We start from the raw sequence: 127,332 nt of genomic DNA, 5'->3' as shown, positions 1-127,332 counted from the left end.
GCCTATGTGGTGCACCCCTCTGGTTTATACATCCAATGTTTATGTTAGCTAACTGTATCTCGATGTGTTGCTATCAGAGCAAGACGTTAGAGATGGCGCATGACATGCAGTGATGCCTCGTATAAAAAAAAATATATATAAAAAACGCTATTTAAGCACCGAAATGAGGCACCGAAATCCACGTTGTTATTCGATGCAGTTACTACCGTTTGCGTCGGCACCGGTGCCATATTAGAACCGTGTTTCGGTGCCCAACCCTACTCATTTCCCTAATCATATGCAGATTTTTGCAACCCGTTCGATCAAAGTATTATGTTAAATCACGTCAAAAACTGTAGATGATAGATGATAGCCTACACACAAAATTAAATTCTGTCAACTAAACCTCACTTATCAGTGCAGATTTATTTATGGGTGTCCTCATTTATTGTGATGTCCAAATCAGTTGTTTTGGAATCAGTTTGTTTCATGCATGCAGTGTGTGGTTTGGATGAGTCAGACGACGACCAGCTTCCCTATCTTCAGCTTAAAGTTTCTGCCCAAAATTGTATGAAAATCGTCCAATTAGCTGCCAGAATTCTAAACATTCCCTCGGGGGAGACACCCATGAACCCCCAATTTGTGTAGCCTACCCTTACTGAGCCTTAGCCTAGAAATCTAGATGCACCTTAATGTGGGTATGGCTCGTCAGGCTAACTGAGCCTACTATTTCATACCAAATTTCAGCTTGTAGGCTAGTTCATCAACGTTAAGCCTAATTGTCACAGTTTTCACACTTTTTTTCAAAATGGTAATCCACAAGAAAACAAATAACACCAAACCATACATATCTGTAGCCTGTTGGATTGAGTGTTTATGCGCTGTAAACGCTGTGCTCTTTGTAAGAGTAGGCTTGTAGGCATATTACTGCATGTTTGTTATAATCTGTGTGTGAATTTGTATTATAGGATTTGGGTTACAACTCTTTAGCATAGACTGTAGGGCAATTCCACGGAAAATGGACTTTTTGTCACATCCATAACGCCAGTGAATTGCCTTGCCATTTGTATGATGTGAATGAAAACATTCATTTTTTGTGCATTTGTTCTCATGTACATTCTTCAGCCAAAAATAGCAAAGGCTCAAATTTCATGTAATCATTCACATAATACTATACCATCACATTTTATTGGCGTTATGGATGTTACAAAAAACTTAATTTTCCATGGAATTGCCCTGTGCTCAAAATGATGGACATTACAGACTTATCAGAGCATGTATGGTATTTATTTGTGTATTTTGGGAATGTGATGTGCTGTTGACAGTTCTTCTCTCCCAGGGACACTGTCTGGTGTCCTGCGCCGAGGGAAGGGGCCCTGGTCAAATGGACATTATTTTCTTTTTTTCCTCCTTCATCATTATGTATTGTGTCCTCTCTGTGTATTAGCCTATCATTAGGCTGAATCTGATTGTGAGGAGGGAGTACAGAGCTGTTTGGGGATATCAGACAGTCTGGGTCCTTATAGTGTGTAGCTATCAGTATCACTGCTTGACACTACCCTAGTCAAGTCAAGTCAAATCAAGTCAGGTTTATTTATATAGCGCATTTCATACACAGAGGTCATTCAATGTGCTTTACATAAACAAAACTAAACAATAATAACAAATTAAAGCATAGAAAGGCAATATAGTCAAAGAATAGTTAAAAGGTAAAGATCATAATAAAAAGAAAACATAAAACACAAGGTAAAATCATTTAAAAATAAAAAATAATTAGTAAGCAAAAACAAAGACAAAAGTAGTAAAAAAGTAATAAAAGACAAGGTAGTATAATTATCAAGGCAGATTCAGAATTTGTAACTAGGCACAGTTAGCAGAAAGCATCTGAGAACAGTTTGGTCTTAAGTCTAGATTTAAAACTGGCTACAGTTGGGGCCTTTTGATGTCATCCGAAAGTTGGTTCCACAGCTGAGCCGCATAGCAGCTAAAAGCTGCTTCACCATGTTTAGTTCTAACAGTAGGTTTTACTAGCAGGTTTTTCACCTGGGACCTGAGAGGACGAGAAGGTGTGTACTGCTGTAGCATGTCTGACAGGTATTTAGGTCCTGCCCCATTTACTGATTTATAAACAAGCAATAGTGCTTTAAAGTCAATTCTGCGACTTACTGGAAGCCAGTGCAAGGACTTAAGAATTGGAGTAATGTGGTCCGTTCTTTTAGTTTTTGTTAGAATCCTAGCTGCTGCATTTTGTATCACCTGAAGCTGTTTAATAGTCTTTTTAGGAAGGCCTGTGAACAGTCCATTGCAGTAATCAACCCTGCTGGAGATAAATGCATGAATAAGTCATATTTTGACAACAGCCCTCTGAGTTTGGCAATATTTTTGAGGTGGTAAAAGGCTGATTTAGTTATCGCTTTCATGTGGCTGTTGAAATTTAGATCACTGTCAATACACCAAGATTTTTAACTGTATCCTTTGCCTTCAACCCTTTTGTGTCAAGGAGAGTGGCAATCCTAAGCCTTTTTTTCCTTTTTACCAAATATGAAGACATGAAGACATATCTCACGTTATCAATGAGTACAACATTTTAGAAATCGTTTTCTGTGCAAATGGGTTAGCAGGTTAACGGAGATGCAGATCATCTCACTAATTCATTTATTTGTGCAAGCCCATGGTCTGCATTCACTCCAGCGAGATAAGTGAAATAAATGTTTTTAAAGCTGTCATAGCAATAGCCTATTTGCTACGATATAAGCTACCTCTGTTACAATAAGTCGCGACTTTAGCCTAACAGACAACAGCCTAATTTTGAGGTGTTTCAAGGTATCACTGGGTATTAATGCATAGGCCTAAGCTATAGCCTAATTAAGCTAGTAAGCTTTTCTGGAGTGCTTTAAAAAATGTGACTTTACAAGACATATTCCTGTGTGCACACAGCTTCCCTTGCTCTGCAAGTCCGTCTGGCGAAGAGGTCCGTCTGGCGAAGAGGTCCATCTGGCGAAGACGTCATTCAAACCCAAAAAAGGATAAAGTTCCTATGTACAGCCTTCCAGGTGCTGGTGAGGTGCAGTCGTCAATAAATTAAAGGGAAAGTAAAGGATCACCGCACACTGGTGGATTTTCTTTGCTGGTTTATTTTTTAGTGAACGACGCGTTTCGCCAATGCTTCATCAGGTTCACTCTTAATCGTGATTTACAGGATGACCACACCAATTAGTGCAAGATACCACCCAATTAACAATCTGGGCTCCCATATAATCCAGTCTAAAGTCCTCACATCAAAATTCACATACATTACAGAACATCCATAGTCCATACATTAAATTCATTCAGGTCATTCAAACCCATTTTCAATTTTCCTAAATCCAGGCACCAATCACAACCGTTAAGGAGGGCTTTACACGAAGACGATAGAGCATCGACGTTGAAGCTATGTTGATTTGTCATTTCTAAGTCTATTAAGAAGCAAAAAAGGCATGTTTAGATGATGCCCCCAGACCTAGCATTGTAGCTGACTGGGAGTACTGGCCATTAACTGCAGCTACTCCAGTTTGGTAGCGCCGATTTTGGTTGTTTCTTTTTTCCTATCGACAGTACTTGGCGACGTCTAGCGATCAAGATCCATGTAAAAATCGTCCGGATTCCTCCTTTAACTCCCTCTTGAAATGAGGCATCTTCGACGACGTCAAGCTTTGAATGATATCTGGTGCACAAGCTGAAGGAGTGAGGAGAGAGGCCGCATACAAATAGAGGGATGGGATGCACCTTTAGTCTTGTAGAGAGGGAAATGAGGGATGGGATGCACCTTTAGTCTTGTAGAGAGGGAAATGAGGGATGGGATGCACCTTTAGTCTTGTAGAGAGGGAAATGGCAGTGACAAGAGCAAACTCGTTGGGCAAACATGACAGAGTAGCTGTGATGGCATCATGGATTTAGCTGCTTATGAAGCAAAAGAAAATCTTATTTGTTACAAAAACAATGAATTGACTAAAGTTGGGATGGGAAGTCTGACACCGAGGCACCAAGGCTCGTATCACTTCCGCGAAGCAATCTGCTTCGGCACAATGTATCGGGGCGCGTATCAAAGTTGTAAGGTCACGTGACTGATGATGTACGAAGCTCCTGACGTCACTGAAAAGTTTAAATGGGACATTTGACACAGGGGCACCGGTGCTTGTATCAAACCCCTAAAGCGTTACTGGTTCGCTAAACCTTTAAAGTGTCGACACTTTGAGCAATTGCGGAGTCAAATTGTCTCATTGATTTAACACGTCTCAATGGATGCCCCATGTTTTCACAACCCCCACTGTTCACAATGCCCTTTATATGTTTTCTGTTATCTAACACTGCTGTGGTCATCTGCAGCAATTAGCCTACGTTATTTTGCCATTAGTTTTTGCAAAACATCAAATGAAGTCTTAAACACAACCACTATGGAGAAGCATGCAATATCAAATAATGCTAACGCATGGCAATTATGAACATGGCGGGATTTGAACCCCGGTCTCGCGTGCGGTATACGAATGCGCTACCACCCTCCCAAGGTCATTTTGAGATTTTCGTGGAAACATAGCATTATTTAAAACCAAGCACATTACATTTTCAATTCGAATCATTAGAAGCATATCAAAACTATAATGTTTATTCCAATGACTGTAGGCCTAATAGTTTTTACTCACAAGGAAACAGAACACATTGTCTCTCCGCTCTGTTTTACCAGTGTCAGAGAAGGGCCATTTGGTCGGCATGTGGCTTCGTCTGTGATTGTTTAATCGCTAATGAGAGCTGCCGTTACGTCTGCTAACCACCACATGTCACTGTTTTGTATTTGATGCTTTGACACTTCGAAACACTTACGATACAATCAGGAAGAACCTTCCAAAGCCTCGGGGGGCTTCATTCGCCCAACCCAAGACTAAAGTGACCTTTATGAAAAAAAGACATTTTATTCACTAACTCCTAAGCTTATCATTGAACACAGGAGCCTGATAAAAAATGCTCTTTAAAAGAAAAGTGGTCAGATGGATTTAGAGGGTTTTGCATCTGAACTCTTCACATATATATATGGTAACACTTTACTTGACAGTATCAACATAAGAGTGACATGACACTGTTATGACACATGAACTCTAACCTCCAACCCTAATCCTAACCCTAACTCTAACCCTAACCCCTAAACCTAACTCTAACTTGTTATGACAAAAACCGAATTGTGACAAAAACCGACACTATGACAGAAGCGTTGTCATAAATGTCATAAACGTTTAGGACTTGTTTATGACATGTTTATGTTGACAAAAACTTGTAAAGCTTTTAACAAATTTACAAATTCCCCAAGTGAGAAGGAACATTCTGTACTGCAGCATGTACTGTAGATGATTAACCTGAACCACAACTAGAACAAAAATACAAGTAAAACAAAATGATATACACAAAATGATATATCCAACTGTGTGTGATCAGGAATGGATTACTGAACAGGCCTACTGGGCCCAAGGGGCACATTTAGATCTCTTTGTGAAGTCACTACTCGGTTCTCCACCCGTGACATCTGAATATGGGGCCCCTCAGTCAAATAACTTGGGTTATATTATGTGATATGTCTTAGTAGGGCGCCTCAATTATATACCAGAGGGTATGTCATTCACCCCTGATATCGGGCTTACCCCTATGCTCAACTTAGCCCGTTCTCCCCTACTGGGCCCAAGGCCCCAGTATCACGGGGTATGTTATTCACCCCTGATATCGGGCTCCTTACCCAGGGCAGATAAAAGAAAGAAGAATGTCCACTTCGTTTTTGATGATCACTGGGCCAGGATGGACTTCCTCTTTGTTATAGTGACAGGCGTTCATCTGCCACACATCCAGGATGTAAACCCCCACGTCACGGAACACTTCTCGCAGGATTCTATCCAGCTGCAGGGATAGCCAGTCAACGCTACCGAAATTCTGAAAAATTTACATATAAAAATATTGGATGGACATTCAAAATTATTGGATGGACAGCCTACCAGATTAAGTATAGTATAAGTATGTAGGTAAGTGAGGGAAATTTGGTCTCTGCATTCATCCCAATCCGTGAACACACAGTGAGGTGAAGCACACACTAAACCCGGTGCAGTGAGCTGCCTGCTACAACAGCGGCGATCGGGGAGCAGTGAGGGGTTAGGTGCCTTGCCTAAGGGCATTCAGCCGTGCCTACTGGTCGGGGTTCGAATCCAAACTAACCAGTAGACCACGGCTGCCCCCCAGATTACGCCCCTCTGTTCCGTGCACTTGGCCCTAAAGCAATAATGTTGACTGGCTCAGTGTCTGGTAGTCCAACCCATAGATATTAGAAAGCTAGATATCGCATTGACTGTCGAGTTCTATTAGGTGGCATGGTAAACGCGGCCGCCATATTGGTGGGGGCAACACCTTTATTGTCTATGGGCAACACTTGCAGCCAATCACAGACACCTGCCTGATTTCCAGTCAGAGTCACATGCTCCTCCATTGGCCTCCAGTGATTGCTGCCCCCACCAAGATGGCGTTGCTATTTACGTACGTTTTGGAGCCCAATGCGGTATCTAGCTTTCTAATATCTATGGTCCCAGCCACTACAGAGCCAGAACTGTGTACGAACACAGAAAGACAGCTAGAGTGGTGAATTTGACAATGTGTCCGCCGACTGCATCTTTGAGATGAAAGATTCAGATTAAGATCAAATGTCACCTTCCAGAACAGTAATGATGATGTTGAATTTTTGGGATTTTGACTGAGACATTTTCTGGGGTCTAGAGAATGTCTTTCTTACAGTTTTTCTCCAATTGCTAACAGACTAAAGTGACACACAGAGCACAATTATTTAAACTGACACACCTCATCTCTAAACACATGTTCTGCTTTACACACATTTTGCGATTATGGCAAAGCATATTAAAGATGAGAGTGCTTTCCATTATGCCCAACAGTGTGTAGTTGGTTAGACAAATCAGAAAAGTCAGACAAAAATTTGGTAATATGAATTAAGTGTGTGCCTGTGCCATTTGGTGCAAAAGATTGATTTTGATCATGGATCATGGTTTTGGTTGCAGTGCTTCATTTTGCAGGATATATGAGGTATTTTGCAGTTTGGGTGTGTGGTTTTGCGAATTGTGTGTGAATTTTGATAAAACCAGTCTAGTTTGCAAAATTGTGTTTTAGCAGTTGGAAAAAACTGTAATAGAGAATAGAGAATCTTAATGTCTGTCTGACATAAGAAGATTAAGTACACACATGCACAACACATTTTTGAAGACAGTTTTCAGCTGTCTTGAAGATGATGTGCTCTGGGTAGTGAACTGCTCTCTCAGCACTGGCGAGTTCCCTCAGTCGCTGAAAACCGCAATTGTAAAACCTCTCCTAAAAAAAAGCACCCTGGATCCACAAATTCTAAATAACTACTGTCCCATCTCAAACCTCCCTTTTCTTGGTAAAATCCTTGAGAAAGTTGTCTATAAACAGCTATATGACCACTTAAACTTGAACAGCATTTTTGAGAAGCTACAGTCTGGTTTCCGCCCCCACTATAGCACAGAGACAGCCCTACTTAAGGTAGTCAATGATATTAGATTGAACATGGACAACAACCTTCCCTCCATTCTTGTACTACAGTGCTTGATCTGAGCGCTGCCTTTGATACGGTAGACCATGCCTTGCTTCTCAGCAGGCTACAGCATCATGTTGGCCTATCCGGGCCTGTCCTTAATTGGTTCAGGACATATCTTTCTGGCAGAGATTTCAGAGGTTTCCCTTAGTGACCACTCCTCTGCCACCACTACCATCACATGCGGAGTCCCTCAAGGGTCCATTCTCGGGCCAGTTCTATTTAGTCTATACATGCTCCCACTGGGAAACATTATCAGGAGACATGGGATTGACTTCCATAGCTATGCTGACGACACCCAGCTTTACCTCTCTGTCTCCCCCAACGACACCAGCCCTATTGCCAATCTCATTCAGTGTATTAAACGAATGAATACTTGGATGTCTAATAACTTTCTACAACTGAACAAGACAAGACATACGTTTTAGTCATTGGCCCTAAGCCTCAGAGGGAACTTATCAGTAACAATTTAAACACCCTGGCACAGAACATCAAACCCCTTGCCAAAAATCTTGGTGTGCTCCTTGACCCAGATCTGAACTTTGAGTCACATGTAAAGCATGTCACCAGTTGTGCTGTCAGAAATATTTCCAAAGTGCGGCCTCTGCTCACCCAGGCTGACACAGAAAAGCTGGTACATGCTTTTATTACTAGCAAGCTTGATTATTGTAACGCCCTCTTCACTGGCCTATCAAAAAAGAATATTAACAAGCTGCAGTTAATTCAGAATGCAGTAGCACGTGTGCTGACCAAGACCAAAATGAGAGCTCACATTACCCCTATTTTAAAATCCCTTCACTGGCTCCCTGTCAGTTTTAGAATTGATTTTAAGGTTTTACTTTTGGTTTTTAAAGCCCTAAATGGACTTGCGCCTGTCTATCTATCTGACTTGCTCTCACCGTACCTTCCGTCACGGCCACTCAGATCCTCAGACTCCGGCCTCCTAGTTACTCCCAGGGTGAGGACCAATACACATGGGGAGGCAGCCTTCGCTCACTATGGTCCTGCCCTGTGGAACAGCCTGCCAATTGCGCTAAGGATGGTCCAATCAGTTGAACTTTTTAAGAAACATCTTAAGACATACCTTTTTAGCCTTGCTTTCTCTTAAATCCCTGTCCGTTCTGGAATTTTAGGTCTTGATGTGTCTGTTCTATATGCATATGCATGTGTGTATACATCTCTTCATATTTTATGACTTTGCACCTTGATTTTTAGGGCTCGAGCACCGAAGGGCGCAAGGCCCTATTGTTTTTGTAAGGAATTATTAGGGCCAAGCCCTATTGTTTTTGGAAAGATTATTATTATTAGTATTATTATTATTATTAGTATTATTATTATTATTATTAGTTCACCTTTTTGCTATTTTTGAGGTGGTTAATATGGATGAAAAGTCTTGGAATTTGGCACACACATCTGGTATCATAATGGCTACACAGGCATAAAGGCTTGGCCCCGGGCGTGGCCCAGGGACTCAGTAGCGCCCCCTTTGGTGACTGATGCAGTGGTTGGCACATACTTTCAGCTAGACACACCAAATTTGGTAGGTGTGTGTATCTCCCTAAGATGAACAACTTTCGTATGTACAATGCATTAGCCACGCCTAACAGGAAGTGAGGTATTTGGGATTTTGTGCGGACTAAAATGTGATGAATTGTGATGCCAAAAGAGGTGCTTCCCATTGGTAAAAACACATGAAATTTGGCACACACATCAAGAGGTGAATACACAGGGGAAAAGCTTTGGCACTGGGCTTGGCCCAGGAACTCCGTAGCGCCCCCTTATGTCACTGTGACTTGTGGTTGGCATATAGTTTTAGATACACACACCAAATTTGGTGGGTGCATGTAACTCCCAAAAACAATCAACTTTTGCATTAACATGCCATTAGCCACGCCCACAGGAAGTGAGGTAATTGGGATTTTGTGCGTTGTGGACATGACCAATTTTAATGTACTCCTCCTAGACGGTTGATCCGATTTATGTGAAAGTCGGTATACATGATGCCAATATGCTTCTGATTCTAAATTGTGAAGCTTTTTTTGATATGTTGTAATTTGACGAAATGGCCAAACTATGAATTTTAATACCCTTCCACATAAACAATACATGTGTCTTAATTCACCATGGATGGCTTGAAATGTTTTACATTTCACAGGTTATTGAATACCATGGTAATGACAATATTCACAAGCCCATAATCCATATTTCGCACAGCGCCACCCACTGGCAACAAAAAGAATGACAAGAACACTGATGCCACATGATAGATTTGAATGTACTCCTCCTAGACGGTTTGTCAGATTCATGTGAAATTTGGCAAATATGATGGCAAGATGACGCTGATGTTAAATTGTGAAGGGATTTTTGATATGTTGTAATATGTTATGATTATAATTTCTTGCACATAAACAGGAAATGTGTCATTAAGTCAAAGTGCATTGAATGAACAGTCTGAAACTTCTCAGGTTCATAGATATTATGATTATGAGAATAATCAGAAACCCTATTGGCCTGCCTGGCATAGCGCCACCACCTGGCCGAACAGGAAATGTGTCAGAATGGGCAATGCCTTAACTGATTTATTTGAAACCTAGTAGGTATACAATATTGGAAATTATTATTGTGATGATGTGCACATGTCATTCAGATGGCTAGCATAGCGCCACCATCTGGCCAGGCATGAAATGTGCCAGAAATGTTCTATGCTTTGAATGAATGGTCTGAAACTTAACAGGTTAATAGATATTATGATTATGATGATATCCAGACACCCAATGGGCCTGCCTGGCATAGTGCCACCACCCGGCCAAGCAAGAAAATGTGCCAGAAAATAACATGCAACAACAAATAGCACACGCATCAAATATGTACATTACACAAACGCACCGCTGGCCGGGTGCTTTGTTGATTCGAATAAAACAGTTGCGGACCGGAGGTGCTCGGGCCCGCCATTGCCGCTTGCGGCTATATTTTCTAAGTGCTGTTGTTAAGCACCTTGTATTGCTGTTTGCACGAAAGGCGCTTTATAAATAAAACTGAATTGAATTGAATAACCACACACACACATTCACTCACACACACACAAACACACACACACACACACACAGACACACACACACACACACACACACACACACACACACACACACACACACACACACACACCACCACACACACAAGCACATGTAAGTAGTATGTGGTTAAAGAAAGAGACTTGAAATATTCACCCTTAAGCCTGAATTAGCCGTCTTGATGATGACCTTGGTCGCTGGCTCACGTCTCAAGAGGTCCACGACTGCACGGCGGATCTGGGACACCCGGTGGGCAAAGTAGGAGTGTGGGAATAGTTTGAAGTGCGCCCAAATGTTGAAGACGATAACAATGTGTGGGCCACCAGCAATGCCATCGATCTCGTTACTAATGTAGTGCATATCTGCAAACTTAGCCCTGGGGTTGCGTCGGGGGACACCATGCGTGCGGTAGTTCAGGTCGATGTTGTTCCCCAAGTCCACAGCCAAAAAAGGCCCATTGTGGGAGTGTGAATGCATCTCCATGCGCCTGAAACCTGTGAGGGGACAGTGTGATAACATGCTTTAGCGTGATGGACGATTTATGTAATGTTAATAAAGTAGTTCTCTTGAGTTCTGTCTAAAGAGACTAAAGAAAAGGAGCAAGAACCACCCAGAAGACCTGGTGTTGGGTGTTGGTAGTGGATGTTGAAACATGGGAGCACTGAATAAATAAGTGGACTCGACGTCATGGGCAAACAGTAGCTGTAGTAGTATATATGAGTTCTATGAGAACTGCCTTAATGATTTAAATGCAAGATTTTCACCTTTACGAAGCCAATTTGATGGTAAACATGCTTGTAACAGGCGAATCATTCACCTAGCATAGCTATACAGCATAAACATAGCGAGTTCCTAACGAGAAAACCAGCCATGCAACTTCCAAGAGTGGCACCCCGGCAAATCTTGTGAGAATCGTGAAACCTTGCCAGTAGCTCTTTGGAGATAGTTTTTGTCTTTTGTTAATCCTTTACCTCCATAACAAAAGCATTTGCATTGTGTACAGGGGGGATAAGTCATGAGAAGTTTGCTATCACGACTCTAGAGGGAGCTCTGGCCATAAATACCTGAACCTGCATAGTGTGCCTTTAAAGATGATATATGTAGGGTGTTTGGTATAGACCATTGGTTCCCAAAGACTGGGTCGCGACCCACAGGTGGGTCGTGGAAGATTTAATTTGGCTCACCAGCATAGCCTAGTGACAATTTATGTTGTGTAATGCCCCTAGCTTATACCTAATATAGCTTAGGAAAGATAGCAGCTTTCTATTAGGATCTAGTTTGTTAACTACCACAGTCACGAGTTGGGTCGCGATAGTCTGTCATTTTTAAAAAGTGGGTCCCCAGGAAAAAAGTTTGGGAAACACTTGGTATAGACGGTTTAAATAAGACCTAGAAATAGCAACAGAAATTATTTGACATAATAATCAACAAAGTTATCATGCCAGTAACCAGCTAGCTTCAGATCATGCTGTCCTGTAATACCATCTTCTACATCAAGAGGTGCTTTATCAAATACAGTGAAAATCAATGAAGTGCTTTCGGAAACCTTATGGTGTGAATGGATTACTTGAATTTTATAGATTACTATCCATGGTCCCGTTAAGATTTAGAGATGTAAGATTGTGTGTGTGTGTGCGTGTGTGTGTGTGTGTGTGTGTGTGCGTGCATATGATAGATAGATAGATAGATAGATAGATAGATAGATACTCTATTGATCCCCAAGGGGAAATTCAAGGGTCTCAGTAGCATAGAGACATCACACACAACATGCACTTACAGCAGAAATGGTAAACATAAGTATAAGTATAAACATATAACTAAACTCCACTGTACAATAAAGACAGTAGAAGATAAGAAAGATAAGAAAACGAACAAAACTAAATACTAAATAAACTATATAAATTAAATTAAGAAAGTCCAATGTGCTTGAGGGTGATCAAGCATAAGACGCTTGTAGTGACAGGGCCGGGACTGGTAAGGTGCTAAAGGGAGTGAGGGCCAGATGTACTAACGCTTTTGCGCCCATTTCAGGCGTATTTGTTTCGCAATGTGCGTGTAAAATCATTGCGAGGTATGTACAAACAGGCCGCAATGATGTAAAAGCGCAAACTGCCTGTCGCGGGAGCTGAAAGTGGCAGATTGCGATTGTCATGTCATGCATATGCATTCATGGGAGGATCCAGGGGAAAGTGGGAGTTTAGCGTAAAAAGATGGGAGGGGAAGAGTAAAGAGCGCCTAGTTATGTATTCCGCGGTATGTACAAAGACTGCTCCTGAAAGCGCACGTCTATTCTGCGCCTAAATACTTCCGCCTTGTAAAAGCAGGTGTTAATCCACATTGCAGTTCAATGCGTCAATAAGAGAACCTTTCAAAGACAACATAATCGCTATTTAGAACACCAGTTTTTGTGGTGAAAGTATTTGTACTACCAAAAACAACCTTAACTTTCGTTGGCCTTTCGCATGTCTTACTTTCACGTCATTCACTTAAACTTTCCTACTTGCTAGATTTGACCAATCTTCCATAGCCTACGTGCACAAGTAGTTTGAGTATTCATTATCTCTCTGCTTGTTGACATCTTATCATGTATGGTATTATTTCATGATCGCTAAACGTTTGATTCTTTTTAATGTTGTCATCAGTTAACTTCATTCAACTGCGCTTGTAGGCGCTGCCATTCAGTTGTGGACGTTCGTAATTTGCGTTTATGGGCGGAGAAGGGCAGAGAAAGGCGCAGTTTACACTAAGGATTGAACGATTGATAAATATGACGGAAACTTGGATCTGACAGCGCTCGCAATCTGCGGTGTGTCCATGGCGCTGATAACGCTACGTTCGCAAATGTACGTACATCTGGCCCTGAGTGTCATGGTGAAGGTGCAAACAGTAGTCCAACCATAGTCCTTAGTTATGTGTGCATGGCAAGGTGCTCAATAGAGTGAGTGTCATGGTGAAGGTGCAAAAAGTAGTCCAACAGTAGTAGTAGTCCATCAGTGCAACAGTGCAAGAGTATGGTCTAGAGACCAGCATAAATAATATGGACAAATATGTGTGTGTGTGTGTGTGTGTGTGTGTGTGTGCGTGTGCGCGTGTGCGTGTGCGCGCGCGCATGAGGGCAACTTCGAAGCATCTTACTTGGTACGGAATTGATGATGAAGTTGTACCACTGTAAGAGAGTGGAGTCTCCCATCATGTAGATGTGTTTGTCCTTCAAACACTGAGTTTTGTCATTGGCAGCGTTGAAATGACGGGTGGCACACACAAATGACGTCCAAACGTCATTCATGTAGAATCCTGCTGGGATCGGTGTGGGCATTCCAGGTTTACATTTCTCTCTCTGTCCTAAAGGTGAGACAGTATGATGAGTGGAGGTAGGATTTATCTGGGTCCTCCTGCAGATAGCTGGGTCTCCTCCCACTCACTCACATGCTCTCATAATGCTGTCATAATGCTCCCACTCACTCGCATGCTCTCATAATGCTCTCATAATGCTCCCACTCACTCATAATGCTGTCATAATGCTCCCACTCACTCGCATGCTCTCATAATGCTCTCATAATGCTCCCACTCACTCACATGCTCTCATAATGCTCCCACTCACTCGCATGCTCTCATAATGCTCCCACTCACTCACATGCTCTCATAATGCTCCCACTCACTCACATGCTCTCATAATGCTCTCATAATGCTCCCACTCACTCACATGCTCTCATAATGCTCTCATAATGCTCATAACTGTAGATAGTGCTTAAATGACATTTAGCATCTGTCAAATCACTACATTACATTGAGTAAAATACTTGGATGTGAAAAAGGATGTGAAAGAAAGACAGTGGTTGTGTAGGTGTTCGTATGAGTGCATACTGTGTGTGTGTGTGTGTGTGTGTGTGGCTTGCAACTGTGTGTGTATGTGTGTGTGTGTGTGTGTGTGTGGCTTGCAACTGTGTGTGTATGTGTGTGTGTGTGTGTATGGCTTGACACTGATACACACAGATCCAAAGCAAAAACATACCAATAGTTGAATTAGAGGCAAGGACTCTAATTACTCGTGAATCACCCTTGATCCAACGCTCCACATATTGTCTGAGGAAACATAAAGTGGCATGGCATGTTTGAGTCCACGTGAACATTTGTATCCATTCTAAACGCAACCACCATCTGAACACCGCAGCTCTCCAGAACCTTCCACTTGGTTTAAGCATGTGCATGTGTGCGTTTGCTTTTGTATATGTGTGCTTCTCTGTGTGTGTGTTTTTGCTTGTGAGTGTGTGTGTGTGTGTGTGTGTGGGTGTGTGGGGGGGGGGGGAGGTGTGCGTGTGTCTGCTTACCTGCATGTATGTGTGTTTTATGTGTCTGTGCGTGTGTGTGAGTTAGAAAAAAGTTAGAAAAACCTATAGCATTCGTTTAGGCTATTTAGCATGTTGTCAATGCAGGACAGACTGTTGGCTGAGTAAAAAAAATAATAATACTTCTGTCGGTCTGTCCGAGACACTTAAGCCTGTATTATGTAGCCTAAATATATCCAAAATATAGCCATTGCCGTAAGGTTAAATTATGTGTAGACTACCCTATGGTGAAGTTATAATCAGACTTCAAGCAGTGCAGAGCAGATTCAGCAGTTGGGAATAGGTTGGAAATGACCAACTGGAAATGACCACCTGATGCTCATTCTGGTGTAGGCTAATCAAATATATTTAAATTAGACTCTTAAAGTTGCCTATATGAGTAGGAAAAAAGCAAACAGGCCATCACCGTTTTTTTTTTTTTAGGGGGGAGTGTTGCTCTGTTGGGTTCTATCATGACTACTAGTTTATGCAGGGTAGAGACTACTATCTACCGGATGGGGGGGGGGCACACAAACCTTCACCTTGGACTCCCAATTTGCTAAATCCGCCACTGCGTGTGTGAGTGAATGGGTCACATTTAATTCACAATTAATTTGGCACTTATTAACCCCGTGTGTTCCCTAAACTAAAGTTGCCTTCTATTCACACGTTTTAAGTGTATTACAGCGCACACAAGAAGCAGACAGCCAAGTTAGCACAAATACAAAAATCGATTTTAGACCCAACTTTAGAATAGGGAACATATTCTGCATTACAAAGACTTAATTATGAGTTATTTGTACACTATTAGCACTTGTGGTTTAGTGATTATTTTGAAAAGAGCATCTTTGATAAGTATTATTAGGGGTGAATATCTGTTCTTGTGGTACTACCACCTTACAAGCCCCATACTGGCCATGCATATTTAGGTCATAATTCATATGCAACAACTTATGACTATGAATAAGGGGTAATTAGGAGCCTACATAGGGGAAATTCTTAATTAAGGGTCTAGTAAGGGTAGAATAAGGTCTTGCAGAATAAGGTATTAATTAGTGACTTATAATGACTAACAAATGGCTAGTATGCTATTAATAGACATGTTAGTAAGCAGCTAATTAATGGTGAATATGTGTGTCTTAACTCATTGAGTGCCAAAATGCGTTGAGTGCCAAAAACGTAATATTACGTTTTTAGCTTTTTTTTTAAAAATTACGAAGCTTAGACACTCTAACACACCTTATATGTGATTTTGGGAACTCTGTGATGAATGGAAATGAAATATAATACGATCGAAAACTCATGAAAATGCACAATCTGGACATTTTATCATAACTCGGTTGCCGCTTTGGGTCGAATCAGTGACGCATGCACGTCAGGTCAAAACCAGGCCATTTCCGTGGGTCTATCACTAAGTGGCAGTCTCGCCAGGTCTCGCTGATCACTTCCCGGAAAGTTTACACAAGTAAGTAACAGGCAACACTTCATATTTCATGAGACGTTATATCTCCATTTCTAGAAAAAAAACAGCGATTTTGATGAAAACTAGCCAAAGCTAGGACAAAGCTCCCGAAAACAGCTTGGCATTCAATGAGTAAAAGTGTTACCACATAAATGTGCATAATTAATGAATCCTATTTCATTAAGAAACAAACTTCTGTTCCTTACTCGTTCATGATTGCCTTTTCAAGGTCTGTCCAGTGATTCACGTAATACGGACCCATACCATGGTACACCAGGGTATTGCATGGCAGAGTCGGGGGTTTACGGCAGAGCCACGTCAGCTTTGCCTTTAAATCTGGGTATTCACAGCAGCAGGGCTCCTCGCCTGGCAGTGCCACCCCTTCCCATTTGACATTGCAGGCCGCCCTCTCCTCCACTATAGCACCCTGAGAGTTCTTGCCCACAAAGTAGCCATAGTAGATGTTACGGTCAGGGTCTGTTTCCCGGTGTCGCTTGATGATCTGCACAGCCTCACTGGAGTGAACCAGAAGGACCGCCACCGATGCCTCCCCCACCCACGGTAGGGTAAACCGGGCCAAGTAGGTGCCATTGTGATGATCCAGTACCTCTCCAAACACACTAGCCTACCATGCAGGGAAAAGAGGAAATATTTAGCAAACATTCATTGAACAGATCTTTTTTCAGACTGGAGTCACCTATAGTTCAGTATAGATTAACATTTTAATATGTGTGTGTTTTCCCTGGATATATAGAACCATGACCACATACCATGGCCATGCTCTACCAGTTGAATTAAAGGCTTAAATTGTGCCAGAGCACACTCTAGGACGTTAGGCTCCTTCAACTGCCCATTGGTGCCAAATAATTAAATATTTAGGCAATTAAATGTATATTCGCATGTGGGGTACCAATAGCATACAATGCTTTTAACACCTCTGGCAACAACACCAGACACCAGGATGCTTGTCTCTGCTGATCCATGCAATGTACAGCCGGGTGTAAACACCCACATATGCTATCCCCACAGGATACAAATAACAGTTGACTATTGACATTGTGGGTGCAAACAGCATCTGCCGCAATCGAATGCATTGAAACACATATGAGAACTGTTTAGATTAAGTCCCCTCTGGTCACACACATGCTCCAGGAGTGTCCCTTAGAGGTGCTATGTGGACTTGTTTTGTTTAAAACATCCAAAAACAACATGACAAGATTTTTTTGATCATATCCACTGAAACCGGCACTATGCTCTGACAGAACAACATAAATCAGCCGGTTTTAGAAAAAACCCGCACTTCTACCTCCAACTAGAGCTTTCAAATTTGTTTTGCAAAAATCCACAACTCCCAGTTATTCTGGTCCAATCAGAGCAAGGCTGTGTGAGATCTGACTGTCAATCACAGTCTGGTGCAGTCTGGTGTGCACTGACGAGCACAAACTCAATGAGAGGGTGCTCGGTGGTAGTGGGGGAGGGGCATGTCTGTCAGACTTGCCAACTGCAGCTTTAAAATAGGGTCTATCACAGCCACCGCACCTGCAGAAGTTGCATTCTGCTCCCTATGTGGAGTGGCTGGCATAGAAGTCGCTCCCCTCAGACGTCTTCATCTGAGGGCAGAGCTGCATGATTCAGACCTGTTGACTTCACTGGGTTTTCAAGTGGGCACCCCACTTCAGCGATGTTTTGTCAACTAGCCCACGACACCTCAATAAGGGCTGCAACTAGCCCACGACACCTCAATAAGGGCTTGACAGCAGAACCAGCGTCTTGGCACTGCCTGGATCTATATAGCCCTATAGAGCGAAAGCTTTTGGGGACAGACAGCCACCTCCTGAGGAAGCTGTTGATTTTCCTTTCCAAAGCCTCCACTGTTGTCAAGGGGATCTCGTACACAAGCAGTGGCCACAGGAGCCATGGAAGGATGCCGTGTTGGTAGCCCCATACCTTGTGCTTGCCGGGCAGGCCACTTCTCTCCGGGGCTTTCAGCCATTCTTCTGCTTGGTTGCGCATCCCTTTCACGCTTGCTTTGTCCGTCAGGTCGGCTCTGTACCACCTTTCTAAGCCCTTTACCGGCTTCTCTGTGACTGTTGGGATGATGTCCTCACCGATCTTAAACCAGAAGCGGTCCTGGACACGGCCCCGATTCAGGACTACACTGCAAAAAATGATATCTTACCAAGTGTTATAATTCAATCCACTTTACTTACTCCACTGGCAGACAAATTTACTTGTTTTTATGTCTTAGTTTAAGAAGATTTTGACTTGTTTTAAGTCAAATAATCTTACAAGAGAGCTCAAAGTAAGTATCTTTTTACTAAAAACAATACTAACTAGATTTTTATATCTAAATATAAGATTATAACACTTGGTAAGATATCATTTTTTGCAGTGAAGCTTCTCAATTTCGAGGGTTTGAACTCGATCCTAGCTGCTGTGGTGAGCTCTACCAAATCTTCCAATATCCATCTTCCCTCCGGGACCGACCTTGCTGTAATTGTCAAGTTGTTCATAAAGGCCCTGACTGGGACCTGTTGGATGCCACTTGACAGAACAGCTCCCCGTCTGGGCTTCTCCAGTGACTTGACGAGGAGGTTTATCGCCGCTGCGAACAAAATCATGGAGATTGTACATCCGGTCATGATTCTGACCTCCAATCTCTGCCAGTTGGTAGTGAAGTCACCAGAGGTGAAGCGCATGTTGAAGTACCCAAAGTAGTTCTTGAAGAGCACATAGCTGCTTAGGGGCATGGTAGGCTTTGAGTGTGTGGTCGACTAATTTATGCGGCACTGAGCCATAGGCATTCGTTAAACCACAGGACTGCTAGATCTCCCTGGTTCCTCTTAGCGTCCTCATGATCTTGGAGATGACACTGTTGTGTTCGATGCAACCGGGAACTCCTGGTACTCCGCCCTTCTGTACTGAAGTGTCAATGTACTTGTTGTTGATCAAGAACTGGCTCAGCCTCTTCACCAAAATTCTAAAGAACATCTTCCCCTCAACATTGAACAGCGAGATTGTGTGGAAATCTTTCAAGCTGGAAGAGTCCTCCTGCTTGGGGATGAAGCAGCCCTCGGCAATAAGAAATGTGTCTGGCAGATGGTTCTTCCTCCACAGTACCTTAAGTAGCCTCCAAAGACGTTTCCTCAGCCCCTCACAGTTCTTGTAAACTCTTTACGGAATTCCATTCGGCCCCGGTGCAGATCTTCCCCTGTATGGCCATTGGGATGAAGTCATTGACTTCCTGCCATCTGGGCTCTCCGTCATCAAAGGAGATCGTCAGCTCCTCTTGGTTGCACAGCTTTCCTTCCAGGTTGAGTTCTTCCTCTCGCCTTGGGTCACTGTGCACCTTTTACGGAAGTGCTCTTCTGCCTCCTCCTTCGGGGCCTTTAGCACTCCTGATCTTTTGACTCTAAGGAGCCCTGACAGGTACTTGACCCTCTCCTTTTCCCGCCTCCTTCCATCCCTTCACTGGCACTAGGCTCGCTGCAAGGTCTTTATGCGTTTCCTCACGTTATCGCGCATCAAGTTAAGGGCAGGTTTTTGGTCTTCTGGAGCCTGCCGAAAAACCTTCTTCAATCTTCTCAAGTCGCCTCTGAGTTTTGCAATTTTCCTTGAGCGCCTGTTCTCTCCAGCATGCTACAGGCCTTTGGTCTGTGCTCTGCTCCCATGCTCCAGATGATAGTGGGCATTGCCTTCATCTTCCTACCAATGTAACCAGCGAGGATAGATTCCAAGACTTGGTCTACTTCCCTGTTGAAAGACTCCCAGTCCCAGTCCCTGGCTACTTCTGTTGGCCACAACACTAGCTTTTCCTTGTTTCCTCTCCCTCAATGGCCCAAACTTGCTGACTTGTTTCCTAGCTTGCCTCTCTTGATGTTGCTGGTTGTCTGATACGTTGTTGGTACTTGAAAGAATGCTGACGTCTTTGTTGTGTGTTTGGAGATTCTGGGTACTATGGTTAGACACCTGACCCTGCCTCTCCTCCGTCTAATCCGGTTGCCCTGTGCATTGCACACTACTGTGTCGTAAACAGCCCATCCTACTCTAACAACTTAAATTTGTATTTTGTATTGTATTGTATCAGTTTTTATCGCAACAAAACTGTGAAAGACGTGGGTCATTGTTTTTTAATAAAGAAAAAACATCTGAGAGCCTAATGAATTATATACAGTATCCTTTTACAGAACAACTCTTAGAAATCAATCATCTAGTCAGTTTACAACATTTTTAAATTGTACAAGTTTATTCATTGAAACAATCCCAGGACAAGAAATGTATGTTGTATGTATGTAAGTATGTAAAATGTCCCTGAGTTTTATGGGTGTAATTACCTTTAATTTGGCTGAATAAACCTTTACTTTGAAGAAATCGCCTCCATAGGTTTTTGGCCTTCCAGTTAAGTCCTTGGCAACAATGGTGACATGGAGCTCCTCTCCCACAGAGTAACTGTCCTTAAAGTTATTAATAACAAAGGTGGTGTGGTCCGGACTGGTGCTCATGTTTACAGTGGTAATCTCCTGGTCCGGTCCACCCCATTGAACGGCTCTCTGTATCTGGTCCCACTCCTCCGGGCTTAAGTCCAGGTCCTCTAGGATTTTGAGCGTTTGTGTTTTGTTAACAAGTATGCTGACTCTGTCCTTGTGCTGCGGCAGGAGAGACTCACGGCTTTTAGTGTCTCCAATATTGTATGACCACCACATCACCTGAGAAGAGATAAACAAATGAACAAAAATATAACCATAGTCATACAACCCATGTCTGCTATCCTGTAACCAGGGTTTCCGTTGTCCGGTAATTGCCGGACATTGGCTGAAAAAATCTCTCCAGTCAAATTGTTTGATTGAAATTCTAATAATCCTGTCCCCCTAACACAATCTGATGAGGATAAGCCTAAAATGTATGCCTATACTAAAGCAAGAATACGTCCTTTGGCTATGTTTTAAAGATGCTCTACTGTTTGAAAGTTATTAAACAACACGCATATGCTGCATTTCAAATAGGAAGCGCACGCTTAAAACGCCTGTTAAACAACTAACGAATGAGGGAGACGGTTCAAACATGGCCTGGCACAGGCAGACTAGCCTTAAAAGCTTTTTTCAGAGGCCAGACGCATGGATGATGGTAAATCAATAACGCCTGAAGCCTCAGATGTCCGGTCAGCTTCACCACCACCAGAGAAAAAGCCGAAGTGTCGGGCATATCTGTCAGAATCAGTGACGTTGGAAGTGGAGGTGCGAGGGTGCGGCCGCACTAAGACACTTGTCATTTTCCGTGTAGACAGACCCATGGCTACACTGGACATGCAACTGTCTTCTGTTCCCAGAGCATGCTCTCAATAAAGTATCTATCTATCTATCCATCTATCTATCTATCTATGATGTGTGTGCGCATCTGAGCAAGTGAAACTGTTGAACCACTGGAGATAACGTGGATTGCAGCAACAACATCGCCTATTTAAAACAACGAACAAAGCAGATTGTCCATGAAAACAGCATAGAGACTGGCTAGATCTTTAAATTGACACTAGTTAAAGTTAAGCTAATGAACATTTTGTATTCTATATGGCCTGATTATGTCATTCTTTAAGCTACATAGCCTGTCTCCAGTTTTCCTCAACTTGACTAATTAAGAAGCGATAATAGGATATTTGACCGGCATATCATCAAAACGTCCGTAAGATTAAACCATTTTTTTCAAGCGGAAACTGTAACATAGCATTATGTAGGATGGTCACCATAATTTGGATCAAGTGTTTTGGATTTTGGAATAAGTATACACTACTTATTGAAATATTGTGTCACATCTTGCAATGCTTGCTCGTGTGCTCACAGTTTACTTAATGTATTATTTTTCAGGGTACTCATAAAGGGAAATTATGTATCACACCAAATGCACCACATGGGTTTTCACACTACTACTAGTTGGGTGCTCCCCAACAGAGATTCCTTCTATGGTGTTGTGCCCCACTGAGATTGCCACCACATAGAGCTTAAATGTGGATGCTGCTCTCCCAGCAGCCTTGAGACCAAATAGGAAGTCCAAGGTCACCGAAATGCGGCAGGAAGATGAAGACTCTTAGCCTACAAATCTAGACGCACCCTAGCGGCGGCAAATTAATTTGCTCAGCCTGTACGTCTAGTATCGAACCATAGGGATTTCTATTGGCTTAGCACCATGGATGTTCTCCAATCACAGCGCTCTATTTTGTTAGAGAGTCTTAAGGCGGGCTTAACAGGATAACGACAGTCCTGCGACTGTGAACAACAAGGAAGGTGGCTATGGCGAACGAAGAGCGGTTGTTTGAATCGGCGTTGGCGTCAACTTTGGAGGAGTTGGACTTTTCTTTGAAAGTTGAGCAACACAATGCACTTAAGTCATTACTTTCGTTTTGCCGACCTGATACGGATATGGTCGTAGCGCTGGCCTATTGCATGCCTAGGCAGTTTGAAAGACAATTCTCTGCCCACCCCTTGGATTAAGCGAGGTGAATGGTTCGATGCCAGACTATACATCTCAATGGTATAGGATGGCCCCGCCAGCCTAGAAGACTGCCTGTTGGACACACGTGAGGCGAAATCTGGCGATGTTTCACATAGATCTCTTCTCGAGGTCACCGAGTAATGTCGGCACAAAAAAAAAATGAAAACAATCAGTTTAACTCTTAGCTCGAGTTGCTACAGCCAGCAACTAATGCAGCCAGGCAGCTACAGCGCTACACTCTGGGGGCATGTAAATGGGAGCTCACGGATATGTCCCCAGAGTGCAGTGCTGTAGTTGACATAAGACAGAAAAGTTGTGTCTGTTACATCAATCAGTGTTTAAACTTTCTACATTTCCACACATTGGTGGATGAAAAAATGCATGTAATTGCTATTTTCAGCTCAATAGTCAGTAGTTAAACTGGTCAAGGAAGGATCTAGTTATTATGGAATTGATATGAAAACCAGCAGTGAAATGAGCACAAAGAACACAAACTGTGCTTTATAAAATCGGGGAACAGAGAACCCTGGGAACATAGGACCCTCTAAAGGTTAGACATGCTAACAGCACACAATGGGAGTCAATGGGCGAAATCACTAGCAGTCAGGGCTGTAGTACTCAAGTCCGGTCTTGGACTCGAGACCAGACTCGACACCTTTTTTTATGGTCTCGGACTTGTCATGGACTCGCTAATATTTGGACGCAGAGTTGTCTTGGTCTCAACCACTGGTCTTGCCAAATGTTCCACTTGGTGTTGACCGGCGCGGACTGGCAATCTGTACGTTCGGAAAAAGTCCAGAACGCCTGTCGACTGCCTGGCTCAGTGGCTCATCATCAGCCACATAGGGCTACTGTCTCTCCACATAAATATGCAGGCTTAATCAAAGCTATCAGTATGTCTATGCTACCAGTTGTCATATTGTCATCCAAAAAAGTAAACATTTGCGATATCGCGTTTTCAATGACACAGGCAAGATGATGCAGCCTTTATAGTTTCCCCCTCTCTATGGTTCATTCATAAGGTTCAGAAAAATAGCCTTGCGCCATAGGCGCTGGTTTATGTTTCCGTCGGTGGGTGCTCAAACAATTAAATGCCCGATACCAACGCCCATGTGTATTGCCATACGGTTTTTAAGTAGTAAGTAATGTATGCACTTCAACACTTTAGGAAATCAACAGCGGCCAACACACAAAACGCCAATACAGTTTGCGGGAGTCCATGGGCGTCACCGCCCATTCTTAAATGCTGTTAAGCAAAGGCTTAATTTTTGTGCACTTTCAGTCACCTACACTACGGCTAAATCACGCATGATCCGTCGTTTGACTCCTGAACAGTTTACGTAACTCAGAAGGTTAATTGCGTTAACCCAAACTAAAAGGAAAAACACTTCGCTTTGTTTTTATAAACAGAAATTATATTTCGTGTTGACATCACGCTGTTAAAAAAACGAGATATAGCCTATCCATCCAGAAGCGCGCATTAGCCGACAGTAAGTGGAGGCAGTGGTTCTCAAACTTTGCCATATCCTACACTGGTGTAAAAGGCGTGTATGGTATCATATTTTTTGTAAAGGTCTGACAGGGATATTCTTAGGCCTATGAATGGTGTGCCTTCTCACAAAAGCATAGTCACAGTCAGATTATCTGTCAATATTGGGCTTTGAAAGTAAGGGATATTTGCTCAGTAATAGTAGGCTACATTTTGTAACATTTATAGAGAAACCGAGGGGAAGTTAAAGGAGAATTCCGGTGTGATATTGACCTAAAGTGTGTTGAAACATGATACCGAGTGTGAACGTATGTCTCATAGCTCACCTCGGCTTGTACCCTGCACTCAGAAATCTGGCGCTAGTTAGCCAATGCTACCAACACAGTGTTTCGTTGTGGTGCCTCGGGCATCGGCCTAGCCATGCAAATAAACCACTGTTTTACACCATTTACAAGGCTCAAAGTAGCTCCATACTTCATTGGTAGACTTCTGAGGGCCTTGACATTTAAAACGAGACATGGAGAACTTTGAAAAAGCACTGGTAGTTTATTTACAAGACGATTTATACAGACAGTACCTTAAGGAATTTTACCGTTCGACGCCATCTTGAATTTAGTCCGCGATAAATTCGAGCGACGAATCTGAAACGAACAGGTATGATAAGGGATCAGATTCCAAAAATAATTCAGTGGAAATGCATGGATTCAGTTGCTTCCAGTAGCAGCAACTGGAATCCATGCAATTTTACAGAATTATTTCAAACTCTGTAGGTGGCAAAGTAGAAAAAGCTGGTGGGCCGATTGGCCTACATACTTCTGCCATCTGGTTTCCACTGGATTTTTTGATTGTCGGTGCCGTTAAAGTAGTAAACGATTATTAATGCTAACCGGGAGCTAGTTCTGATGTATGCGGGCGGAGGAGGGCGTTAGATCTCGCCCACAACCAGTCACAACCTAACGTGATGGTCATTTTAATTTTCATGGTCATTTTTGACATACAAAGCTTTTTCATTATGCAGAGTCGAAGTAGGCAAAATATCTATACAAACTGGCAACTGCTGACCAGGCTTTCAAATGCGGATTTTACTGTGTGAAATCATTAGCTGTTAGGATATATTACCCAGGATACTGTCACAGCTAAACCTACAGTAGCTTCTGTAATCTTTCAACCAAAGTTAGGGAGTCATGTTGAATAAGGGTGTGCCTCACGGGCAGTCGCATAGGCTATGGACCCTTTCAAGAGAGTTCCATTATCAGCATCATAGTTGGCCCCACAAGGCTTCCTTTTTAACATTCCATATGTTATCTTAATGCAGAGGAAGTAGATTGGGGCCCGAATAGATTGTTCAAGCATTGTTTTTGTTTTTATTGTTGAAAAGGTCTATAGCACAGAATAGAAATCACCATCACTGACTTAATTGGGCTACCAATCTTGCAGTCATAATAAACAATGGATCGAGACATTTTCCTTTTCCTATATTCTGTTTATGTAGGCTAAGGTATTTGTGAATGTAGCCTGCACATTTGCACAATGCAAATAAATAAAAGATAAACTATGGTGCATTTCCATACTCATAGAAATGAACATTTCGAGACACCAGATATCTCTTCTATGATCTGATGCCAGAAAGATTTTCTTTGACTTGTTAGTTTTTTGAACATTTATTTTATCTAATGACATAGCAAACATGATTAATTTAATCCACATATCCTTGCACTTGCGAAAACTATTTTTCACTAGCCTAAAACCGTGAGACTGAAAGTTAATTGCGTTCACGTTCTACTCAAAGTGACATGCACTCAGTGACGGACTGGGATTAAAAAACGGCCCTGGCATTTTCACCAACCAGCGGCCCACGGGGGGCAGCGTGCATGTGCCCGCAACACACAGATATAACTTCACATGCACGGACATAACACGTTTGTAGCCCCATTGGTGATGAATTCTAACTTTACAATGCACAACTCCATTGAAATATGAAAATGAAAAAAGAATAGCCTAGAATAGGCTACATGGATTTCTATGCAACGTCACGAAAACATGTGTGCGCAAGAGGCAGAAAGCACCATAGAACAGCATAGAGCAGTGCTCTCCATGAAAAGAGTTTCTGTGCTGAAAACTGCACCAATTCGAAATCACGATGGTTAGAGAATGTTCAATATGTTCAATATCCCTAAAGGAATGCATGTCTTCGCCAAAAATGACAAAATACGATGTTATGCAAATGAACGGCAAACTCTGAAATATATCCTGAAATGAGATGTTATTATCATTGAGACAACAGGGGACCAGGGGTATATAAAAAAATCTGATTGTAGCTTACAGCAGCTGACTATTTAAGTCAAGTTTATAACGTTGTGGCACCAAAGCGTCTTCTGCCCCGGGCTGCACGCGAATGTAGGGCTAGTTTTGTTGGTAAACAGGAAACCCATCCAGACGGCCGCTCCACAAACCTGTCTTAATTAACGTCGTGCAGTTAACAAGGTGGGAAGGAGCTTGCTCTTCTCCGCCAACCCTGTCTATCGTCATCAGCATCCAAGTTCATTATAGGACCTCTTTCTCTGTCGCCATCATAAAGGCCTCCAAATTATCCTGTGACAATTGTGTCCTTAGGCGATTCTTGATGAATTTAAGAGTGGAAAAACTCTGTTTGCATGCCACTTGAGTACATGACAGTGTTAGTAGGAATTCATTTGCTAACCATATATAGTTGAAGGCAGAGGTTTAACTGCTGGAGAAGGAAATAGCAACAGATTGCACAATTCTTGCAGGTAGCACATTTCTTGCTCACCAGGTTTATTTCTGTATCTTCCTATATCTCCATTAGCATCATCAAAGTCCGGCGCTTTGACTGTATACTTTCGTTTAGAGGAGACTTTTCAGGCTGTCCCAGCTGGCGTGGCGAGATGTGTCAATTCCGACTGTAGATTTTCAACCGTAGCACCTTCACTGAATTTAAGCAGACATTCTCTTATGTTTGAAGTGCATTTGGGGGCAGTTTATTAGCTTTTATAAAGGGGAAAATTCCAGATCAAGGCATGCTAGATCGGCAATTCCCGTGCTGAAGGAAGTAGACGATTCGGTTTTGAAATTCCCAAAAATAATTCAGTGGAAATGCATGGATTCAGTTGCTTCCAGTAGCAGCAACTGGAATCCATGCAATTTTACAGAATTATTTTTCAAACTCTGTAGGTGGCAAAGTAGAAAAAGCTGGTGGGCCCGATTGGCCTACATACTTCTGCCATCTGGTTTCCACTGGATTTTTGATTGTCGGTGCCGTTAAAGTAGTAAACGATTATTAATGCTAACCGAGCTAGTTCTGATGTATGTATGCGGGCGGAGGAGGGCGTTAGATCTCGCCCCACAACCAGTCACAACCCTAACGTGATGGTCATTTTAATTTTCATGGTCATTTTTTTTTTGATACAAAGCTTTTCATTATGCAGAGTCAAGTAGGCAAAATATCTATACAAACTGGCAACTGCTGACCAGGCTTTCAAATGCGGATTTTACTGTGTGAAATCATTAGCTGTTAGGATATATTACCCAGGATACTGTCACAGCTAAACCTACAGTAGCTTCTGTAATCTTTCAACCAAAGTTAGGGAGTCATGTTGAATAAGGGTGTGCCTCACGGGCAGTCGCATAGGCTATGGACCCTTTCAAGAGAGTTCCATTATCAGCATCATAGTTGGCCCCACAAGGCTTCCTTTTTAACATTCCATATGTTATCTTAATGCAGAGGAAGTAGATTGGGGCCCGAATAGATTGTTCAAGCATTGTTTTTGTTTTTATTGTTGAAAAGGTCTATAGCACAGAATAGAAATCACCATCACTGACTTAATTGGGCTACCAATCTTGCAGTCGCAATAAACAATGGATCCGAGACATTTTCCTTTTCCTATATTCTGTTTATGTAGGCTAAGGTATTTGTGAATGTAGCCTGCACATTTGCACAATGCAAATAAATAAAAGATAAACTATGGTGCATTTCCATACTCATAGAAATGAACATTTCGAGACACCAGATATCTCTTCTATGATCTGATGCCAGAAAGATTTTCTTTGACTTGTTAGTTTTTTGAACATTTATTTTATCTAATGACATAGCAAACATGATTAATTTAATCCACATATCCTTGCACTTGCGAAAACTATTTTTCACTAGCCTAAAACCGTGAGACTGAAAGTTAATTGCGTTCACGTTCTACTCAAAGTGACATGCACTCAGTGACGGACTGGGATTAAAAAACGGCCCTGGCATTTTCACCAACCAGCGGCCCACACGGGGACGCGCGTGCATGTGCCCGCAACACACAGATATAACTTCACATGCACGGACATAACACGTTTGTAGCCCCATTGGTGATGAATTCTAACTTTACAATGCACAACTCCATTGAAATATGAAAATGAAAAAAGAATAGCCTAGAATAGGCTACATGGATTTCTATGCAACGTCACGAAAACATGTGTGCTCAAGAGGCAGAAAAGCACCATAGAACAGCATAGAGCAGTGCTCTCCATGAAAAAGAGTTTCTGTGCTGAAAACTGCACCAATTCAAATCAATGATGGTTAGAGAATGTTCAATATGTTCAATATCCCTAAAGGAATGCATGTCTTCGCCAAAATGACAAAATAATGGCGTTATGCAAATGAACGGCAAACTCTGAAATATATCCTGAAATGAGATGTTATTATCATTGAGACAACAGGGGACCAGGGGTATATAAAAAAATCTGATTGTAGCTTACAGCAGCTGACTATTTAAGTCAAGTTTATAACGTTGTGGCACCAAGCGTCTTCTGCCCCACGGCTGCACGCGAATGTAGGGCTAGTTTTGTTGGTAAACAGGAAACCCATCGGAGCAGCCGCTCCACAAACCTGTCTTAATTAACGTCGTGCAGTTAACAAGGTGGGAAGGAGCTTGCTCTTCTCCGCAACCCTGTCTATCACGTCATCAGCATCCAAGTTCATTATAGGACCTCTTTCTCTGTCGCCATCATAAAGGCCTCCAAATTATCCTGTGACAATTGTGTCCTTAGGCGATTCTTGATGAATTTAAGAGTGGAAAAACTCTGTTTGCATGCCACTTGAGTACATGACAGTGTTAGTAGGAATTCATTTGCTAACCATATATAGTTGAAGGCAGAGGTTTAACTGCTGGAGAAGGAAATAGCAACAGATTGCACAATTCTTGCAGGTAGCACATTTCTTGCTCACCAGGTTTATTTCTGTATCTTCCTATATCTCCGTGGCATCATCAAAGTCCGACGCTTTGACTGTATACTCGTTTAGAGGAGACTTTTTCAGGCTGTCCCAGCGCGTGGCGAGATGTGTCAATTCCGACTGTAGATTTTCAACCGTAGCACCTTCACTGAATTTAAGCAGACATTCTCTTATGTTTTGAGGGAAGTGCATTTGGGGCAGTTTATTAGCTTTTATAAGGGGAAAATTCCGAGGATCAAGGCATGCTAGATCGGCAATTCCCCGTGCTGAAGGAAGTAGACGCATTCGGTTTTGAAATTCCCAAAAAATAATTCAGTGGAAATGCATGGATTCCAGTTTCTTCCAGTAGCAGCAACTGGAATCCATGCATTTCCACTGAATTATTTTTGGAATCTGATCCCTTATCATACCTGTTCATTCTTACTCGTCGCCGACTTATCGTGACTAAATTCAAGATGGCTGCAAACGCTAAACTTCGTTGAAGATACTGTCTGCATAAATCGCCTTGTAAGTAAACTACCAGTGCTTTTTCAAAGTTCTCAATGTCTCGCTTTTAAAATGTCAGGGCCCTCGAAGTCTACCAATGAAGTGTGGAGATACATTGAGCCTCGTAAATGGTGTAAAACAGTGATTTATTTGCATGGTTAGGCCGATGCGAGAAGCACCACCATTGAAAAGCAGTTGGTAGCATCGACTAACTAGCGCCAGATTTTGGAGTGCAGGGGACAAGCCGAGATGGGCTATGAGACACACGTTCACACTCGGTATCATGTTTCAATACACTTCAATCACACCGGAATTCTCCTTTAACCTGACTCTCGCCAGATGAATTTCGTTCTGCCGAGCTCCACTCATCCATCTGGGATCAATCCATTGGAGTGGTGCTTCAGAAGGCTGGGCCTTATTAAAAAATCCTTGCATAAGATTGGATAAGCCACTTGTCCGTCATCTATTGACGTGCTACTTCAACCACTCACATCGAAGCCAACTCCCGCCCTGCGTCCTGATTGGCTCTACCATACAATCTCGATGGATGTGAGTGGAGCTAGGCGGCACGAAATTCATCTGGCGAGAGTCAGGTTATTAGGCTATACCTTTGATATCAAATCTACATGGGCAACACATTTCAGGACTATTCCAACATGATAAATAATTTACTTTACATTTCCATTAGGCCCTATGACAGTGAGAACCCTTAATCAATGGTAAATAGGTAAGGTACAGTATTTTAAGAAGAACCTTGTTAAAACAAAAAAATCTGTCAACTTACCGCAATAAACAGAAGTCCAAATAACATCACATACCAGAATTGACAATACCGGCCAACTGAAACAACAAATGTAGGTGAGTTCATCTTCATGTTTAAAGGAACCATATATAAGATTGTGGCCAAAACTGGTACTGCAACCACTTTCAAAACACTGTAGAGCGGTGTATCCCCTCCCACTCCCCCTGACTCGAGGTTGCCAACCCGGATGCCGAAACACTACTGACCTTATGATTAGTAGATAGGTGGAGGGTGGCCCATCAGGCCAAAACACAACATGACATGACAAAACACAACATCAACATCAGTTGAGGGCTGCAACTTCACTTTTTAAATGACAATATCCTGGCCGTACTAGTTAATTCCAGATCAGGCGCGTCGTTAGACCTGGGCATTCGGGGCTATAGCCCCGGATTCTCTGGGGATAGCCCCGGATCTATGGGCCGTCAACAACAACAACAAAAACTCTAATCGTGAATGAAATAAATAGCCCCGTAGAAGAGACTTTTGTGTTTTGTGTCCATTGTGTGCATTAACAGCAGCGCAAGAAAATCTGACGTGATCTGGGCAGGTTTAGAATCATTTGTTGCAAAATGTTACAATTTCAAGTACCTTCTCTACGCTATTACGCATTGCTTCTTCAGAAGCACGAAACAGCAGAAGGACAAATGGATATTAGAAGTTTCTTTAGAAAAAAAAAAAAGGGCAGAGCAGGGACAAGAAGTGGAAACTCACAGTGCGTCATCATCTCCCGCAACCCGGGAGGACATTTCGATCAGCTCAGGTTCGTGAAACGCAGCCCTCAAAGACAACGTTGATCAATGCTGGTCTGATGTTACTAGCTAGCAGGCTACCACTGCACCTCACTAACTTGAAGGACACTTTGTTTGAATAACTAGAAAGAGACACTAACTTACGTTTGGTTCTGTAGAATGGAATCACATTCTTCACCACCAACAAAAAATTGTTTTCCATGACAGTAGGCCTGTCGCCAGTCTTTTTTTACCACAGGTTAGCAGTGCAGACTTATTCATTCACTGACGTTGGTATAATTCCAAGAAACGGTCGAATGTGACCTTCAGCAGCGAGTTGAGCGGACCAAGCGGCAAAAGTTGAGCAGAGTTGAATGAATGAGGAGCGAGCGGTTTTCACAGACGGACTTTGGCCATTTCCCTTCACCAATCCAGTAATTGTGTCCAATATTATACTTTCAGTGATCATTTGAAATACATCGCGGTAATAAACAAGACTGCAGTTTCAATATATCGTGATTTACTATTGAATCATGGTCACATGTGCAGTAAATATGGTAAACCTGACCTCGTTTGAGGGGGCTTCCAAGCAATGCATGCTGGGCTTGATTTTGACAGAATGGAACTTTTTCTTTGGGCAAAAGTTCGTGATACACAACCCAAATGCATTGCTTTCAAGGCACCCATACTGTAGCCCATTAATTGAAGGTGATGACGTCCAAATGTTTATCCCGAGACGAACGCTCACACCTGTGCACTTGACAGAGGTGCATGACTATGTTTATTCTACAGGCTATTTTAATGTCATATTTTGGTTGTTGTATGTGGTGCACTTTGGCAGAAGAGACGTTCTCCTCACTAAACATCAAAATATTCGGAATGCCGTGACGTGAGTCATTACGATTGGCCTTCCTTTTCATTCTCAAAGTAGGTTAAAATGTCATGTTCATCAGCCCGATTTTCAAAATCTCTCGGGGGAGAAACCCCCGAATCCCCGGACAAAAAGGACTCTAACTTCTGGGCTGTAGCACTGAATGTTTTCAATAGCTACGCCCCTGTTCCATATTCCTGCGGAAACTCAGGCGAGCAAGTGCTCCACCAGCCATCATGACCACATTATAAATATTTGTTTTTTTTTTTGGGGGGGGGGGGCAAACCTACGCCCTTGACCGAAACTATCACAGAATCATCATCAATGACTGAGGTCATTTCATGTTTACATCCATATGAGCTTGTGTTAAACAAAATAAATAACAAGAAATATGAAGGTAAATATACTGCTCAAAAAAATTAAGGGAACACTTACCGTTTTCCACAATTGTTAAAACACATTTTTTGAAACCTTCCACCCTTTTCTCCATTCTCAAATTACATTCACAGAATGTCTGACAGTTCTTGTTCAATAAAACACTCGCCTCAAAAGTTTTACTTGTGCTCAGAACCAAACAGACAATATCCTGGCCGTACTACTGTTGTCAGTGATATAAGTATTTGAAATGAACATGATTTTTTAATGTCTAGTGACATATCAGGGCCATTTTATGATTAATTGAAATACATTTGTTAAAGGGGTAAATGGATCGTCCAGCGACAGCAACTGTCAAAGCAACGACGCCAACATTCTATGAGAAACATTTTAATCTGAGATCGGAACGTGATTATTACATCATCCGGAACTTTTTTTGTTCATGACAGTTCCTTTAAAATATGTGGAATTCATAAGAAAAAGATCTGTGGCTGATTAAACCTGACAATTTGTTTAATCTGTGCCTAACCATCATATCACTTCACTGCATAGGCTACATGTAAATGCAGACCAAATAATGAGTTTTGCCTTTTGTCCAAGCAACTTGCCTAATAATGTCATCAATAAACAAATAACTAGCCTACATTAAAATCAACAATTAAATAAAAATATTAGTTATAGGCAAAATAGAAATTATGACAATAACCATAAACATAAATCACAACTCTGCAAGAAATAGTGAATAAGAAACAAGATAAACAGATGGGAGATAAACAACCATAAATAAATAAATATAAATGGGATAAGCCAACACAACATACTGTATAGGCTACTCACGTCTCAAAAGTTTGCACATCAGTGAATTGTGGATATTTAGATCCATTTGATTATGTGCCATTGCTTTACACAGTGGCATAAAATTCTGCCCTGTTTGCTGTAGCTCAATCTTAGGCAGTGGCCTTTTTTACAAATTACATTGCCTATGATTGTTAGACTGGTTATGCAGTTGGACCAGCTGGTTGGACCAGCTAACCGGTTATACAGGGTTCCCGCGGATCCTTAAAAAGTCTTCAATACAACTTTCGGTTTTTAAGGCCTAAAAAGTCTTAAACTGTCTGGGATGTCTTGAATTTTCGAAAGGGAGGTATTAAATTTGCGTATAGGACCGCCAGCGAGAGAAATGTCTCCATCAGGTTTCGTGTATTTAAAAAAGCAATTGTAGGCTATAAGTGAGGCTACGGGGAAGTGTAGTGGTTGCAGAGTGAAGATGTTTTTTCACGGGTGTGGTTAACAGTGGCGGTTCTAGACCAAAATCACCAGGGGTCCCGAGGTGGGTCCAGTGTGTTTTTAAGGGGGCACATTTATAACCATATACTGTATAACGGCAAAACGGGTCATTAGTTTATTTTTTACGTTTTATTTTATATTATATATATACAGTTATTTTTCACAGCATGACATTACACTATCTCTTTAAATTACATGGTCATTATATCACTGTAGTAACAAGGAAAAAAAGAAAGAAAAAAAGATTCACAATGGTCTCAAAATCTTTTCAAAATCAAACTGTCATCATCTTACTCTAGTAAGGAATATAAGTAAATGTAAAGAATAGACAGAAAAAAATAATTCTTAAAATCTCAAAGACTTTTCAAAATCAAAATCAACCGTCCTCATCTTACTCTAGTAAGAAATAGAAAGAAATGAAAAAGAGTAGACAGAAAAAAGAAATTAACATGCTGTGAGTGCTCTCAAAATCTCATAAAGCATTTGCATGTGCACTTGGCTGAAACACTACAACAAGATTCTGCGATTGTGACTCCTTGAGAAACTGTCTACAAATGCATCAAGGTGTAAAGCCTTGGAACTTCTGGATTCAATGCTGAGCACCCCAAGATTGCTCAGACGCTCCTCACTAATGGTAGACCGGGGGTAGGTCTTCACTAGTTTCAAGGTGGAAAAACTCCTCTCACAAGAGGCGGAACTCACTGGGAGTGCTACAGCTATTTTGCATAGTCTAAAGAGCTCAAAAAATACTTCTTTATATGGCTCAGTGAAACGTGTCAGTGCTACTGTGTCTGATGGCTTCTCAATCACACCAACCTGTACTTTTCTTTTCAAAAGTCTCTTAAATTGATGCAGCTCATGGCCCAGATCCTCAATATTAGCACCATATAAACGGCCAAAGTCAAACAAAGTGGTGTCTCTTAAAAAAGGCATCACTCTTGGGATTGAGAGATCGGCTACTACACATCAGCTCTATCCAGGGGTGATTGTCATACCAGCTGGCTTGGAAGCTGCGCCTCCTGCCCCCCATTAGAGTGAGATCTTGAATGAGTTTTGATGTTTCGACTAGTCACAATTACGTTACAGATATCTTGAATGACAATTCCAACCAAAGATTCTAGAACAGAGCTCTGTTCTAGAATCTTTGATTCCAACTATCCAAAATGTAATTGCGACTAGTCAGAAAGACGTTGTTGATATCTACAATGTTAATTCCAGATCAGGCGCGTCGTTAGACCTGGGCATTCGGGGCTATAGCCCCGGATTCTCTGGGGATAGCCCCGGATCTATGGGCCGTCAACAACAACAACAAAAACTCTAATCGTGAATGAAATAAATAGCCCCGTAGAAGAGACTTTTGTGTTTTGTGTCCATTGTGTGCATTAACAGCAGCGCAAGAAAATCTGACGTGATCTGGGCAGGTTTAGAATCATTTGTTGCAAAATGTTACAATTTCAAGTACCTTCTCTACGCTATTACGCATTGCTTCTTCAGAAGCACGAAACAGCAGAAGGACAAATGGATATTAGAAGTTTCTTTAGAAAAAAAAAGGGCAGAGCAGGGACAAGAAGTGGAAACTCACAGTGCGTCATCATCTCCCGCAACCCGGGAGGACATTTCGATCAGCTCAGGTTCGTGAAACGCAGCCCTCAAAGACAACGTTGATCAATGCTGGTCTGATGTTACTAGCTAGCAGGCTACCACTGCACCTCACTAACTTGAAGGACACTTTGTTTGAATAACTAGAAAGAGACACTAACTTACGTTTGGTTCTGTAGAATGGAATCACATTCTTCACCACCAACAAAAAATTGTTTTCCATGACAGTAGGCCTGTCGCCAGTCTTTTTTTACCACAGGTTAGCAGTGCAGACTTATTCATTCACTGACGTTGGTATAATTCCAAGAAACGGTCGAATGTGACCTTCAGCAGCGAGTTGAGCGGACCAAGCGGCAAAAGTTGAGCAGAGTTGAATGAATGAGGAGCGAGCGGTTTTCACAGACGGACTTTGGCCATTTCCCTTCACCAATCCAGTAATTGTGTCCAATATTATACTTTCAGTGATCATTTGAAATACATCGCGGTAATAAACAAGACTGCAGTTTCAATATATCGTGATTTACTATTGAATCATGGTCACATGTGCAGTAAATATGGTAAACCTGACCTCGTTTGAGGGGGGCTTCCAAGCAATGCATGCTGGGCTTGATTTTGACAGAATGGAACTTTTTCTTTGGGCAAAAGTTCGTGATACACAACCCAAATGCATTGCTTTCAAGGCACCCATACTGTAGCCCATTAATTGAAGGTGATGACGTCCAAATGTTTATCCCGAGACGAACGCTCACACCTGTGCACTTGACAGAGGTGCATGACTATGTTTATTCTACAGGCTATTTTAATGTCATATTTTGGTTGTTGTATGTGGTGCACTTTGGCAGAAGAGACGTTCTCCTCACTAAACATCAAAATATTCGGAATGCCGTGACGTGAGTCATTACGATTGGCCTTCCTTTTCATTCTCAAAGTAGGTTAAAATGTCATGTTCATCAGCCCGATTTTCAAAATCTCTCGGGGAGAAACCCCGAATCCCCGGACAAAAGGACTCTAACTTCTGGGCTGTAGCACTGAATGTTTTCAATAGCTACGCCCTGTTCCATATTCCTGCGGAAACTCAGGCGAGCAAGTGCTCCACCAGCCATCATGACCACATTATAAATATTTGTTTTTTTTTTTTTGGGGGCAAACCTACGCCCTTGACCGAAACTATCACAGAATCATCATCAATGACTGAGGTCATTTCATGTTTACATCCATATGAGCTTGTGTTAAACAAAATAAATAACAAGAAATATGAAGGTAAATATACTGCTCAAAAAAAATTAAGGGAACACTTACCGTTTTCCACAATTGTTAAAACACATTTTTTGAAACCTTCCACCCTTTTCTCCATTCTCAAATTACATTCACAGAATGTCTGACAGTTCTTGTTCAATAAAACACTCGCCTCAAAAGTTTTACTTGTGCTCAGAACCAAACAGACAATATCCTGGCCGTACTACTGTTGTCAGTGATATAAGTATTTGAAATGAACATGATTTTTTAATGTCTAGTGACATATCAGGGCCATTTTATGATTAATTGAAATACATTTGTTAAAGGGGTAAATGGATCGTCCAGCGACAGCAACTGTCAAAGCAACGACGCCAACATTCTATGAGAAACATTTTAATCTGAGATCGGAACGTGATTATTACATCATCCGAACTTTTTTTGTTCATGACAGTTCCTTTAAAATATGTGGAATTCATAAGAAAAAGATCTGTGGCTGATTAAACCTGACAATTTGTTTAATCTGTGCCTAACCATCATATCACTTCACTGCATAGGCTACATGTAAATGCAGACCAAATAATGAGTTTTGCCTTTTGTCCAAGCAACTTGCCTAATAATGTCATCAATAAACAAATAACTAGCCTACATTAAAATCAACAATTAAATACAAATATTAGTTATAGGCAAAATAGAAATTATGACAATAACCATAAACATAAATCACAACTCTGCAAGAAATAGTGAATAAGAAACAAGATAAACAGATGGGAGATAAACAACCATAAATAAATAAATATAAATGGGATAAGCCAACACAACATACTGTATAGGCTACTCACGTCTCAAAAGTTTGCACATCAGTGAATTGTGGATATTTAGATCCATTTGATTATGTGCCATTGCTTTACACAGTGGCATAAAATTCTGCCCTGTTTGCTGTAGCTCAATCTTAGGCAGTGGCCTTTTTTACAAATTACATTGCCTATGATTGTTAGACTGGTTATGCAGTTGGACCAGCTGGTTGGACCAGCTAACCGGTTATACAGGGTTCCCGCGGATCCTTAAAAAGTCTTCAATACAACTTTCGGTTTTTAAGGCCTAAAAAGTCTTAAACTGTCTGGGATGTCTTGAATTTTCGAAAGGGAGGTATTAAATTTGCGTATAGGACCGCCAGCGAGAGAAATGTCTCCATCAGGTTTCGTGTATTTAAAAAGCAATTGTAGGCTATAAGTGAGGCTACGGGGGAAGTGTAGTGGTTGCAGAGTGAAGATGTTTTTCACGGGTGTGGTTAACAGTGGCGGTTCTAGACCAAAATCACCAGGGGGTCCGAGGTGGGTCCAGTGTGTTTTTAAGGGGGGCACATTTATAACCATATACTGTATAACGGCAAAACGGGTCATTAGTTTATTTTTTACGTTTTATTTTATATTATATATATACAGTTATTTTTCACAGCATGACATTACACTATCTCTTTAAATTACATGGTCATTATATCACTGTAGTAACAAGGAAAAAAAGAAAGAAAAAGATTCACAATGGTCTCAAAATCTTTTCAAAATCAAACTGTCATCATCTTACTCTAGTAAGGAATATAAGTAAATGTAAAGAATAGACAGAAAAAAATAATTCTTAAAATCTCAAAGACTTTTCAAAATCAAAATCAACCGTCCTCATCTTACTCTAGTAAGAAATAGAAAGAAATGAAAAAGAGTAGACAGAAAAAAGAAATTAACATGCTGTGAGTGCTCTCAAAATCTCATAAAGCATTTGCATGTGCACTTGGCTGAAACACTACAACAAGATTCTGCGATTGTGACTCCTTGAGAAACTGTCTACAAATGCATCAAGGTGTAAAGCCTTGGAACTTCTGGATTCAATGCTGAGCACCCCAAGATTGCTCAGACGCTCCTCACTAATGGTAGACCGGGGGTAGGTCTTCACTAGTTTCAAGGTGGAAAAACTCCTCTCACAAGAGGCGGAACTCACTGGGAGTGCTACAGCTATTTTGCATAGTCTAAAGAGCTCAAAAAATACTTCTTTATATGGCTCAGTGAAACGTGTCAGTGCTACTGTGTCTGATGGCTTCTCAATCACACCAACCTGTACTTTTCTTTTCAAAAGTCTCTTAAATTGATGCAGCTCATGGCCCAGATCCTCAATATTAGCACCATATAAACGGCCAAAGTCAAACAAAGTGGTGTCTCTTAAAAAAGGCATCACTCTTGGGATTGAGAGATCGGCTACTACACATCAGCTCTATCCAGGGGTGATTGTCATACCAGCTGGCTTGGAAGCTGCGCCTCCTGCCCCCCATTAGAGTGAGATCTTGAATGAGTTTTGATGTTTCGACTAGTCACAATTACGTTACAGATATCTTGAATGACAATTCCAACCAAAGATTCTAGAACAGAGCTCTGTTCTAGAATCTTTGATTCCAACTATCCAAAATGTAATTGCGACTAGTCAGAAAGACGTTGTTGATATCTACAATGTTAATTCCAGATCAGGCGCGTCGTTAGACCTGGGCATTCGGGGCTATAGCCCCGGATTCTCTGGGGATAGCCCCGGATCTATGGGCCGTCAACAACAACAACAAAAACTCTAATCGTGAATGAAATAAATAGCCCCGTAGAAGAGACTTTTGTGTTTTGTGTCCATTGTGTGCATTAACAGCAGCGCAAGAAAATCTGACGTGATCTGGGCAGGTTTAGAATCATTTGTTGCAAAATGTTACAATTTCAAGTACCTTCTCTACGCTATTACGCATTGCTTCTTCAGAAGCACGAAACAGCAGAAGGACAAATGGATATTAGAAGTTTCTTTAGAAAAAAAAAAGGGCAGAGCAGGGACAAGAAGTGGAAACTCACAGTGCGTCATCATCTCCCGCAACCCGGGAGGACATTTCGATCAGCTCAGGTTCGTGAAACGCAGCCCTCAAAGACAACGTTGATCAATGCTGGTCTGATGTTACTAGCTAGCAGGCTACCACTGCACCTCACTAACTTGAAGGACACTTTGTTTGAATAACTAGAAAGAGACACTAACTTACGTTTGGTTCTGCAGAATGGAATCACATTCTTCACCACCAACAAAAAATTGTTTTCCATGACAGTAGGCCTGTCGCCAGTCTTTTTTTACCACAGGTTAGCAGTGCAGACTTATTCATTCACTGACGTTGGTATAATTCCAAGAAACGGTCGAATGTGACCTTCAGCAGCGAGTTGAGCGGACCAAGCGGCAAAAGTTGAGCAGAGTTGAATGAATGAGGAGCGAGCGGTTTTCACAGACGGACTTTGGCCATTTCCTTCACCAATCCAGTAATTGTGTCCAATATTATACTTTCAGTGATCATTTGAAATACATCGCGGTAATAAACAAGACTGCAGTTTCAATATATCGTGATTTACTATTGAATCATGGTCACTTGCAGTAAATATGGTAAACCTTTTGCTTGGGGCTTCCAAGCAATGCATGCTGGGCTTGATTTTGACAGAATGGAACTTTTTCTTTGGGCAAAAGTTCGTGATACACAACCCAAATGCATTGCTTTCAAGGCACCCATACTGTAGCCCATTAATTGAAGGTGATGACGTCCAAATGTTTATCCCGAGACGAACGCTCACACCTGTGCACTTGACAGAGGTGCATGACTATGTTTATTCTACAGGCTATTTTAATGTCATATTTTGGTTGTTGTATGTGGTGCACTTTGGCAGAAGAGACGTTCTCCTCACTAAACATCAAAATATTCGGAATGCCGTGACGTGAGTCATTACGATTGGCCTTCCTTTTCATTCTCAAAGTAGGTTAAAATGTCATGTTCATCAGCCCGATTTTCAAAATCTCTCGGGGGAGAAACCCCCGAATCCCCGGACAAAAAGGACTCTAACTTCTGGGCTGTAGCACTGAATGTTTTCAATAGCTACGCCCCTGTTCCATATTCCTGCGGAAACTCAGCCGAGCAAGTGCTCCACCAGCCATCATGACCACATTCTACCGAGGCACCATTGAGAGCATCCTCTCCAGCTGTATCGCTGTGTGGGGCGGAAGCTGCACTGAATACAACAGGAAAGCCCTGCAGCGCATAGTGAACACAGCTGGAAGGATCATTGGTGCTTCACTCCCCTCCCTGAAGGACATTTACACCACCCACCTCACCCGCAAGGCGACCAAAATTGTGAGTGATGCAAGTCACCCCGCTCACAATCTGTTTGATCTACTGCCCTCTGGGAAGAGGTACAGAAGCCTGCGCTCCCCGCACTACCAGACTCACTAACAGCTTCATACACCAAGCTGTAAGGATGCTGAACTCTCCTCCTCCTCCCCCCCTCCACCCTCAGCTACATAACATCCTGGACATTGGACCCACAATGGCCGCCTGCACTACTCCACTTGCACACTTGAACACTGCACACTTGTACACTTTACAACTTGGTGTTGTTGTCCTGAAAACACAACACTTCTGCTGCTCTTACATAACTTGCACCACTATGCCACTTTCTTTATTACTTAGGTCAAACAGAACTACCCAAGCCTTTTATTGGCCTGACTTTTGCACTAGTATTTTATTGACTGTCTATCCACAATTTCAACCAAATTTTGCTGCTCTTATTTTTTTTTCATTATTATATGTGCCCTCTTATTTACTTATTTACTTACTTTTTTTGTTTTACTTGAATGTTATGTTTGTCTGTGGACTTAAATTGGTAAAATATGTCTTGTCTTCACCGTGGGATAGTGAGAAACGTAATTTCGATCTCTTTGTATGTCTGGAACATGTGAAGAAATTGACAATAAAGCTGACTTTGACTTTGACTTTTTGACTTTGATAGTCAAACTTAGCGGGTAAATGTTAAAATCGCTTGCCATATAGCCTAAACTGGAAGCTACCGAAACCATGGGCGTAGATTTGCGTGGGGTCCGAAGGACGTGTCCACACCAATATCAAATAATGACTGAAATGTCCCCACCAATATTCAGGTTGAAACGGGGAAAAAGCGCCTCATGCGGTACACAAAAGGTTAAATCATTTCCCACTTCAGTACCGCCACCCAAAATACGTCTTTGAGACAGATCTATTTTTTGATTGGCTTAGCTCCCTGTAGACTATAATGCTGTCGATTAGAAGTGTTTGGCACACTTGGCTGCAAAGATCTTAGCTCTATAATCGGCTGTGGAGGACATCAGAAGTTATTTCAAGAAACAAAGTGTTGCCCTAAGTCATAATATTATGCGCTAGTTATGAATGCCAGAAAATTCGTTTTTTGGTAGGCTACACATTTAGTTGACAGTGCTATATGTGTATAGCCTATTAAATGGACGTTGGAATCAACCAAATACCAGCTATTCAGCTATATTGCGCTAGCAGATTTGTGTACTATGACAATGGTTACTAAGGAAAGGAAATGCATGCGTTTAACCAGCAATGCAATGTTTGCTAAAATGAATGAAAATGGCACGAGGATGTCAGTGAAAACAAATGCATTTATATGGGCTTGACGTGCTGGAGATAGAACATGAATGCAAAACAGATGACAGAAAAAGCAACCCAGCCGCTCCCTTTATCAGACAGCGGTGGTGTGGCAGGGTCACAGCAGCAGGTGAACTTGAATAAGGACATGGTGTTTTTTTTAGTGTTAGCTAGTTATAGGCTAGTTATAGACCTAGTGAATACTACTGGTCTTCGAGATTTGAGTCGTGCTATGTCACTGCTCATGACATCAATATTTTATTTATAAAGTGACAGAGGAACGCGGCCAGGTTGTTGCTCAGATAGGGGAGATTCGGGGCTACAGGTACATTTGACATGGTGTTTTGACTAAATGTTTTACTGTAGGTAATGCATCATACAAAGTTAAAGTCAGGCACGCATCATATATATATATATATATATATATTTGTTTTTTTTTTTTGCAAACCTACGCCCTTGACCGAAACTATCACAGAATCATCATCAATGACTGAGGTCATTTCATGTTTACATCCATATGAGCTTGTGTTAAACAAAATAAATAACAAGAAATATGAAGGTAAATATACTGCTCAAAAAAATTAAGGGAACACTTACCGTTTTCCACAATTGTTAAAACACATTTTTTGAAACCTTCCACCCTTTTCTCCATTCTCAAATTACATTCACAGAATGTCTGACAGTTCTTGTTCAATAAAACACTCGCCTCAAAAGTTTTACTTGTGCTCAGAACCAAACAGACAATATCCTGGCCGTACTACTGTTGTCAGTGATATAAGTATTTGAAATGAACATGATTTTTTAATGTCTAGTGACATATCAGGGCCATTTTATGATTAATTGAAATACATTTGTTAAAGGGGTAAATGGATCGTCCAGCGACAGCAACTGTCAAAGCAACGACGCCAACATTCTATGAGAAACATTTTAATCTGAGATCGGAACGTGATTATTACATCATCCGAACTTTTTTTTGTTCATGACAGTTCCTTTAAAATATGTGGAATTCATAAGAAAAGATCTGTGGCTGATTAAACCTGACAATTTGTTTAATCTGTGCCTAACCATCATATCACTTCACTGCATAGGCTACATGTAAATGCAGACCAAATAATGAGTTTTGCCTTTTGTCCAAGCAACTTGCCTAATAATGTCATCAATAAACAAATAACTAGCCTACATTAAAATCAACAATTAAATAAAAATATTAGTTATAGGCAAAATAGAAATTATGACAATAACCATAAACATAAATCACAACTCTGCAAGAAATAGTGAATAAGAAACAAGATAAACAGATGGGAGATAAACAACCATAAATAAATAAATATAAATGGGATAAGCCAACACAACATACTGTATAGGCTACTCACGTCTCAAAAGTTTGCACATCAGTGAATTGTGGATATTTAGATCCATTTGATTATGTGCCATTGCTTTACACAGTGGCATAAAATTCTGCCCTGTTTGCTGTAGCTCAATCTTAGGCAGTGGCCTTTTTTACAAATTACATTGCCTATGCTTGTTAGACTGGTTATGCAGTTGGACCAGCTGGTTGGACCAGCTAACCGATTATACAGGGTTCCCGCGGATCCTTAAAAAGTCTTCAATACAACTTTCGGTTTTTAAGGCCTAAAAAGTCTTAAACTGTCTGGGATGTCTTGAATTTTCGAAAGGGAGGTATTCAATTTGCGTATAGGACCGCCAGCGAGAGAAATGTCTCCATCAGGTTTCGTGTATTTAAAAAGCAATTGTAGGCTATAAGTGAGGCTACGGGGGAAGTGTAGTGGTTGCAGAGTGAAGATGTTTTTCACGGGTGTGGTTAACAGTGGCGGTTCTAGACCAAAATCACCAGGGGGTCCGAGGTGGGTCCAGTGTGTTTTTAAGGGGGGCACATTTATAACCATATACTGTATAACGGCAAAACGGGTCATTAGTTTATTTTTTACGTTTTATTTTATATTATATATATACAGTTATTTTTCACAGCATGACATTACACTATCTCTTTAAATTACATGGTCATTATATCACTGTAGTAACAAGGAAAAATAGAAAGAAAAAGATTCACAATGGTCTCAAAATCTTTTCAAAATCAAACTGTCATCATCTTACTCTAGTAAGGAATATAAGTAAATGTAAAGAATAGACAGAAAAAATTAATTCTTGAAATCTCAAAGACTTTTCAAAATCAAAATCAACCGTCCTCATCTTACTCTAGTAAGAAATAGAAAGAAATGAAAAAGAGTAGACAGAAAAAAGAAATTCACATGCTGTGAGTGCTCTCAAAATCTCATAAAGCATTTGCATGTGCACTTGGCTGAAACACTACAACAAGATTCTGCGATTGTGACTCCTTGAGAAACTGTCTACAAATGCATCAAGGTGTAAAGCCTTGGACCTTCTGGATTCAATGCTGAGCACCCCAAGATTGCTCAGACGCTCCTCACTAATGGTAGACCGGGGGTAGGTCTTCACTAGTTTCAAGATGGAAAAACTCCTCTCACAAGAGGCGGAACTCACTGGGAGTGCTACAGCTATTTTGCATAGTCTAAAGAGCTCAAAAAATACTTCTTTATATGGCTCAGTGAAACGTGTCAGTGCTACTGTGTCTGATGGCTTCTCAATAACACCAACCTGTACTTTTCTTTTCAAAAGTCTCTTAAATTGATGCAGCTCATGGCCCAGATCCTCAATATTAGCACCATATAAACGGCCAAAGTCAAACAAAGTGGTGTCTCTTAAAAAAGGCATCACTCTTGGGATTGAGAGATCGGCTACTGCACATCAGCTCTATCCAGGGGTGATTGTCATACCAGCTGGCTTGGAAGCTGCGCCTCCTGCCCCCCATTAGTGTGGTGGGAAAGGTCTTGAGATGTGGCTGCACTGGAGTGTCATTCATGCACTTGCTGATATCTGGAGAAAGATGAATTCAGTTAATATGAGAGTGAAACTGAGGACAACATTAATGTATCATTATTAATGTATCTAGTTTACTTAATTATTATTTACAATTAGAGTTTACCCTTTACATGGACAGAGTATAAATTGTAATTAGGCCTACACTGCTTACAGACAGACACTACACTGTGCACACACAAAACATCACAAACCTGATGGTGCTGTAGGCCTACTTGACATGCATGGTGAATCTGGTTGTCCTCAATGACTCATTCTGTCCCTCAATCTGATTCTGAATGTCTTCCTCCTCACTTTCAGGCTGCCTTTCAGATGCCTCACTTTCCAACTCTCCAACCTCCATGTCTGGCTCTCTATAACTTCCTCTCTCTCCTCCTGCTCCTCAGCTCTCTCATGCTCTTCTTCATCTCCCTCACTCTCTCTATTTTGGTTTTTGCCTACAGGTGCAAAAGAGGACATAATGTCCTTCTTGCTCCTTTTCATGATGATAGCCTAGCCTACTAAAAAGAAAACGGAGAGGATTGTAACCTCTATGTCTCGCAAAGCATTGGCATTTTGCATTTCACAAATAAGCTAAATACTGTAAGCTACTCTCAGTTATTTCATACATTTCACAAATGAATATTAAGTTACATATTGCTGCTCAACGAACTTTTAAGAAAGATGAAGGTTCTTAGTGAACATGACTGACATAGGCTAGGCTGACTTCACTGGCTTTGCTTATTCACAAACATAACAAGAGCAACATGCGTGATTGAGCGTAATAAAAATATTGCAGTGAGGAATAACAGTAAAACACAAATCTGTGCAAACAATGACATTACGAAATTAATCGTTTTCCTTACCTTCTCTGCTTTGCAGGTTAGTCCGTTCAGGGCTCCAGCTTCCTGTCAGAAGCAAAGTTCACAATTCGCGCCGCTGCTGGTCTCTTCAGCAAAGATTGTTAAGGCGGAGCAAGATATTTCATCAGGAGCCACTTCCGGGAACCCAGATCGCACGAGGGGGGGTCATAATCCCCCTTTATGCAGAGCAAAGGCAGCGACTGCTCCATTGAAGTCTATGGGCATAGCTCAGAATTTTACCACATATGTTAAGGTCTTGGTTCTATAGAGTTAGGAATGTGAATTTCGGGCACGTTTTCATGATCCTCAAAACCTTCTGAACATTTCAGGTACATTTTTAGCATTTTTGAGCATTCAAGTCTGGAGAAAATCGACTTTATATCAGGTGTGCGCCGGTTATTTATGCCGCTGCTGTTGGCCGGTTGCAACGTACGCTCATCAATACGTCATCGACACGCCTCTTTATGCAGACAGGATTCGATCCCCATTTCACGCCCATAGACATGAACTACGACAAAGTATCTTGCTCCGCCTTAACAATCTTTGTCTTCAGGTTGCAGATAACAGCGTGTGTAGCGCGTTAATGAGTCCGTCTAGAAACACGTCGCGTAGGCTACTCGCGTTAGTTCCGTTCTTCAAACGAGCGCATGTCGCGGTAAGAAATTAATCGTTTAAATCATTGGCTGATCGGTGCAGGGGCCATAACAGGGGCCAAGAGCAATTTTACAGGGGCACCGGCCCACCCTGGCCCCCGTCTAGAACCGCCAATGGTGGATAAAGGTGTGAAAACGGTAATAATACAGTAGGCTATGAACAAATATGCCTGACGTTTTCGTGCAGAGGCCTGAGGGATACGCAGGTAGCCTACGTGAGCGGGAGAAAGAGTTGGTAAGCCAGCAATAGGTTGGCCATACGTTCGAATTTAGGCCAGACATGGATTTTAAAAGCCCTGTCTGGCGTCCGGCGCAGTCTCAAACCGGACGCTCATTTGTCCTCCTTTTGGGAGTTGCGCTGGGCATCTAGAATAGGCCTGTCAAACTCGATTCCTTTTAAGGATCCGGGTTTTTCTGAGTCACTCACTAAACTGATCCGGGTTGAACGAGTCACTTGAGTCACTTGAGTCAGTATTGCTAAATCGCAAAGAAATTCAGTCCTATGTTCAAGCAGTGCAGTGGGGTGCTTCATTTCGTTAAGTGCCTTCTCATGTTGGATGTGGATCCTCCATGATTGAAACCAGGTTTTTGCAGTAGGCCTACTTGCATTTAGCCTTTAGAGTTTTGCTCTCCTGGTCAAAGTGCATCCACACATTGTTCATCTTTTTGGTGCTCATGTTCAGAAACTTTGATCTTATTGACAGAGAGGGTAGCCTATATTATAATAATTAATTATTTGTTGTTGTTTTGTTAACAATAGAAAAGTTTTCCTAAGTCTAATGCTACTCTGCTATAATGTTTATTACCACTACTATATACTAATAGTAGGCTACTAGGAATCTATTCTAATAAGTATTATAGGCTGCTAATACTAGGCAACTAATATTATTATTAATCATAGCTATACTGTTAGGTAGCCTAATATAATATAATATAATATAATATAATATAATATAATATAATATAATATAATATAATATAAAATAGCCTAATATAATAGCATCAAAACCTCCACCCACTCACGGGAAAGAAAGCAGTTTGAGCCAGACTGTTTATTTATTGTCTTAACCTAGCCTAAGCAATTGACTTTCAATGTAGACATAGAAACATAGAAATGCCCTGCAGTGAATAAATTATTATTATTGTTATTATTATTATTTTTATTATTATTACTACTACTACTACTACTACTACTACTATTCTCATTAGGCCTATTATTATGACATTAGGCCTATTATTAGAAACTAGGCTACTCGCCGCCTACAGATCCACTCATGACAATGTAGCCGGCTGATTCGACTGACTCGCACTCATAACAACATAACGTAACTGGTCCGCCCGCTGATCCAAATGACCCAGGTAGGCTAGCCTACTCAAGCAACTCCATACAGAGCTTGCAATGTTTCGACTGTCTTCGCGACCTAATTGCATTTTAAAGTAGGCTATGCGTGCAGAATATATGTTATTTCAGGCGGAAAGCATGGCTTTTGTTGTGGATTTTCTTTTAACCTTGACGAGGAGTTACTCGCCTCCTCTAAAGATCCACTCATGACAACGTAGCCGGCTGATTCGGCTGACTCGCACTCATAACAACAACGTAACCGCCCCGCCTGGCTGATCCAACTGACTCCAGGTAGGCTAGCCTACTCTTCATACAGAGCTTGCAATGTTTCGGACTGTCTTTCGCGACCCAATTGCATTTTATAGTAGGCTATGCGTGCAGAACATATGTTATTTCAGAAGTGAAAGCATGGCTTTTGTTGTGGATTTGTTTTTCACCTTGACGAGGAGTTACTTCGCTGCTCTAAAGATCCACTCATGACAACGTAGCCGGCTGATTCGCTGACCCGCACTCATAACAACGTGAACCGCCCGCCCGGGCTGATTCGACTGACCCGGTAGATACTCAAGCAGCTCCATGAGCGTGCAGTTCGACTGTCTGTACGACCTAATTGCATTTTAATATGCTACATCTACACACCAAATCTAATTATGTCTAGGCTACATGCAGAACATTGAATGTTATTTCAGAAGTGAAAGAATGGCTTTTGTTGTGGAATTGCTTTTCACCTCGAGGAGGAGCTACTCGCCTCGTGATCCACTCATGACAACGTGAGCGGCTGATTCAACTGACTCAGACTCAACGTAGCCTAACCGGCCGGGTTGATCCGACTAACCCGGATTGCTACTCAGGCGCTCCAATCTGAGTCCCATGGTCTGCGAGTCTGCAATGTTTCCGGCTCTGCGGGAAGTTAACCAGTTATCTCGGACTGCCTGCTCACTCAGTCGCTTGAGTTGATTTGTGGAGTTGTGGTTGCCTACGAAATTGTTATATTTTTGGCAGCTACGATGGCTAGGGCTAAGAGGTTAGCTAATGTTGCAAGAGGTTTGTGTGTGGCGCTGTTTATCGTTTTAGATTGAATTGTAGTAGGACTCAACTGATCCGAGTTAATGATACTAGAGACTCAGAGACTCGCGACTCATGGGTTAATTTAAAGACACGGGTGAAAATTCCGAGTGAGTCACGACTCAAACACCTTTAATCTAGAATCTTTGCTCGGACGCAGCAACGTTTCACAAACTATGGACGCGAAGACTGCTGGTCAAATTATGCGCAGTGCTTCTGTCACTCGTCTGATAATTTGCTGCGCAATTTATGAAGGAACCACGGACTGACATAAAAAGAAGACAAACGTTTTCGCAGTCAGGAGGAAATAGCCTACTGTACATGTTAAGTTGATCTTTCCAGCGTGTGTTGCTGGCCTAGCCTAGGGAAGAAAATATCTGTCTAAGTTATAATAGGCTACCTGTAATATCTGTCAGCAGCGTTCTTGCTAGCGTTTCCCAGTAGGCCTAGCCTACTTCGCAAAAGTTGTGAAATATAACCGCATATTTTTTGAATGTCGGCGACTGGCTACATAAAAAAACGTGCGTTCATAATACGTGCGTGTTTGAGATGAAACCAGCAGTTTTCAGCAGGATCATGCCAGGAGGACCTCTTAATTTTAAAACAAGTCAATGGTTTTACAATGTTTCAGTCAACACTCTAAAAACGAATTGGTTAAAAAAACGACTAATATTGTTGGTTAGGCATATTCATTGTAATTATTAAACCAATACATTAGTTATTCATTAACCAAAATCATTAGTTAAGCAAACATTGGTTAATTTAACTAAGACACATAGGCTATCCATTAACCAATCTCATTTGTTCATGGATTTTTTGTCTCAACAACCAATTTAATTGGTCAGCACTCACTTTAAGAAAATTAAATAACTAATATTATTGTTTAAGCAGCTATCTGTTAATTTAACCAAGAGTTATCGGTTTAGATTGAATGTACCATATCCAGGGTTTCCGCGGGGTCTTTGAAGTCTAACATTTAAAATATAAAATAGGCCTAGCCTATATTTGTGAAGCTTCAGGAGTTTTGCCTACACTTTACCTTTGTTAGGCTATATTGAAATTATTACAGAATTTTCTTGATTAGGGTAAGGACCCCTCTGTGAAAGTAGGCTATAGGCCTATAGGTCCTGCATGGCTGCCATTTCTTAGCATGTTAAAGTGGAGGATTTGATATTAAAATAGCCTACATTTATTTAGGTCTTAAATTGGCAGATGCACCAGTGCAGTGCATTTAGATAGATAGATAGATAGATAGAGACTTTATTGATCCCCAGGGGAAATTCAAAATCTCAGCAGCATACAGACAACACAAACACATTCTTTGACAGCAGAAAGAGTAATTAAAGTATATAATATAAAAACACAACTAAGCAATAAGGACAGTAGAAGATAAAGAATATGCTAAATATACAAAAATACAAATTATACTAACTAACACTTAAATACAATATATAAAAATATACTAAAATACAAATTACTAAAATACAAATTACAAAAATACAAATTATACTAACTAACACTTAATCTAAATCAATTCTAAAAACAGTATCCACATAGTGGTGATTAATCAATCAGAGGCGCTTGCAATGACTGAGGCAGGGACTGAGACTGTGATTCTCTGTGCATAGTAAGGTATGGTAAGGTGCTCTAAGGTGCTCTGTGTGAATGAGTGTCATGGTGGTAGTGCAATGGTGATAGTGGTCATGGTGATAGTGCAAATGAGTAAGTCCAACAGTGCAACAATGCAGAAATAAAGTAAAGTAAAAGTCTATATATCTATATATTTAACTATTTAAGAAATGTATAAGTGTGGCCACAGTTCGGCTGTGGCATGGAGGGTTATGCATATGTGCTAATGTGCTAATATAGCACGCAAACAGTGAGGCATAAAGACAATAGTACAAGTGGCTAGTGGACAGACAGTACCAAACATGGAGGGGGTGAAGAGGCAGACAGACTATGCAGAGAAGTCTATCTCTCCTCTTCCCTTAAGTGAGGCATTGAACAGTTCAATGGCCCTGGGGACAAATGACTTTCTCAGTCTGTCAGTTGTGCAAGGCAGTGAGCGAAGTCTCCAGCTGATCAGGCTCTTCTGCTTAACAATAGTGTTATGGAGTGGGTGACACTCATTGTCCAAGATGTTGATCAGTTTGTTCAGGGTCCTTTTGTCAGATATTGAAGTGATGCACTCCAGTTCAGCTCCCACTACAGAGCCAGCTTTCCTTACCAGCCTGTCAATTCGCCCCGCATCCTTCTTCCTTGTGCTTCCTCCCCAGCATACTACTGCATAGAAGAGGACGCTGGCAACAACAGACTGCTAGAACATCCTGAGGAGCTTACTGCACACATTGAAGGACCGCAGCCTCCTCAGGAAGTACAGCCTGCTCTGCCCTTTCTTGTAGAGTGCATCAGTGTTGGCTGACCAGTCCAGTTTATTGTCCAGGTGGAGACCCAGATACTTGTAGGTGCTAACCACCTCCACATTGACCCCATCAATGTGGACTGGTAGCAGAGTGGGCTTAGACCTGCGGAAATCCACCACCATCTCCTTGGTCTTTGAAGTGTTAAGTTGAAGATGATTGAGTTTGCACCATTGCACAAAGTCCTCCACCAGGCTCCTGTATCCTGCCCGTTCCTGATACACCCCACAATTGCAGTATCATCAGAAAACTTCTGCATGTGGCATGACTCGGTGTTGTAGCAGAAGTCAGATGTGTACAGGGTGAACAGGACTGGAGAGAGCACAGTTCCCTGTGGCGCTCCGGTGCTGTAGATCACAGTGTCAGAGAGACAGTTCTTCAGTCTGACGAACTGTGGTCGCTCGGTCAGGTAATCTGTAATCCAGGTTACCAGGTGAGCATCCACACCCATCTGCAAGAGCTTGTCTCCCAATCTGAGGGGCTGGATGGTGTTAAAAGCACTTGAGAAATCAAAGAACATGATTCTCACAGCACTTTTCCCCTTGTCCAGGTGGGAATGTGTCCTGTGTAGAAGATAAGTGATGGCATCGTCCACGCCCACTTTCTCCTGGTATGCAAACTGTAACGGGTCTAGTGCATGGCGTACCTGGTCTGAGCATGCCTAAGACCAATCGCTCCATTGTCTTCATCACATGTGATGTAAGAGCGACAGGTCTGTAGTCATTAAGCTCACTAGGGTGTGGCTTCTTAGGGACAGGGGTAAGATGATGTCTTACCCCATGATGTCTTACCCCATAATGGAAGGCCATTCCAATGATAGGGTGCAAGGATGGCAAATGAATGCTCTTTAACCGGCTCCTTTTGCCAGCAAGAGGGCGTGCCAGTGTATATGGGCTAATAAGCTCCATTGAATAATGTGGTTCAAGTCCATTTAAGGCCTTAAAAGTTAAACCGAAAAAAGTAGAACCGTAAAATCAGCTCTGGCTTCTACTGGTGTAGAAATATTAATGCAAGTGCTGGTTAAATGTCTTAGGTTTAGTCAATATTCTTGCTACAAATGGCAAGGCAGCATGTCTTGGTGATACAGTAGCCTTGAAGTTAATCTAAAATTTTAGATAAGGGTCAAAAATGGCTCCAAAGTTTTTGGAGAAGCTTCTATATGTGGTTGGTCTCACAACTAATGACTCTGTTGTGTTAGCATTTAACAATAGACAAGTTTATACCCATCCTTTTATTCCATTTCTGATAGATAGATAGATGCATAGGTGCATCATACCAATATATCCAGTTCTCACATTTCTCGTCTTACATCTTTACTTTGGTTCAGGAAAGATATGTTAATTAATGATCAACTACAAGCCATTTTATGATCCATACAAAAATCTTAACCAAGAACTTTGCTCTAGGTTCATACTCTCACTTTCTCACTCTGATCGACAGCAACCAGATTAAAGGTAAAGACATCTACGCATTTTCAATGAATCTTGGAACATGAATTTCAATAATGCACATGGTCAATATTAGCAGTTGGTATAGCATATTGAGTGATAGTAGTTAGTTAGTGCAAAGGGTGATACTGTTGGATAGTACATAAAAAAAACAATATAGGTCAATTGAACTGTTTTTCTGTTCATTTCTCATAAAATTGCGACAATATATTTTCATCACCTTATTAATTGAGTAGGCTACTCTTGTATAACATCATGTGATTTTAAAAAGTTCCTATTGCTATTGGGCTTTTCTGAAGTATGAATGACGTGCTTATTTCCTTGTGGCAGACCTTTATGTTAGAGCCCGTGATGCAAAAGAGAATCTAGCCACCTGCTAAAGGTGAGATTTTTAGTGTTACAAATCTACACATTTGTAAATATCTTTTCATTAAAAGTTTTCTGCTGCCATCCTGGCAAACTTTTAGTAAGCTATATCAGATTGTCTGTAATTTTAAAAATAATGTATTATCTTTTACATTTTAAAATGATTAACTATTTGAAAGATGCTCACATATTTCTTATGTTTTTAAAAGATCTGCTGGGAATTGTGATGGCAGCCAGTGCACCATTTCCCCGTAAGTGGATCTCCTCCTGTTCTTACATTGTAATGGATTAATCCATATCAGAAAACGTTCCCCAAATTATTCCCCAGTATTCCCCAAATCCTCTCTTTGTCCAGCTTTAACAACTTTCTGTTTCATGTTCAGATACCAGAAATCATTTAATTTCCAGGTTTGATTATTCAGTCTGGTGCAATGATTTCTGTGGATACCAGACTGGAACCTTGTTCAAAGTCTCTCTCTCTCTCTCTCTCTCTCTCAGCATATGCCCATTATCTCCCTGTGGTCAGACTTGTCCTGCTGGGGTCTGTAGATGAAGGGAAGAGGTCCGCTGGAAACACCATCCTGGGAAGAGAGGAGTTTAGCTCTCAGAAAACTGCTGAATGTGTGACAAAACATGGATGGGTGGGACCAAGACAGGTCGCTGTTATTAACACACCAGGCTGGGGCAGAGAGCAGCGTCTTTCTCAAACCCCTGTGAATGTTAGACAGCAGCTTTTGCAGAGTGTGTTTCCTCCAGGAGCCCATGCTCTCATCTTGGTCATACGTGCAGACAGGAAGTTCACAGAGTCCAACAGGGTAGCACTGCAAGATCATATGGAGCTTCTTGGGGAGAGGGTGTGGAATCACACCATTGTGCTGTTCACCTGTGGGGACTGGCTGGGTGACACCCCGATTGAGCAGTTCATTCATAGTGAAGGTATGCCTCTCCAGTGGGTTGTGGAGAAAAGTAGCTATAAGTATTACTGCATCAATAATAGCGACAGAGCAGATACCACCCAGGTCACAAGGCTGCTTGAGCTGATAGAGATAATGGTGGCAGGAAACCAAGGCCATTTTGAACTTGACAAAGAGACACATGACAGAGAGACAGAGAGAGTACAAGCTCAAGAACAAGCGATACGAGAGATGCAACAGAAGGCTGAGCAAATGAGGATGAAATGGGGCGCTCAACCACGACCCTAGAGAAAAGTGACTTAAAGAAATACTCTATACTATTTAGAGTTGTTAATTGCATTGGTTTTGCTATTTTGCATTAAAATGTAATTATTATATTTTTTTTATCGAGAGTGGTCTAGCAGAGCCCCCCTGCCTGAATCTGACTAGCTAAGAGTAAGACCCAAATCAAGAGGACACTCAATTTCATATGGAAGCCACACAAGTAGAAAGTATTAGAACTATCAGCTGTACAACAAACTCTTCAACAATCTGTAAATCTATAGTGTGCAGCATCTAGTGGAGAAATTACTGAATTGTAACCAACTGAATGCCACTCCATTTCCATGCCAAACAGGCGGGGGGTAGATGGCTGAAATGGCTCATGTTTTACATGTTCTGTGTGTATGATTTTTTGTTTTGTTTTGTTTTAGTATTTGTTTGATTTCTGAATTTGTTGAATGCCAAAACTTTGTAACCCAGCTTCAGTAGGCCTATACCTTACTGCTGTAATTTGTCACAGTGTGAAATGACGATATACAGTAAATAACAAATGTTATACTTTCAAATGTAACCAATAACATTAAAATAATACATTTACTTTTATTTCCCTGGTTTCCCTTTAATTGTGATCAACATGCAATTACACTAGTTCAACAAGATTTTATACCTCAATAAAGTGGTCAATAAAGTTTCTATTACGTTTAATTACACATTTATAAGATTATTGATATGTATCATGAATCAACATAGAGACTTTATAGCTTTCTAATACGTTATTTTAATGTTACTATTCTGTCACATATTCAGACAGTGTACAATAGCCTAAATTCTCTATTTTGATCCATACTATATACTAGTAACCTTAGATCAAGACCAACTAGTTTCTCATGGGATTTACTAATAAATTACCTGTTGAGTAAGAATAAGAAACTGCTCAAAAAGACCTATTAAATGTGTAATGATGCTTAATACAGATCTTGTTAAGCACATATACATACATCATACATACAGTACTCTGCTTGCAATAGTAAGTCCCTGCCCCCCCCATACACAGCACATTATTTCATCAGGAAGCTTCTCCAACACACATCCCCAACATACTTACAGCACACTGACACACACCAAGACCCCTGGCAGTTGGGTTAGCCCCTTGAGCCGTGGATCTGCCCAAGGTTTCTTCCTTGGTAAGGGCACATTAATGCACAAATAGGCTGACACCAGACATAATTTTACTGCATTTCTTACTTCCAGTAACTATATGCATATGACAATAAACTTCCTTGTATCCTTGTATCCTTGTATACACGTAGGGTGTAGGGTGAATCAGGTAAATTGGGACATCAGGTAAAATGTGACAAACAAAATTTTAAATACTAGCAGCCAATCACTAATCATGTTATTACATGGTAACCACAAATGCCCTTTATAAGAACCAATCATTTTGATGGGTTTGAGATAACAAGGATGGGCGGGGCTACAATAAAAAAAAAAAAACACTGGACCCAGTCACCTGACATGTTGATTTTGTTTTGATAGTAATAAGGGTACTGCACCTACATTGATGATATAACACAAAACTTGCATGATGTTATATTTTAAAAACTTATATTATAAAAAATCTTTTAACAATACTACTTTTTTATGGGATAGGATTTTTATTGACGATTTTTTATGCATCAGGTAAATTGGGACAAACGATCAGCTAAAATGGGACATTTGACATGTTTCTAAGCCACTGTGAGCCATAAAATCATGAGGAACTGTACTACCTTGTGCAACACTATAAAATATCTTATAGATCATATTTTGTCAGCTAAAGATTTTTGAAGATGATGCGATGATTGTCACAATAGTCCAAAAAGAACCATGTTTATGTAGCCGTTAGCATGTATGTCCCTCTCTCAATGTCCTTTTTAACCATCACTGACTGATTTTGTCTTGACAACCTGAAAACCTGACCTGCTGTCTCATTTTACTTGAACATGTTATCAGAGTGAGGAAGTGTTAATGGTGAACAGGTGTTCCCTGAAAGTGTCACCAAATATACAGTACATTAAACGTTTTTTGTACACCAGCATATGGTCTTTAGAGCCATGCATTGTACTGTATCATGATATCATGTAAGGCTATCATTATCAATATCAATAGGATATGCCACTACACACCATGGACAATACGATATGGCACAGCCATAATGGAAAGAGGTCATGATTACGTTTCGGACAGACAAAAGCACATGTTATGCAGTGAATGATAGAACATTCAAGCTCATCTTGAATCTGTGTAACATGGAATTGTGCAACAACATGGACTTTACATTTCTAAAATGGTCTACGACTGCCATTAAAATAATCCATAAAGCATTCACCATATCCCAAATTCACAAACATGAACCACAGAGTTAATATTTAACAGATATGTGACACGTGATCAGTTGTCACACAAGTGTCCGTGGTGCATTTGCTCGCACTTTCAATTCCTGAAATGGAGTAGCAGCAGCAGCAATAATAAAGGTAAGTTAATAGTTAATAGGTTCCTTTTGCAACATTTTATTCGTGTACTGTTCAGTTCAGTAACTCAACGCTCCTAAAACTTAGTCCTTTAATATGAGCTGGTTGTGCATTTCCCTTATTCGTATGTGGAGTACCGCTGTGAGTCACTTTATTCAACTAATATCACTCATTCCATAATGTTCTCAATCAGATTGAAGGCCTATGCAGTACCTTCATTGTGCTTTCGTCCCTTCTGTCAACTGTTCCAATTCACGGTTGATCATAGCACAGCAAGACCCACAACAGGCTCTTATCTGAGCCTCAAGACTTTGCCCAGGGCTTGTGGTCCTTATGAGTCACATGTTGCCTCTATAAAGGTTAAGCACTGGTGGAATCTGAATTCACAACTATACATGTTACAACTATTGCTTGAATCACTTTTCTTGTTTATGGTAAATTTACATCAAGATACTATGTTCTCGCGGGAGCACAATTTGAATTTGCTCAGCGAGTCACTCTGGCAATGAGTAATGATGCTCATTACTAATGTCCCTTGTATCGTGAGGCACCAATCACATTGACGTGTGATATAGGTGGGCCCGAGGAAAGCTAAACAGATGGCGACAGCGCTGCAACATCGGAAAGTCCGGAATCAGTCAATAAACATTGGTCGTAGTGCTATCCAATTGCGTGCAGTGAGATTTTCAAATACATGCTTGGTGCCGCCCCTCGAGTTGGGCCATGACATTTAGTTTTACCTTAATCTTTCCAGTCTGGATTTCAAGGCTAGTGGTAGACCCTAGAAGCAACATCTCATTTGGCCATATTGCAGTGTTCATAATCATTTCACATCGAGAGGTCTACAAGGTTTTATTGTGCATTTTTATTTAATGGGAAGATAACTTATTGTGCTTTTTCCAGTTGGACATACAGGTTAACATTCAACCCATTGCTCCTACTTTAAACGTCAGAATTGATGGCTACCTGTTCAAAACGTCGATCTGGTGGTAAGTGGAAATATGTTTACAACATAACATTTTTGTTTTGTTTTGTTGTTTGATTAACTGATTGCCAAGTGAACTGGGGAAACTAAATATATCTCAGCATCACACTCAGAACTACTGTACATGGACAGCACATGTCCTATATCAACATCAGCATCACATTTAGAACTACTGTGCATGGACAGCACATGTCCTATATCAACATCACACTCAGAACTACTGAGCATGGATAGCACATGTCCTATATCAACATCACACTCAGAACTACTGAGCATGGACAGCACATGTCCTATATCAACATCAGCATCACATTTAGAACTATTGTGCATGGACAGCACATGTCCTATATCAACATCACACTCAGAACTACTGTGCATGGACAGCACATGTCCTATATCAACATCACACTCAAAACTACTGTGCATGGACAGCACATGTCCTATATCAAGTTTTCATGCTGTATATCATTTTTCAGTTAATCCAAAATAGTTCATCTTTCTTCCCCTCTCAAAAACTCCCTCTGTTTTTACAGAAGACACTCAAACTCTTCCAGAGGTTAGGATTGTGATGCTGGGCTTTCGAGATGCAGGGAAGAGTTCAGCAGGAAACACCATTCTGCAGGGAGACATGTTTGACCATCGCAAAACTGTTGAGAGTGTGAAAAGACGGGGAAAAATTGCTGGAAAACACGTCACTGTTATTAACACTCCAGGCTGGGGAAGGGAGCAGCTGCTTAAAGACAGCCCTGAGCTCATTAAAGAAAACATTATACTGAGCATGGCTCTGTGTCCCCCTGGTCCACACACTGTTCTCATAGTCATCCGCGTCGATGTAAAACTTACAGAAACAAACAGAAGGGCCATGCAAGAACACGTTGAGCTCCTTGGTGAACGTGTATGGAGTCACAGTATGGTGCTGTTCACCTGTGGTGACTGGCTTGGAGACACTTGCATTGAGAAATACATTGAGAGTGAAGGGAAGGTCATGGAATGGCTCGTGGAGAAATGTGGAAACAGGTACCATGTTCTCAATAATGTTAACAAGGAGGACACATCTCAGGTTTTAGAACTTCTGGAAAAGGTTGAGGAGATGGTGAGAAGGAACAATGGGCAACAGTATGAAATAGACCGAAGGCGACTGGTAGAAATAGAACAGAGAAAGAGATCTTATGAAGAAAAAGCAAAAAAAAGAATGATGAAAGTTGAGCAATATAAGGATAAGCTGAATTGCCCAAAAGATGTTGGAATATTTCACAAGCCGAAGGAAGGTGCTATCGCAGATGTGACAGGAGCTCCTAGTCTAGATCTTGCTACGGAAGTGCCAGTTCCACAGCTTGGAGCAGACACTGAAATCTCCGCACTGGCTGTCACTGAAGGAACCGCAGCTAGAACTCCAACCTCTGATAATCCTGAGACAGAACATACCAGAACCTCTGAATCTGTTTCCACTGACAGAAAAGATGCTGTTGGACCTTCACTCACTTCCACTGACGAAGAAAATGTTGCTACATCACCCACACCCACTTCTAAAACCAGAGGAGCAGTCATCAGAACTTGTGTTGCTTCCAATGATGACAGGGATAGCACCGGATGTTCTGAAGTTCCCCTGGTCCCTACCAGGCAGTCTCGCAACCGAAGGCTCCCAGCAAGATATCAGAATTATCATATGTCTTGACATGAATAATGTGTCATAATGATGGCCAATGGTTTGCTTTGCCAAAGCATTTTTGTAACCAGACAGAGCTCTTCATTTAATAGTTTTTTTTTTTTACTTATCCTTTGTTTAACCAGGGTAACCACATTGAGAATGGTTTATTGAGTGTTTTTTTATGTAGATATGTGTATGGACGTTGTCAGCATGAGCAGGGAAAAAAGATGCAGTTACAGCTGCATTCAACGGAATCAGACCTGGCTACATGAACTCGTTAGAGCCTGTGAATAAACATACAAGGATACAAGGAGGTGTATTTATCACATACATAGAAATACTAGCGTAAAGCTTGTAGTGAAATTTCGCTTTGGTGTTCAGCTTTTTTTGTGCGAGTGTAAAGAAAGAAATATTTAATAAATAGCAAGAGATAAAGAGTATAACATGCAGTGTGTGTACAGTCCATGGCCAAGTGAGTAAAAAGTGTAAGTGCAGTTTATTTAGTCTTGTGTGTTCAGGATACGGATGGCTTGAGAAAAGAAGCTCCTCCTCAGTCTCTCTGTAACATTGAGCTGTTGAGGTAATTGGAGGCCTTGGATCAGGGGGAGAAATCTCTTCACTGGCCATAGCTATAAGCAATTTTCATATGTACATTTTCCTTTTTTTATTTTTATATACTGTGTCCAAATGTCTTTTGTCTTTTACTTATAGTTTTTTAATTATTATTATTTTATGTTTATTTTATGTAAACATTGTGTTGGGATCTCATTGTCAATGTGTCAGTGTGTTAATCTAGTACAAATGCACATATCTTACCACCATAAATCTAAATGGATACAGGTACACAGGTCCTCATTTCTTGACAGGGTGTTCTGCAGAAAAGGCATAGGCTATAACTTCCCCCTTGTGCTGTTTTCTTTTCCGATTCTTTCACACCATGACGTTGACGGTTTATCATAGCACATAGGCTTCTAGGCTATATCAATAATCCTGACTCTGACCCTGACCCTTATAGTAGGCTAGTGGTGTCTCATTTCCAAGGGGAATATTTTCACCCTTATACCCAGGGAGCAAAAGGGGTTTTACAGACATGGAATGTTGTAAAGGGTTGTGACCCATAAATTATGTCTATAGGACCTTCAAAGATGGACCACAACCTGGTCAACTCACTACTGGAAACCTACAGTACAGGGAGGATTAAACAATGCAACCCCTGCTGCTTTTAGCCCTTCAGAAGGGGAGTTACGGAACATTGTAACGGAATATTCTATTCCGCAACAATGTAAGATTGTAAAATTCCATGTTGAATTCAATGAACCCAGATCCTTGTAGATGGCTCTGAATGAACCCATGAAAATTCAAAAAATGCGCTTAAAATATTATAATTCTAAAACGTTCTATGGTAATCAGCCACATTTATTTTCCACCTCATGGAATTGGAAACCTTGGTCCTCAAAAAACAGACAATGAAAATATGTTTTATCAGATGAACACATATAACCTATTTGAACTAGTTTCACTTACCACATAGCAATTATGGCCCATTACACATCATAAGCATTTCATTCAAAGTGACCGTAGCCTATCCGATGTCCAGTTTCACTAGCCTAACTGATAAAAGAGGTCACGGTTGAGATCTGTTAGCCTAATTGGTGTTTTATGGTTCTGGTATAGGTTTTGTTTTCATATTTATTTCATTTAATACAATGTCTATTAATTGCACAAGTCATTGTCTGTTTTACAAAGTCACAAGTTTACACAAGTCATTTTCTGTTTAAGAGTTAAAAAAGAGACAGCTCTTCCATTTTGTCATGGAAGTGGGAGATTCAACGGATTAGTCAATTCTCTCTTTCATACAGTAACATAAATTGGAAAATATAGGTGCATGAAGCCTAAATTAGAACATGCCAGTGTGCAGGAGTGCACCAGAATGTATCATCACGTATTCTAAAACACACATAAATACACTACATCAATTAGGCAACAGTATTTCCAACCACAGCCTATCTACAGAGTTTTGATAGGCCTACATAGGAGGATTTGTTCGTCCGCTTTGACAGTTTGATCTTTGTAGCCCAAACTGCCACCTTGTTTCATATGCATTGAAATACTATATTATAGTAAACTTGTGTTTCTTGCAAACAGCACTCACTGATGTACTTATTCTTACTGTACTCTTTTAAATTGTCCTTTAAAACTTGCTTTAGAACTTAAACTTTTTATCATGTTGTTAGTCGCTTTGGTTAAAAATGCTAGCCTAGAAATCTAGACGCACCCTATAGCGGCATTACATTTGCTGCCAGGGCTATAAAAATGCGTCAGCCAAATGTAATGTAATGTAATGATTCTACTGCTCCCTTACTTAGAGATTTATGTATATTTAGTGTTTTGTTTTTCTTATCTTCTACTGTCTCTATTGTGGAGTTTGGTTATATGTTTATACTTATATTTACCATCTCTGCTGTAAGTGCATGTTGTGTGTAATGTCTGTATGCTACTGAGACCTTGAATTTCCCCGTGGGGATCAATAAAGTATCTATCTATCTACTGTATCTATCTATCTATCTATCTACTGTATCTATCTATCTACTGTATATCTATCTATCTATCTATCTATCTATCTACTGTATCTATCTATCTATCTATCTACTGTATCTATCTATCTACTGTATCTATCTATCTACTGTATCTATCTATCTATCTATCTACTGTATCTATCTATCTATCTGTATCTATCTATCTATCTATCTATCTACTGTATCTATCTATCTATCTATCTATCTATCTATCTATCTATCTATCTGTATCTATCTATCTATCTACTGTATCTATCTATCTACTGTATCTATCTATCTATCTATCTACTGTATCTATCTATCTACTGTATCTATCTATCTATCTATCTATCTACTGTATCTATCTATCTACTGTATCTATCTATCTACTGTATCTATCTATCTATCTATCTATCTACTGTCTATCTATCTATCTACTGTATCTATCTATCTATCTATCTATCTATCTATCTATCTATCTATCTACTGTATCTATCTATCTACTGTATCTATCTATCTATCTATCTATCTACTGTATCTATCTATCTACTGTATCTATCTATCTACTGTATCTATCTATCTATCTATCTACTGTATCTATCTATCTACTGTATCTATCTATCTACTGTATCTATCTATCTAGATCCGTTGGTATTCATCTCCAACTGTTTTGTTGTTGTGCCCCTTCCCTGTTAACTTCTGCAAACAGTCCCAGATTTGGTTATTATTTCCCTTTGCTTCATCCAAGATGTATACAAAAAGGTCTGATTTAACTGTTCTGATATCCTTTGTTACCCTGTTTCTTAAAGAGGTGAAAGTATGTCTATGAGTCAATGACAACTAAAGTCCTAAGGGCATTATCCCTTTCCTTCATTAGTCTCCTAATGTCACTATAATCCAGGAAAGGGCATATTTGTTGTTAGGCTTTAGTTTAGTTTTGTTCAGAAATTGTTTTGTTGTATTTTTGGATTATTGTGGACATAAGTCATGTGGGTCTGCATCTGCATTTGTACCAGATATTAGATCACTCCAGTTGATGCTCTTAATAGCATTATCAAATTCATCTACTTTTCATCACTTTTGGGTATTCTAAACTGGCAAGACTTTATGTTAGGGCGTAGAGTCGTTTTTTCTGAGCTTTTTTCTGGCTATAAGGGTTAGGTTGTGGTCAGACAGACCTGTAACCAAGTTGAAGGATTTAGTCACCCTCTCAGGTTTATTACTAAATACCAGGTCTATTTGGGTTTTTGAAGAGTTGGTTATTCAACTGCGTTTCTGATCATCAAAAGAGGGCCCAAAAACACACACACATGCAGGCAAGCAGGCGCACACACACACACATACACACACAGACACACTCTTAAATTTCCCCTTGGGGATCAATAAAGTATCTATCTATCTCTATCTACATACACACACAGACACACTCTTGAATTTCCCCTTGGGGATCAATAAAGTATCTATCTATCTATCAGATAAATACACATACACACACACACACACACACACACACGCACACACACACACAAGCACACATACACAATAACAAACACACTATGCACACACTCATTTACATTGCTTACACAAGCGTAGGGGATGGACTGGAGTAGGAGATGAAGACAAATTGACAAGCATGATTTATTTTTGCGGAGAGAATGTACAGGACTACATCTATTTCATATTAATTTTTATACATCTATTTATTTTATATTCATTTTGTGTTTTTCAGTTTTCACACATGTACTCTGATTAGTAATACAGACACGAAATGTTTTTGTACATGCAACAATTATTTTACATAGCTGCAAATATTTATGAACATCTTTTCACAAGCTCAAAATAATGGTCCTAAATTGACTCGATGTCTATTCCAAACGCTCTAGAATCTTTGGTTAGCACTTGGCAGAAGCAGAGTGGCGTCAAGGCAAGTCGTCAAGGTGATACCATTTGCTACTCACTCAATTGAACAGTAGAGGACGCAGTTGTGCACTCTTTGTGATTTGCACTGGTCTCCTGTATCACTTGCTAGCTGGGCACCCGGCTAGTCAACATTTTTTTCTCCCAATACTTTCATCCATGATGGCGGAGGATAGCGAATCTGCAGCCAGCCAGCAGAGCTTGGAATTAGATGACCAGGACACATGCGGGATTGACGGAGACAATGAGGAGGAAAATGAACATATGCAAGGGTAAGTTTAGTAAGAACATCCTGCAGAGAACATCACGAGCAGCTTGTGGAGCTTCTGACAGGCAGCCACACGGGGATGCGACCAGGCGGTGCATGCGGGCAGTGTAACAACAATCATGGCTAGCTAGCTAAGTCGGCTATGCAATCCTTTCAGTGTACTAGCTAACCAGTCTCTAATTAGCTAACGTTACTATGCTTGCTTCCTTGGTTTATGTAAAGTACATAAAGGCATCAATACTGTCTAGACTGCAAGCTGGTTGGTTAGCGACGCATCCCTAAAACGCGAGGCAGCGTTAGCTAGCCTAACTGACCACATCTGAATGAAAGGATGAAATTGTGTTAGTTAGCTAGCTGGCATAGCTAACTGCTTAGGTCCATTGCATGCTCTGCAATAATTCTTAGTGCTTGTCACGATGGTGCATTTGTAGTAGCGGCGCAGTAGTAAAATGAGCATTTTGTTTTGAATCATTGATGTAGACAAAGGTTATTTATGACCATCGTTAAATTACGGTAATCAGTGCAATCTGCCGGTGACTTAGCAAACAAAGCATCATAGAGCTAACATCAACCAACGTTAGTTTCAATGAGGCTAACGGAAATGACAGTCTCCGTTAAAGCATTGCTTGTCGTCAGGCAGACCAGTGCTGTTCTGTGGTTTTGCATCCCTAAAGCTTGCCACACAACCATGGGTTTAACAATACGCCACACACACGTGTCTAAAGTATCATATTTTACTGCTGTTTGACCTGTCACGGTATGAATTATTAACATTATGCGTGTCGTGTTGCCGTGCAGGTTTAGCAGATTGCTACCTTATCAGATTAATGTTATATCCCCACATTATCAGGGGATTGATTACTTTGCCATCGGAAACTTGTTTAACGTTAAATGTTTGGTCAGATCTGCACACACTCAAATTTTAAATATATTTAAAATGTGTTGCTCAACCTTTGGTTCATAATTTATTGTTTGAAGAACATGAGTTGAATGTGATAATTTTAAAGACAAGTGCTAGTCTCTCAAATGGCTGTGCTCTCTTAGTCTTCTGGTCTCCGATTGATTGTGTGTGTGTGTGTGTGTGTGTGTGTGTGTGTGTGTGTGTGTCTTCCACGCTCCTGTCAGGAGCCCTGGGGGCGACCTGGGAGCCAAAAAGAAGAAGAAGAAACAGAAGAGAAAGAAAGAGAAACCCAGCTCAGGAGGAGCTAAGTCAGATTCTGCGTCCGACTCACAAGAGATCAAGGTGAAAAAGACAGTCACATTGGTTTTACTGTTGTTTTGATAGGATTCTGAAATCGTGTGTTGACAGTACAGGACATCTAGATTGTACTTTTTCCTCTGTTGAAGCCTAGAGAAAAAACATGAGGGCAATTCCACAGAAAATTGACTTTTTGTCACATCCATAACGCCAGTGAAATGCCTTGGCATTTGTATGATGTGAATGATAATTCATTTTTTGTGCATTTTTCTCATTTACATTCTAAAAAAATAGCAAATGCTCCAATTTCATGTAATCATTCACATCATACCATACCATCACATTTTATTGGCGTTATGGATGTTACAAAAAATGTAATTTTCCATGGAATTGCCCATTTACAGAATAGATAAACACTCCCTCCCTAGTGCCTTGTTACCATAGTTGCAAAGCACACAAAGGCACAAGAAGTGATACAAGATCAAATATTCATCATCAACATCAAAGCTTCTGAAAATGTTAGAGGGTAATGAGCCTAACTACCTCTCATCCTCTCCTCAGCAGAACCCAGCCATCCCCATGCAGAAGCTGCAGGATATCCAGAGGGCCATGGAGCTGTTGAGCACCTGCCAAGGCCCAGCCAAGAACATTGACGAGGCCAGCAAGCACAAGTACCAGTTCTGGGACACACAACCTGTTCCTAAACTCAGTGAGTGGCCCTCTGCCCCCTAGTCATTAGTTCTGAACCCCACGCTCCCAAAAAAAACCCACTGCCTAGTATCTAGCATGCAAGGGCTTAAATGTATTAAGATTACTGCTTTGTAGGTAAGAGTGGGCACTTTGGCCATTGCTTTCTATGCTGTGAGAAACTCAATCTGCTGATGTGTAGAAGCCGTTTCCAAAACTTAGTTCTGATGCCTAAAGTTGCATTGCATTGAGTTACAGGCTTTTCTTAGTGCTTTACCTCATTTGTGCAAGAAAAGGGTAGAAAAGGCTTCAGACAGGCGGTGGAAGATCTTGGGTGAGTTTTATGGTGGAAACGTAGCTGTGGAGTTAACTTTATAGGTCTTAATCCACAACCCATTAAGGGTAGGTCTCTAATCCCACATTTTGTGTGCTCTTTTTCCTTGCTATGCCTCTTGGCCCCTTAGATAGGGGCTCCAGGCCTCTTGCCTACTACCCTCAGGGGTGCACCTAGACCTCCGGCAAAGCATTCTCTATGGACCCCTATAGCGGATGATGTCACTTTAAAAACTCATAACTGTAAAATCGCCTATACAGTTAGGCTCATAAGTTTTTGAACCCATGCTACAGTTGACTAAAAAGAGGAATATAAAATAATCTTTTGGAAATTGATCTTGGAGCTATTCATATTCATTACTGTTTTGAATTAGTGTATTAACCACAAAGCAATGTTCAAAGTAAAATAAATCTTAGTTGCCGCAATGATACTGTCATCGCTGTCATCATAGGTAGGCGGTCTATTACCTAATGTAGTGAACCCAACTTCACCATGCTAGATTTTCAGTAGGTTATGGTTAGTTTCATAGATCTGATCTGATCTCTTATTGGCTACAGGTTCTGTATAAAATTTCATTGTCACTTTTTTTTCCCATTTCTTCCCTCTGTCCTGCTTTCTGGCCACCTGCTTTGTGTTGAACTTCGAAGACAAAAAGAGAATTAAGCAAGGTAGACACCTGAATGTCATCTGATAGTGCCGTAGTTTCAATATTTGATCTATTACTATTTGCTTATGAAGCCTATTTGCCATTTGGGAATAGTTACTTAGCTCTGAATATGAAATATTAGCCTATGTGTGTTCACGGATGTCTTCTTAAAAATTACTAGGCTAAATCATGACACCATTTAAAGAATTGTAGTTGTGCAATCAATTGTTTCCTCTTCTTTCTTGGAAGTGAGGATGAGACTGCTTTGTCATTAAACTGACTTTTGCTATAGCCTATTATGAGAAGATGCTTTGAAGACGACCTTGATGTTCTTGGTTTATGGATTGATAAGTACGTCGGTTACTACAATTTGTTCTTTCCTCCACCACATAAGCAGTAACAGGACATTTTTCCCCTAAAGAAATTCAGCATATCCTAAGTGTCTACAAAACGACACTCACTCGATCAGTGTCAGTCAGGGACAAACAAATCAGGGTGGGCCCAGGGGAGGCCGCACCCTCTGCACCCACGGTAGGTCCACTTACCTCTAGCCTGCTTTCCACTATAAAGACCCTACATATTTCAACATACAACATACATGACGCCTTAACCCCTTGAACCCTAACAGTACAACCCTAATTTTGAGTTGTCTGTGGTCAAAGGATGTAGGCGCAGCGTTGAGCGCATTTTGGCCTTTAAGCTGATTTGAGAGGAGCAGTGTGACGAGAAAGGCCACACCTTGCTGCAACCCTTTGTCACGTCCATTTTGTCCTGTCTCAGCCATTTCAGTCTAGTTGTAACTGCATGTTCAGTGATATTTAAAAAAAACTGGATATATTTGTCCTCTTGAGTACCACCTTAACTGGGTCCTTGACCAGCTGTGTTGTTTGGCAATGTTTATCAGCCATGTTGTTTGGGCACTTGTGCATCCTATCAGAACTGTAGGAACCAGTCATGTGATTGCTCAGCAACATTGCTCCAAATGCTACCCCCATGTGTCAACATAACCTTTGCAGCACTTTCTAAAATGGATAGTTCCGGTCCTTAATTATGATTGGCTGAATCACGTTCGATGCCTTTGTACAAATCATCACAACACCACACCTTGACCGCATTTCGTTCTATGTTGCTGCGCTACCACAACTTGATACAGAAGTTAAAGTTGCTGCGTTTCGTTCTATGTTGCTGCGCTACCACAACTTGATACAGAAGTTAAAGTTGCTGCGTTTCGTTCTATGTTGCTGCGCTACCACAACTTGATACAGAAGTTAAAGTTGCTGCGTTTCGTTCTATGTTGCTGCGCTACCACAACTTGATACAGAAGTTAGAGTTGCTGCGTTTCGACATTGCTTGGCAACCATTCTGATAGAGATGAATAAATTGTTACATTTCTCATTGGTGTGCCTTTATTTTATGAAATCTTGCCAGATAAATGTTGTAACTGTTTTAGTTAGCACCTAACTAGGGGTGCACCAATAGAACAGCCAACATTGGCCTTGCTGACTGATATTGGCTATCAGCAAATTTATGACATTTACTGATGGCAGTGGATAATATTGGCAATATTTGTTTCCACTCTACTAAATGGTATATTAATTAACAATTAAACTAAACTGACAAAGAAAAAAAATATCTGTATCGGTCAAAATGTTACACATCAGTATAGGACCAGAATTTCAGAATCGGTACATCCCTACACCTAACTGAATAGCGTCTGTGCTTTGTGGCGTGTTCGCAGATGAGGTGGTGACGACCCACGGGCCCATCGAGCCAGACAAGGAGAACATCCGGCAGGAGCCGTACTCCCTCCCGCAAGGCTTCATGTGGGATACACTGGACCTCAGCAATAGTGAAGTGGTGAGAGAGTGGGAGGGCAAGGGGGTTGATTCCCTCACAGGATCAAGAGTATATATACTTATATACTAGTTGAATCAGCCTGAAGCTCTATTCACATATATGGCTCATCATCTCAAACGTTGAGATTATTTTACTTTGTTGAGTGATATTTCACGTCACCAGTGGTTATTTCACCATGGTTACATTAACGTTACACGGTCTTTTGTTGCCAGTCGCTTGCAGTCTGTAGGGCTTGAAATAGCAGCTTGTTTTTCCCCCCAGTGTAATGCTGCAAGATTTTGTGCAGCAGCCTTTGACATTTCTACAAGACATGAATCACACTTAGGGAGGGCTTTAGGGTTTGAGAAGTCAGCACATTTTAAATCCGAAATACCAAATGTAGATAAAGGCTTGAATATCAGCTAGACTTTTAGTTATGGAATACAGTTGAGTAACACTATACTTCGTTTGATAGTTTGTCGAGACTTAACTGAATCATCTGTAAAAATTCAACTTCATTATGTAGGATTGTTGTTGAACAATCACCTTACCCGAAACAACCACAACCATAAATTGTAGTCAACAGATAGTTTGTTGATAATCTGCACATCTGTAGATAGTTTGTGGGTGGGTTATCCAAATAATGTGTGACGCACAGCTGATTCTGTATAGCCCATGAGTTTACCTCCTTGATCCTATAGCTTTCTGTGGAATTAAGTCTATGGTTATTGGCTATGCACCTCCAAGATGCAATCCATTCGAAGGGTTAGCAAACCAAAGTGAATTTGAAGAGATGACACCAGACTAACTAGTCACATACAGTTTTGCAAGGAATGCCTCTTGAGAAGGATGATTATCTTAGTAACCCCCTCTTTGTCTCTCTCCTCAGCTGAAGGAGTTATATACCTTGCTGAATGAGAACTATGTGGAGGACGATGATAACATGTTCCGATTTGACTACTCCCCTAACTTTTTGAAATGGTAAGAACGCCTTCATGGTAAATTAATCCACCCTCCGAAATATGATTGATGGGAGGACTCATAGATCTATGGGGAGGACTGACTGATGTCTGTATTAGCCTATCCATGCAACTAGTGTTGAGCAGTACTTTAAATATATCCAAAATGTCCTCTTTCCTTTTTGTTGTGTGCATGTCAATGTTGTCAGCCTTCCCTCAGTCCCTTAATCTCTACCTTCCACTCTACTCTCGCTATTGTTTCTGACACACCTTGGAAAATTGTAGATACCCGTCTTAATGCAAGTCATTATTCCTCACCACAGTCTGCCCCAATTAGTGAAGCTATTAATAGACCATCAGGTTTATATTTGGTAACATACCTGATGCGCTTAAAATGTGCATGTCTGTGTTTCCTTATATGGCTTTGTCTCTTGTTTGAAGCCTTTTGTTTGGCCTCACTGGATTGTCTAGCCCAGCAGTGAGAGGAGAGGAGAAGTGATTGGACGAGATTTGACCGCTGCCAAAACCAGTTTTCTCTGCGTTTGTCACTTTGTCTTTCCTGCGTCCTTCTCACTTACTGCTTGCTCTCTTGCCTTGATTCAGTTGATTGTTGTACTTGACTCGTTCCTGTGTTTTTGGTCCAGTTATATTCACCCTTCCCCGTCTGTCAACTCGATTATTCTCTCTCTCTCTCTCTCTCTCTCTCTCTCTCTCAGGGCATTGAGGCCCCCTGGTTGGCTCTCTCAGTGGCACTGCGGGGTGAGGGTCTCCTCCAATAAAAAGCTGGTTGGTTTCATCAGTGCCATCCCTGCTGATATCCATATCTACGACACGTGAGTGTACACATCCATACACATAAGACCACTCACATTAAATTATTATTTCAAGGACCCAGCGCAAAATGAACCTGGCGCCATCTTGGGAAAACAGTCATGTGACAATTCAGCTCACGTTGCACGACATTGGACTGGAGCAACGCGAGCTGAACTGTCTCGTGACTGTTTTCCCAAGATGGCGCCCGCTTGTATACGTGAACGGTACTGTTTCTAAACTATCTTTAGTTCTCAATGCTTCGGTTTACATGTAGGGCCCCTCATTATACTACAGTGGAAGTGTTGTGCTATTTTGAGCTTTTTTAGTGGTATAGAAATAGCGATTTCTTTTTACTTTGCATGTGCCCCGAAGACTAGCGTTAAACGCTAATTAGCGTTTTGTGGTAAAACTGGTCACGTTCGATTAGCATGAAAACATATCCCAGAGAACGGACAAACTCGGTACACATGTGTTATTAACCCTTAGGTTCATTTTGCGCCGGAATTGTCCTTTAAATTGAAATTCCTCTCTCTCTATCTCTTACGCCTTGTGTCTTTTGTCTCAGGTTAAAGAGGATGGTGGAGATCAATTTTTTGTGTGTGCATAAAAAGTTGCGCTCGAAGCGAGTAGCTCCAGTGCTGATCCGTGAGATCACACGACGGGTGAACCTGGAGGGAATATTCCAGGCCGTGTACACGGCTGGTGTTGTTTTGCCCAAACCCGTTTCCACCTGCAGGTGAAGTTTCCCTCCCACTAACCATTTCATACCAAACACATTCTTTTGCACATACCTGCAAACTCTTAGAAAGACATGCTCATTGGTATTCCGTCTGTAGACTAAGCATGAAACTTAGACGGGACTTGTTTAGGGCTAAGCCATGGGTTATTTTATTTAAGGATAAATGGAACCATTGAGAAAATAGAACACAGTTAGATGAGAATGTGTGACTATGTTACCATTCTCACTGTTAAGTGAGTAGTTGAGTCGGTTGAGGTGATTTGCTTGACTCAACGTGCCCACTCAGAAAATTACTATTTATAGAAATGACATTTGTATAATTTTACAACAATGTGTGTGTGTGTTGTAGATACTGGCATCGTTCTCTGAACCCCAGGAAGCTGGTGGAGGTGAAGTTCTCTCACCTTAGCAGAAACATGACGTTACAGAGAACCATGAAGCTCTACAGACTACCAGATGTGAGTACACACACAAAACTGAACACAGTGGATCACCCACACCAATGAGACACACACACACAGTACTGGGCTGCCTGTCATTACACCCACAACTTCAACGACATCCCATTCAGAATCCATAGGTATTACAAAGGAGTTGGCCTCTTCTTTGCAGCTATCACAGCTTCTACTCATCTAGGAAGGATTTCCACAAGATATTTCAGAATATTCATTCAGAAGAGTGTTTGCGCGGTCAGGCACTGATGTCAGACAAGAAGGCCTGACTCACAATCTCTCTTCTAGTTTATCCCAAAGGGTCTCACGCTCCCCATCATCTTCTCACTGCCTTCTCTCTCTCTCTTTCTCTCTCTCTCTCTCTCTCCAGAGCACGCGCACGCCTGGTCTGAGGCGCATGGTGGAGGCAGACGTGACTCAGGTGACCGCCCTTCTGCAGAAGCACCTGAGCCAGTTCCACCTGAGGCCAGTCATGCAGGAGGAGGAGGTGACCCACTGGTTCTTACCGCAGGAGAATATTATCGACACATTCGTGGTGGAGGTAAACCTACAGATACAGACAGCAGAATCTCAGGGTGGGGGGTGTAAAATCTGACATTCCAATCCCACATTCTTACTTCATGTTCTTTAGAAAGTGTAAATGAGAATGGAGACATTTGGCCTGTATGTATAGTATTTTCTATAATCAGACCGCGGCCTTTCCATAATGCTTTTTTGAGTAAAGGCTTCCTGACCAGACTTGACCCACTTCAAAAAAGTAGCCACCACCAGACTTGACCTATACCTGAAGTGTAGAGTTCTTTTACTGTCATATCAAAACCGTGTGTAGTCAAAAACAATCTCTCACGCATGCAATGTATGTGTGCATGTCTAGATGATTCCTTTTCGCTGTTTTTCGCCCAGAGTCCTGATGGAGTTTTGACAGACTTCACCAGTTTCTACACCCTCCCCTCGACAGTGATGCACCACCCCCAGCACAAGAGTCTCAAGGCAGCCTACTCTTTCTACAACGTCCACACACAGACTCCCCTCATCGACCTGATGAACGATGCCCTCATATTGGCCAAACTGGTAAGCCACGCTGGCAATGTAGACACAACAGTGATGAATAAACATGTTGAGCACACTTTTATCTTAAAGGGGAACTATGCAGGTTTTTTAGCTTCATTTACCTTAACTGAACAGCGAAGTCATTGGAATGGCTATTTGACTATAGTGCAGATATCAGGCCTACCCTTGCATTATCAGTATCATTAGTTTATACATTGTGCAGTAGGTCTAAGCCTCTATGCTTATGGGTAACCTCACTTATGAGCTCCATTACTTTTGACATCAGATCCTGCTTATGCTTGCTCCCCATCAGCAGCTGGATAAAGTTCAGTGATGGAATTTAAAGAGAAAATCGATTTATTTATTTTTTTGCCCAGCCCTACAATAGGGTCTTGAAGAGGTTGCATCTGTGTGTAATATTTTCTTGACGTGCAACAAGAGTACACATCCTGCTGTTGCGGTAATGCCATAATATTAAGAGACCACACTGATATAGTAACATAATCAATAATGTTAAGCGCTCCAGGAACTCATTTGTATTTCCTGTTCCTGTTGAGTAGAAAGGCTTTGATGTGTTCAATGCTCTGGATCTGATGGAGAACAAGACTTTTCTGGAGAAGCTCAAGTTTGGCATTGGAGACGGCAACCTGCAGTATTATCTCTTCAACTGGAAGTGCCCCCCAATGGAGCCAGAGAAGGTGGGGTGCTTATGCATTGTGACCATTGAATTTAGTCTACTGGTAATGGTCAGTTCCTTTACTATATGTCTAGCATCAGACCACAAAGTGCATAATTGGCAAGAACTTGGTGAAATGGCATTGATGGGAAGTAGATTGCTTAGTCTGTTTATGCTGATGAAGTCCTTATTATACATTAACAGAGAACCTTCCTGGAATTCAGCAATTAAACAGAACATGTGAACCCAAAGTGCCATTAAAATTATTGATTAGCATTAACAGTGTCGTTTGCATTGAGCATCATGTCCGCCCACTGTAACATTCAAGTGTATTTTTCTTGCTCAATAGTGTTTCAAACCTACACCGTCAACTTCAAGGCAGCGCTGCGACTTCAAGGCACCTAACCCTTGCCTAATCCTAGTGCCTTCAATGCAGCGCTGCCTGGAAGACGACGATGGGGGCTTTAAACACCAAACACCATTTTTCTTCAGAAGTCTGTTGCTGTTTGGTGGTTATGAAAACTTACATCTGCCGTCTTGGTCTCATCAGGTCGGACTGGTTCTACAGTAAGACGACACCCTGAGGGCCCGTACCGCGTCTCCATCTGACCTTGAGCCTGAGGGTAGTCCTCAGGAGGAAAACTTAAATCAAAACAAAAAAGATGACAAGAAACTCAGACCTGTCAAAGCCGAACGATAAGACTTTAAGCTGCTCTTGCGATCATCACCTGAGGATGCTCCTTCTCCTCCTCTTTATCCTGAATGTGAATGGCACCATCCATGAAAAAGTGGCTCATACGAAAACAAGATATCTCTCCATCCTGACTATACACAGTACCAACTTTTAACTCCTATCAACTGTGCACAAACACACACACACCTTCCATTCAACGTGTTTTCATGCTTACTATCAAATAATACAGTGGTCTACCTGCATACACAAATCATAGGAGGGAGTTGTGTATGACATTGTTGAGAAATGTTTTATTTTGTTTGTATGTTTGTTTCATTATTTTGTACAGTTAAGGTGCATCTGTATTTGACAAAAGCGAACATTTAAAACTCTGTACATTTACTGGCAGATATTTATTATCCGTTGTGTTCTGTGTGACGGGAGGGGAAAGGTTACAATCCCAAAGTTAGTTTTTGTGATGTTTTCTTTTCTCCAAGCAGAGCCTCTGTTGGTGCAGCTTAACTGTGAGTTTGCATTGGGAAGAGGAACTTCTGGGGGGTGGAAGGGTAACATAGGTATTTTCAAGGAAGAATGTATTTTGCATTTTTGAAGCACAACCTAAACATAAATGAACAGAATGATCTGTGGTGCATTGTTTTTTTATTTTGTTTTTTTAATGTAATTTTGCTGTGCAAGTTTGGAGTGTTTGAGTTGTGAGGAGACAATATTCTAGACCTGTTTAAATTATGGCTGCATAATTTAGCAGGGGAAGCTTGCAGGTAGATTATCCTCACCACAAACAATATTCCTGACAATGCTGATAGTATTTTCTGTTTAAGTTATAGTATGTTTTAATTAAGTTCCTGACAGTATTTGTCTTTTTTATTTTAAAATAAAAGCAAGAACAAGGAAAAAAAGAGATGTTTATAAAGGTACCCACTTGTTCTGATACCATCAATATGGTGAAGAGAATTCAGCACGTGGTACAGCCATTCTCTATCACAGAAACAGTGATTGTTTTAAAAAAGCCAACACATTGTGAATTCTTACCTTTCATTTGAAAAAAAAAAAAAATCATAAATGGCCTGGGTGACCAAAAAAAGCATGGTTTATGACCGATTTAGTCAATGAAAAATTACAACTTTTGCATTGCCAAAGGGTCTCTCAACATGACTTGCTTTAAAAGTAGTTTCTGGTGATTTTGTTCTCCTTTTTTTCAGTGAAATTGAGCAGTGTTAAACGTATACAATCCAACCAGATGACCTATGAAATTGTCTGTGCGGTACTGTTGTTGTAATATCTTGCAATATAAGCACCTTGCGGACGTCTTACTGCTCTGGGATGCTCTTCTGAAGCCTGGTTGTATGCGCATGCACGTGAGCCATGTTTGTACGTGTTGTGGTACGAATGCCCGGAAATTGGAGCCGCTTTGACAACACCCAAAGTACTTGCCTTATTTTAGAGGTTTTTTCTTTTTTTAAATATAAAATGTGTAGTTTTGAAATGCTCAGCTTTCTCTTTCTGAAAACAATATTTTTAATGAGCTCCATCGCAAATTGTTTAAGAAATTGATAAATTACCAGCACCATGAGTACATGACGATCATCCAACTATGGGAATTATTTTAATTATAGTACACAGTGGATTATACCAGCATGGATTTGACTGAATAAATTCATCCAAATGAGACTAATTACATGGTTTGTGACTTCTTCAGTTGTCTTCAGTTAGGCTGTAGAAGCATATGTTTGTTACCAAAACAACAGTTATAGTCCTCTGTTGAAGTTCATCACTTCAATTTATTTTTCTTTGGTTTGCGAATTTTTGAGGGATTTGGAACAATCCTCTTTACTTTCAGAGGTTGTAAACAAGAGGATGAGGGGGTTGTGGTGCCAGGAGTCTCTTCAAGTTTGCGTTTCTGTCCTCTCGCCTGTTCCCTCTCCTCCGATTTCTCCTCTTGATGACCCTCCTCGGAGCCCACTGCCTGTCCTGCAAGTGAGGGTACCCAAGCAACGTCTAGTGATGGCACTTTCGGCACTATGGCTGCTACGGTGTCGGTGAACGCTGGTGTTTCACGCTTGAACCCAAGAGCCAGGAGGCATTTGAGCCCCATGATGCCTGCCAGGTTCTCGCTCAGTCTTGGCACCTGGCAGGCTGGCACCAAACGGGTTTTACTCAATGGGATTAGGTGCTGTGTCATGTGTCTGGGTTTGACCGAGTTGCACACAAGCACGAGAGACAGCTCGTTCCTCTCCAGGCCCTTGGTGACCTCATTTATGCCAATAGCTAGTTGCTTCCTTGCGGCAATGTCTGTCCAGCCTTGCTCTGAGGTTTGAACAGGCTGAACATCAATTTTTTGCTGTGATGGTTCCTTGGCTTCCTCCAGTTTCTTTGGCTTCTTTCTCTTCCCCCACATTCGAAAGGCCTTCACCTCTCTCTTTTGGAGACCAATCTCTGAGATTCTATCTTTCAAGGTATTGAGGATGAAATGCATCTGGTCACTGTTCAGAGGAGTCCAGTGATAATCAAATGGGTTATTGAGGGAGGTCTTCACAGGAATTGGTTTCTTTTTTGATTTCTTGCCTGATTTTATTTGTGTTGCCATTCTTGTACAACTTTTTGCTGAAAAAAAACAAAGAAATTACGTGAGACAGTTTCTAACAATTCAACGCTAGCCTCGGTGGTTCGTTATGTTTACATACTGTGGCTGAGACAGGTGGCCTGGGATATAAATGCTAATCAATATTAATTGTTACTAGTAAAACGAGTTAATAATCAAATCAACTTGGTCTAAAAGTGCATTAGTCAGCCATGTCCACGGTTAACATAGCTAATCCATCTAAACTCCTAGTAAATGTTACTTGTCATCATGTCATATGTTTTTTTTTTGTTGTTGTTCAGATCATTAATATAGAGCCCATTAAAACCGTTTAATCACTAAAAGCAGACTCGCTAGATGTGCACTTAGATAAGTCACTTACCAGATCAACATGTAGTTAGTGTGTGCAGAGCCCGTCTCTCTGGTGTGTGTTAGGGCGCCGCCATGTTGTTTTACATTCACACTTTATTCCTTCCCCCTGGAACAACTGGCAGTGGACAAGGGTTCCTACCAGTGTTCAGCAGACTGTCTAACGGTCCTGACAGAAATACAGTTACTTCTCTATGATAACTGTTATAGTCTTGGAGTGGACAACAACCATTTGATTGCTCTTTAATTTTCAAGTCTAATGGTAGAAAAGTGTGAAATATATTAAGCACAACTACAAAACGGCAGCTAACTACGGCGAAGGGTGACGTTAAAGCCAACGTTAACGTTATCTTACTGTAAATGTAGCCTACTGTTAAACGTTAACGTTAGTTAACTATCGCTAGCATGATAGATAGATAGATATCACGCCGTGTTTTGCATTGACAGTAAAACTGTAAATTACAAGTATACAGTCACGACAAGGTACAGTCTACTGTCCTATTACACACGTAAGATGTATGGTGTAGCCGCAGACGGGTTCTGCTGTAGCCCAGAAAGTGTTTGCAGTGAGCGAGCTACTTTTGTACCAGTTGACGGTTTACACTCCAGTCCTGCGTGCAAAGCTGAATAGTAATTAGACATTCTCTGACCCTAGCCTCATTACAGAACAGATTGAATGGCTGCAAGTTGCAACTGCCCATTGGACTTCTGCCAACCAATCAGCTTTCACTTTCCACCCCTGCAGTGCTCGGAGGCCTGGTTTAGTATTATCGTGAGCCTTTATTCATCTGCAGAGGTATCCTGTGGAGTGGTCGTGAGAAGAGCCAACCGAACGAAAAACGGAGGAAAATGTCTTTGCAGGTAACGCTATAACTCCTTTACGCTGACCAACTGCATTGGATGATGTCTTGGTCAAAGCTATCTGTGTCAGAACTCTGTGGCCTATTTATGTACTGTAGTAATATTTCAGTTAGCCTACGTACAGGCCTATGTCAGTGGGTAGGGAGAATATAAATAATTGAAAGCTGAACCAGCAGTACATATGCCTACAAATTTTGAACAAGGGAGCATCACTTGCAGCGTTTTGTCGGCAAAAATGAAAGAAATTGGCTGTAAGTTTTCGTTAAATAATTTCAGATATTCCTTTCTTCCCTTTTTTATTTTTTTTTTGTTAGAAACAGTTGCTTAACAAAGACTTTGGCCGTCACGGGCATTGCACGCGCATTTCTTAGTTACACCGGCCAAAGTTGTTGAGCAACTGATCGGACTGAATTATAAATTGCCCAGATTATGTGTGAGTGTGAGAGCATAGCGTATTCACACAACTCTTAAGCACATTGTGGGGAAATATAATAGTACATGTACAGTTGCATCACACAATAGGCCTACAGAATGACTGGGAAGATTAGAAATTAATCTCCTCCACAACATGCCATAAACTCAGATATTTGCTCTCCAGATTGTCTGCTAAAACAAACACATAGGCATAGCATATAATTTAGTAAAACTAATGATCATAATTATAACAATACAAATAATACTAGTGGATCACTGTGAAGTAGATTTCTGCATTCAACTTGGCACCATCACACCAACATCTGTAAAGATATGCCTGTTTTTCATAGAATGTCACGTATGTAGGCTACTTTATAAGGTAGGCCTACCCATATTTTATCATTAGGACTGTGTTATAGTGTCATGTGTAATATTTATCAGGACATATGATGCTTCAGTTCATAAATGGTGAATAACTTGTTTTTCCTGCAGGCAGAATTTGAGCAGCACGCGGAGGATGTGAAGAAGGTGAAGAGCAGGCCCACTGATCAGGAGCTCTTGGACATGTATGGCTATTACAAGCAAGCCACCGTTGGGGACGTAAACATCGGTAACTAGTGTCCCAGTCCTTAAATGATAGACCTTTCACACACAGCATACTAAGATCTCCCTAAGCATCCCATTCTCTCCTCAGACAGACCTGGGATGTTGGATATGAAGGGGAAGGCCAAATGGGATGCATGGAATTCCAGGAAAGGTAATACTAGTTCAGATTCAGTATTTTAATATAAAATGAGTACAGCACCTTAATTCTTGTTTTTTGTTTTGTTTTGTTTTTTTGTCAGTTTCAAAGTTCATGTTATGGACTATCTGTCATTAGAATGCTTTGGCAGTGAAGAATTGTTGCTGTGCAATTAACCACACTTATCAGCACTCAAGCTATGCTTCATTACTATTTCAGGTATGTCTAAAGAGGATGCCATGACCGCCTACATCGCCTTGGCCAAGGAGATCATTGCCAAATATGGCATGTGATGACAGAAACCTGAGTGAAATTTAGAATTGAGAAAAGCAATAGAAAATACATGCATTTATTAACTATTCAAGTTTTTATTTGTAGTGTTGCATTAACCCTAACTTCATTTGTCATTTTACTTTTAATTCTTGCACATAATTACTTCTGATCATTTAAGTCATGCACATTTTGTTTATGTAACTGGTTGACTGATTTATTTAATAAATTCTATTCATTTAGAAACTTTCTGTGTTGTGCATGATGATTTGAGTTAGAAAAGCAATCATTATGTTATCCAGTCTGATAAAATTGTTTATTGAAAAATGAAACCATACTGAATATATTTCTTGGTTTATTGTTTCATTTGAAACTTGCAAGCAAACATAGTCCACTACGTGACATGTTTTTGGGGTAGTTCAGTAAACAAATGTAAAAGAACCAATTTAATCTGTCATACTTTGTAGCAATAGACCCTGTTATGCATCACTGTATGTAGTGCACAGCACAATAGCTTGGCCTTGCTGTGGTGGTCACAGATTCACAAACACAAGCACCCTTTGTCCTCATTAGGCAAGACTAACAGGGAATATGCAAGATGAACTCAGCTGGGGAAGCTACATTGGTGGAACGGTGGTACAGAATTGTAATCAACAGTCTTGCATTGAGTATTTCACTGCTGCATTGAGGTTATTTACGGGTGTCAAAGGCATAGCTCATCCCTCCTTAATGTCCCAGTTATTATTATGGGCATGACTCATGGTATTTGGCAGACACTTTTGTTCAAAGCATCTTACAGTGTATGAACACTGCATAAGTTAAAAAAAATAGTTTCAAAAAAAGTTGAAAGGCCTACATTAAGCATAATAGTAATAATGATAACAACAATATCACAATGAAAATAATGAGTTCTCATGAACAAAGACCATTAACATACACACCAAGGTGCAAGGTGAACAGATGACTCTTTAAAAAACTTCTTGAAAGTTCCAAAACTATCACAAGAACACAGAACACTAGACAACTAATTACACCACAGAGGAGAGGTCTTGATAGTGACCTTTTAGTGTTAATGGATGGAACTGCAGTGGGGATGTAGAGATCATATTCAAATAGCAGGTGCAGATCCAGTAAGTGTCCTACAAACCAAAGTGAGAGATTTGAATTTTATTCTGGAAAGCCAATGGAGAGCAACTACGCGAGGAGTTGTGTGTCTTCTTTGGCTGATTAAAGTCGACCAGACGTATTATTAATCTTGCCTTGAGAACTCATGCAAAATAGAGCAGAGAACTTTTCTAATACAACAATAGGGCTGAATGAGGGCAGTCCATAAGGTTAGGTATGATATCTAAAAGTCTAACCACCAGATAGTAGCCTAATTAACGCAACGGGCAAGTTACCCCAAGAGCAAGACATTGACATGAGTGAACAACAATTAATATGCTGGGTCTCTAAAAAGGGGGATTTTCATTCTGCCAAAGAGCTACTATGACTGCTGTCCACAGTGTGCACATGCGCAGTGTCAGATCTTCCGGATTCTATCGAGTTGGACTGTAAACTGGGGGAAAGGTAACCGGAGGCTGCCCCGGGAGTGACTGTTTGTGCGACCACAGCTCACTTGACCTGCATGACAAATCAGTCTACAAACAGCAGTAAAGGACAACGTGAACAAGTCTGCTTTAAGACAGCAGGCAACGTTGAACTACAGAGGTGAGCTTGCATCTTTTGTTCGGTAACGTTATTTCTTTCTCTGCTAGAAGCTATTATAGATAACGTTAGTCGAGTCTAGTCTGACCTATTTTTTGTAAAAGGGAAATGAAAGTGTTATATTTAATAAGGTGTTTTTATTTCGCATGTTTAAACAGTTGACACACACACGTTAATTTAGACTACTTTGCATCTTGTGAATGGTTAAAGAATTGACGACGTTGTTGCTGGAGGAGCTGCAGTAGTCGACTAGTCTTCAGTTGGTAAACAATGACGTTGTTGCAAAGTAAAAGTTAGCCTAATCTAATCTAAGGGAATAAGATAGCATTGTACTTTGCCATTGCTCACTTCTCATCGCCCAGTTTAATCCCTCAAAGAAACGTTCACTCTTAACTCATAATTTTTCCCTTTTTGACAGGTTACAGGATGGACAACCAAGTGTTCGAATCGACGGCTGAACAGACGTTTCAGTATCAGAGCACCCTGCCTCCGCTCCCAGTGCCTTCGCTGGAAGGAACGCTCAGCAAATACTTGGAATCAGGTAGGTAGTGGGACAGGTTGCCAGGTTGTAATCGACAGCTCTACCTGATGTGTTTTCAACTTCTTTACTGACAGACTAGGTTTGATTTCTCACTGAAAATAAGTGTGAACAAGTAATTGGCGTCCCGCTGAGATCATTAAAACTGTGTGATGATCGTATTTTTTTGTCACTCTTCAATGTTTTAGTGAGACCTTTCACAACTGAAGAAGAGTTCAAAAACACTGCAGCCATAGTGAAGCAGTTTGGTGATGGTGTCGGACATGACCTACATCAAAGACTGCTTCAAAGAGCCAAGAGTCGGAGGAACTGGGTAACGTAACCGTAACCATAGGAAATGTCCTTTCCAGGTCTGGCTAGTTGTCTGGTCAGGTACTGGAAAATGTATAGGTTTTATCAATTCAGCTAACAGATTAGATAATAATTCACAAAAGACTCGGCATCTGAGCCTTATGTAACTTCTGTACGTTTGCACTGTGGCAGATAGAGATAAGATGATTTGTTTTATCACTACCATAGCCCTTCAGCGCTTAGTTTAGATTACTCACTCGCCTACCGATTAGTGTGAACTTAACCACAGCCTTTTGTTGCCTACACCTTTTTATTGCTTCAGTGTGGAGTCTTGTTTTAACGGTGGTATTTGGGCTTAGCGCACGTCTGCCTCCCTCACTCTTACCTCCTACCCACAGCTGGAAGACTGGTGGCTGAGTGCGGCATACCTGGAGGTCCGCATGCCCTCTCAGCTCAATGTGAACTTCGGGGGTCCGGCGCCTTACCTGGAGCACTGCTGGCCACCCTGTGAAGGCAAACAACTGGAGCGGACCAGCATCAGCGTCTGGCACAACCTGCAGTACTGGGACCTCATCCGCACGTAAGGAGGTGTCAGAGTGCCCTTTAGTGGGCTGCGCTTTGAATTGTAGACAGACAGACAGACAGACAGACAGACAGATAGAAATTGATCTTTTCAGAAATTCATCTTGCACTATACAGTTTGTCAGATAGACAGACAAAAAGGAAAGGACCACTAAACCTAACCCTCCCATAACCCCACACAAAAACAATACACAACACCAAGTTTTGGTTAGGTACTGACAGACAGACAACACCAAGTTTTGGTTAGGTACTGTACTCATAGAAAAGTCATTCTGCAGGCAACTCACCCACATCAGGGGCCTAACATGCCTTGCTAATGCCCCTGCAGGCAACTCACCCACATCAGGGGCCTAACATGCCTTGCTAATGCCCCTGCAGGCAACTCACCCACATCAGGGGCCTAACATGCCTTGCTAATGCCCCTGCAGGCAACTCACCCACATCAGGGGCCTAACATGCCTTGCTAATGCCCCTGCAGGCAACTCACCCACATCAGGGGCCTAACATGCCTTGCTAATGCCCCTGCAGGCAACTCACCCACATCAGGGGCCTAACATGCCTTGCTAATGCCCCTGCAGGCAACTCACCCACATCAGGGGCCTAACATGCCTTGCTAATGCCCCTGCAGGCAACTCACCCACATCAGGGGCCTAACATGCCTTGCTGAATGTCCAGTAGACCGCGTGTGTGGGACTGCCCCTCTAGGGGCTCTAATGCGTCTTTGCTAATGCCCCTGCAGGCAACCACCCATCAGGGGCCTAACGCACGCTAATGCCCCTGCAGGCAACTCACCCACATCAGGGGCCTAACATGCCTTGCTAATGCCCCTGCAGGCACCTGGCCCACATCAGGGGCCTAACATGCCTTGCTAATGCCCCTGCAGGCAACTCACCCACATCAGGGGCCTAACATGCCTTGCTAATGCCCCTGCAGGCAACTCACCCACATCAGGGGCCTAACATGCCTTGCTAATGCCCCTGCAGGCAACTCACCCACATCAGGGGCCTAACATGCCTTGCTAATGCCCCTGCAGGCAACTCACCCACATCAGGGGCCTAAGCGTGCCTTGCTAATGCCCCTGCAGATCAGCTCACCCACATCAGGGGCCTAACATGCCTTGCTAATGCCCCTGCAGGCAACTCACCCACATCAGGGGCCTAACATGCCTTGCTAATGCCCCTGCAGGCAACTCACCCACATCAGGGGCCTAACATGCCTTGCTAATGCCCCTGCAGGCAACTCACCCACATCAGGGGCCTAACATGCCTTGCTAATGCCCCTGCAGGCAACTCACCCACATCAGGGGCCTAACATGCCTTGCTAATGCCCCTGCAGGCAACTCACCCACATCAGGGGCCTAACATGCCTTGCTAATGCCCCTGCAGGCAACTCACCCACATCAGGGGCCTAACATGCCTTGCTAATGCCCCTGCAGGCAACTCACCCACATCAGGGGCCTAACATGCCTTGCTAATGCCCCTGCAGGCAACTCACCCACATCAGGGGCCTAACATGCCTTGCTAATGCCCCTGCAGGCAACTCACCCACATCAGGGGCCTAACATGCCTTGCTAATGCCCCTGCAGGCAACTCACCCACATCAGGGGCCTAACATGCCTTGCTAATGCCCCTGCAGGCAACTCACCCACATCAGGGGCCTAACATGCCTTGCTAATGCCCCTGCAGGCAACTCACCCACATCAGGGGCCTAACATGCCTTGCTAATGCCCCTGCAGGCAACTCACCCACATCAGGGGCCTAACATGCCTTGCTAATGCCCCTGCAGGCAACTCACCCACATCAGGGGCCTAACGTGCCTTGCTAATGCCCCTGCAGGCAACTCACCCACATCAGGGGCCTAACGTGCCTTGCTAATGCCCCTGCAGGCAACTCACCCACATCAGGGGCCTAACGTGCCTCGCTAATGCCCCTGCAGGCAACTCACCCACATCAGGGGCCTAACATGCCTTGCTAATGCCCCTGCAGGCAACTCACCCACATCAGGGGCCTAACATGCCTTGCTAATGCCCCTGCAGGCAACTCACCCACATCAGGGGCCTAACATGCCTTGCTAATGCCCCTGCAGGCAACTCACCCACATCAGGGGCCTAACGTGCCTTGCTAATGCCCCTGCAGGCAACTCACCCACATCAGGGGCCTAACGTGCCTCGCTAATGCCCCTGCAGGCAACTCACCCACATCAGGGGCCTAACATGCCTTGCTAATGCCCCTGCAGGCAACTCACCCACATCAGGGGCCTAACATGCCTTGCTCTCAGGGGCCTAACGCCTTGCTAATGCCCCTGCAGGCAACTCACCCACATCAGGGGCCCCTAACGTGCCTCGCTAATGCCCCTGCAGGCAACTCACCCACATCAGGGGCCTAACATGCCTTGCTAATGCCCCTGCAGGCAACTCACCCACATCAGGCAGTGCTGCGACGGAGAGCCATCCGGTGAGGGGGTGTCTGCCCTCACCACCGAGGAGAGGACCCGCTGGGCCAAGGTAAGAGCCAATCACAGCCTCCACCACCGCAGAGTCTCTGGTCAGTCAGGCCGATCCAGTAACACCCGGGCTACACCGGGTCCGCAGCTCCGTTTGCGCCACATAAAAATAGTTTTAGAATTCTGGTCTGATTTGTTTGAACGTACGCACCGCTATCACATCTGGTGTAGCCAGTTCCCGTGGTTATTGTGGAAGCTAACTGTTGCAGCAGACGCAAGCGAAACGCTTCAGTTACGTGTCCAGTGTAGCCTTCCTGTAAGCCTCTCGTCTTAATCCCGTGAGATGACCACGGTAGGTTTGTCCTCCCCTCCGGTGAGACGGCTACTGCGATGCTTATCCTATCAGAGCTATAGGCCTGTCCTCACCCAAGCAGACCTTTAGAACAACGTTGGTAAACACAGCTGGGGTTTTGTTACACTCATCCTATTAGAACACGATGGCCGCTGATATCCTATTAGAGCACAGGGGCCACAGATCCGTACCAGCAAAGTGTTGTAAACTCTGTCCAAGCTAGACTATTAGACTTTTCATTCATTCATTCATTCATTTGGAATGCCAGCAGCAAAATGGCCATTGGAGACACAAGTGCCTCAAGAGAGCTATTCTGAGGCACTGATTCCAGTGGGTCTTAAATAGAGGTCAAAGTTTGTGGTCTCAGACAGTTTTTTTGTTGTTATTGCAAAGACATAATCCATAAATGATTAAAATGTAAGGGATAATGTATAGAACGCCGGTCATTATCGGGAAATAAGTCCCAACAGGGTGAACCGGACCCCGACGCGCAGCGGAGGTGTCTTGTTCCGCCCTTAAGGGACAACAAAGCAAAACCCATTTTCCTTGACAGCGGCCTGTTGTTGAGAAATAGCAGAGCACCGAGCGTTGGGAGGGCCCATTGAAGTGAATGGAGCATTCTTCAGCTTTATGAAGAGCCGTGTAATAAGTAAATGTAATCATTCAGGCCATGATTGCTATTTTCACTATGTCGTCCCTGCTCTCTTATAGACGAGGGAGCACCTGGTGTCACTGGACCCGGCCAATGAGAGCATCCTAGAGATCATTCAGAGCAGTCTGTTCGTTGTGTCCTTGGACGACAGCAAGCCTTATGCTACACCAGAGAACTATTCACCGGTAATACAAACACACACACACACACACACACACACACACACACACACACACACACACACACTCAAAGAGGCCGACTACCAGCTACATACAGATTCTATAAAACCATACTATATACCAAAACACACATACATACATATCTTTACCATATACAGCGGGGAAAATAAGTATTGAACGCGTCAACATTTTTCTCAGTAAAGATATTTCTGATGGGGCTATCGACTTGAAATTTGAAATTTTTACCAGATGTCAGTAACAACCCAAGTAATCCACACACACAAAGATATGAAAACAAATAAGTCCATAAATTAAGTTGTGTGTAATAAAGTGAAATGACACAGGGAAAAAGTATTGAACACACTTGCTGAAATGTATTTAATACTTAGTAGAAAACCCTTTGTTGGTAATGACTGTATGAAGAAACTAGTCTACAACATTAGTCAGCTGTGATTTTTGCCCATTCTTCCACACAAACGGTCTTCAAATCTTGAAGGTTCCGGGGGCTTCTTCTATGAACTCTGATCTTCAGTTCTTTTCCAGAGATTTTCAATTGGATTCAAGTCTGGTGATTGACTGGGCCATTCTAACAGCTTGATTGTCTTTCTCTGAAACCAATTGAGAGTTTGCTTGGCTGTGTGTTTGGGATTGTTGTCTTGCCAGTGCCAGACGCTGAAAAACAGCCCCATACCATGATGCTCCCACCTCCAAACTTCACTGTTGGTATGGTGTTTTTAGGATGATGTGCAGTGCCATTTCTCCTCCAAACATGGTTTATGCTATGACAGCCAAAGAGTTCAATTTTGGTCTCATCTGACCAGATTATATTCTTCCAGTATGTTATTGCCTTATCCAGATGTTGTGCAGCAAACTTTAAGCGAGCTTCCACATGACTTTTCTTGAGCAGTGGTGTCTTGCGTGGTGAGCGTGCATAGAGGCCATGACGGTTGAGTGCATTACTAATGGTTTTCTTTGAAACAACTGTACCTGCATCTTCCAGGTCTTTCTGAAGATCTCCGCGAGTGGTCCTTGTTTCTTCCACAACTCTTCTAATTATTCTACGGACTCCTCTGTCAGAAATCTTGTGAGGAGCACCTGGTCGTGGTTAATGGTGAAATGATGATCTTTCCACTTCCGGATAATGGCCCCAACAGTGCTCATTGGAACTTTCACAAGTTTAGATATGCGTCTGTAACCAATGCCATCCGTATGTTTTTCTACAATAAGCTTGTGAAGGTCTTGGGACAGCTCTTTGCTTTTACCCATCATGAAATGCTTCTTGGGTGACACCTTGGTCATGAGAAACCTTTTTATAGGCCATCAATTAGGACTAATCCAGCTGATATTAATTTGCACTGATAGGGGGGCAGGATTGTTTCCTAAATATGGACAGATTTTAGCTGGTTTATTGGCTTCCCATGCCTTTTTACACCCCTTTTTCTTCATGTGTTCAATACTTTATTCCTGTGTCATTTCACTTTATTACACACAACCTAATTTATGGACTCATTTGTTTTGATATCTTTGTGTGTGTGTATTACTTGGGTTGCTACTGACATCTGGGGAAAATTTCAAGCCAATAGCCCCATCAGAAATATATTGACTGAGAAAAATGTTAACACGTTCAATACTAATTTTCCCCGCTGTATATGATTGCACTCGTGCTATTTTTCAGTCTCTCACCTTCCCCTTATCTCTGCTGCTAATAACAGGTTGAAGTATATGGATTTGTATGTGTGGTTTGTAGGTCAGTTATTTAGAGGTTTTGGCTCCAGATCTTGCTGTTATTTATAGATCAGAGTCTGTCTTCATTGCCTGCACACACATACTCATACAAACACGAGAATGCAACCCACAGAGACAGATACTGTTGTATAGTATAGTAAGTATATATACTCTTTTGATCCCGTGAGGGAAATTTGGTCTCTGCATTTATCCTAATCCGTGAATTAGTGAAACACACTCCGCACACAGTGAACACACAGTGAGGTGAAGCACACACTAATCCCGGCGCAATGAGCTGCCTGCATCAACAGCGGCGCTCGGGGAGCAGTGAGGGGTTAGGTGCCTTGCTCAAGGGCACTTCAGCCGTGCCTACCGGTCGGGGTTCGAACCGGCAACCCTCCGGTCACAAGTCCGAAGCGCCAACCAGTAGGCCACAGCTGCCCCCCTGTTTCTTGAGGTTAAGGATGTGTTTGTGTCTTTAAAATCTCTCTTCAGTATAGTTTGGACTCATAAATACCTTCTGTTGCCCACTCTCCTCCTTCTGTTGCCCACTCTCCTCCTTCTGTTGCCCACTCTCCTCCTCCTTCTGTTGCCCACTCTCCTCCTTCTGTTGCCCACTCTCCTCCTTCTGTTGCCCACTCTCCTCCTCCTTCTCTTTCCCCTCCCACCTTCCACTTCTCCACCTTTTCTTTCTTTCTGTCTGTCTGTCTGTTTGTCTTTCTTTCTTTCTTCCTTTGTCTAACCCCCCCAGATAACGTTGCAGGCCCTGGTTGGTGACCCCACCATCCGCTGGGGTGATAAATCCTACAACTACCTCAGCTTTGCTGACGGCACGTTCGGCTCCAACTGTGACGTGAGTTCCCTGGCCTTCAACATCACATAATGCGTTCGGGCTGCTACTCCAAGTATGCTGAGCCTACTCTGTGATTTTGAATTGGTGTGAAAATTCCAACAGCACCCCGCATTTAACATCAGTTTCATAGTGTTGTACTCTGAAGGAGCATTCTTGGGCTACTACAAGCATAGATATGGAAACCTACGGGTTTGGGCAAGAGACGGATTGGCAGAAAGCAATGTCACTTAAACTGTATATAGCACAACATAAATTAGTCGCTATTATTGAGCCATTGGACTTTTACAAAATGGGCATGGTTTGGGCACTGCACTAAAATGACAAATTATAGTAAAGATGGATCAACTGCCATACCATCCCGAAGTACTTGTTGCCTTGGTAATATGTTGATTTTGATAGAAGTGCCTTTGTGTGTTGGTCAGCACGCTCCCTATGACGCCATGATCCTCATCTCCCTCTGCTACTATGTGGACCAGAAGCTGAAAGCCTGCAATGGCAAATGGAAGGTATGGACTAACGACATGAGAATGGGCTTTTACAGTAATCACATGAGCGGCCTTGAGTCAGTTTGTATTTTGCATGGTTTTCATTCTCTATCTCTCTCTCTCTCTCTCTCTCTCTCACACTCACTCTCTCTCTCACACTCACTCTCACACTCACTCTCTCTCTCTGGATCTCTCTCTCTCTCTCTGTATCTCTTTCTATCTCTCTCTCTCTTTCTCTTTCTCTGTATCTCTATCTCCCTCTCTCTATCTCTCTCTCTCTCTGTATCTCTATCTCCCTCTCTCTATCTCTCTCTCTCTCTCTCTCTCTCTCTCAGGGCTCGGAGGTCGTTCGTCAGCTGCCACTCCCTGAGGAGCTTGTTTTCACTGTAGATGACCGCATCAGAAGAGACATCAGTCTGGCCAAAGATCAGTACTACAAAACAGTAAGTCCTGCCACCCAGCTCATCCCTACGCGGACTTCCATTGTTTGATCTGCTGTGACTGGAGTGGTTAAGGCTAACCTGACACTGTGTGTGTGTGTGTGTGTGTGTGTGTGTGTGTGTGTGTGTGTGTGTGTGTGTGTGTGTGTGTGTGTGTGTGTGTGTGTGTGTGTGTGTGTGTGCGCGCGCGCGCACTACAGACTCAAGATCTGCAGGTTGTGACGTATGCGTTCACCTCATTTGGCAAAGCGGCCATCAAGAAGAGGAAACTCCATCCAGACACATTTGTGCAGCTGGCCCTACAGCTGGCTTACTACAGACTCCACCACAAGTAAGGGCCAGTCCACCTGCTCTCTCTGTCTATCTCCATCCTGAATTATTGGATAATGGGAAGGTCGAACCGTTAGCATAGATGCTAAAAGTCTGCTTCATATCTTGGATCACATTTGAGTGAATATGGAGTATTGTGTATATATACTCTTTTGATGCCGTGAGGGAAATTTGGTCTCTGCGTTTATCCCAATCCGTGAATTAGTGAAACACACTCCGCACACAGTGAACACACAGTGAGGTGAAGCACACTAATCCCGACGCAGTGAGCTGCCTGCAACAACAGCGGCGCTCGTGGAGCAGTGAGGGGTTAGGTGCCTTGCTCAAGGGCACTTCAGCCGTTCCCACTGGTCGGGGCTCGAACCGGCAACCCTCCGGTTACAGGTCCGGAGTGCTAACCAGTGGGCCACGGCAGTGCAGTGTGTTCTCTGTCTGACCTCTGTGGGCCTTTGGTGTTCAGGGTCGGGAGTTGCTATGAGACGGCCACCACGCGGAGGTTCTACCATGGTCGCACGGAGACCATGAGGCCGTGCACCACTGAGGCTCAGAGCTGGTGTAGGATCATGCTGGACCCTACAGCAAGTGTAAGTGACTTACACTCACACACACACATGCTGCACACACACACATACACACACATGCTACACACACACACACACACACACACACACACATGCTGCACACACACACACGCTGCACACACACACACACACACACACACACATACACACACATGTTGCACACACACACATACACACACATGCTACACACACATGCTGCACACACAAACACGCACACACACACACACACACACACACACACACACACACACACACACACACACACACACACACACATACGCAAGCTAAAGGCCATGGGTCCATTGGACACCAGGACAGGTGTACGTAACATGCAAGCGCAGTAGCACAGTCCGCCATTACTGTAAGCTGTGAAGGATCACGCAGGGTCAGGTGACCACATGCAGACAGCGAGGATGCATAATGCCCTCTGACACACGCACGCACGCACGCACACGCATGCACACACACATGCAGACAGCGAGGATGGATAATGCCCTCTGACACACGCACGCACGCACGCACACACACATGCAGACAGCGAGGATGCATAATGCCCTCTGACGCACGCACGCACGCACGCACACACACATGCAGACAGCAAGGATGCATAATGCCCTCTGACACACGCATGCATGCACGCACGCACGCACGCATGCACACACACATGCAGACAGCGAAGATGCATAATGCCCTCTGACACACACACACACACACACACATGCTACACACACACACTCACACGGACAGTGAGGATGCATAATGTCCTCTGACCGTGAGCTTTGTGTTCTCAGGCAGAAACAAAGAGAACAGCACTGCAGAAAGCGGCTAACAAGCACAACAAACTCATGAACGAGGCCCAGAATGGAAAGGGTATGGATACATGCATGGAGGGATGGATGGATACATGCATGGAGGGATGGATGGATACATGCATGGAGGGATGGATGGAGGGATATATGGATATATGGATGGATGGGTGGATGCCATGCCTCTGGGAATGTGGCAGTTTAGTTCTGCTCCCAGTAAACACATTGTGTCATTACATGGCTGTTGTTGTTTGTGGGATGGAGGTACTCATGTCTGATGCTGTTGTTGTTTGTGGGATGGAGGTACTCATGTCTGATGCTGTTGTTGTTTGTGGGATGGAGGTACTCATGTCTGATGCTGTTGTTGTTTGTGGGATGGAGGTACTCATGTCTGATGCTTGGTTGTGGGGTTGGGACAGGTATTGATAGACACCTGCTCGGCCTGAGCCTGATCGCCAAGGAGGAGGGACTTCCTGTTCCAGAGTTGTTCACTGATCCTGTCTTTGCAAAGAGGTGAGCAAGTATAAGCATACTCTTTTTGATCCCGTGAGGGAAATTTGGTCTCTGCATTTATCCCAATCCGTGAATTAGTGAAACGCACTCAGCACTCAGTGAACAGAAGCACACATTAATCCCGCCGCAGTGAGCTGCCTACAACAACAGCGGTGCTCGGGGAGCAGTAAGGGGTTAGGTGCCTTGCTCAAGGGCACTTCAGCCGTGCCTACTGGTCAGGGTTCGATCCGGCAACCCTCCGGTTACAAGTCCGAAGCGCTAACCAGTAGGCCACGGCTGCCCAACAACATAGCAACATAGTGTTTGTGTTTGTTTTTCCATGACCTGCTTTCACATTAATAGATTCTTCACCATTGTGTGTGTGTGTGTGTGTGTAAGTGTGTGAGAGAAAGTGATTTTGATTGTGTTTAACACATACGTGCTTCACTCTGCCTTCTCTCCCAACTCCTTGGGATAAGGAATGTCTCTCGTAGTGATGCTGATCGTATTTAACACATACATTTTTCTCCATGTCTCTTGTAGTGATGCTGATTATATTTAACACATACATTTTACTCCATGTCTCTTGTAGTGATGTTGATTGTATTTAACACATACATTTTACTCCATGTCTCTTGTAGTGATGCTGATCGTATTTAACACATACATTTTACTCCATGTCTCTTGTAGTGATGCTGATCGTATTTAACACATACATTTTACTCCATGTCTCTTGTAGCGGAGGGGGCGGAAACTTCACTCTGTCCACCAGTCTGGTGGGTTACACCACAGTGCTCGGGGCAGTGGCTCCCATGGTGCACCATGGCTATGGATTCTTCTACCGCATCCGGGACGATAGGTACATATTTTTAATAAAATAGTGAATGAATGAATGTTTGAATAATTGAGACAAAAACTGAAACTGATGAGAGTGAGAAGAAATAGGTGTTCTTTTTGCATCAGTAATACTGATGTACAGGTTGGCTATGTGCCAGTCAACTAATTCACCTCACTTCTCTAGTAAGCATGTTGGAAGTTGAGAATGAACTACAGCCATTGAACATGTAGGTAAAACCTCAGGTACATGATGACCATTCAGTGCCTTATCCAAACGCCTGCATGTGTCTGTGTGTCAGGTTGGTGGCGTCATGCAGCGCTTGGAAGTCCTGTGCCGAGACGAACGCCGAGGCTTTCTTCCACAGCTTCTCCACCTCCCTCCACGAGATGCTCGCACTCACCACCCTGTCTCAGCTCTAGAGCGCCCCCAAGTGGTGGAGGTCTCCTACTCCACATGCAAGTTACACCAGTCAGCCTTCACCTTTTCTGTACACAAACATTACAACATGTGTTTGATAACATAGAAGTGTAACCAGGTAGGGTACATAGTGACATAGCATAATTTTTGTGCTTAAAACATCAGATTGTAGTTGAAACGGAGAGGAATTTGACACCAAGCTCCTGTTTGTTTTCATGCCGTCCCCTCCCCTCCCCTCCTCTATGTCTGGTGCAATGCAATGCAACGTTAAAGCTTTCACTCGGCCAAAGCAGACAAATCTTTAAGTGCTGCTTATTTGGTACAGGACTCCGTATGCTGCAGGTAAACCATGCAAGCGTTCACCTGGGCCTTCTAGTTGGCTGCATGCAGTGCAGCGCCACCTTTTGGTAATTTCAGTAAATGCACACATCAATGCAATATGTATCGGTAAGCTATTGGCACATAACTCACTACCAACAGAATGAAAGGAGAATGTATTCCTCTGTGTTGTTTTCACAATTTCTTTTGCACTTAACTACTGTTCAATTATTTGTCTTCCAAAGCATGATTTATTTTTATGTAGAGATATTTTGTATAATTGCTTTGATTTTTAATGTTACGTTACTTACACTTTGAAGCATTGATTCATTTAATCTAGTCTTTCAACCATGTAAAACATGAATGTCAAGGGCTATTTGCATGATATTTTCAGCTGGTATCTTCCCAGTCTTCCCTCCAGCCCTCGGCCCTGTGGGCATTTTCACTTCGCAAAACAAGGAATGACTATGATAGGCATGGGATCAGCAGGCCAGTCCACAACAAGTTGTTTACAACGTCAACATGCATTCAGCTGAGCTGTATGTGATGTGGGGGGCTGGTGGTTCAGAAGAGGTTTTGTAGGAGCAGGCAGTGTTAGCAGACTTGTGTCAGTGTTAATGAATGAATGACTGACTGAATGAATGACTGAATTGACCCCCCTAATTTAAGCATAATAAATATGCATTTTAATGTAGATCTATTTCAATGATTACACTGCTAAGACTAAGTAGGATTAAACGTGGTTGTGGATGTAATGTTTATGGGAGACTGTTTTGATTTTAGATCTACAGGCCCTGACTTGTAAAGAATGGAATATAGAAATGAAAGATGATTTCTAAGAATCTGTGACCCTGGTGCATATGAATTCATAATGCCTGTCTAATTAAATAGGCATGCTGTGTTTGAATGTTTGATAATGCACATGGTTTTACTAAACAACATTCTTCCATATTTATTTGGAAGGAGTATGGAAAACAAACCAGATTGACTGAATTTATCATGTCTTGATTATGTCTGGAGTGAGGGGTTGGTTATGTCTGTGTTTTCACATATAGGCTACACAAAATCCCTGCTCCTAACTGGTCCTCATTTTTTAGATTAATACTTAAAACTCCAATTGTGCTATTTAAAATACAACCCCAAAACAGAAAAAGGTGGGACATTGCGTAAATTGCAAATAAAAACAGAATGTCATAATATACAAGTCTTGTAAACCTATATTTAGCAGCAAAAAGGACAACATATCAAATGTCGAAAATGAAAATTTGGACTATTTCATGGAAAGTATATGTTAATTTTGAATTTGATGCCAGCAATATGTTTAAAAAAAAAATTGGGACGGGAGCATTTTTACCACTGTGCTGCTTCACCTCTTCCTTTAACACAATTCTGTAAATGTTTAGGAACTGAGGAGACCATTTGCTAGAGTTTTGAGTATGAAATGTTGTCCCATTACTCCCCGATACAGGATTTCAGTTGCTCAACAGTATGGGGTATTCTTAGTCATGCTTTTCATTCCATTATGCACCTAATTTGACAAATCTGGACTGCAGACAGGCCATATTAGCACCTGGACTCTTCCTCTATGGAGAAATACCATTTAAATATGTGCAGAATTTATTTTGGCATGTTTTCCTGAAATATTCAAGGTCGTCTGTGAAAAAGACATTGCCTGGATGCCATATATGTTGCTTAAAACCTGTATACATCATTCAGAATTGATTGTGCTTTGCTAAATGTGCAAGATGCCCATGCTGTAGGCATTAATGGTCCTCCACACTGTCATAGATGTTGGGTTTCGAACTGAGCACTAAAACAAGTTGGACAGGTTGGATACTTGAATAGGCCCTCTCCTCTTTAGCCCAGATGAGTCCATGATTTCCAAAATGAATGGCAAACATTGATTGGTCTAACCACAGGACCTTTTTAAATCTCAGTCCTCAGTCCATTTTAAATAAGCTCAGGCCCAGATAAGAGGGTGGTATTTTCTGTATCAATACAATTTTAGCTGTTACATTTTGGCTGCAGTTTTTGAATTGAGTATCAAACTGGGCACATAGACAATGGTTATCAGAGGTTTTCCTGAGCCCCACAATGACAGGTCTGGTGTTGACGCAATGCCATCTGAGGTCCAAAAGACCATGGCCATCCAATTTGTTTTTCAGCTATTTCCCCTGTTTGCAAAGATTTCTCTGGATTCTCGGAATGTTTTAATAATATTATGTCCTGTAGATGATGAACTTCCTAAATACGTCATGTTAAGAAGCATTAAAATGACATTGTTTCATCATTTGTGCACACAGGTTTACACAGAGTGATGAATACCCCTACATCTTTACTTCTAAGAGACCCTGCCTCTCTGGGATGCTCAATGGTGTTGCCAGTTCACTAATTAGTTGTAAAACATTCTTCCTTTTGTTTTCTTTACCATTACACAACTTTTCCAGCATTTTGTTACCCCCGTCCCAACTTTTTTTTAAACATGTTGCATATTTTCCATGAAATAGTCAAATTTGTCATTTTCAACATTTGATATGTTGTCTCTGTCCTTTTTGCAACTAAATATGAGTTTAAGAGATTTGCAGATTATTACATTCTGTTTTTATTCACATTTTACACAACATCCCAACTTTTTCTGTTTTGGGGTTGTAGTTGTCACCTATAACTAGACAGTTCTCATCAAGGGCCAAGTACAATTGTCTCACTTAAAACGTCTCAAATGTCAAGTCATTTAATTTATAATTTATGTATTCATTTATTTATCTTGATTTATGACATCATTCTAATCATTCCATTCAATATAGCTTTTGGCCAGAGCCTTATAGATAGATCTATCTATAAGGCTCTGGCTTTGGCGAAGTCTTTTACTTTATTCCAGAATTAGATCTTTGTTGCCGGAACATATTTGTCCTGTATATTTTTCATAATTATGACTTCATTAGTGGCATTTCACAGTAAATGTTTTAGTTTCTCTCCAGTGCACAACCCAAAGTAAAAGTAATGGAAAAACATTTATTTGAAATTGCAACAGTAAACAGCATATAAAATGTGTATATCAGTGCACAGTAAACAGCATATAAAATATGTATATCAGTGCACCTACTGCAGCTAACAGCCTGTAGACTGTGGATCAGCATTGATTATCCATGAAAAAGCACAAAGTGTAAAATTCTTAATTGTTCTTCCACAACGTGTGTTGTGTCATTGGTCCGGATCAGCTAAGGCATACTACTGGAGAATGGAATAACACCCTTGTGAGATGTATAGACCTGTATACACACAAAGTTACAGGAACTTGTACTAAAAAATAAAAGGCCTATTCACACTAAGAGCGATAACGATAACTAACCATAACGATAAAAGCATTCACACTGAACGATAAACAAAATCTCCTTGTGTTAATGAATGTGATGGTTAAAATTCGATGGGTTCTGATTGGCTATTAGCTTCTTATCGTTCTGAAAATCGCTCTGAAAGTGATCACCAACGATATCATTCTTCATGTCGTTATCGTTATAGTTTATGTGTGAATGTCGTCATTCATATTAATGAGAACGATATTTATAGTTATCGTCACCGTTCTTGGTGTGAATGGGCCTTAAATCTCCCTTTTAACTTGAGGATATTATAATCATTGTCTTTGGTAAAGCCTGTCATCACAACATCAAAGAAAAGATTAATCATACAAAAAAAGGCACAATTAACATTATATGTAGTAATCCAAAGTCATAGTTACAGTATGATGCTTGATTTGGGTTTTTGGTACAGTACTGCAGACTACAGTGATCTACTGCTATCTCTTCAGCCGCTCAGTAGTTGGAATGGCATATGCACAGACTCTGTCAGTATGTCAGGTGGAATGGCATATGCACAGACTCTGTCTTCAGTGGGTTTTGGAGATAGCTGCTCTTTGCTTCCCTGGAAGTGCTTTGGTCACGGTTCAGCATGGTCTGGCGTAGAAACAGTTCAGAGATGAAAGATGCCTCTAAACGTTTCCACACAGCATGCTCTTTTGCAGACATTTTGTTTTTCTTTAAATGTACAATAACTCATCTGAGATGTTGTGAGAGCGTGCGTGTGACGTTTATGGCACTTGTTGGAAGGGAAACGCACACACACACACACACACACACACACTCACAGCCGTCCGCTTTCCTCTGGCGCTCCTCAATGCGGCTGTCCCATCTGGGAGGTTACCAGCGTGTAGTAGACGCCTTGCTTGCTGAGCAGCTGCTGGTGAGTGCCCTGCTCCACCACCACGCCGTTCTGGAACACGGCGATTACGTCGGCGTTCTGGACGGTGGAGAGGCGGTGCGCCACCACGATGCACGTGCGGCCCTCGCGGGCCTTGTCCAGCGCCTCCTGGACTATCTGCTCACACACACACACACACACACAAGTGGAGGGATGAGAGGTGTGTGAATGAATGTACTGACAAATATGTTGGGAGGTGAAGTATTATTAAATGTATTATGAAATTGTGTAGAAGGGGAATTTATTTATGTAAAAAAAATATGTGGAGAATATGGACTGGAGAGTTATGTGTCAGCATATAGTATAATTAACACAAATGTAAATAGAGTACTGGATAGCGCACTGGTAATAGAGGGTGTATCTAAGAGTGTGAAATTGTGTTTTTTTTATTGATACTGCGTTGCGTTACAGAGCTACGTACGTCTATTTTCATCTGTAATCCTGTACAGTATGGGTGTGTGTGTGTGGGTCTGTGTGTGTGTGCGCGTGCATGTGCAGTGCGCGTGTGTGTGTGTGTGTGCCTAGCCTACCTGCTCGCTCTCCGTGTCCAGTGCAGAGGTGGCCTCGTCCAGGAGCAGTAGTTTGGGGTTGCGCAGTATCGCCCTGGCGATGGCGATCCGCTGCTTCTGCCCCCCCGACAGCTGCGTTCCCTTGTCCCCCGCCTGGGTCTGGTACTTCTGTTACCATGGCAACACACAACAAGACACCCTCATCAGCATTCTTTGTCACATACCAGACATTAAATCCTATATTTTCCAGGTGCATGTGTGTGTGTGTGTACCTGTGGCAGCCCCTCTATGAAGGAGTGTATGTTGGCAGCCTTGGCGGCTTGTTCGATCTCTTCTTGCGTGACCTCACGACTGTTGTCGCCATAGGCGATGTTCTCCGCCAGGCTGCAGTCGAACAGGATTGGCTCCTGGGACACGATGCCCATCTGAGCACGCAGCCAGTGGATGTTCAGCTGACGGGAGTCATTCTTGTCTAACTTCTGCAAAGAGGGAAACGGACACACACACACACACACGCTGTCTGCACTGTCAACAACCCTGCTGACCACTCTCCTGCCGCACCATCGGCTCTGTGTGTGTGTGTGTGGGAGCGGAAACGGGTTTGTAAACAACAGCCGTCTAAGTCTACACGGGCCAGTAAAACTCCAAGGATACTTTGCTATGTCTGTCACACTCCCTTTACTGCTGCACATCATAGTTGTTCCACCTGATAAATGTAAAATTCTAAGCAGTTCCGCAAGACTACATGACTGTCATGTACATGCATTTGTGTATGCATCTGAGTAAATACAATATGCAAAGTTTGAAGGACAATAATTATTTCAATTTCAAAAAAGCACTTTCTTACCTTCTCAATGAATAACATTTCTAAGTGACCCCCCGACCCTTTAATGTTTGGTGGTTTGGTGTGTGTGTGTGCGTGCGTGCGTGCGTGCACGCGCTCACTCACTCACCACAGAGCCGTGCGTGGGGTCGTAGAAGCGCGCGTGTGTGCGTGCGCATGCACTCACTCACCACAGAGCCGTGTGTGTGTGTGTGTGTGTGTGCGCACTCACTCACCACAGAGCCGTGTGTGGGGTCGTAGAAGCGTTCCAGCAGCTGGATGGTGGTGCTCTTGCCGCAGCCGCTGCTGCCCACCAGGGCGATGGTCTGGCCCTTCCGCGCGCGCAGACACAGCCCCTTCAGCACCGTTACGTCAGGCCGCGAGGGGTAGTGGAAGTGCACGTTCTCGAAGTTCACGTTCCCCTCAAACTTGTCCTACAAGGACCAGTGGAGAAGGAGAGTGGACACGCTAAGCAACAGGTGTATGGTGGCTAGTCGTGTGGGCAGAGACAGTTCAATATGTACAGTATATTCTGAGTATAGTATTTGGGTGTTCAGCATTCCAATCAATTTTTGTAGTACAGTGTAGTAAATATCTCGTAAAATAGCCAATAAATACATATTTGCAGTCTTCATTCATTTACACTATTTTTTGTTTTCCAAAATAAATGTTCCAAATGTTCTCTCAGTGCAGTTTAGGGATCTGAGTCAGCTATGATAAGGCACTTTCTGGTCTTCTCAGTGCTCTTTCCTTTCTAGTTTGACCACTAGAGGGCTGTAGCTGTTTTCATCTTGGCATGGTTTTACACACAACTGTAGTAGAATTTCTTGTATGTCACTGACATGTACGGTAGGTTTTCAAAAAATATTAATGCTGAAAATAATTAAAATGTTTTCTGTGATTTACAACCACAGCTAAATTGAAGGGCTAAATGTAGTTGGCTATGGTATATTATTCCATTATTGAATTGTTAATTCATTGTTGTATCATAAAAGTCAAAAAGTCTTGACAAGTGTGTATGTGTCTGTGTGTGTATTTTAGAGAGAGAGAGACAGAGAGAGAGAGTGTGTGTGGGTGTGTGCGTGCTGTACCGGTTGTTCCCCCTCCTCTGAAGAATTGTCGATGGCAGGCACCTTATCGACAAGCATCTTGATGTGCGAGGCGGACATTTTGGCTTTGGCATAGTTGGGCGTGAAAGAGTTGGCCTCTCCTACTGCCATGGCCCCATATATCACTGCTGAGATGACCCTGGGGATGGAGAGAGTATATCATGAGACAGCTGAGATGACCCTGGGGATGGAGAGAGTATTTCATGAGACAGCTGAGATGACCCTGGGGATGGAGAGAGTATATCATGAGACAGCTGAGATGACCCTGGGGATGGAGAGAGTATTTCATGAGACAGCTGAGATGACCCTGGGGATGGAGAGAGTATTTCATGAGACAGCTGAGATGACCCTGGGGATGGAGAGAGTATTTCATGAGACAGCTGAGATGACCCTGGGGATGGAGAGAGTATATCATGAGACAGCTGAGATGACCCTGGGGATGGAGAGAGTATATCATGAGACAGCTGAGATGACCCTGGGGATGGAGAGAGTATTTCATGAGACAGCTGAGATGACCCTGGGGATGGAGAGAGTATATCATGAGACAGACAAAACAAAAGGTCCAGCAAGACCAAGCAGGACAATGGACAGCTAAGACGGACAGAGCACTGAAGTCACTTTATTTTTCAATTTCAACATTTTTAAAAAGACATTGATGGTAGTTTTGGTGTTTCTGGTGGCTGTTTTGGTGGTAGTTTGGTGGTATAGTTTTGAATGATGGTTGTTTTTTATATTTTTTTAAGAAGTTGATGGTAATTTTGTACCACAGGTACAAGTATGAATTCTCATTTAAAGAAACACAAAGTCAAATGACAATGACTAAATGACAAATAACTCGTATCTCTCTCTCATGGCCAATACACCTTCGAGATCCCTCTGTCTGCATCTCAGCGTCTCCAGATGGGCCACACTTAGCCTCCTCAGTGCTACACATTATCCCACGCCAACAGCTCTACAGATGGCATCCATCAGAGCAAGGGCAGAGTCATTTAGCCATCCTTCAAGCCCGGGAACATTAGCTCCCTACTGTCGGCTAATTCCAGATAAGAGGGTGGAGAGTAGTTAGTCGCCATGCGTACGAGCGTCACCTCACCTCTGTCACCAACTGACTGCTGAGGGTGTACAGTAAGGTTATGGCTCTCACTCACCTGGAAGATAATTATCTCTATGGCTACCTAGCTTTCCCTGTTGTCATACTGAACAGCACGACCAGCAGTTGTCACAACGACACCTGCCCCAAGAGCCTTGATGGACTGGCATGACCTATAGCATCCTTTCTTTGTCTAATTATTAAACAGTCTCCCTGGTAACATCTGACCTTTGCTCTGCTCATACTTCACATTCCCGCCTAGTGTGAGACTAGGACGTGGAGTACCTGTGTGTGTGTGTGTGTGTGTGTGTGTGTGTGTGTGTGTGGGTGCGTGCATGTGAGTGTGAGAGCATGTGTGTGTGTGTGTGCGTGCATGTGTGAGTGTGCGTGAGACCATGTGTGTGTGTGAGTGTGTGAGCGCGTGTGTGTGTGTGAGCGTATGCATGCACGTGTGCGGGTATTTGTATCACAATATTTGTCAATTAGATATTTTTCCCGAATCGCTCCGCCCCAACTCTGACGCTAAGATTAACGAAAATAAAGAAAAGATTCTTTATTTATTTTTTTCTGTGTTTAAAGGTGCAGTCAGGGACTTTGCAAGTTGTGTTAGTTCGTGTTTATGTTTATGTTTACATTCATTAGTAGATGCTTTTATGCAAAAAAAACATCCATTATATTTTAACCAAGGACCAAAGTAACACACCGGAGAGGTACTGTAGCTCCCCCCTCCAGTATTCCCAGAGAAGATCCACACAGGGTTTCATTTTTGTTTGGGGGACAGGCTGCGCCTACTTTCTTTGTTTCCAGTTTTCGGAGCCTGGGCTGGGCCTACAGAGGCCAGGTTTTTTTACAGTGTCATTATGGGATGGGCAGCTAGCGGCCGTGATGAGGTGATTGCTGAATTTGACACAAAATGTTATGGGCTTCAAATCGTGGACCATGGACCATGATGCAACACTCTTTAGTGGCTCTTCTGTTCAGCAGGCTTACCACACTGGAAAACCTCTCACTTGACCTGACGTGACCTGACCAGGCCTCAGCCTGACCCCTGAATAACACACACTGTGTGGTCACTTACAAGAAGACGTCTTCAAAGGTCATCTGGTTCTGTTCGATGAGCCAGGCACCAAATCTGAAGCAGCCAGCATAGGCAAAGTAGATCATGGCCTGGGAGAAGGAGAAGGTGAAGCCAAAGACATGGGCCTTCTTCACAGAGTTCCTGAGGCAGGACAGAGAGAGACAGACAGACAGAGAGAGAGAGAGTTAATTCATACCTGAAGGATGATCAGATAATAAAATTTGTCATCAAGGTATCAACTTTTCAATGTGAACTTTATTCTACTCATTGTTACATATGGAAACCCTTGAGGATCCACTTTAAACATTATTCAATGATGTTATGGCATGATTTGCAGTGTTCCTTGGATACCCACTTGTATGGAACGATAAGGTTCTCCTGGTAGTGTGCCTCAAATGTCTCTTCTCGCGTTAGCGACACCACTGTACGGATGTTCTCTATGGCCTCAGTGGCAATCTGTAAGGCAGAATAGATATAGGTATACTTAAGCACACTATGTGGATATTTGATTTAGTTTATTTAGTATATTTAGTATTTATTATTTTAGTATTTTTTATCTTCTACTGCCTCTATTGTGCAGTGGAGTTTTTCATATTTTATTTTACTTCTTCTGCTGTAAGTGCGTGTGTGATGTCTATGCTACTGAGACCTTGAATTTCTCCTTGGGGATCAATAAAGTGTGTCTGTGTCTGTGTCTGTCTGTCTGTCTATCTATATATCTAATAGTATTGCATGAGTGTTCTTATATGATATGTCCTTCAGCACCAATACACTGTCTCCATAAAAAGTGTGCAGATTCCTGTGTTATCTATGTGGAAAACTTAAGCACAACATAGACTGTTCTTTTTATGACCAGATAAGAGAATATGACTGTGTAGTAATGTCAGATGACCTCAAACTGGTAAACTGGGGCTCTGGATGCCCTCATCGTCCCTCAGACTGAATGTACTGACAGTGATTTCAAAGTCACAGTAACCAAAAAAATAGTTGGTATTGCGTTCTACAAATGAATAAAAACTCTTGTGTGTACTATTCTACTGTATGTCTCACCTTGCCAGCCTTCTCGAGCTCTTTCTTGTCCTTGGTCGCATGGCCTCCCAGCATCTGCATCTGGACCGCCCCAGCAATAGCCATGATGGGCACTACAGTGAGGATGAGGAGGGTGAGCTGCCAGCCGTAGACGAAGGAGATGATGATGGAGGTGCCCAGGTTGGCGACGTTCTGAGCCAGCGTTGCTAGGCGCAGCCCTGTAGCCTGTCCGTCAAGAGATTATTTTTTTAGACAACAACAACAACATGATCTTCAGTTCCATGTGATGAAGGGGATGCTGCAGATGTAAAGAGCAACAGCAAAGAACATACAGCACAAGAACGTTGATGACAATCAGTAATATGCTAGACAACACAAACAGAACAGGGATATATTACAAATGATTGAACGATCTGTCATGTGTTTATTGCCATTGTGATATGATTTCCCATGGCACACGGCTAGCGTAGACCAGTGCTAATGGAAAAGCTGTGATTTCCAGAGCCCCTGCTGCATCATATCATATCCACACAGGACTACTGAGACACGCAGGGCGCCAGACACCAACAGGCTCTTCATCATTTCTCTACCTTCACAATTTCGTCGCCGTTTAAAAAAAAAAAAAAAACATAGTCCAGTATTTCTTTTGAAATTGAAATGAAGTTGTATGTACTGGACTATGTTTTTTTTTTTAAACGGCTAATTTAAAATTGTGAATTTCAGAATAACTTGGCAATCAACTCCTACGGACTTTCCCCTAAAGATGGCAGCAAAGATGGCAACATTTCCGGAAAGGTACTGGCTTGATGAAATTCATTCTGGACTCTCTATCCGACCACATAAAGACCTCGGGATACTTCGGTTTGGCTTTAGGGACCCTCTACTCACTACCACGTAAGTGTAATGTTGTTTGGAACTGTAGAAGAGGTATAAAAATAGCGTTTTGTAGCGGCGAAATAATATGCCCTTCTCACTTCCACGCTAATGAGTTTTGACTAAAAACGGTAAAATCGAACTTTCTCAAAACACATCCGAATGACATGATTTTGATGTCAACTCAACGTATGTACTCCCAATCATCCGTAAATTGATCTAAAGTGCATTTTATTCCGGATAATTCCTTTAATGACCTCAACCTGTCACTCCAGGGGAGAATGACGACTGTCTTTAAACTGGCAGATAAAGTCGCTGAATTTAAAGACCGGGGTGTATTTGATATGTTCCAAACAGTAGTGGGGGTTTTGGGAGAGACTGAGGCAGGGCCCTTTCTCTCGCAGCTGGTGCTTGATCACCTTGTTGCGCTTTCAAATGAGTTTGAGCGTTACTTCCCATCCTCCAAAGATCCACGGCAAACCAATGAGTGGGTCCGCAACCCATTTGTCAATATTGAATAGTCCTAACTTGTCAGCGCAGGAGGAAGAGCAGTTGATCGAAATTGCAAATGACGGTGGTCTTAAGAGTGTGTATAAGGAAACCTCTCTGGCAGGTTTTTGGATCAAAACCAAAGCAGAATATCCCGAGATAGCCGTAAAAGCGCTGAAAACGTTGCTACCATTTCCCACCACGTATCTATGCGAGGCCGGGTTTCGGCATTGACTGCAACTAAGACCAAATTGCGCAATCGACTGGACATTTCAAACACACTGAGGGTGTCACTGTCTTCCATCACCCCCAGATGGAACCTTTTTGTTGCAGGGAAACAAGCACAGGGCTCCCACTGATTATATTCGTAATGCACATTTAGTTCCCATGTTTTGTTCCCATATTTTGTTAAGCATGTTCACACTTATAGATGTAGCTTCAAGTTGTTCAATATTCATAGTCCAATTGTTCAATTTTCACTTTATCAAGTTCACGTTTTTCACATGTTTAAGAGATCGTTACCTTCACTGTTCATACATAACTGGAGCTAGTTCTTCTGCGCATGCACCACACATATGGAACATGGAACCCCGACCCCCCCACCCCCCCCCGCCGGTCCATGAAAAAAAATAGGAAACAAACCGGTCCATGGTACATAAAAGGTTGGGGACCCCTGGCATAGTCAATAATGCGGCCTGTAGATCTAGCCAATGAAAAACATATCAAGTTCACAGAGACTAGCTCATCAGGGCTTTTCTAACAGTAGGTGCCTGTTTGGTGGGCTAAAGCACTTTAGTAGGGATCCAAACGACACCATAGAACACATTCAACTACTCCACACACTGTACTCACAGACATACACTCAGTACCAGAAATATTAACTTACACCCTGGACTTGAGCCGCATCTGTTGCCAGCCTGGTGGTCAAAGCACCCACGCTGTTTTTCGAGTCATCATACCAGCCCAAATCCTAGACACACAGACACACACACACACACACACAGAAAAACGTCAAGCTTAATCAAACCACACAGATACAACATCAATATACATACTCACAAAAGTCTTCCACACAATGTTCCCACACACAATGTGGTCAGCAAATTAGTTACTGTAATTTAGTAATTAGTTAATTTCACTTTTATTTGAAATCATTCAGTCTGTGAATGTGCCTTTATCAGAGGTTACTCATTGCCAGTCTTAAAAAAAAGTTGCCAGTTGCCAGTCTTAAAAAAAAAAAAAAAAGGCTATCCGCTGCAATCAGCCATGACCTCTATTCACATCCCGATGGGACTGGTCATATAAAGTGTACAGTGACAAAGCTATTATTGTGATAGTTTTGGGAAACGCCAGGGCTATCACACACCCTCAAATAATCATCTCTTTCTACCAATGCTCGGCCCACCTGTCTCATCATGGCTTTGAAGGCACTCAGTCTCAATCTCATGGTGAGGATCTCTCCAGCTTTACCAAAGCAGAATCCCTGTGGTAGACAAACGAAACACACACTTACATTTTTCTCTCCCACTCACAGTCACAGGATTTTGAGCAGGCCTGGAAGGTGTTATGTAACTATTTGTGGCTAAGGTTAACACACTTAAGTCTTTTTATGTTTAGTGTGCTTTGGATCATTCATGGCCATTTGCTTTTGTCAGTTGGTCAAGCACTGTGCTGCACATTCTTTGTTTCTGTGGTCAGAGGGCAGTCTCTGGCCGTGCGGCTTGATGTCTGAGTGAAACATTGACAAACTAGTGGGTTTTATAGCAGGCCAGTGATAAGAGTCTGGCAGCTGTAACTGTCAGGGGGGGGGGCATCATGGAGCATCTCACATGCAGCTCTCTTCAGCGCAGTGGCCTCACGTGGACTCTGTGGAGGTACTACTCCACTAGCTGCCTCACAGAGTTCACTGTATCTCATTACTGTTTCTCAGCCCAGAATAAACGTACACACACACACACACACACACACACACACACACACACAAATATACTCTGTAGTGAGTGTGTGTGTTACTCAGCAAGTAAATATTTTGTGTACAGCAAGAATGGTTTGTATAAATACTGTACATGGGTGAAGGGTGTGTTTATGTGAACTGTGTGGTTTATATATTGATAAACTTTAGGGTGGATTATAATCCATTCATCCATTCAATATATTACAGTAAGAAAACAATATAGCAGTTCAGACTAAGGAAGACCTGCATACAATAAAACGTATTGTAGCTCTTTGAAGAATGTGGTGTGTGTACCTGCAGAAACAGTGTGATGAACGACACAACTCCAATGGCAGCAAACAGCAGAGAGTAGAGATCTGCCTTCTGTCTCACAATCGCTGTGTCAGGCTCAGCAAACACCTGGGAGACAGACAGATACACAGCCAAAGGAACAGGCAGGCAGACAGACAGACAGGCAGACAGATACACAGGCAGACAGACAGACAGACAGACAGATACACAGGCAGGCAGACAGACAGACAGACAGATACACAGGCAGACAGGCAGACAGACAGATACACAGGCAGACAGACAGACAGATACACAGGCAGATAGACAGACAGATACACAGGCAGGCAGTCAGACAGATACACAGACAGACAGACAGACAGAGCAGAAGTGGGTACAAATGGGAGTGATGAGAGGGGGGAGAAATATGAAACATTTATTAGTCCCACTCCCACAGTCATAATTATGGTAACTGATTTGAACAACGCTTACAACTTTATTGATTTGACTGATAGAAATCAAATGATTGAAAATTACTGACTACACTTTCATACACTACACAGCACAGTGTTGATATGAGACAAACTAGCAGCATGTGAGGACAGTACAGGAAATGAGCATGACCATTACAAGATTAGACAGAGGACTGGTCTTTTGTGTGTGTGTGTGTGTGTGTGTGTGTGTGTGTGTGTGTGTGTGTGTGTGTGTGTGTGTGTGTGTGTGTGTGTGTGTGTGTGTGTGTGTGTATGTGGATGTGTGTATGTGTGTGTGTGTGTATGTGGATGTGTGTGTATGTGTGTGTGTGTGTGTGTGTGTGTGTGTGGATGTGTGTATGTGTGTCTGTGTGTGTGTGTGTGTGTGTGTGTATGTGTATGTGTGTGTGTGTGTGTGTGTGTGTGTGTGTGTGTGTGTGTGTGTGTGTGTGTGTGTGTTTGTCACCACGTACAGCAATGATTTTGGAGAAGATGACAGCAAAGGCAGGCTGCAGGCCTCCGTTGATGATGGCACAGCAGACCCCCACTACCATGTACGGCCATTCCGGAGAATTCCACTTCAGTATCTGGAAGAAGCTCATCTCTGGCACTTTCTCCTCCGCCTGCTCGATAAGACGACACACACACACACAGAGAGAGAGAGAGAGAGAGAGAGAAAGAGAGAATGGAGTGAGATGGAGAGGAGATAAACAAAACATAGAGAGAGCATGGAGTGACATGGAGAAGAGAGAAACTCACACACACACACACAGAGAGAGAGAGAGAGAGAGAGAGAGGAGAGAGAGAATGGAGACGAGAGAAACTCACTAGCTAAAAGGAAGCTGTAGGTTCACTGGTGTAACCCACTTCCAGTGAATAATGCTAAGCTAGGCTAACGGTGTCAGACTGGTTATGTATCGTCTAATCTAACACTGTGGTACACTGCAAAAAAGCTAATTCCCAAATATCCGGCGTATTCAAAGCCCCATTCATATGCCGATTCGCTTGTCACCTCAAAAGTTTTAATCATTTTAACTTTGTTGGGTGACATTTTGTATCACCAGTGGTTCTTTCACCTGATAAGCCTGAAATACATTAGTTTTTCTCAGATCAGAATGGTAATTCTCAAAACTGTTTGTCCATATGTCCATATCATCTTTTCACTTGTGCACATAATTGAAGCAGTTTCTCCCCATCTTGAACAAATAGCAATGCTTTAGTACATCCATGCAACTGATTTTGGACAATGTCTGCTGTTTTTCTTTTATTTTCAATGGTTAATCTCATGTTGGTCAAAATGCACTATACTGGTTCCCTGCTGAATAGTCCTACCCCATAAAACAAATTAGGCTTATTTCATCGCTTGTGTCATTACATGCAAATGTGTTGAGTGGTCATAACTAGTTGTCATAGTCTGTCTAGCATATATAAATGCATGTGATCTGGCAGACAGGAACGTCCGGATGTATAGAAAGATGTACAGCGGTGCACAGCTCTGACCAAGGGGTCATATCGGCCATTTTTCATGTGCACAATAATATTTAAAGCCTTTGTTTTCTTTACTGTCACAATGTCTGTCAACAGAAAAAAACATATCCACTGTCTTACAATTAACTCCTTCCACACACAATAATGTGTAACTTTGTAGTTTTGAAATAGAAAATAGTGCTGCCTTGCGCATTGTTCATTAGAAAATACTGTCATATTACTGTAATTTATAAATGTGACCTGGCAGACTGGTACGTCAGGATGTATAAAAAGATGTATTCATTAGAAAATACTTACTGAGTAAACTGTCATATTAACAAGTCAAAATAGTTTGACTGTCTTGACATAAACGATGGTATCATGACTTGTCATTTTGATTGCACTGACCATTTCATTGGCATAAATATTTGCTTTTGAGGCATACACTAAGGATTTTGAGCAAGATACACACTTTTGCAGGTTATCCACTATACGGTGCAGTTTGTTTTGAAAAATGTACTACCGGTTGTGCAAATGTGCATTATGATTCAAGGAATGCATCAAAGTGACTGAGAATAATATTACATTGCCTCTTGTTGAGGTCTGAATGTGGATTTAGAGACACAATCTGCTGAGTGACTAGAATATAATTAAGAGGAAAGTGAGACGGCACACACCAAGAGAGTAAGACGGAGATCCAGAGAGCAGGACAGAAGAGTGAATCAGCCATAGAGAAGAGAAAATGAGTAAGGGAGACAGAGAGCAGAGTGGAAGAGAGAGAGAGAGAGAAAAAGAGAAAGATGAGACAAAATGATGTGAGATGGAGAGAGTGAGCGAGAGACAGAACGGACGGTAAGAAATGAGAAATTAAAGGGCAGCTTGGAGAATCTGGCACCAAAATCAAACAAGGAAATAGAACAGCAAGTGGGATTTAAAGAAGATAGCGAAGCGATAAGAGGAGAGAACAGTCACGACACGTACGATAGAAAGACAGCTAAACAGATGGAGAGAAAGTAAATGGAGTTAAAAAGGCTGGGTCTGACGGAGTTAAAGCGGATGACAAATGTAGAAGCGATTGGTGCGCATTAGACAGCTGACGTAAGGGCTAATGGGTTGTGCTTTCATCTCAGGTCCATTTTCAATGTTTGCTTGTGCGTATGTGTGGGAACATGTCATTTGTTTTACATTTGTGTCTGTCTGCTTAGGTGCATGTGCGTATGTTTTCTTTTTGCCGTTGTTGAACTATTTCTGTATGTGCATGTCTGCGCATGTGTCCTCACCTCGGTTTCCTTGTCGTCGGCCTGTGGGTCTTTGTCTGACTGGACGAAGGAGCCGGATTTGGACTCCTGCCTGAAGAGGGAGTTCTCACTCATGGAGCTGACGGAGGGACTCTTGCCGTCCTTCACCTCCACCTCCTGCTCATCGGACCCCTCAACACTCTTGAAAGTCTGACAGAGAGCAGAAAAACACACTTCACTTTGAGACTTTCATTTGATTTAGTTTCTTTTTTAGTATATTTAGTATTTAGTTTTTTTTTATCTTCTACTGTCTCTATTGTGCAGTGGAGTTTTTTATATTTATATACTTATATTACTTTTTCTGCTGTAAGTGCATGTTGTGTGTGATGTCTGTATGCTACTGAGACCTTGAATTTCCCCTTGGGGATCAATAAAGTATCTATCTATCTATCTATCTATCTATCTATCTATCTATCTGAGAAATTCCTAAAATGTCCGCTCTCCAAGATGGCCGCCGGCTTTGGCGTTAAATCAGGCCATAAGGTGGACCAAGGTCCACTCCAAAGGCAACAATCAGGAATCATACAGTTTCATGACAATGAATCTCATCTACATTAAATATACACAATGTACAGTGGCATTTGACTGGCATCCATGAGGTGTGTCGTGTGCTGTGTGTTGTGTTGTGTTGTGCTGTGTGGTGCGCTGTTTACCTGCATGGTCACCAGCGTGTGGTAAACTCCTTGCTTGTCCATCAGCTCCGCGTGAGTGCCCTGCTCCACAATCTGTCCCTTGTGGACCCCGGCGATCACGTCAGCGTTACGGATGGTGGAGAGACGGTGAGCCACCACAATGGTGGTGCGGCCTTGTCTTACCTGAGCACGGACAACACACACACACACGCACGCATACACACACACACACGCACACGCATACGCACACGCATACGCACACACATGCACACATACACACACACATGCACGCACACATACACGCACACGCACGCACGCACACGCACAGACACACACACACACACACACACAATGTAACAAGGCCCAGTAATGGTACCAATTTCTCTGAGGCACTCAAAGCCATAATGCCATCAACAGTGGCTGAAGCATCCATGTGATGAGCATTTTGCTGTAACAGATCTAATGGAAGCAGGGTGTGTGTGTGTGTGTGTGTGTGGAAAGCAGGCTGGACTTACTTTGTCCAGGGCAGCCTGTACGATTTTTTCGCTCTCAGCATCAAGGGCCGACGTCGCCTCGTCCAGCAGGAGGATCTTGGGATTGCGCACGAGCGCTCGAGCGATGGCAATCCTCTGCTTCTGGCCGCCACTCATCTGAGTGCCTCGATCTCCGACCAGCGTCTCAAATTTCTACAGGTGTCAGAGACAAAGGACTAAGCTCAGCTGAGCAGCTATCATGTTACAGCTGATTCTTGATTCCCCTGCAACAACATCATCTCTTCTCTCATGGTGATCAAAGGCGGCTTCAGCCAACTGCTTACTGATACAGTAATAGCACAAGCACAACATTCAGCACTACAGATGCCCTGAAATACCCAATTTAATTGGCTCAATATGTTTATACAAAACACTGGAAGTTCAATAAATAATATCATGGGATCATTTTCATGAAAAGGGTGCTCAATGTCCAGTCATTCACATCATTTAAGTCATTTGATATGTTCATATCAAAATTCAGATTTATTTACATGCCTCATATTTACATGTCTTATATTTGTTTTCTATCTGATCTATGGATGGGATGGGTGCTTACATCAGGCAGTTTCATGATGAAATCGTAGGCGTTAGCCTCGCGGGTGGCCTGCTCGATCTCTTCTTGCGTGACGTCCTCTCGTCCATAGCGGATGTTTTCAGCGATAGAGGTGGCAAACAGCACGGGTTCCTGGCTCACCACGCCTATCAGGCTACGTAAGTAGCGAACATTCAGTGAACGGATGTCATGGCCATCGATGCTCACCTAGAGGGGTAATAACCATCAATTTTGCATGAGGTAGTGTAGAATTGCACATAATTGTCCAAACGGCATTTACTGTAAGCAATCAGAAAAAAATGTAAGAGCAGCTAATCCTCTGCATTGCAGGCAACCAAATGTCTAATGCCCTTTGGACATCTACCCGGATTCAGTACAAATCAATGAAAATAAGATTATGCATGAAAGGCAACAAGACAGACAATTAAGAGCAAGGAAAAAAGGACATGAAATATTTAAAATGTCCTACAAATTCAATTAATTGGGATTGAATTGCTATATAAATTGTTTTGTACGTGTGTGTGTGTATGTGTTGGGGGGGGGGGGTTGTGAGTGTGTGTTAGTCTGCGTGTGTGTGTGTTGGGGGGGGTTGAGCGTGTGTGTGTGTGGGTATGTGTATGTGTGTGTGTCTGCGTTGTTGAGGGTTGAGTGTGTGTGTGTATGTGTATATGTGTGTGTGTGTGTGTGTGTGTGTATGTGTGAGTGTGTGTGGGTATGTGTATGTGTGTGTGTGTGCGTGTGTCCATGCATTAATGAACACAGCAGCAGGCACACGTGGACAGGGCTACTCACCGATCCTTCCTGAGGGTCATAGAAGCGCTGCAGCAGCTGCACTGTGGTGCTCTTGCCACAGCCACTGCTGCCCACCAGGGCCATCGTCTGACCACTGCTGACCTTCAGGCTCATGTTGTTGAGCACCTGCATGAAGACACACACACACACACACGCACACACTCACACACACACACACACACACACACACACACAGACACAGACACACACACACACACACACACACACGACACACATACACACACACACACACACACACACACACACACACACACACACACACACCCAGACAGACACACATACACACACACATGCACTTTGTTACACTCAGTGCTTTCTTGCTTTTAAAAGCAGAGTTCAAGTTCAAGATCAAAGCTCAGAGAGTAAGGACATAGATCAAACTCACTTTGACATCCGTTCGTGACGGGTAGGTGAAGTGGATGTTCTTAAACTCAATGTTGCCTTTGATATGGTCTGGCTTGTGACCCGCGTTTGAGTAGCTGTTGATGTTGGGTTTCTGCAAGCACATGAAGTGAATGAGCAGGCCGAACGACAAATATGTCCGAAAAAATAACATTTATTTTCTTTGCAGAAAAGAAATACTTTGTTTGTGCTAGTTGGTGTATTTTGGTTGGTTGGAGTATTTTCCTGAGTTAACCCTCCATCAAAAACAGTGCATGTGATACATGACAGTGTGTGAGTGTTAGTTGGTTCGTTTGTTTATCTATGCACGGGGGTATGTGCAGACATGAAACTGACCCTAACCCTAAGTGCTACAGGGGAGAGAAACCAGACCACAAGCATACATGAGGATACACACACCTACAGTACACACATATACAGTGCAAACACACAGCCTTAATGGTCTTCCCATGACCTGCCTTCAAACTAATAGATTTTTCACTATTGTTAATGTGGGCTACATGTGTGTGTGTTTGAGTGTGTGTGTGTGTGTGTGTGTGTGTGTGTGGTGGTGGTGTGTGTGTGTGTGTGTGTGTGTGCGCGTGGAGTGTGTGTGTGTGTGTGTGCGCGTGCATGCATGCATGAGTACGTGCGTGTCTGTGTGTGTGTGTGTTGTTACGTCCTGCAATGCATCTATTTCTCCTGTTCTGTATCACCGTGTCTTGTCTCTATTCTAGGCCTGGTCCTGTGTGCTTAATTGATGGGATGTGCCGGCGCACGAGGCGTGTCCCAGCCTGATGCATAAAGAGGGCCTGGTTATGGAGCGCGAGGCGAGTCCTGACGGCATAAGAGGGCCTGGTTATGGAGCGCGAGGCGAGTCCTGACGGCATAAGAGGGCCTGGTTATGGGGAGCTGCGAGGCTCCTGACAGTCCCGACGGCATAAGAGGGCCTGGTTATGGGGAGGCGAACCTGACGCATAAGAGGGCCTGGTTATGGGAGGCGAACCTGACGCATAAGAGGGCCTGGCATAAGAGGGCCTGGTTATGGGGAGGCGAGTCCCGAGTCCTGGTTATGGGGAGGCGAAGTCCTGCGCATAAGAGGGCCTGGTTATGGGGGAGGCGAGTCCTGACGGCATAAGAGGGCCTGGTTATGGGGAGGCGAAGTCCTGGACGCATAAGAGGGCCTGGTTATGGGGGAGGCGAGACATAAGAGGGCCTGGTTATGGGGGCCGCGTCTGTCCTGAGCATAAGAGGGCCTGGTTATGGGGAGGCGAGTCCTGATGCATAAGAGGGCCTGGTTATGGGGAGAAAGCGAGTCCTGGCCCGGCATGGAGCCTGGTTATGAGGAGGACGCATAAGAGGGCCTGGTTATGGGGAGGCGAGTCCTGACGCATAAGAGGGCCTGGTTATGGGGAGGCGAGTCCTGACGCATAAGAGGGCCTGGTTATGGGGAGGCGAGTCCTGACGCATAAGAGGGCCTGGTTATGGGGAGGCGAGTCCTGACGCATAAGAGGGCCTGGTTATGGGGAGGCGAGTCCTGACGCATAAGAGGGCCTGGTTATGGGGAGGCGAGTCCTGACGCATAAGAGGGCCTGGTTATGGGGAGGCGAGTCCTGACGGCATAAGAGGGCCTGGTTATGGGGAGGCGAGTCCTGACGCATAAGAGGGCCTGGTTATGGGGAGGCGAGTCCTGACGGCATAAGAGGGCCTGGTTATGGGGAGGCGAGTCCTGACGCATAAGAGGGCCTGGTTATGGGGAGGCGAGTCCTGACGCATAAGAGGGCCTGGTTATGGGGAGGCGAGTCCTGACGCATAAGAGGGCCTGGTTATGGGGAGGCGAGTCCTGACGCATAAGAGGGCCTGGTTATGGGGAGGCGAGTCCTGACGCATAAGAGGGCCTGGTTATGGGGAGGCGAGTCCTGACGCATAAGAGGGCCTGGTTATGGGGAGGCGAGTCCTGACGCATAAGAGGGCCTGGTTATGGGGAGGCGAGTCCTGACGGCATAAGAGGGCCTGGTTATGGGGAGGCGAGTCCTGACGCATAAGAGGGCCTGGTTATGGGGAGGCGAGTCCTGACGGCATAAGAGGGCCTGGTTATGGGGAGGCGAGTCCTGGCGGCATAAGAGGGCCTGGTTATGGGGAGGCGAGTCCTGACGGCATAAGAGGGCCTGGTTATGGGGAGGCGAGTCCTGACGGCATAAGAGGGCCTGGTTATGGGGAGGCGAGTCCTGACGGCATAAGAGGGCCTGGTTATGGGGAGGCGAGTCCTGACGGCATAAGAGGGCCTGGTTATGGGGAGGCGAGTCCTGACGGCATAAGAGGGCCTGGTTATGGGGAGGGCGCGGAGGAGAGAGCGACTTGCTTCGTGTTCGATTTGTTTCTCTAAGTTGAATATCGTTTATGTAAACCTTTGCGTTATGCAATAAACCCACATTTGGACATTTGTTTGTCACCCTCTCTCCTGCTCTTTTGGTACTATTTGAGCCAGTAGTAACAGTGTGTGTGTGTGTGCGTGCGTTCATGCATGAGTACGTGCGTGTCTGTGTGTGTGTGTGTGCATGCATGAGTATGTGTGTGTCTGTGTGTGTGTGTGTGTGTGCGTGTGAGTGTGTGTGTGTGTGTGTGTGTGTGTGCATGCATGAGTATGTGTGTGTCTGTGTGTGTGTGTGTGTGTGTGTGTGTGTCGCTTGGCTGCACCTGAGAAGGGGCCAGAGATTCTCTATTCATTAGTGCACAGCGGGACGCACCTCAGATCTCTGAGCTCCACACAGACACAACCTCGCACAATCACAGGAAGACAGAGGTTTATTTTTTTGAGGAACTTGCTATTTTTGCATCTTGTGTGTGTGTTTGAGTGTGTGTGTGTGTGTGTGTGTGTGTGTGTGGTGTGGTGCGGGTTGTGTGTGTGTGTGTGTGTGTGTGCAGGAGTGGGTGTGTGTGGTGTGTGGTGCTTGGGGCATGCATGCATGAGCACGCGGCGCGTGTCTGTGTGTGTGTGTGTTGTTACCCTCCTGCAATGCATCTATTTCTCCTGTTCTGTATCACCGTGTCTTGTCTCTATTCTAGGCCTGGTCCTTGTGTGCTTAATTGATGGGATGTGCCGCCATCTATAAGCGGTCCCAGCCTGATGCATAAAGAGGGCCTGGTTATGGAGCCGAGAGCGAGTCCCGACATAAGAGGGCCTGGTTATGGAGCAAGAGGGCCTAAGGTGGTATGGAGCCGAGGCCGAGTCCTGACCTGCATAAGAGGGCCTGGTTATGGAGCGTGCGAGGCTTAGTCCCGACTGCATAAAGAGGGCCTGGTTATGGGGGGGAGGCTAGTCCTGATGGCATAAGAGGGGCCTGGTTATGGGGATGAGAGGCCAGTCCTGACGGCATAAGAGGGCCTGGTTATGGGGGAGGCGGTCCCAGTCCTGGACGGCATAAGAGGGCCTGGTTATGGGAGCGGAGGCTTAGTCCTGACGGGCATAAGAGGGCCTGGTTATGGGAGGCTGAGTCCTGACGGCATAAGAGGGCCTGGCGGGGGGGGGGAGGCGAGTCCCGGGACGGCATAAGAGGGCCTGGTTATGGGGAGGCTTAGTCCTGACGGCATAAGAGGGCCTGGTTATGGGAGGCCAAGGGAGAGAGCCGACTTGCTTCTGTGTTGATTTGTTTCTCTGTTGAATATCGTTTATGTAAACCTTTGCGTTATGCAATAAACCCACATTTGGACATTTGTTTGTCACCCTCTCTCCTGCTCTTTTGGTACCATTTTGAGCCAGTAGAACAGTGTGTGTGTGTGTGTCGCATGCATGCATGAGCACGCGATGTTGTCTGTGTGTGTGTGTGTGTGTGTGTGTGTGTGTGTGTGCATGCATGAGTATGTGTGTGTCTGTGTGTGTGTCTGTGTGTGTGTGTGTGTGTGTGTGTGTGTGTGTGTCGCTTGGCTGCACCTGAGAAGGGGCCAGAGATTCTCTATTCATTAGTGCACAGCGGGACGCACCTCAGATCTCTGAGCTCCACACAGACACAACCTCGCACAATCACAGGAAGACAGAGGTTTATTTTTTTGAGGAACTTGCTATTTTTGCATCTTTTTCCTGAGGACAGGAGTTACCTCAAAGGTTGTGCGTCCATGCATGTGTCAATGTGTGTGTGTTTGTGTATGTGTGTTTGTGTGTGAGTGTGTGTGTGTATGCATGTCTGCGACTGATTAATGTTTATTTGGTTAAAGAGGTCTAAATTAAGCCTGGATTTCTCTGTGTGAATATGTATTTGTATATGTACGTTTGAGAGAGAGACACAGAGAGAGAGAGAGACAGAGAGAAGTGTGTGTGTGTGTATGTGTGTATTTGTGGGTGTGTGTGTGTGTGTTTGTGTGTGTGGCGTGCGTGTGTGTGTGTGTGTGTGTGTGTGTGTGTGTGTGTGTGTGTGTGTGTGTGTGTGTGTGCGTATGTGTGTGTGTGTGTGCGTGTGTGTGTGTGTGTATGTGTGTGTGTGTGTGTGTGTGTGTGTGTGTGTGTGTGTGTGCATGTGTGTGTGTGAGTGTGTGTGTGTGTGTGTGTATGTGTGTGTGTGTGTGTGTGTGTGTGTGTGTGTGTGTGTGTGTGTGTGTGTGCACTGCACGCGTGTGTGTGTTTGCGTATGTGTGTGTGTGTTTTTGTTCCTGTTCTCAGCCTACCCCCTGAGGGACTGGTCGGGCGGGGGGAAGCCTTTCTACTTCCAGCGGCCTCTCCTCCCAGCTTCAGCACTAAGCGAGGAAGCTAACAAAGACAGACGCTCACACCCTGAGCTCCTACAAAATGCCTCATTCACTCCAGAAGGAGTCCCTGATACTGGACCAGAAGGAGTCCCTGATACTGGACCAGAAGGAGTCCCTGATACTGGACCAGAAGGTTAAGATTAAGAAAAATAACAAACTAATTTGCTCCCCAGCTTACCCCATCTCACCCTTTAGTTTAGGTTCATGAGTTAAAAAATAATTAGCATGGCCCAGCGGCTGGAGGTTAACTCTGGGGAGGAGTTGGACCAGCCACTCTGAAGCCACCAAAAGTGCTTTTCTCCCGGGAAGAACCAGCATTGTTTCATGTTTCATGTTTCACTCACATTATCGATGATCTGGTACACTTTATAGGCTGCACCATGTCTCACTCACATTGTCGATGATCTGGTACACTTTATAGGCTGCCCCACGTGTTTTACTCACATTGTTGATGATCTGGTACACTTTATAGGCTGCACCACGCGCAGAGGAGAAGGCCTGGATGTTGGGGGACGTTTGGCCAATACTGAAAGCACCGATAATGACCGCAAAGAAAACCTGTGAAGGAAAAACAATACATTCCTTATTACACTATGAACAACACAGACATACTGCACTTCCAGGTGCTAACAGACACATTCGCTTGAAAATGTCCTTCAAGATCTTTCAGCCCCCTGCAGACATCTGAGCCTGACTTCAAACTTAATCTCTAACAATGTCTGACTGCAGTATCACATTTTCTCTGTTTTCCGTTGAACTCAGCTGGGCTGTTTTTGACGAAATTTAAAGTAACAGGCAGCTTTACCCTGACAAACCCATTGTGAGTGTATACACATTCTAACTCATGGCTAAACATTTACATACACATACACGCATGTATACGCATACATACATACATACATACATACATACATACATACAGTACATACATACATACATACATACTGTACATACATACATACATACATACATACATACATACATACATACATACTGTACATACATACATACATACATACAGTACATACATACATACATACATACTGTACATACATACATACATACATACATACATACATACATACATACATACATACAAACATACATACAGTACATACATACATACATACATACATACATACATACATACATACTGTACATACATACATACATATACAGAACAAGCATGCACATATAGATTAGTGACTGTACTGAGAGCATTGGGCAGCTGGATTGCTCACCGTCAGCACTGATCCGATGGTGTATTCCTCAGCGATGATGAGTGTGCTGCCGTACCAGAAGGCCAGAGCGTAGGACATGTACATTAAGGAGTAGGTGAAGCCCACAGCCATGTTCACCATGGTGGCTTTCTTCACCCCGAGGTTCTTAGCATCCACCAGGTTGTTGTTGTATCTGTGATAATGATAATCATGAAGACTTACAGTGCATGCTATAGTATCACCCAAGCATAGATATACTGTGGTTGAGTAACTGGAATTTAGCTCAAAAAGAAAGTGCATGTGTGTGTGTTTGTGTGTGTGTGTGTGTGTGTGTGTAGTGTGTGTGTGTGTGTGTGTATATGTGTGTGTGTGTGTGTGTGTGGGCATGGGGTATAGGAGCTAAAGGAAGAGGGCAGTGAAGCTTTAAATAACTGCAGCTGATGGGGGGGGGGGTATCAAATGTCAGTTATGTAAGGAGGTGGGATGGGACACCACACAGAACCAACACAGACACAACCACACATGCTTGATAACAATGATAATGAATCTGTGAATGTACTGTAAAACACACACACACACACACACACACACACACACAAACACACACTAAGTATATAACACACACACACACAAACAATATGTATATAATGTAAACATATTATAATATGTAAACTCTTAATATGTTAACACCCTTAAGTGTATCCCATGACCCTACATTACACACACTGACCTCTCGATCTCTTTCTTTTGTCCTCCGAAAGCATAAACTGTCCTGACTGCCGACAGGACCTCCTCTGCTACAGCTCCTGCCTTCGCATAGGCTGTTTGCTCTTTAGAGGTGAACGTTGTCATCACCTAACACACACAACACAGAAGCCACCACGTAGACATGGATCACCATACACACATGTCAAAAGACAACAGTCACCACCACTGGCATGATAACACACTGAGACACACACACATGTGCAGGGAGAGGGAATGAATGAAAGACAAAGAGAGAGAGAGAGAGAGAGAGAGAGAGAAAATAAAAAGACAGAAAGCAGTAGACTGGTAAATGGAAAACAACTGGACATTCTGAGGTGACTAGTACCAGAAAGTACAAACCACAAACGGTCGGAAAAAAAGGAAATTCAAACAAAAATACAGAGGGGGTGTGGGTGGGGTCAGTGTGTGGCCATCTTTACCTTTGCGATGAGGCCGGCCGCTATTCCGAGGAGCGGGCTGATGGAGAGGATGACGAGGGTGAGCTTCCAGCCTTTGACGAAGCCGATGACGAAGCCCATGATGAAGGTGGTGAGCGACTGGATGAGCACGCCCAGTTTGTCGCCGATGCCCTCGTTGATCTTCAAGATGTCACTGAGGAGAGGAGACAGAATAAGAGTCACATCTCAACTGCACCGCTTTGGGGGGCTTTTTATGGTTTGATTGACTGACGTTGTTGATTTGGACAGTTGCAGTGGAAGTTTGCAATCTTACTCGGCAAGGCGTGTGTTGAGCTGGCCTGTCTCGTTGATGTCAAACCAGCCAATCTCCTGCTGAATGATGGCATGGAAGAACTTCTTTCGTAGTCTCTTCACCTGTCGACCAGCTGCCAATGTCCAGAAAGCCACTTGCATGTATGCGGCTATAAGAACTGCACCTCCCATGATGCTGTAGTATATTGCATGCCTGTCAAAGAGAAAAAGTCATATTCAGCCACTCTGGATTAAATTCAGTGCATCGACAGTATTTGAACTTGCTGATGCCCTGATAGAAATGAGGTCCATTTTCCTCATAAATCCCAATGCTTGCTGTCCATTTGCTCAGCTGCTGCTTCTAACGGGCTCTCCCACAGCAGCAAGTTAGTTGCTATCCTCCACCTCAGCGTCTGTGATCGATAGCTAATAAAACTGGTTGGACTGTTCAGTTTCCCCATGTGTGTTTATAGATACATTTCTTCCTCTCGTCCAGGCTGTCTTTATGCCTCTGTGACAAGCTTGTGAGTCTTGAGAATAACTTAATTTTGCAGTTGGGTTGAAGGAGCAAACCTCCAGTGTCAGTTAATAAATTAGCCTAATAGCCAGTAAGTTATCCAATGGCGCGGTAGGCTACAAGCAGCTACGTAATATTGTGCAAACAGCTGCTATTTTTTTTAAGAGCTACATCCAGGCTCCTTGCATGCTCACTAAAAACTGAATTGAAGAGTCTGGTCTCTGCGATTGACAATGTTGTTTGAAGTAGGCTGCTAACTTTGCAGAGTTAACTTGAATACATCAAATTTGAACAAATCAGAGAGAGAGTGAAGTCTGAACACATCTGAGAACATAGTATGAGAATACACATGGTGAATTTTGTCAATATTTAGAATCTAAAGCCATTGTTACCTGGTCATCTGTTCCCCTAAAGTCTCCCCCGGTGGAAGTGCTAAATCTGTTAAAACAAAATTAAAAATAGAAAATAGAACTGTGATATCAAACTTCATCCATTTAAATCCATTGAAATCAATCATTCATAAAAATAAAAAGACCAGGAAATGAAAAAATCAACTTTCTAACTATATAGGACATGAAACTGCAACAAACTGGAACCCTTTGAGGACAGAAAAAACATGCACATGCACCTGCACCTGCACTTGATTCATAACAAGCTGCTTAAGCATTAAGCCCCGAGAGGCTGTAGGTTACACTTATTAGGCATGACACTCTGAGGGTGCTAATTTGAATACTTATTTTATGAATATTACTGCTGAAATGGTAAAATCACTATTGTATTAAAAAACAAATTATAAGTATATATACTCTTTTGATCCCGTGAGGGAAATTTGGTCTCTGCACTTATCCCAATCCGTGAAATGCTCGGGGAGCAGTGAGGGGTTAGGTGCCTTGCTCAAGGGCACTTCAGCCGTGCCTACTGGTCGGGGTTCGAACCGGCAACCCTCCGGTTACAAGTCCGAAGCGCTAACCTGTATGCCACGGCTGCTCCAAATTATGTAGTATTTATATTTAATAAAAGAAAATAAATAAACCAAAAGAAAGAGTGATGACTCACCAGGGTCACCGGTGATGTTTGTTATGTTTGACAATGCGTCACCCATAAAGCTGTCTGTCATGTCCCCAAACACGATCATCATGAGAGGAAGGATAGCTCCATTCACCATCGCCATTATAGTGGCCGCAATCATCAACAGCACGTCCACTCCATTGGCGAAACGGAACTAATACACACACACACACACACACACACACACACACACACACACACACACACACACACATACACACACACACACACACACACACACACAGACACACACACACACACACACACACACACACACACACACACACACACACACACACACACACACACACACACACACACACACACACACACACACACACACACACACACACACACACACACACACACAATGGGAGAGTGACAGGACACACACACACACACACACACACACACAAATGGGAGAGTGACAGGACACACACACACACACACACACACACACACACACACACACACAATGGGAGAGTGACAGGACAGACACACACACACACACACACACACACACACACACACACAAATGGGAGAGTGACAGGACAGACACACACACACACACACACACACACACACACACACACACACACACAACAGACACACACACACACACACACACACACACACACACACACACACACACACACACACAATGGGAGAGTGACAGGACAGACACACACACACACACACAGAGACACACACACACACACACACACACACACACACACACACACACACACACACAATGGGAGAGTGACAGGACAGACACACACACACACACACACAGAGACACACACACACACACACACACACACACACACACACACACACACACACACACACAATGGGAGAGTGACAGGACAACACACACACACACACAGAGACACACACACACACACACACACACACACACACACACACACACACACACACACACACACACACACACACAATGGGAGAGTGACAGGACAGACACACACACACACACACACACACACACACACACACACACACACAATGGGAGAGTGACAGGACAGACATTGGGAATAATACAAATACAAAAGTTATAGATAATAAAATTATAAAAAAATAAAACAAGTGATAATGAAATAATAACCACAAAAAAACAGTTATATCAGCAGGCACAATGTTGTATTACATTTGAGGTAACACTATGAATAATAATAATAATAATAATAATAATAATAATAATAATAAGCTACTAGAGATAAAAGCTGAGATTGCCAGAATCATAATGTATTTTATTTTGTGTGTGTGTGTGTGTGTGTGTGGGGGGGGGGGGTAGTTGATGTGTTTTCTGACTTACTATCTCGAAGGAGCCAACCATCTCCATCTTCTCTGGCTTCTCTTCTTTTTTCTCACTGTGACAAAACAGGATATTTGTAAATTAGTCCTATAGTCCTATAGTGAATCAGTCCTATAGTCAATTAGCACTATAGTGAAGGGCTTATCATTAGTAGCTATCTCAAACGTAAAAACTTCACCGTCTGTATTTATGTTTATTTATGGTAGCCTACCTAACAGATGCTTTTGTACAAAGCAACTTAGCCTACAATTACAATAATAAACATTAACATTAAATGCTATCTTATCTAAAATACCAATCCGCCCGTAATCAAACAAAAATAAAAGACAAAAAATACAATATCAAAAGAATACAATTATGTGGGGATGACCTATGGATGGAAAAAATGGAAATGACAATACCTTCCTATGTCTCCATTTTGGTCCCCTTTTACTTTCCCCTTGAGTTTGTATTCTTCGGAATCTTTCCCCATGGTGTTGTTCGAATGTTGCCCCGTCAATTCTAATGCTCTCACAATGTCTGTCTCTGTGGTCAAATGCAAGAAGATTGTTCAGTCCCACAGAAAACGAATGGTTCGTCTCCACAGCTCTGGTAGAATACACTCACGTCTAGTCTATTTATCCTTGACTATTTAGATTTCTTCTCACCTCACCACAGCAGGCGTAGGGAAAATGAATGTTTTGCTTACGTGCTAACAATGCCGCGCTCTGCCGATCAGGATGTCAGTACTGTAACAGTAGACTTGCTTGTCAGTAACGGGGGACCTGTGACAGACAATCTCCTCTTCCTGAACCTAAGGAGTAGTAACAATAGAGAAGGCTTTTCTTGTTGAATACCTGGACGGGTCACCCAAACTACGGTGTTGTTACAGAAATGTATAAAAGATACAAATCGAAAGCACTCAGTAGGTCTATAACTTGAACGACCTTCCTTTTGCGACCACCAGTCTTTGCTATGGCGCAACTCACGCGCACTGGCCCCGTGCTGTCTGCGAGGGAGCGCTGGAGGACCTGCTCTGTTTATAAGCAGCTAGATTTATTATGCTGCGTGCTTGTTACATCATTTACTGCCCCCTGTATTGCACTCTCTTCGTCATCTATCCTCTCTTTGATATCATTATAAACAGAGCCGACAAGACTCAACCTAGGCCTACTAATTTAATAACATGTATAGATGATCTAATGTCATTGTAAAAATATATAGTTATAGATCTGCCACATAATAGGCAAAAAAGAGCATGTGTGTTTCTTCTCTCTGTCTCTCTCTCTCTCTCTCTCTGTGTGTGTGTGTGTGTGTATTTGTTTATTTGTATCCTAGGCAAACCGTTAGGTGAGTAATGACAATACTGTAACATGCACCTGAAATCTAAGTGGGGTCAGCTGAAATATTGGGTATCTTAATTGACCAGTACATTTAAAAAAATATGAAACCCCCATGATATCCAAGTTAGTTAAGTGAGTAATATCCTTCATTACAATAGCTATAAAATAAATTTAGACATCCCGCATGAGATCATCATGGGTAATAATGCTTGATCATGAGAGCATCATGGGTAATAATGCTTGATCAATGTTCCAAACAAAGTAGCAAAGCAACCAGGTGAGTTAGTGAAATAAACAAATTAGCTTGTTAGGACATTTGGGGAAATTGTTGGGGAAATATACCACTTTCAAATGGATGTTAGAGCAGAGATGAGATGCGCTCTCTCTCACAGCATGTTGTGAATGATTGGGGTCACCAACATTTTGTGACATCAAATTAGGGTCACCTGCCAATAAAGGTAGGGAACACCTGGGCTATGTTGTTGGGTACATACTGTATGACTACATGACTATATCCCAGACACGAGAAAGGGTTTGATGGCAGAAGTGTAAAGATAATTAGCATTGGCATTTTTATGGGTTTTTAAATAAACAGCTATGAGTTTAAAACTTGATCTTAAAATAATTGAAGAAAAGAACATGAAACCCATATAATTGACAAAGGTTCCTAAATTGAGGTATACCAGAAATGGCCCATGGTTACCACATGGAGCACTGGCCTTAAAGGGTTAGCTCAGCAACAGGTTCACCAATGGCAGGATATGACTATTGCATAAAGGCAATAAAAGGTATGAGAGCATGTTTGGCAAAGGTGACTGGCATTGGATCAAAGTTCACAGTGTGGCCCCTGAATGGGTCATTGGAAATGACAGAAATTTACATAATGTTTCCCCGACTTTAAGAAGAGACTAATGGTGTGTGTTGGGAGTCAGTTGAGTTGGGAGCCTATGGCTTTAGCTTGAGATTGTGTAAGGATCCCCGTATTGATATGTGGCGTAGACTTTTACTGATGCTATTCTCACCGTTTAATTTGTTTTCTTTCGCAGTATACATATGAATAAACATGGAAAACAACACCGTAAATAAACATGGAAAACAACACCGTAAATAAACATGGAAAACAACACCGTAAATAAACATGGAAAACAACGCCGTAAGAGCTTATGGCCTCATGGTCCTTAAACTATGAAACTTTCCTTTTAGATGAGCTGTCACTTTTCTTTACGCTATCAAACTCATGATGACCCGTTTCAAAATTAAAGCACCACCCCCCCTTACTACGATATATTTGAGCTGGAGTTGGGAGCCTGTATTTTGAGCCTGAGGTTGTGTCATAGAGGACAATCTAACATTCCAGCAGTTTGACCTTCTTTTTGTCCTTCTCTCGTCATTGCAATCTATCTATTCAACTCTGTTGTCTTCAGTCGGTGTCAGATCAAAAGACATCATCAGCAATGAAATGATGTCATACAGTTTATTACCAGAGGCGGACAGAGTACACAGCTTCATTACTTGAGTAAAAGTACAGTTACCCTTTGCTAAATTTTACTCAAGTACAAGTAAAAGTACAAGTCAGATGTCTACTTAAGTAAAAGTACTGAAGTACTTGTTTTTAAAAGTACTTGAGTATCAAGAGTACAAGAGTAGCCTACATTTTCTAAATATTGCATTACTACTGCCACAGTGCTCACATTTATGTACAGAAACGTCCTACATGGAAATATGAAAAATGGTAATGTTAATACCTTGGAGAATGTAAAAGGAATTGAAAGTAAAATCAAGTCATATTCATCGTTTTACCATGTTGCCACAACCATGTTGCCACAACCATGTTGTAATTAAAACACTTGAAGCGAAAACGATCATTAACTTGTTCAGAAAATTGAAATAGTCTGGCGAGGTGGGGCCATAGGTTGGCACTTTCCCGGGATGGACCTGTTGCGTCTTCATCCATTGTTTCGTCTATGGTTTGGTCTCTTATCTAAATCTGACCATGGAGTTGACTTTGGCGGAAAGCTGAAGGTGATTGCTGATAGGCTGTCTCTATCAGTGGCGCCTGCAC

General features: G+C 42.5%; 7 protein-coding genes and 2 long non-coding RNA genes across 16 annotated transcripts; 5 read left to right on the top strand and 4 right to left on the bottom strand.

The window, feature by feature from the left end:
• Positions 1–1,165: 1,165 nt before the first annotated feature.
• LOC125305600 (NXPE family member 3-like) lies at positions 1,166–32,329 on the bottom strand. Its single transcript, XM_048260444.1, has 9 exons — positions 31,851–32,329; positions 30,937–30,992; positions 20,799–21,170; positions 16,671–17,089; positions 14,690–14,760; positions 13,813–14,019; positions 10,834–11,171; positions 5,738–5,928; positions 1,166–1,444 (listed from the first exon to the last, which is right to left on the bottom strand). Exons 1-9 carry the CDS (start codon positions 31,906–31,908, stop codon positions 1,423–1,425), a joined length of 1,734 nt encoding a protein of 577 aa, XP_048116401.1. The 5' UTR covers positions 31,909–32,329; the 3' UTR covers positions 1,166–1,422.
• LOC125305604 lies at positions 2,641–5,045 on the bottom strand. Its single transcript, XR_007195440.1, has 2 exons — positions 3,785–5,045; positions 2,641–3,744 (listed from the first exon to the last, which is right to left on the bottom strand). It is a non-coding gene; the product is annotated as an uncharacterized LOC125305604 (long non-coding RNA).
• Positions 32,330–53,166: 20,837 nt separating the features above from the next.
• LOC125305603 lies at positions 53,167–55,359 on the top strand. The gene is made up of 4 exons (XR_007195439.1): positions 53,167–53,221; positions 53,546–53,597; positions 53,791–53,832; positions 54,080–55,359. It is a non-coding gene; the product is annotated as an uncharacterized LOC125305603 (long non-coding RNA).
• A 1,876-nt stretch (positions 55,360–57,235) lies between these two features.
• LOC125305602 (GTPase IMAP family member 6-like) lies at positions 57,236–62,330 on the top strand. Its single transcript, XM_048260447.1, has 3 exons — positions 57,236–57,269; positions 58,170–58,255; positions 58,785–62,330. Exons 2-3 carry the CDS (start codon positions 58,225–58,227, stop codon positions 59,924–59,926), a joined length of 1,173 nt encoding a protein of 390 aa, XP_048116404.1. The 5' UTR covers positions 57,236–57,269; positions 58,170–58,224; the 3' UTR covers positions 59,927–62,330.
• A 2,064-nt stretch (positions 62,331–64,394) lies between these two features.
• On the top strand, positions 64,395–75,760 carry nmt2 (N-myristoyltransferase 2). Of its 4 annotated transcripts, none has more exons than XM_048261329.1 (13): positions 64,395–64,643; positions 65,765–65,882; positions 66,402–66,546; positions 67,506–67,526; positions 69,243–69,361; positions 70,230–70,321; positions 71,016–71,132; positions 71,678–71,848; positions 72,201–72,309; positions 72,674–72,844; positions 73,207–73,374; positions 73,914–74,051; positions 74,580–75,760. In XM_048261329.1, exons 1-13 carry the CDS (start codon positions 64,531–64,533, stop codon positions 74,598–74,600), a joined length of 1,503 nt encoding a protein of 500 aa, XP_048117286.1. In that variant the 5' UTR covers positions 64,395–64,530; the 3' UTR covers positions 74,601–75,760. The 4 variants fall into 4 exon arrangements, with proteins under 4 accessions (XP_048117286.1, XP_048117285.1, XP_048117288.1 ...); XM_048261328.1 differs by having other exon boundaries at positions 66,399–66,546; XM_048261331.1 differs by lacking the exon at positions 67,506–67,526 and having other exon boundaries at positions 64,397–64,643.
• A 549-nt stretch (positions 75,761–76,309) lies between these two features.
• rpp38 (ribonuclease P/MRP 38 subunit) lies at positions 76,310–77,776 on the bottom strand. The gene is made up of 2 exons (XM_048261332.1): positions 77,684–77,776; positions 76,310–77,324 (listed from the first exon to the last, which is right to left on the bottom strand). The coding sequence occupies exon 2, from the start codon at positions 77,305–77,307 to the stop codon at positions 76,492–76,494; it is 816 nt and encodes a 271-aa protein (XP_048117289.1). The 5' UTR covers positions 77,308–77,324; positions 77,684–77,776; the 3' UTR covers positions 76,310–76,491.
• A 119-nt stretch (positions 77,777–77,895) lies between these two features.
• acbd7 (acyl-CoA binding domain containing 7) lies at positions 77,896–80,203 on the top strand. Its single transcript, XM_048261333.1, has 5 exons — positions 77,896–77,992; positions 78,416–78,531; positions 79,438–79,555; positions 79,640–79,702; positions 79,907–80,203. Exons 2-5 carry the CDS (start codon positions 78,520–78,522, stop codon positions 79,978–79,980), a joined length of 267 nt encoding a protein of 88 aa, XP_048117290.1. The 5' UTR covers positions 77,896–77,992; positions 78,416–78,519; the 3' UTR covers positions 79,981–80,203.
• A 1,311-nt stretch (positions 80,204–81,514) lies between these two features.
• On the top strand, positions 81,515–94,964 carry crot (carnitine O-octanoyltransferase). Its single transcript, XM_048260604.1, has 15 exons — positions 81,515–81,667; positions 82,083–82,205; positions 82,391–82,515; positions 82,892–83,074; positions 85,474–85,578; positions 86,581–86,706; positions 89,177–89,278; positions 89,701–89,784; positions 90,099–90,206; positions 90,404–90,534; positions 90,994–91,117; positions 91,906–91,984; positions 92,340–92,433; positions 93,152–93,271; positions 93,549–94,964. The coding sequence occupies exons 2-15, from the start codon at positions 82,091–82,093 to the stop codon at positions 93,667–93,669; spliced, it is 1,617 nt and encodes a 538-aa protein (XP_048116561.1). The 5' UTR covers positions 81,515–81,667; positions 82,083–82,090; the 3' UTR covers positions 93,670–94,964.
• A 2,013-nt stretch (positions 94,965–96,977) lies between these two features.
• abcb4 (ATP-binding cassette, sub-family B (MDR/TAP), member 4) lies at positions 96,978–124,935 on the bottom strand. Of its 5 annotated transcripts, none has more exons than XM_048261323.1 (28): positions 124,637–124,935; positions 124,350–124,473; positions 123,949–124,003; positions 122,601–122,766; positions 121,937–121,982; positions 121,050–121,241; positions 120,758–120,929; positions 120,301–120,425; positions 119,592–119,763; positions 118,795–118,908; positions 113,615–113,725; positions 113,209–113,334; positions 112,420–112,623; positions 111,846–112,016; positions 111,352–111,513; positions 110,681–110,848; positions 108,407–108,559; positions 107,488–107,592; positions 106,645–106,722; positions 106,126–106,209; positions 103,899–104,102; positions 103,204–103,304; positions 102,849–102,989; positions 100,663–100,819; positions 99,808–100,005; positions 99,021–99,227; positions 98,770–98,916; positions 96,978–98,356 (listed from the first exon to the last, which is right to left on the bottom strand). In XM_048261323.1, exons 2-28 carry the CDS (start codon positions 124,418–124,420, stop codon positions 98,153–98,155), a joined length of 3,834 nt encoding a protein of 1,277 aa, XP_048117280.1. In that variant the 5' UTR covers positions 124,421–124,473; positions 124,637–124,935; the 3' UTR covers positions 96,978–98,152. The 5 variants fall into 5 exon arrangements, with proteins under 5 accessions (XP_048117280.1, XP_048117282.1, XP_048117281.1 ...); XM_048261325.1 differs by having other exon boundaries at positions 108,407–108,556; XM_048261324.1 differs by having other exon boundaries at positions 124,350–124,935.
• Between the last annotated feature and the right edge of the window lie 2,397 nt (positions 124,936–127,332).

Source organism: Alosa alosa, chromosome 13 (genome assembly GCF_017589495.1).
Source record: "Alosa alosa isolate M-15738 ecotype Scorff River chromosome 13, AALO_Geno_1.1, whole genome shotgun sequence".
NCBI lineage: Eukaryota > Metazoa > Chordata > Actinopteri > Clupeiformes > Clupeidae > Alosa > Alosa alosa.
This window is presented reverse-complemented; position numbering and strand designations above follow the sequence as displayed.

Excerpts from the sequence above, each read along its gene's own strand:
- LOC125305600 (XM_048260444.1), bottom strand. The coding sequence starts at position 31,908 with ATGGAAAACAATTTTTTGTTGGTGGTGAAGAATGTGATTCCATTCTAC. Across the intron at positions 14,761-16,670 it reads GAAAAGGCAATCATGAACGA|ACAATATGTGGAGCGTTGGA; the intron begins GTAAGGAACAGA and ends ATGTTTCCTCAG. Across the intron at positions 1,445-5,737 it reads CTTTCTTTTATCTGCCCTGG|ATTCAGCCTAATGATAGGCT; the intron begins GTAAGGAGCCCG and ends CCTCACAATCAG.
- LOC125305602 (XM_048260447.1), top strand. The coding sequence starts at position 58,225 with ATGGCTACCTGTTCAAAACGTCGATCTGGTG. Across the intron at positions 58,256-58,784 it reads TTCAAAACGTCGATCTGGTG|AAGACACTCAAACTCTTCCA; the intron begins GTAAGTGGAAAT and ends CTGTTTTTACAG.
- nmt2 (XM_048261328.1), top strand. The coding sequence starts at position 64,531 with ATGATGGCGGAGGATAGCGAATCTGCAGCCAGCCAGCAGAGCTTGGAA. Across the intron at positions 67,527-69,242 it reads CAAAAAGAGAATTAAGCAAG|ATGAGGTGGTGACGACCCAC; the intron begins GTAGACACCTGA and ends GCGTGTTCGCAG. Across the intron at positions 71,133-71,677 it reads GATATCCATATCTACGACAC|GTTAAAGAGGATGGTGGAGA; the intron begins GTGAGTGTACAC and ends CTTTTGTCTCAG.
- rpp38 (XM_048261332.1), bottom strand. The coding sequence starts at position 77,307 with ATGGCAACACAAATAAAATCAGGCAAGAAATCAAAAAAGAAACCAATT.
- acbd7 (XM_048261333.1), top strand. Across the intron at positions 79,556-79,639 it reads CGTTGGGGACGTAAACATCG|ACAGACCTGGGATGTTGGAT; the intron begins GTAACTAGTGTC and ends TTCTCTCCTCAG. Across the intron at positions 79,703-79,906 it reads TGCATGGAATTCCAGGAAAG|GTATGTCTAAAGAGGATGCC; the intron begins GTAATACTAGTT and ends TTACTATTTCAG.
- crot (XM_048260604.1), top strand. The coding sequence starts at position 82,091 with ATGGACAACCAAGTGTTCGAATCGACGGCTGAACAGACGTTTCAGTAT. Across the intron at positions 86,707-89,176 it reads CACCAGAGAACTATTCACCG|ATAACGTTGCAGGCCCTGGT; the intron begins GTAATACAAACA and ends TAACCCCCCCAG. Across the intron at positions 90,207-90,403 it reads AAGATCAGTACTACAAAACA|ACTCAAGATCTGCAGGTTGT; the intron begins GTAAGTCCTGCC and ends CGCGCACTACAG.
- abcb4 (XM_048261324.1), bottom strand. The coding sequence starts at position 124,420 with ATGGGGAAAGATTCCGAAGAATACAAACTCAAGGGGAAAGTAAAAGGG. Across the intron at positions 121,242-121,936 it reads TTAGGGGAACAGATGACCAG|GCATGCAATATACTACAGCA; the intron begins GTAACAATGGCT and ends TCTCTTTGACAG. Across the intron at positions 103,305-103,898 it reads AGCTCGAGAAGGCTGGCAAG|ATTGCCACTGAGGCCATAGA; the intron begins GTGAGACATACA and ends TCTGCCTTACAG.